Source organism: Mchenga conophoros, linkage group LG14, assembly GCF_057382185.1.
Source record: "Mchenga conophoros isolate Kocher_MC1m ecotype Shallow Benthic linkage group LG14, M_conophoros_male_GT1.1, whole genome shotgun sequence".
In the NCBI taxonomy this organism is placed as follows: Eukaryota; Metazoa; Chordata; class Actinopteri; order Cichliformes; family Cichlidae; genus Mchenga; species Mchenga conophoros.
In genome coordinates, this window is record NC_140539.1 from 29476413 (window position 1) to 29592450 (window position 116038).

The window sequence follows — 116038 nt, forward strand, 5'->3', positions numbered from 1 at the left end:
CCAACTCCTGTACAGTAAGTGGAAAGCAGGACTGTCCTCCTTAGGGACCTCTCAGTGACTTTGAGGATAAAAGCTCATTTTCCTCTTCCCTAAATCCTGCTGCACTGAACATTATCCAAACTGCAAGCTAATGCAAACTCCTGGCAGAACTTCAAAGCAGGGAGGGCTGGTGTCTGTCTCACTTCCTTTGCCCCTTTTCCTCCCCTGCCCTACCCCCTCCAACTCCAGCAGAGTAACAGCAGACTTAAAGAAAGACACAACTGAAATCAAACTGATCCCTGACCTAGAATTGAGGAAGTGACTCTGTTTGTATAGGAGGTCAGTCATGTTTGCTCTAAAAATACAACTGCACTTGAAGGACAGAAAACCTGAGGTGGATTAATCGAGTCCAACAAAAAAAAAATTGTTGTGGTTTTGAATATTAATGAGTTTAAAAAAAACAGACAGAAGGCAAGTTTGCTAAATGTGAATGTTGAGATGAACTTTATAGCTTTTTAGTATCATTAAGTTTTAATGGTGATAATATATTTCATCAATAATTCAGAGGCATTTTAAGTATGAGTGTATTTTAAATGCAAACAGTATAAATCTTCTTCAGTCCAAAATCACATTAAACTAGAAAGGCATTCAGAGGGTGCAGCACTCCACCAAGGTCAGTGCAGTTAATATTTTAAATAAAGTTTAATGGTTTAATGGTTTAGCCTAGTCTCCATCTCTCCAAGAAGCTTTACGACATCCAGCCTAGTAGTTGCTATATAGACAGAAAAACAGACAAACCAACATCGTTGAAACAGCCCAGGGCTTTATCCCAAAATTACTTTAATAACCAAGAAAATGATCTAGAGAGTTTGCCAAGATTTTCCTCCTTGGCAGTGCTCCACATCTCCACCAAGATTCATGAACTTCAGCCAGTTCATTTTTCCATAATATTGCTGACAGACTGATAAATAGTACTTAAAAATTACCCCTGTTGTGGCTACTGAACAGAAACACACAATTTCATTATCAAATCATAGATGCTTTCATTACTTGTTACAAAAAACGGTCATCTCAAGTCACTAATCACAGATATATTAAGAACTTGATTCAGATTGGTTAGATGGCTTCCTTTAATGAATTGGAATAAAAGTAGTTCAGTGGCTTCCATAATACTGGGATGTACCACATTATACTGCTATTTTTGGGCCCAGAGAGCATGCTCAGCATCATTCTTAATAGTCGAGTCCATAAAGAGCATGGACTAGTTGGCTGACTTCCTGTTGGCTCCACATAAACACAAACAGCACTTAAATAAAATAATCAGTGACTCTTTGTTTCCAGATGATTTTGAACCCCATGGATCAAATTAAAAAGGTTGCTGATCCTAGAATATTTAATATTGTTGATGATCTGGATCTGGAGCTCCAGTCACACAGGCATAGAGACTAGTTGGCAACCACTTGGCAAACACCTGTCGCTAGGGGAAAATATATAGTCCCAGACTGATTGTTGGGTGTTTCTGGTTAGCAGACAAGTTAATCTTCCATGCAAAATAGGAGACCACAGCAATCTGCTAGTGACAAAAACAATCACAAGGAGGAAGCACGTTCTATGGGACTGATTTTACCTGGTAACTACTCGCCAGCCAGTCAGGGAATACACATTTTTAACTGGATACTACCAGGTTTTTCTGACCAATTTCTAGGCCTGTGTGAGTAAGGTCTAAATATATAAAATGCGCATCACTGACTTTTGTCAGGGCACTGTCACTGACTGACAGTTTGTAAAGATGTGGGAGGGTGCTAGGTCACATTTGCAAACATACCAGTATACATGATGTCTGATGATTTAATTTAGTGGACAAATGTGATCAAAAGATAAAACAAAACAATTATAATATATGGTATTTTATTTCAGTTAAGAAATTGACAAGCACTCATCAGTCAACATATTAAAACATTTGTACCACGTGTGCAAACTCACACGACGGCTCCTTAAAATAAATACTTTTAAGAGGAAATAATACAGACAGAATATGTAAGGCTCAAACCACACGGACGAACAAATTCTCCAAATGTCCAAGAGACGAAAGGGTCTGAAAGTTCCCAAAGTCACCCCGACTCTCCAATGAAAGGTGTTTGTATAAAACAGCTAGGTACTTTTAAAAATACAGAATCTTACAAAAAGTTTTATTTTTTCACTTCTTTAAATCACTGGAAAATATCAGCTGGTATTATGACAAGAAATCAGGAAATTTTTCCATGTATAATCATAAAAAGACAGAATGTGCTTCTGCATTTTTACATTAGTATTCACATACATCGTGAGTGAACTGCATCGAGAAAGTCCTCCACACCTCGGATGGTGCTGTGATGGAGAGTGGTGTTTAGCGCAGGGCCGCTCCCCATTGTTGCATTATGCATCGATCTTGCTATCTTTTCAAAATAGCTGCAGTATACCCTCAACGCCCAGGCTACGTAAAACACACTTCACAGCCAAGTGTTCATTGTCTTTATAGGTTATATTAAAAACAGTGTTCACATTTCTGTATATAAAAACAAACCAAAAAAAGTAAAAAACAATATTCTTTTCGACAATTTGTCATCTTTCCAATGGTCCAAAAGAAAGAACAGCCATCAACAGGAGAGGATTTTACAAGTTACAGTACAAAAATGTGATCCCGGTGATAGCACATGAAGCATGCACGTGTTTATGTCGCCCTGCTCAGCCCTAAAACCCTCATGCGAAGACATACTGTATAAAAAGGCCACATGGCTTTTCCTTCTTTTTTTAAATGCACAGGTACTCCGACAGCTGACCTCTTTGCTCTACTCATCCGAAGACCAACAGAAGGTGAGTTTGTTTTTATCTTATTTGGGACTCCACTGTAGATATGAAGCCTCTAAGGGTCAGTACGAGTGTTTGTTTGGTTGAAGCTACTCACACCGGGAGAGGGGGGGGGGGGGGGGGGGGGGTCAAACTAGCTAAAAATACAAAGTCATGGAAAGGTCCTGTGATGGGAAGAAGAGACAGACCTGTAGTTTCATTGTTGACAGGTGAAAAAACGCTTTGAGAGATTTTGAAAGCAAACATCTCAACGCTGAAAAACCTTTGACACACCATCTTTTCTCAATGGAAAGAGAAAATCGTACAGTCGACATGACTTTGATGTCCTGAATGTCCTTTTTGGACTTTATAGTGATGAAAGGTTTGTGAAGAAGAACCATTTCATAATATATTTTTAACAGTTTTTAATAAAACAATCATTCTTAACCCGTTGCACTGGAGGCCGTGGTTGGCCTGATGAGCTTCGATGCTGTGTGGTTAGCTGATCATAATCATTTCATAACCAAATATGTCATCAGTCAAATGTTTGTATGAACAAAATCCAGAGATATTTGTCTGCTCTTGATAATCAGATCAATAGTTCTTGCTTTGCAAGAGACGATCTGACTGAACAACTGTTGCACTGAAACAACATGAGCAGGTCTGATTGGGAAGATAACGTTAATGTTTCAACGGCTTGCTGGATATTTATTGTTTCAGTGGTTTAAGTCTAGCAGTTGATAACACTCATATCTTTTGTTACAGCTGGTAGGTAGTTAGCTTATCAAGAGGAAACAAGAGGAAAAGCTGTTTGAAAGTGATGTATGAGTGGTTTACAGTTTCTGTGAGCATGCTAGGACTAGCTTGGTCCAACTTTACAGTACACCATACATACAAGACACCACATTGTCTGGCATTAAGGTGGACTTCAAAGAAGTATAATATGAGTGACTACTCCTCTGTGTTGTCTAAAGCCATCCACAACTGAGTAATCCCCACATGACTGTTGGCTACAGTTGCTTGAAGGCTAGCAGGAAGGCTAGCTGTTAGCCACACTAAGATTATAAGCTATAGCAGCTGTATCTTTTCCAAAGAATTCATTTTCTTATTCAAGCCTAATCAAGTTGAGTAAGCTGGATTGGTAGTTCAAAAGGCTAACCTAGAAACTGTGATCCACTCATGCTTGCATTCACAACTACGGCCAATTTAAACTCACCAATTAACCTAACATGCAAGTCTTTGGACTGTGAGAGGACACCGGAGCACCTGAAGGAAAGCCATGCAGAACAGCCAGCCAGGAAGTTCAAATCCAGAACAGTCTTGAATCATTATTCCATTAAAACATGAAAATGATCAATATTTGAGCTGGAAGTTTCTCACCCGTGAACACTGACCTGTTTGTGTGTTCACAAATCTCACAAGCAGTTCTTACTGCGTATTCAGGGTTCATATATACTGTATGAGCACATGTACAAAAGGCAGTTGGGCTTGAGCTTGAGTCCTCTGCTCCCTCTTCTTTAGATCATCCCAGATAAAAATGGGACATCTCTAAAACAGCTTGTTTTTTTCCTTTTTTCCTACTCTTAGTGTAGAGGCTAATGAAGCCCTTCAGCTTTATTTTATATCTGTTCCATAATCTTTTGTATGGTAAAAACAAAAACAACAAAAGCATAACTTAAGATAAACTCTTTAGGCACTGTTTGATTTCCAAGGCTTTCAGTTGTAGACTGTGATTAAAGGTCAACAAACGGAAATTGAAAAAAAAAAAATTAATAATAAAAGAAACAACAGAGATTGATGGCTCTGCAGACGAAACACTTTCTCCTCTCTGATATATCAAGGTCCTCCAAGTCCACTTGCACAGCCAGACAGACTCACTACAAGCTCTGTGGTGGAGAAGTTATAAGGGCAGAAAGTGTCTAAAGCAGGTGTCCCCAATCCCAGTCCACGAGGGCCGGTGTCCCTGCAGGTTTTAGATGTGTCCTTGATCCATCACAGCTGATTTAAATGGATAAACTACCTTCTCAACATGTCTTGAAATTCTCCAGAGGCCTGGTAAAGAACTAATCATGTGATTCAGGTGTGTTGACCCAGGGTGAGATCTAAAACCTGCAGGGACACCGGCCCTCGTGGATTGGGATTGGGGACCCCTGGTCTAAAGGGTAAGTCTGTATAAGTTCTCAAGGTTAAGTTTCAGTTCCAGTCTTTAACGAATCTTTCTCCTTCATAAACAGAAAACAAAGTTTGCATCTCAACCCATTATCTTCTGGGGAATCTCTATAGAAGCCTTGATGAAGATGCAGTTGTCCCGGACGTAGTTCCTCTTCTTGATCTCCTCGTGCGAGATGAACTTGGGGTAACCGAAGCCCAGCGTGCTCTCGTCCAGCGAGTTACGGCTGCTGCAGGGCTTCTGGAAGTTCTTCCAGTTAGGGTCGGGGTTGAAGGTCTCCGTGATGTGCTGGGGTTTTGAAAGCGATGGGTCGCTCTGGTCCAGAATGGAAAACGTCACCTTGTAGGAGAAGGGCCACTCCAGCAGGTTGTCATATTCTCCGGGCAGCACGCGGATATAGACAGAGAGGTGAGAGCCCTCACCACTCCCATTACCATTGAGGAAGGCTGACACCTGCAGCTTGTAGCCATAGCGGTGAGTGTAGAAGGGCGGGCTGAAGAACTCATGGTTACTTCTGAGTTTGGCCTCCTGGAGTTTCCGTGAGTAGTCACTGAGTTTCCAGATGAGTACGCCATCGTGGCTTACAGACAACTCCTCCATCTCCCTCCGCAGCTCCAGGATCTCCTGCCGCTGACGACCCACCAGGTTACACATCATGGTCAGGTGGGACTTAGTGGTGTCTTCCAGGTGACGACCAATAGCCAGTTTGGGGCACTGCAGAGAACGGGGAATCTGATTATAAAAACAAAAATTGGCTTCCCATCAGTGTAAAAGAATGCTTTTGCGCTAATCTTAGTTATTTATAGTATTTCTCCCAGGTTTTATACAGTATGGGACACTTAAAACTTCCTGTGTATCAATTAATAATAAAACAAACAGTAATATGATGAAGATGAGCATGCTCAGACTGCAAAGTGAATCTGCACTCTGCTTTTGTGTTTGTACTTTCCATCAGGCCATCTTTAAATAGAACAAGTCAAGCTCTCCAGATGCTTTTTAAGTCTTAACAGAACACCAAGCCGGAGTTTGGTGCTCATAAGTCACTCTTCCTCGAGCATATCCACATTTCTCCAGATTGATGTGGGTTTTATAAATAGACAGAAATGCACTGTCAGAGTGTAGAAGTGTTGATCTCATTAAAATAGACCCTACAGCCACAGCAGTGCATGTCTGAGAAGAAGAAAGGCAATACTTTGGACACATTTACCAAGGACCAGAAGTTTCCTTCTTGGACAACAAAGGCAAAACATTTGACAAGTCATCTCTTAAGGTCAAATGATGCAGGTCTTACCCTGTGTTTGCACCCGGCATCTTTAAAGGGGCAGAGAACGAGGGCGCTACCGCAGTTATCCTTCATATGGTTAGCCAGGTCCTCTCGGGCAATGTTGGGTGTGCCGCATTGGTTTGGGCACTGGACAGGAAAGCGAGGGCAGTGGTACTGATGGTTCTGCAGAGGACAGACAGCATGACCAGTAAGAACACAGACTGCACACCAAGGCTCAGATTAATAGCTGTACAGGGGAAAAGAAGCCCTTGAAAGTACCCCCCAAAACTTGGGTTTAAAAATGAGGCTACAGAGATAAAAAGCATAAAATTATTTTTATTTTAGCTTCAAAGAAAAGAAATGAAACTATTTGTTATAGTAAATACGTTATGGTTTTAGATCCATGGCTGAATAAACCAAGGAAAGCAGTGGATCTGGTTAATTGTGATTAACATTTTTATACATTTTCATCCATTTTATAAATGTCGGCTGATCATTTCATAAACTGATTTCATTAAAACCAGTCTATAAAATGTCTTCCATATCTTCATGTGACGTATTATATTGCATATTATTGTAAATTAGTGTATGTTGTCATGGTAAAATCAGCAGCTGTTTGAGATACCCCATTATAGACTAGATGGCGACATGAGGAAGCAAGATAACACCTATCTTTGTAAACCAATTAAATGAGCAATACTGAGAAAAGCTCTGAATATCACGTGACAACGGAAAAAGCTCTTCAACACTAGTGTGTGCTATGACCAAGATTGGATTATTACATCTTGGCCTGTCACGTGGGGGGAGGGTGACACTGACTGCTCTGCCTCTGGCCAGATGTGTGCAGCAGGAGGTGCCTTCCCCATAACAAAAACCCAGAAAGAAAAAACAGCAGCTTCACACTAAAAATCCAGCTGCCACAAGACAGAGACACCATAAATGGAAACATCCTTCAGCTACAGCAGGTTTTCTCTTTGCCATCGGGCCCCAATAGGCTGAATTACAGACAGAAGATAAAATGTGTCTCTGCACTTCATCTTGCCAAACATAATTATTTCACTAATAAAAAATAAATACATTTAAAAAAGAAATTAAGGAGCCTTTTAGGAAAAATCACAGCATCTGGTCATAAACTTAATGTGAAACAGACCTGGATTGTGTCGAAGACGAACTCCTTGCCGCAGTACTTGCAGGGCTGCGTGCGTTTGGGGCACTCGGCCATGCTGTGTTGGGACAGCAGGCGACGCATCATCCTCGCCCCGCACTTGTTCTCGCAGTAAACGCTCTCTTGAGGACATACACCCTGGTGATTCTGGAATGAGAAAAATAAAAAATTAGATCGGGGTTATGACATAAATCTATGATTCAGACATGGAGGTGTGCATATTTGATGGTGTCTTTTATTTAAACTGCATTTTAATTAACAAAATAATGCCTGTTAAAATTGGGTTATACTGAATGTTATTGCAGCAATGAACACACCTGGATCCATGAATAGTAACGAATCATGGGGATCTAACTGGATCTTAATCTAATAACAAAATGTTCACCAATTATATCTAATGGTGTCCAGCACAGAAAGCAAAACCTTTTTTTACCCATTTTATATTGCTAGATTTGTGAGGCAATTTAGTTCCATGTATTACCACTACTTTTCCAGTAGCCACGGGAACTGAACTGAATTAATTTAATAAAAATAAAAACTGTATATTTAGTTTTAAAAAAATGACCTAAATAAAACAGTCTTCCATTCAAACATTTTTTTAAAATTCAAATTAAAGTGTTTCTGCCACTGAACATTTGTTTTGGCATTTTGCCAACTTTCAAAACTTCAAATTTCACAATACACATGTCAGAATTTTGACTTTTTCCAAATTTATGCATCTTGAAATTTCAACTCATTCAGAAATAACTCCTCATTTTCAGATAATAACCTAAAATTATAAGATAGAATATAATATAATAATGAATTGCATTTATATAGCACTTTTCGGGGCCCTCAAAGTGCTGTACAATTCCACTATTCATTCACTCTCACATTCACACACTGGTGGAGGCAAGCTACAGTTGTAGCCACAGCTGCCCTGGGGCAGACTGACAGAAGCGAGGCTGCCATATCGCCCCTCTGGCCATCACCAGTAGGCGGTGGGTGAAGTGTCTTGCCCAAGGACACAACGACAGAGACTGTCCGAGCCGGGGCTCGAACCGGCAACCTTCCCGTTACAAGACAAACTGCTAACTCTTTGAGCCACGATTGCCCTAATAACGCCTTTATTGTCACTATACAGTTGTACAATGAGATACAGAGCATCTCCTACTCAGTGCAAACATGCCTGTTAGCATTGCAGCACTATATACATATGGAGAGTATTAACAGAGAAAAAATATATAAAATGTACAAATATACAAAATTATAAGATGATAACTCTTAAGTGTTATTATCAACTTTAAGTGGTAGGAACAAGCTTTCGCTTCTAATGTGGATAAACTCATTAAATTGTTAAAAATACTGTTTAAAATTAACACCACATTGTAGGGAATTGTTAGCTTAAATGCACGGCTAACAGTTGTTAGCTAAGAGAAACAAAGTAACAAACTATATTTAATTTACTGTACAAAAACCTAAAATAGCTATCTATAAATATAAACTTATTGTTTAACTTAAATATATAGATAACAGTTGCTAGCTAATAACTACACTACAGTAGAGACAAACAATTTAAGCTGTTAGCTAAACTGTAGCTGTAAAATACCTATGAAATGGAATAGCTTCAAAAAGCTAACAAATAGAATTATAGATAAATAAGTCATATTTAATAAATGACAAGTTGAATGCAGTTGCTAAGAGTAAATGGCAACCTCGAGCTAACATTAAACAATGTGAGAAACAGTGTTAATGAAGGAGTCTTGAGTCCAAGGCTGCAAGGGTAAGATATTTAGTTATTTTATAAGTATAACCAACTTTGTAGAAACTTTAACAACCTATTTTTTTTGTCTTGTGAATAAATGAATTTTCTGAGTACTGCTGTTAATCTCAGCAGCTTAAAGGCACATCCATATAAATGCTTACATTAGATATTAGGATTATTGGTAAAGGTCAAAAGTATATTAATGTTCCTGTAATATTGGGCAAAGGGGAAAGCAGAGTAAACAGAGGAGGGGCAGGCTGGCAGTAATGACAGAGGTGCTAGTGAGAAGCCTGAATTACTTCAGCTGTGGGAAACACTTTCAGCATGAAAGACACGGTTATATATTCTTTCTTTCTGCCAACACACGTGTTATTTCAAAATAGACCTAGACTCTCCGAGGGCTCTGACACGTGCATTCACTTTTCCTGCTGCTTTCAACAAAAACACCTTTCATATAACCATGGAAATCGTGTGCTGTCACATGAAGTTGTTTACAATGAGAGAGAAACCATAATAAAAATGATTTTTTTAAAAAAAAGGTGTGAAGTGCTTACCTCATAGGCTTCGCCGGTGAACTCGCTGCCACAAAACTCACACTTGACCTTGCGCTTGGGGCAGTCGTGCTGCAGGTGGTCGGGCAAGTCGCGGCGCGTCAGCTTGACTGAGCAGCGATTGGGGCAGGGTATCACATTGAAGGCGCAGGTGGAGAAGTGGCCCTGAGAGACACAAAACAGGTCATCAGAATCACCCCACATGCTGGGTGCAGCAGTGGAGGAAGGAGGCATGTATCAGAGGGCATGGCTTCTTACCTGCAGCTGCTTCATCTGGCCAGTCCAGCGACAGCCCTCCTCGCTGTGGATGCATCGGATGGGCAGAGCCAAGATCTGCTGCTCCAGCTCTGGGTCTGGGTAGATCTAAACAGAAAAGCAAGAGGAGGTTGGTGTAGCAGATCCCAGGATGTGTCCCCACTGGTTAAATGCATGTGGCTTTGACAAGTTTTTGCTACATTTGTAAGCTTTGTCATTACTTTGAGGGTAGGAAATATGGGATAAATGAGACACTGGTTAAGTGAATAATGGGAAATCATAAACCAGAATACAGACACTCAGTGGCTGCTCACAGTTACACACACTGGAGATTTATATTGCAAAAAGGGTAAATGCAGCCCTCATCAGACTGCAGCACAGTGACTCAAGCCAAGCACTGCAGTGATAATGAGTAAGTCTGTCGTTTTATGGGACCTCTGAAAGAGTCAGAGAGGGGAGAAAAGAGGAAAAGATTTATTTATTCTTGGTCACAGAGCGATAGGGATGAGTCAGTTTTCTGCCCAAACACCCCAAATCCTTCCCTACAGTACGCTGTCCAGAGGATTTACGGCTCTTTCGCTGCATCTCCATCCCTTGTGCTGTCACACGAAGCACGGGCAGAGCACTGATCAAACAAGAAAAGCCACTTCCTCAAAATGTCACAACAGCCCTCCGAACAAATAACGGCTCCCAGAAAGTGCCCGACTGCACTCACGTGTCTCTGCCATCGCCAGCAAGTTAAAAATTCATTTGGAAAACGATCTGCAAGGAAACCCTCGTCGTCTCTCTCATTGTTTGCAGCAGCTTTGTTAGGAGATAGACGCCTTTTCAAGTGTTTTAAAGTACATCTCTGAAGTGAAATGACATCCACAGAAAGCGACTCCATTTACACTGAAGGAGCGGTTGAGATTTCAGTGCCATAATCACATTCTCTGAGAAGAAACAAAGAGCAGAAAAAAAGTCCTCTAAAGCACACTGAAACACTCTCTCATTGTTACAGTCTTGGAATTTGCAGGAGGACGGCAATAATGACCTTTTAATAAGTTAGTCGCAGGCAGATCGGGGGGGGTTAATCTCTTTGGAGCTTCAAGTTGGGGGTTTATTCTGTCTGCTGCAGCAATTGTTGGCCGTGCACTGCTGCTACAGCAGAAACAGTGCAATCCTTTAATGACTCCAACACTGTTGTTCTGTGGGAGCGAGGTTGTGTTTGTGCACGTTTTCGAAGGACAGTGTTCAGCGAGCGTTACAACAACCCTGACAGGGACCACCAGGATGGGGTAATTTACAGGCGACTGGGAGCCTTGGCAAATAACAGCCTCTGACAGGTGTGCCATGAGCACATCCTTCCCGTGGGGAGTCCCTGCTATTACAGGCGCCTTCATCGCTCTGAGCACAGCATGCAGACCTGCACTGCTGCCCCGCTGAGCCTGCTGCAGCTCGAGGTTAAACCCTGATAATTTCCTTTGTTTTTTAATGAGTTTTAAGGTCACAAAAATCACCTTATTCCTCCCCGCCTGACGGTATCAGCTTTCATTAAATCTGAACGATGATGAACTTCTATTTAGTGCAGTCATCTTTTTCTTTTTCCAGTGGCTTTGAATAAATGAGCTTTGTGCACATAGAACAAGATCATAAAGAGTAAAGTTAACAAACTGCATGGGAGACTTATCAACTGAAGCCTAACGCTGCACTGAAAAGGAGATGATCCTTTCCTGCCCCTTATCCTTGTCTTCCAGTCTCTCATTTTGCAGTGGGGGTGTGGGTGTGTGAGAGCCAGCCGCCGACTCTGAATACAGTTAGTCATTATCTTTTCCCCCTGAGCACAATCTGATTAACTGCATTTATTGTTCAGCTGAAATTTCTTCTGGACATAAAGAGATGTATTAAAAGAGGCGAGGGTGGGGTGGTACTAGTTTTAATAGATTTTCCACTGACTCTGACTCTCAGTTAAAACAAGGATCTGTAAACTTACTTTCAAAAATTCAGCTTTTATCACACCATTATAAAGTCAAAGCCATCACCCTAAAGCAGTTTTTCTGATAATTTGCATTTACATCCGGATTCATGACTCCATCTTTATCTAATCTTTGTACTCGTTAGACATCTGATTTGCATTCGTTCCTAGTCAGGCCAGTGTAGCCCAGTTTATTTACATCCTGAAGCAGATGAATGCAAACAAAACAAAAATGCTACAAAGCTAGCATTTTAATTATTCTAGCATCTAGTGGCATGTTGTTACATTGATCATCTCCAGTCTTATCTGTACTCTGTGTTTAGTTTAAATGCTAGCGTGCTAAATTTCTCAACCACAGGGGTGATCACAGTTAATGTATCTGCTTAAAATCTGGATGCTAACGTGGTAGAAATTCTGTACAAATGGTCAATTCTTTGATCTGGTGCACATCAGCTTGGTCACACAAGCATTTTAGCACACTCACGTTACCTCACGGTGAGCTGTATCATGGCTATTATCACCTTTGGCCTTGCCAAATAGAACTCTTTGAAAACTTCCAGTGTACAGACATCCATAAACAAGGCGAAACTGAGTTTAAAACATGTTCTGTTAAGTGTTTTGTTTAACTTAGGTAATGTTGTTCAGTTTGCACATGACACAAAAGTCTGAGGTTTCAAGAACATCTTTTATGCTGTCCATGTCTCAAAGCAAGTCATTCCCCATCGGCTTTTGGCAGAGGGTATTTTTGGTCGCTCCCTTATTTCCCAAATGAGGTCATCGGAGTGGATGGATCCACATCTTTTATCTGACACAGATTTTATACCAGGTGCTGCTTTTTTTTGTTTTTGTTTTTTGTTACATAACCATCCCATTTATCCAGACTTGGGACCAGCACTTGGACTACCATATGCCCCCTGAGCCTGGGTTTGTGTCTGCCCCTGGGATCGGAACCATACAAACCACTACATTATGGGGTCATTTGTTCTCAATAGACTCCCATGTTAAAATACCCCACTTCACATCAATTAAAAAAGGTTTACAACCTAGAACTAAATATATTTGACCTCTATGGATATTTTCCTCCTTCAAACCAACTAAACAGGGTCTGTTTTTTCACATACTGCAGTAGGGGGTGTAGCTGGTTTGATTGACAGAAGTGTAACCACTCAGTGTTTGCTAGGCCACAGCTGCTAATTGGAGTCAGTGAAGTGAACCACTCAGCTGTGTTTGTGCTGTTATTGCCTTTTGGAGCATTTTCAATGGAAATTATCGGGACTTGCACTTTGGTATAGCCCGTCCAAGATATATCCACTAATTAGCATTAATTAGCAACTCCAACCGCTCATCTAAAATATGCTAATTTGCCCCTCAAAAACAAACAAACAAACCAAAAACCAAACAAAAAACAAACAAACAAACAAACAAAAAAACATGGCAGCGGACAAAACACATGTTGAGGCTTCCAAATGTGGTGGGTTTGGTTCATGTTGTTACCATGCTGATTTTTCAACTAAGGAGGGAAAAATGTGCTTTTAAAAATACTCCTGCATGTGTGGGTTTGGCTTTAGTTTGGGATTAGGAGTGTCAGTCGTACCTTGGCATAGTCTAAGGGCAGCTGATCCTCCGGACACTTGAAGACACCCTCACTGCAACAAAAAAAAACAAAAACAAAAAAACAGAAACAAAGAAAAGTTTAGTATTGAATGAAAAGAAGACAGAGAAAACAAGTTTAAAAGCAGACATTTTAAAACCACACTGGCCCTTGGACAGAGCTAAAAGGCTCTTCTATAATAGTCTGAAAGAGCAGCGTTGCTCTGCCCTTAGTGCTTCTCTGTCTCTTCGTATACACTTTAAAGCTGAAAAGTTCTCTGACTGATCATGCTGCGTGACGCACTCTCATGCACAGTGATGTCAGGTCTGTGAGCTGCTGACTTTAATGACATTGGCTCTTCTGTGTTTGACCCCTCAGAGGACACGTCTGCACAGATTTATATGACTGCAGAGGACAAAACTACACTGTAGAGCTTCATCTGTTTTTCTCTAAAACATAAAGAAATGATTGTGAACCCCACTGTTTAGCTTCTTTTTCTATTTCTCTTTTTGCTCTAGTACCACAGCCGACATAACAAAGTTCTTGTTTTAACAGGCTTCAGTTTTTCTCAGTATACAAACTGAGCCTCGCCTTCATGCTCGAGGCTCATCCTCGGGACGATTTGCCGATCTGCTCCCATAACAGTGAGACGACTATTTTCTGCATTTTTCCCCTGGAGTAGTAAAACCCCAAATAAGACTTTAACACCCACTTTACTACATACCCCCTGTGCAGTTTTTGTGGCGCCACAAAAGTGCATTCAGCAGCCCGTTTAAGGTCCAAATGAGTGAGTGCCATGGCTCATTAGGGCAGCCGTCTCCCAAACTCCCAGCCCTGATGTTGTCATAAAATATTCACACTTCTAAATAATAGAGGCAGCAGCCACTAGGGGTGAGCTGCTATACAGCGCCGAGGCTCACAGCTGCACAGCAGACACTTCTACACACACAAACTTAAACAGACAAAAAATAAATAAAAAAGGAGGCAATCATGGCTCATCTCCTGAGATTTTAACCATGTTATGATCATCTGGAGCCTCCCTGTTATTTTTGAGTCACACATGTTATTGTTGAAAGTCAGGCCATTTAAAAGATGTCACCTTGTGAATCTGCTCATGATAAACATGATCACACGATCATGCTCAGGCTTCACACTGCTATAACGGTTTGTTTTCACACAGTTTTTCTACTCTTTTCTCTGTGTGTTGTCAAAAAGGGGTGACCTCCGCAAGTACACACGTGTCCCCCCACCTGCTATGTAAACCTTGTATTTGTGAAGGTCAGCCAATCAGACCAAAGCTTAAAACAGCAAATTTCTTACATATGAAAAAAGTGAAGGGGTCAGGATGAAATTATTTATGCAAAGCTACTGTAGCTGAAGCTAATATTAAAAATACAGAGCTGGAAATCACTATAACTGGTCCTAATTTCAGCAGTGATTTTGCCTAAAACTACAAAGAAAACAAAACGGCAGGAGAAATGTGTTCTGCACAAAAGCCCTGAAGCTTCATCTGACCTGTGCAGAAGCCTCTCATAACCCCGACCACGGCCACATTATGCTTAAACTAATTAAGGGACAATCGTATGCAAACAGTAAGTGTATGCCTTTTGGTGCTTTAATTTGCTTGGCAGTGTCACCTGACTGCAGCTCCCAGAGGCACAGGGACATGTGACAAGGCGGGAGTGCATGTGCACCCCCTGTCTAACCAGCTGCTGTGAAACCAGAGAGTGAGCAGCAAATGGGGGGGGGGGGGGGGGGGGGGGCAGAGGTTAGGCCTGAGATGGAGGGAGGGTTGATGAAAAAAAAAAGGGGGGAGGTTAATGCATGACGAGACAGCAGTAATTCTCTTCCATTAGGGTCACTGTGTCAGCAGGGAGCTGGAGACCAATTAACAAACCCACAACGGGCTGTAAAAGGAGGTCAATCGATTAGAGGCTTCGAGAGTCCAGTCAGCATCTCGTGTGGTGTGAAATCATTTACAGTATTCGTGGCCATCGCAGATTTAGAAAGCGCTGCCTGTCCCACAACTGTAAAGCGAGAGGAGATGGGAGGCGACAGGCTCTCCGCTCTGGACAGGGGGTGATGTAGGCGCAGGCAAGGGTGGTGGGGGTTTACAGCCCGAGGCCCCATCCAACTCGGGCCATGCATCTGACACACAGAGAGGCAGACAGGCGAAAAGAGCCTAGTCACAGACTGTCAGGATAATTCCTTCCCCGGTCACAGAGAAGCTCCCACAGCTCCCACACATTCATGTGTTCGGCCCCACGAGCGATAACGCTGCCCGACTCTCTCGGGTCGCTCTCGAATCGAACTCTCTGTCGCTCCATGACAGCACATTAGCAGTGAACAGCGGGGCTGATGTGAGACACAGCTCCGGTTCAATTCATCCATCTTCTCTGCCAAACAATTTCTTTGGCTAGCGAGAGCTTTCTAGAAGAAATGAAATATAACCCACAGATTTGGGTACAGTACAGAATACTCTGCTACAGGACTGCTTCAAGCGACATGTTTACTACAGAAAATGATTATCTGGATATTGATACAAATTCGTTTTTAAGCATTTATCTAAGAGCACAAAGAAAAGACTGGAAAACTGGTAGAAAGATCAATGGAAAGTTGAACAGGTTCTTATACAGTGCATTTCTACTCACTTGGAACACTCCAACCACTCCAGGATCAAACTACCAACCTCTAAGTTAGTAGGTAGATCAGGTCAACTGCTAAGCTATAGCCACCCTATCTAAGGTGAGATTTGAACCTGGGACTCTACATTATCCTTGTGATACATCCTGCTCAATCCAGTGAGCTAAAAAAAAGCAAAAAATTGTTTTTTCTAAATGCTTGATGGTTCCAAATGTGTACAATTTTTCATTCAAACAATTTTCTCTCGTATAGTTACAAGCACTACTTTGGACAGATGTTTAATCCGACAAACAAAGCGATCTGAGGACGTCACCGTGGGCTGCGGGGAATTGTGCACTTCTACTGGACCTTGACATTTTATAGCACTTTACACAGTAAGCAATTAGCAGATCAGTAGTAAAAAACATTGCACAGGACAGCCGCAGCCTGACTAAAGCTACTATAGGGTAAACATTACTATTAAGCAAAGCCTTGAGGGTAAACTTGAACTGTGCACGTGGGAACTCGCACCCCACAAACTTCTTCTGAAACGAGTTCGTCATAAATGTGCATAACAGTCGAGATGCTGGTAAACAGCGTTTCGGGGCTGTGTCGGGGAGTCACGGGGGAGCAGCTTAAGAGCGCATAGCATGCAATTTAACACAATCACTTCATTAAAATTTGATCTCCCCCTTCTGTCCACTCAGCTGCTCTCAGGCATTCTTAATATCACCTTAAATTCACTGGTAGGCGACACCGTCACATCGTGTTAGGGGGTAGAAAACACATTCCCCCCACTGCAGGTGAAATACACCCACCCACCTACCCACCAATCAGCCCTTAAATCCCTCTTCCCTCTAATTGCCCTCTCTTTCTCTCCCCTGTCCTTAAATCTTTTCAGGCCCAGATTAAACAGTCGTTCATTCATCCAGCTGATACCACGAGGACAGCCGTCACAACATGCTTCGTCACTCTGCGCGCAACTCCTGACAGGCAGACGGTGAGGAGTACAAATCCCTCAGGTTTAATCTCACCGGTGCAGAGCGGAGTGGTGTTTTTCCAAGAGACAGCGACCGGCCTGCAGGCCACACAGAGACAACATGTTGGTGACAGTCTGCCTCAGAGTAACCTTGAAGCCTGCTCTGTATTGACTAAGAGAGAAACTCCTAAACAAACCCTTCTGTGTTTGCCATTGTGGCAGGCAAGGGCTGTCGAGACGCACAAAACAAACTAAATCAAAAGCACGAGAGCTTCGGAGAGCGCCAGTCTGTGGCACATTAACTCTCTGAGCAGACTTTTGTTATTGAGTCAGATAGCTTCGGGAGCCTTGACTGAACTGCCCACTTATCTCTAGCCAGAGCTCGCTGCCAGCTTTTATGTTCATCCTTATGCTAAAGCCTTTTGTCTTTTCAAGATATAACCAGGATTAACTTTAATATGCACAAACAAAACCTTAAATCCCACCAGTGCGCTGCATGAAGGCTTTGGGTCTCACAGCTGAAACTCTTCTCGTTTCCTCTCAGGAAGTTGAGGGAAAACAAGACCTTTGTTTTATCTCATCTAAAGTTACGATAATCCCACAAATCCATCTGGTTTTGGGTTTTTGTGTGCAAGAAGTCAGGACTTCCTTCGTCAAAGTCTCGTATTTTGAACACTAATGAGTACAGATTTCATAGAGACATCAGAGTATGAGTTTTATGGTTCAACTACATTTAAATTATCTCCTTTTTTGCAAGTTTGGGATACTTGATACAAAACAAAACATGTACCTCGAGTTTCACACTGTACTTTCTAATATTTTTTTTTTTTTTCTCATGTTTCAGTTGCAGGATTAGGGTTTAAAATCACAATCAGTCTTTCTCAGTACAGAAAAACACCTTTTCAATAACCATTAACTAATTTGAGAAGATCCGTTTCAGCTATCGTCTCCCACTCTGCTCCAATTGTTCAGCAGGCCTGGCCAAAATGTGCCAGCGGTACTCGATGAGTCATTCTGTGAGTAGAGGCGCAACCCTCTGGGAGCTGCCGGTTGCTAACAAAGCCCCAGAGTTCAACCGCACGACCAGAACTGCAAGCGAGGCAGCAGCATTCTTCGGTTCCAGGGTGTGTCAAACTATATGTGAGGCGGGCATAGCGCTTACGTGTTGAAGTAACGAGGATACGAAAGAGAAAGTAATAAGGAAAAGATTAGAGTTAAGGTAAATCATTTTAACCTGGGTTTTTTCCCGTGGGAGGGAAATAAAACAATCTAGCACGGACTTTGGACTCTGCATCCAACAAACTAAATAAAAATAAAAGTGCTAGCAGATTAAAGGAAAGGAACAACCTCCAAAAACGCAAAATACAGGCAAAGATCGGACTGTACTAGAACGTCTCAACCATTTTTACACGTGGACTCCAGTTCTGAGCCTTTTCATAGGTTAGATGTGAAAATGCAAATATCCCTGCACAAAGCCTGCGTGATATCAGAGCGTGGAGGAGGGAATAGTCTGGAGAATTCATAGCAAGCGAGTGCCTCCTCAAAGTTTTACCCGTGAACTTCCCCTCACCCAAAGCAAACAGACTATTTCCAGGAATTAGAACAGGAAGGACAACTACCTGTTGTTCGTTACATGTGGGCAAGAGCAACTTGGGACGCTGCCAGGACCCGATAGTTGTCATCACAATTTATGGAAAGCAGAAATCTACACACGCAAGACTATCAGGGAAATTATAAGTGTGACAGCTACTACCAGTTTAATGAGAACTTCACACAGAGAATTCTAACCGTTTTTCCAGAGATTTAACAGTTCGTTCTTACGTTTTTCCAGCTGTCTCTGAAGCTGTCTGACCACAAACCACAATTCGTTGTAATGTCTTGTGGAGGAGCAGCTTTGCAACAGAGTTTTTAGAACAATGGGATCAACATAAAATACAAAAACCAACGACAGTCAAAAGGTTACACTGACATCCTTCTGCACACCACAAACTCAAAGGTTACAATTAGTATTGTTAGTGCTGCAGCTCAGAGGTCTTCCTGAAAACATCCTGCCTCTAGCCGGGTGTTCTGTCCCTCCGCCTCACGATTAGCTGCGCATCCCCTGAATAAGCCGGGTGATGTTTCCACCTGTGGAACCTGATAGACTTCGCCCACAGCTCATTTGGCTTTCCGCCGAGCTCTCTGCGGCCCTCTCATTTGTCTGAAAGAGGAGAAGCAGCTCCTACTTTCACAGAGCGCGATGACACACCGGCCTACAGGTGGATTGACGGCTCCTTTGCAGACTTTCTGTGTGGCATATCCACACATGAATGACGCTGTGACAGCTGCTTGTGTAGCGCTTAATTCCTACAGGATAAGCTGTCCATACCTGTGGTTTGTTGGAGATTATATTGTGCATAAGCCCTCTGACATTTCTGGAAGGCAAAGCTATTGCCTACTAGGAAGCACGGTGACCTTTTCACATAGTATAGCAATAATTAAAAGAGGTTGGCACTGAAACGTCTTGGTGTAGAACGTTTATTTAAACTGAGGCTGTAGAACATAAGTGTGAAATGACTAGTGAAGTAGTTATTTTATATAAAGTAAAAAACCCACACATTTCTTTGTTTACAATTTGTAAATGTGAAAGTGTTTTGTTTTTTTCCTTCATTTGACATTATCAGGTTTTGGACACCTGTCTGCCTGATAAATAAAGGATTTCAAAGAAAAATAGCAGCAGATTGACTCAATTTTTGTAGAGAAAAATTAAACTAAATCTAACATTTTACACGAATAGCATATAGTTTTTCTGCATCTCTATTGTTGTCCTTCAGTCTGTTACGCACCTGACATTTTAGTGTCCAATTTATAAGGCTGCTATTATCGTCTGAGCTAAATTTGTACAGTTTTCTGTTCCGTCTTTACTCTGTAAAGTACAGATATTATTACTGAACCTCACACCGAGGCCATCTAATGGCTCATAGCTCAGTTACTATTTAGCAAAGGAGTCACAAGACAGTCAGTAAATTTTGGTCAAACACAGTTTCTTTATCATATGCCCCGAAAACTAAACTAAAGAGAAGAGAGGACGGACTATTACATTTTGCACTACTGTTTTTACCCTAAAATTATTCTTACAGTTTTTGACAGATCTCAGGAGGCTTTTTGTTGAGTTTAGCAGGATCCAGTCTGGAATATGACACCTGTAAAATCCTATCTGACTTCCTGTGTTGGTCACTAACAGCCACTGACAGCTGTTTAATATGAAGCAACAATGGCTGACAGTCTGTAGGTCATGGTCATCAGCAAGAGAGAAATAAACCACATGTGACGCTGTGTCAGATGGCGCTTCAAATAAAGGCGGAAAATGTAACTGTTTTCAAAGATTTGTTGCATAATTCCCTGTAAATTGAACTTTCACACTTTCAGTTCTCCATGTTCCTTATCCAGAAAAGGACTATTTTTGTTGCGTTACTTTGCTGAAGCAGGAATAAAATGATGCAAGTGGAAGAAAGGCACTACTACTACTACTGGAGAGAGTGTGAGTGTGTGTGGGTGGATGTCTGGCCTCGTTCCCTGGCTTCATCTCCTGCACCCCATGCAACACACTCGCTGAGAACAAATGTGTACCAAGATAGAAAAAACCATTAAAGGACGGTTTTACTACGAGCTACACAGACGCCACCTACAAAAACCTGAACAAAAGAAGAAAAGTGGATTTCGAAGCTACTGGGAATTTGTTTCGTGCCTATACGCAGGCAATTTTCTGACCACACACAAAACAGTGGAGATCAGGACACCTGAGGCCATCCCTGCTCATGCCGTCATCGCTTATGCAATGTTATTCATTTCTCTGAGCAGTTCACCTCACCGTGTTGACATTTGTGAACACGAGCCATCTGTGAGAGAGTTCGCACATGTTCTCACAGCATCCAAAGGTTGACAAAAATCTGTTTGTTTGTTTTTTTAATGTCAGCTCGGCAGTAGCACCGGAAGCAGATAAACGTGAATGTTGCCCTGCGCTCCGTGTCATCTAAGAGCTCTGACTGAGCGTACTCAAAGTGTGACCCACCAGTAAGAGAATATTTCCAGGGACTGTCCTTTAAATTTCCAAAACACAACATCAGATGTGATGTTGTGTCCTGAGAAGGCCTGCAATAAATGATCATAAATATGCACCAATAACACGTGACCTCAACGCATGCATTTGAACAGGATTACATTTTCTGTATGAATAAAGGGGATAAACTGAAGCTAACACAGGTTTGCTATTAACGGATGAACTTTTATTGAACATATTTTTCAGTTCATAACATAATTATTCTGCTAACTTCTTTAATTTTGATGTATTTCTACACACAAAGACCTGGTTGTACTTGTAGCATTACACAATAAAGCTCCATTGATGTGTTATTGGTTTCCAGAAAACACACACCTACATCTCCTGGACAGAAATAACCTTTTGTGCGATTATAAAAAGTAGAACTCAGTCGCTCGAGAGGTGAAACCTGGCGGTCGGTCTGAATTTGAGAGCAATTAGATGACGATGACTCATCTCATCGACCAGAGGCGTAGCTCAGCCACACAGCCACGAGGAAAACACAAAGAAGAAGAGAAAAAAAAAAAAAAAAAAAAAAAAAAAAACACCTTTCGGAGGGCAAGCAGGAGAGGGGAGGAAGGAAGACCATATATGGAGGGCTGAAGGGAAGAGGAGGAGTAGTTTTCTGAAAGCTGAAGGCAAGCTTGTGTGATGCATAATCCATCCTTAAGTGTGTGAGGAGGGGAGACGGCACATACAAGTAGTTATAATCCCCCCCACACTGTCTCCTTCCATCAGCGTGATCAGGCTCTGACATGAGTCTTTAACAGAAAAAGGAGGGGGGTATAACAGAAACTGAATTCCAGCTCCTCCACTGACACTAAATTTATAGCAGTCATAAACTCAAGACGCCCTCCTAGGTCGCACCTTGGATATTATGAAAGGAGCAAGGGTTTAATGATTGATAGCGCTCATTTCCAGGTTAAATATGAAGTTAGCTGAAGCAGCTTGTCAGCTTAGCTCCGGATCAAAAAAATGAAAGAGCTATCTGAAGGTTTCTGCACAGTTAAATGATAAAAGGTAAATCAGGTTCAAGAGTTTCAGGAGCCTCGCCTCGACGTCTGTTAAATACCTGCAGGCATGTGCACAACACCGATAACTTCAAAAAACACTCAATTATAAATTACTCAAGACAAGATTGATTAGGATCTAATATTCTAGAGAGCAGTATCACTCCTCTATCTTGACAAAGAAGCCAATAAGTGCATTTCCCAAATGGTCCAACTCTTCCAATAAAATGCCTCAAGTCATATGGATGTCAGTGCCAGTTATGCCAGTTTTATACCAACGCAGACTGTTTTCTAAGGAACTTGGCAGGCAATCAAAGACATAATATAACAGAATGCAGTAGGATCTTTTGTTTTCCTGGTCGATTTCATCCCCCAGATTAAACGTTGGATGCAGGAGGTACAGGAAAATCAATCCACTTTCATTAACTGCTGCTGATCTGGGAGCAGGGTGGTGGGGGAGTTGCAGAGAGAGAGAGAAAAAAAAAAAGAGAGAGGTCCCATCAATTGTATCGGGAGCTGAGCTCATGCATGCATGAGTGCAGTCACCCTCACCCACTCAGTATACAGCAAAAGTGGAAAAAAAAAAAAAAGGAAACGAGAGAGACCACCATAACGGAGGCGTACCCGCACGAACAGAGCCCGCACTGCGTACATGAAAGGAAAGCAGAGCTTGAAAGGAGATGCTTTACGTTTGATCTGAAGGGCGGTTTGTGGAGGGGCGGGGCGGGTGGAGGACTGCATCTGGAGATCAATGAAAGTCCTGAGGTTTAACATGTCACACATGTGAGAAGGACTTACTGGCCATTGAAGAAGTGCTAAAAGCTGCATTTAAGGTTGCAGCAGGTGAGAAATACCCCACTCTCTGTTTTACTATCCACTGTCACCAATTTGTGAAGATTCAAAAGCTACAAAGGAGCTGGAGAGTGATCAGCTATAATTCAGCAACAAATGGAAGCAGCTACATGCTCTACATTTCTCCAGACGCGTGCGATATTTAGCAGTTTTAATCACAGATGGCTGGTCTAATTTTAGTTCAGAAGGCAGATTTCTGCTCAAAAGAGCAATATGCAGCGATGACGGCTGGCTTTGAGGAGCCGCAGTTAATCTCGTGGAGCGCCTACACCGGACGGGGAGGCAAAGTCTGGCCTACTCAAACGAGAGCCACAAGCCAACTGTATGCATATGGCAGCGGAGACGCAGTAGCAGACAGAGTCACCTCATTTCCCCCCTCAAAACAGCATTAATGAATCAGCTATTGGAGCCACAATCACGGAGAAGCACAACATGAAATCGCAGCACTAATGCAGATTAAGTGTGGAAGCAGCAGCGCGCTTCGAGCTATTGTACAAGCTGCCTGTCAAAATATGAGCATTTTCAATCAGTTTGTGACGTCTGCAATAATAAGGCATGAGGTGTGCTGCTCAAAAAAAATAAAGAAAATGTTTTCATTCAGGTGTTTAGTTTGAGGCAGTCAGCTCAGTTTAAAGACTGGAAACAGGGAATCAGTCAGCCTGGCTCTTTAAAAGGTCTCTGTATCATTGTGGGTGGATTTTTCTTACTCTAGGACAGAGCTAGGCCAGCTCCATGGTCTCCTGGTGCAGCTTCATAGAACACATTAGTAGGCTGAAAACAGGAGGGGGGGCTCAGCTAGTCTGGCACAGTCCAAAATCTGCTTACTAACACCTCTAAAGCTCACTAACTAACCACTTTATATCTTGTTTGTTTAATCCGCACAAAACCCTTCGCACAGAGCCAGGCTGTGCCCACTTCCACTATATTGAGCTGCTAGCTGCACATTCATATTCAGCAGAAATAGCATCCACACTCTTCTTCCTTTGCAAACCATTTCACATCTTCTCATAAACGTCTCTCTGAGCTGGGACACTGCCGCAGGTCAGCGTATCTGACAGATGGTTGACAGCGAGGTGAGGAGGTTAATGCCCAGTAAATCCAGAGATAAGCATATTCTGCATCATAACGCATTTTACTTTGAACACACTTTCTCTGATTAGTTTGGACACTGGATGGGAAAAATCAGTCCTTCACACAAATACTGGATTAACTCAAGATTTAAATGCAAGGACAGTTCAGCGAGTAAGACGAGCTGCGATCGGTCACGATGGAGCATCTCTGCTTCGCACACAGGAATAAAAAAAAACATCAAAACACAAAACTACATTTCCACACAGAGGTGTAGGCTTCTATATTCTATTAGGCTAAACGCATGTGGTCAAAATGCCTTTAAAAAAAACAAACAAACAAGACCATTTTATCTTCTCTGGAAGAATGACGAGGAATATGCCAGTGATTTGTTAACTGGTCCTAGCAGAGCATTTTTCCTGCGTAATGACCTCGTTTTGCTCTCTGTGGGGTTTGTTTTATGACTTTAAGAACCGCCAAGATCTGTTTCGCCCAGACGCCAAGAGGGACATTTCAACTTTAAAGAGAATTTAGGACAGACCTGGCCACCAGAGGCACGGCATCAATCAAAAGCCACTTAGAGCTAAAATTTCACCATTTAGTACCTATAGGCGCATGAGCTCATGGCAGAAGAGTAGGAGAGGAGGAACTGCTGCTGCTGCTTTGCATGCTCTCAGCATAAATCACATTTTATAGCAATTCGTAAGGAGAGTGCTTCGGTTTGCTCGTTTATTATGGAGTCGACTTTCAATGCCAAGGCCCTCACCAGACAAAGAAGACTGTTGTTTTTACAGCAAGCAAATGAGCCGTATACCCTGAAGGAGAGAGCCTCAGAGAAACACAGAGCTCATCACTCATCAGTTAACACTATTATTTACTGCAGACTGACTGACAATCGCTTTGGAAATATGTAGAGCAAAGAAAACAAGCTCAGATTTTTTTTAAAAAGTGAACAAATTCAGACCACAGACACATCTCAATCAAGTTCAGGAGCAAATGATCGGTCTGCAGATTATGCCAAAGAACTTCTCCATCACAACTCCACTGAGAGACTGCAGCAGGTGGGCAATGCAGATAGCCCCTCCCACTTGTAATAGCTTATGGATCGTAGCAGATCTTTTCACTGATGTGCACCTGTTAACCTTGGAAAAGCAGGTGGAAAACATCCATTATACCTTATTCTTAAAAACATCAAAAATGTGAAAGTAAATGTAATGAAAAAAAATGTTAAAATGAGTCAAAACATGAAAACAATCTCCTTCCACTGTAATTCATATTTGGCAGTATGGCTCTGCTTTGAAAGAAGCAATGACAAGAGCATTGTTACAGGTGGAGGAAGCCTAGAACAGTGGGCTAAAGGATATCGGCTGATCCATCAGCTGATGTGAGTTAGTACTGAGATTGGTTAGTCTGCTGAGATAGTGGCTCGGAGGCCTGAACTATACGAGGCATCTAAATGTCACAGGTAGAGATGGCACGATACCACTTTTTTATGACCGATACCGATATCATAAATTTGGATATCTGCCGATACCGATATGAATCCGATATAGTGTTTTTTAAATCAACAAAACTTGTTTTTTTTAATATCTTGCTGCATTTTGTATAAGTTCATACTCAAGTTTAAAACAACAACTACACTAAAGCTAATCTGTTATACCTGTATGCAAAAAAAATGTTTCATAGTTCAGCAATACTGATCAATCTAATAAACTTAGACCTACACCATCCTCCCTATTCTGGTATTTTAAAGAGTACTTAGCGTAGATATTAAGCAACCTAACTAATAGGGTTCCAACTCCCAGCAACAAAAATAAATAAATAAAAAATGGGGAACCACCCCTCACGCTCCACCTCATGATGCTTAATCGACGTAATCAACCTTAATTTGATGCAGTGTGAAAAAAAATGCACAGAAATCAATTCTTTTTCAAGAAATATTAAATAGATTCAACATCTTTCTTCAACAAAATTGCAGACTGCACAGATGGTACCTTCCCAAAGGAAAAAGTACTATAGCTTACTAGGGTATATTAGACTTAATAGTTACTATATACAGTAATTGACTTCTATTCATTTTACATCAAATTAAAACTTTGGGTGTCAGATAATTATTTATTACAAGCTAGACATTTTAAATGAGAATAAGAAAGAAAAGTATGTCTTTGTGCCCCCTTTTCCCTGTTAATGCCCTATCGGCCCCCCTGGCTAAACTTTGCTAGATCCGCCCCTGCTCAGTTACCAGCGTCAGCTACGTAGAAAAAGATCCTCGAGTAGAAAGTAATAATAAATACATTCTAACAACAGCTTATCAAGCTTAAACGTGCTGCTGTTGTTCAGCCGCTGGTTTCCTCTTTCTGGTGCAAAGTGGGCCAAAAACAAACAAAAGAGACGGACTCGCAACAGAAAAGCCGATCAGCTGATCTTTAAGCAGTTTCATGATTGAAGTAGCAGCAGGAGAGGCAGTCGCTTGTTAAGCTTAACGCAGGAATGCTTTACATTCAGAGATGGACTTACACACTTGCTTTACTTCTCTCGGGGATAACTTTGTCGGAGATGAAATGCCGGATTGCTAGCAAAGCTCCAAATGCTATCCAGACCACCTACAGGTCCTACATGCCACAGCCGCTCTATCACGTGATGCATACTGCTCCGACGTGCTAACGTTCTGAGGTGAGTTACGGCGTGTTGCAAGTTTTGTGAGGTGCTTTCGTGATATTTAATGGATCGGATTACATTTTTTATTTTTCTCCGATATCCGATCCAGTAATTTAGGTCAGTATCGGACCGATACCGATACGTAATATCGGATCGGTCCATCTCTAGTCACAGGTACAAAAAATAGGTACGAATCATAAATGCCATATTTGACATATTTTCTGGTAGAAAAGCACCCCCAGCTGCTGATCCTGGATAGCATTAGTTAGCATTTTAGGAAAAAAAAAAAAAAAAAAAAAAAGAGTCTGACTTGTGCACAGAGAATAAATAAGCACTGTTGTTTCCTCTCATCGGGTCAGTATAATGAGCAGCAACTTCCATTAATCAAACTAGATACACCAGAAAAAGAAGCCCTGCCTTCAATAAACAGCTGTCTGCTCTTCCCAGGCCTTCAAAGATAAGTACTCCACACACACTCCCTCACAGCTGGTCTGCTATGTGTGAGAGAGATAGGAAGAGATAGCAGGTGTGGGTAAACCATTATCAGCTTTGCTGTGTGAAGAAGTTATTTTGGTCCGACCCCACAGGAACAACACAGAGGAAGAAATGTGAATTGGCCTGAGGTGGACGAGTCTAATCCGAGATAAAGAGGTTTTTATGTCTGGACCCAATGAATTTCCACAGAATTTAGTTTTTAGACTGCAACTTTGCCACAGTGTGTCTGAGGTCACAGTGAACTGAAGACTGGAGCGAGGATAACGACTTGGATTTCCTCTTGTCAGAGTCTGCGATCTGCGTCGTTGTGATTCACTGTTATCGCAGCAGCAGAGCGCGGGAGGCACAGCCGCGAGTCTGATGTGTCATGAGTCACTTGTGTTCCTCTCAGGCAGAAAAACTGAAAACTTTTGCCTCTCAGCGCCGTCTTAACTCTCCTCCTCAATCCTGCTCACCTTAATGCCTCGCTGTACTGTCAGATATCGAAGAAATCAGCGTTACGTAACGCGAACGTCTGCTTCCGGCTCGTTTGAATTTCCACTGAACAGCGAGCGGAAAAGCTCCTTTTTCCTGATGTGTCAGTAAGCTGATTCGGGCCTGAGAGGTGTGCACATCACCGGCAGGCAGTGACAATTTTAGGTCCTGTGCTTTTGTGTCCATGGTAACTGGAAGTAGGTGTGTGTGCGCGTGTATGGTTGACAGTGAGCGCGCACACACACACACACACACACACACACTCCCTTCTCGCTGCCCTTATTATCACCTACTGGAATCACACCTCAGACGGGCTGTGGCTCTGGCTTCTCCTTATCAGGCTCAGTCCCTACCAACCAACACAGAGAGCCCCCTCCCCACACCCCCTCCCACGTGCCTGATCTGTGAGGCACCTCAAAGCTGGGCCTCCTGCAGTTGTCCACTTCTCTGCCTGCTCTGTGGACGCGGTCTCTTTGTTCGGCGAGGCGAGGCGCTGACGTCAAATCGCCTCCTTTGTTTCAAAAACGCCTCAGTTTGAATTGTTCCTCGAGCACCGATTCTTCAACCTGCCCCTGTTGCTGGGAGCAACAATGAGATAAATGACAAGATTTTTCAATCAGCGCATAAAAGAAGAGGGGGAGGAAAAATAGAGGAATTAGCAACAAATACAGATGTCATCCATTACTCATAATAAAATCTTGTTTTTTCAGCTGGAATATAAGCTGCACTGCTTGAGCTGCAGTATTAATTGGGGCGTCTGTATGGCACTTTCTGAAGCAAGACATTAAATAAGTAGCCTTGTTACTCCAGGGCTTCTCGATTGTCAACAGTGAAATTAGTATCATTTGTTTGTCTGCTGCTTGTTGGAAACTAATAACTAATAATATTCTAAACCCACAATCAGCTGATCTGGTCTTCTTTCTATAGTCTCTGAGCTGAGGAGGTGAAGTAAACAAACGCTCTTTCATTCTGAACAGGGTGACTGACCCATCTGGAGGTGCACCTGATCGCTTCCTGCGCCACCCCATCGGGGGTTCAAAGTTGGCCCGTTCAGAAGGAGGAAGGAGGAGGCCAGGCACAATAACGCTGCGTTGACGCATCAGTAAATGAGTTGTGAGAAAGATCCTGAGGCAAAAACACAAGGGAGTCATTGAGCTGTTCGGTTAAAGGGCCACCGCAGAAAAATAGATGAGAGGAAGATGTAGAGCCTTGGCAGGAAGGAAGCCCTCATCACTGAAAAAAGAGGGCAGGCGGAAAGGCTCAGGGCCAATGGACAGTGACCTTAACATTGACGGAAGGCCCTGTGAATAAATGACTATAATTCAGAGTGTGTTCACTTCAAGCGAGGGGCTTAACTGCTCTGCAGACACCTGTTCGGCTCGACAGAGGAGCCTTTCACTGAGGACAGGTGCCTCGGCAGCGAGCCGCCAACTTCCCGATCCCAGCTGCTCCGCTTTCAGACCTCGAACAGAGATTCCTCACATGCCTTCCTGTCAGCCCCGAAAGCCTAAAGACTACTCCCTGATGCAAACAAGAGGCATTGAGTCGACAAAACAAGAGCATGTGGTTTAAGGCGCATAAGCTGCACGCAAAAAGCTGCATTAGTGCACATTTCTCACTCCGGGACAGATCAGAATCAGAAAACTTTATTAATCCCGAAGGAAATTAGGGATTAGATTACAGATGTTTTGTCTAAAAGTATGAGCAAGTTTCACTTCCTTCATGAATAACGAGACATCACCTTCAATATAAAGAAGTCTGACGAAGATTCAAGTAAAATAAACTCACAAAGCTGCTGCATCATCAAAATTACTTCTCAGAAATCTTTCCACAGTCATATCTCCTCAGTATTAGTCCAAGGTGACGTCTTCATCACTCTAACCAGTTCCAATTCTATCTGCTGGCAGATTACTTCACCGATTATTTGATGAAATTTTGGTGAGAACAGTCCAAACAGCCCACTGCTGACTGTTAAATATAAAAAACTAAATACCAGAGCCAGAAAACCTCACAGTTCAGCTGCTGAAACTAGAAAAATGTTCAGTATTTTTGCCTGAAAATGACTCGTTAATCAGCCCTAATTTGAGGTTTGATGGCGTCTGTTTGCACTCTCCAGATGCGATTTCAGCCTTACAGCTTCAAATGAGCAAGCGCCCTGCTGGAATAATCTGTGTGAGAGTCGAAACACGTGTGTCGGTGCGCTGGGTCCGTCAGCTCGGTGACCTGTGCACAAGACAAACACGCTGAATGAGCGGCGAGTCGATTAGTGCGAGAGGGGAGCAGATGGAGCCGGGCTGAACACTCAAACCTTAAAGTATCTGCCGCTGAACCCTAAAATCAGCAGCGGGAACAGGCAGAGAGCATGTATGTGGTTTCATATACACATATTATTATCTGAGCCGCTTCACATAGTATACATACTCGGGCACATGTAAGCACTAGTCACGCTTTTCAGATCTGGGCCAGTTGGCTGTGGTCCAGCATCAGGGCTGGGCTGAGCAGCTCGGTCCCAGCATGCTCGCTGTGCGAGGAGCAAGGTGCTTCAATGCATAGCAGGAATGTTTTCAGCCTTTGTTCGGGCGCAAAGGGCTGCGGGATTCATTTTAAAGGAGCTCTTATAGGCAAGGGCAAGTCGAGGCATGTCTATAACGGCCTCTTATTGGGCCTCACGAACACTCAGGAATATATTCACAGGCATATTCGCATGGTTACATGCAAACCAGGCGTCTACTGGGAAACATTACATCCCATTTACACAGGCTGCCGCCTCTGTGGGTTAAGGTAAAAGCAAGCCAGTGGTTTTTCCTGTTTGTTTGCCTTGTTTATCATGTTTTGGGTGAATAAATAAATAAATAACTCAACTCTTTACCCTTTAAAAGCCAGCTAGGACTAACCCTTGAAGCTCTCTTCTGAGCTGAACAGTTTCTGTCATATTTCAGGCCTACATATAGACCAGATGACTCTGTGTGCGTCACAAGTTAGTGAGGGTGGTCTCTGCTTGGATAACCCTGAAAAACTATTGTTAATAAATCTTTATCGACATATACCGAGGTTTCAAAACTCATCACTAAGGGTACAGGGAACGTCGTCGAATGTCGTCTTCGGAAAATCAGTCAATTATATGGGAATTGAACAAATTTCTTTGTTATCTTCCGAAACATTTCTTCAGTTCTTTGCAGTTTTGTTGAGACGGCCTCGTTTGACCTGCTGTGACCGTTAACTTACAGTTGCTAATTTTCACTAAGCTTCACACCAACCTAGTATTGTTATTAATGAGTCATTTAGTTGAATTAGTATCTCCCTAAGCCTGTTAAATTACTTTAAACTACCGCCACATAACTGTCAGTTACAGCCACAATGTAAAAAATGTTTTCTAAAGAGCAACTAATCCGTTAATTATCACCTTTAGCCCTAATTTTACCTACAAATAATCGTCCTGTTCGCCCACCTTACCCGTTTTTAACAATACTTACACAGTCAGTGATTACAGTCTCATGACAGCCGATAAAAAACAACCACAACTGCGCAACAAAACCTATATTGTAACCAACTACCTCTTCATTGTAAGTACTATGAACCAAATCTGCACTTGTAATAAGCCGCAATTTGCTTTTATCTCAACAAACCTGTATTTCATTTTTAGGCTGTTATACCAGCACTTCATCGGGTAACATGAATCCATGATTTGAAGTCATTCAAGTGGATGGAAGTTGACTTACTTTCCCTAAACCACAAATTAACCTTCATCTAAACATTCTGACACAAACCACAAACAGCAGTGGAAACACAGTGTGTGGGGTCAGGTAGTCTGGCTTTATGGAGAAGTCTGTGAAAGCCTCCGAAGTCATTCAGGATGTGTTCCTGTCTGAGCTCGCATAATCGGTTCCAGGGGCCTTTCAGAAGAGAAGAATTATTATTATTAAAAAAACAAATAAAAAACACATCCAGATGACACAACCTGAATGCGAAACAGCTCCATCAGAAAATCCACCCAAGAGCCCAAAGTGGCTCCGAGTTTCATCCGAACTCGAGCGCACGCTCTCGTTTCTTTACATCCGTCAAAATATGAATCTCATAATGACATCTTTTCTCTACTGGAGGGCCTCTGCAGCTGTGTGAACTGGCTGGGGCGCTTTCTCTCAGCAATGTCATCATCACAGCTGCATCTCTACAGCCTCTCTCCGCTTCCTCCCAGGAGACAAGCGTCTTATCCTGAAACAGCCTCGGCTCACATCTATCCGTCAGTCTCAGGAGTGAACGACTTCTATAAACGTATTTTTGTTCTCCCTGCTGCACTTTTTTTTTTTCCATTCTACTTTTCGTGGGGGGGGGGAAGAAGTGGGTTTGCATGGTATGTAAGCAAAGTCACGTGAAGCCGTTGTGGTCGCAGCCCAAAAACAACAAATTTAATCTGACTGTGTAATAATTCTGTCTGTTTGCTGTTTATAACAAGCAACATTAAAGTTGGCTGCAGATCATTTCATCCTCTCCTGTCTAAACATGGATAATTATGGGCTATTAGATGTCAACATCCATTTCCTTACACCCATGAGACATGGCAATTTGAGGTTGTTTTCTTTTATTTTTCGGGATTATATTCTCAGACTTAGATCTTCAGCTTATGTGCAGCTAAACTGAAATAACACTGGTTGCAACAGAAATGGGTGCTTGGTTCGTACAGACGCAATTATGAATCAAGAACATGCGTGAAGCCACCGGGTGGCTGCACCTGTAGTTCAAAAAGCACAAAATGAACCAAACTACACTGGTTGAGGATCTCCACTTTCATGTTGCGCTGCAGCTGAACTCGATTGCTCGGGCTGTAAACTTGGTTCACGTTAAACTTTAAACATCAGTGACTTTCCATGCAATCATTAATTTCAAAGTCCAGCCGTGTGGTGAGCTCAGGGACTTTCAGTGACTAACTTCCTTGTCAGTAATTGCTGCTAGAATTAGAAAGGTGTGGGTGTCACACCTTCACAGCAGCTGGTGACTGCTGCTCGACTCTGCAGGTACATTTAGGTGGCATTCAGAGCACCAACTGCTCTTTTCCCAGACAAAAGCTGCAGTGTCGCGCACCATGTTTTATCTCTGCACGCCTCTTTATCCTCCGACTCCTTCTATGCATTGATGTGTTAAAGTTTATGGGACCCTTTCCAGCTCCATCACCCCGAGTGCAACAGCTGACAGCGGCTTGATTGCACAGCTCTGATAGGCCTTCACAGACCCCAAAGTGTAGAGCGGAGGCCTCGCCTGAACACAGCATCTCTCTGTACGCTGCTTGCTGATCACTGTTGAGTCTCCGGATCTGGACCCAGGAAGTCTGTGCAGTGTTGGGACACCTGCGGGGGGACTGTGAATGTCTCTGTGACAGGACCGCAGGATGGAAATGGCAGCGAACACGCAGTCATTCACCAGTCATCCATGGCTCTGCTCCCATTCAGACACAGACACCCACTGAGGCACAAAGACCCAGCTGCCTCAAGTGGCAGACTTACACACAACATTGAGCACTAATACAACACAGCTCCATTAAGCCCTTTAAGAAACGTCCTGTCACTGCAGCCAGAGTGCCCCTCTATACATCCCTTTGGACAGAAGGGAATTCATCACAAAGTTAAAAGGGGGACACATTTAGATCATCGTGTGCCAAACAGGCCAAACGCTCTGAGCTCAGATCACACCTGTTTAGTGTTTTGGTTAAATCCGAACTAGTTTAAAATTGCACAATCCATCTGAATGGTGCCTCCAAGCTTAATAATGCTGGCATTGTGATTCTGACAGCTGTGCATTACAAAGACAGACGTCAAACTCAAACAAGTGGAGCTTTTACACACCTGAGTCACATGCAAACTTTGTTTTTCTGCTCTGTTCCTACAGTCTGTTCAGTCTCTGATGATAAAACCTGCGTGTGTTACACTCAGAATGTGGATGCAAAACCAACGAGGGACTCGATAAAGAATCAGACCTGTGAGGTGTATTTTAATCAATATCAATCCCTAGTCTTAGAATCCCATCCTAACAAACCAGCTTCAGTAAAAGAGCAAATACAGTCTTTATAGAAACTTTATAAACCACTGATTAAACAGCTTTGAATGAGGAAATTTCATCAGCACAGAAATTGTTTACTTTTTGGGAAATTAGCTTTCACACTGAAAACTGAATGAGAATATCCGAGACTCACATCCACACCTATGGCCCATTAAGCTAACGAGCATGTCTTTGGGCTGTGGCAGGAAACCGGAGCACCTTCAGGAAACGTATTCTGGACAAGCTCCACACAGAAAGATCCCAGGAACTCAGAACCTCTCAGCTATGAAGTGACAGTGAGGCAACCACTGTACCATAGTGCCGCCCACGACTTAAAGAATTCACCACACCCGACAAAGAAGTCATCTGGCAAATAACTCACTTCCATATAGAAGGCCTGGCCTACTTTTTTCACATAAAGACAAAGGAAAGTAATTTTATTATAGATTTATGTTTTGAAAATAAAGGGTTTGGCTTTTTAACAAAGTAATAAAAGAGTTGTTGACTGTAGTGTTAGAGCAGTTCATTAATTTATTGAAAAAGTAGCCAATCAGACAATCATTATAGCAACAATTTAGCCGTTTCATTAATAATTTAAATAGTTTATTAAGCAAAAATGCTCACGCTAAGCTTTTAATAAGTCCACTTGGCTTCTTGGAAACACTTCCAATCGGGTAACTTATCAGTTTTTTACTACCACACTGCTCACATATTAGATTAGACAGATGCTAGAGGAAGGAGAGTGAGGTACAAGGTGTTCTGTGGCTGTGCATCAGGACATACACAGTGTAAAAAACGTGGGAGAGCACAGCTGAAAAAGCGAGTATCACCTACATCAGTGAGGAGTGGGGAAAAATGCTGTGCTACACACAGAGGACATGTCAAAGTTAAAACGAATCAAGGTCTGCTGCGAAAAACACTGGCCTGGCTTTCGGACAGTGAATAATCGAGCCGTGAAAAATTCTCACATTAGCCCACTTTGGAGCCACTCGTGACTCCGGGTAAGTCAGCAGTTGTGCTGTACGAATGCGCGGAGGGCCTGTAGGAAGAGATGCTCCCGAGCTGAACAAACCAATTACACCCCTGTCAAGGCCGTGGCGCTGCACTGCATCATCCCCACAGAGGCCCCACAGTTACACTGTGAGGCTTTACTCTGGCTCAGGAGTCCCGGCACTGCCGAGCCGTGAGGCCTGGCATGTGTGGCTCGATCATAAGCCCAACTATTAAGTGTTTATTGTCCTTTATTAGAGCCTCAGTGTGGCTAAAACAAAGTCTGCCCTGGTCAGTAGACACCAAGCAACTGAGGCATGTGACTTCTATTTGATTGCAGAGTGTGTTAAAGCTGCAGGGCAGGGCTGCTTTTACCCCATGACTCTCCCTTTAGAAGAGTGTGTGTTGGGGGGGGCGAACCTCCAAGACTGCTGCTGCTGCACATTCCTCCCAAAGCGGAAACACAGGCCATTAGCATCACATGCTAACAGAGGCTGCTCAGACACAGTAGAGCCACAACGCTTCATGTGTTTCCTTGAGTGCCTCTCAGGGACGTTTCACTCCACTGTGACATTCTTTGAAGTGGAAATACAGGATTAGCCTCCTCGTGGTTCTATGAACAAAATAAATGGTTTAAAAGGTGATAGAAAACTCTATCTGAACACACATGGCTTATGTCTGCCTGGAGGTATAATACAAAATATTTATATAACATATTAGCACTGTTGCCTCATAATAAGAATGTCCTAGGTACAAATCCTGCCCCGAGTGAAGGAGTCTCCCTGTGCCTGCGTTGGCTCTCTCCAGGTATTCCGGTTTGCTCCCACACTCCAAAGACAGGCTAATTGCTGATGCTCAATTAGCTCTAGGCGTGAATGTGAGCATGAACGGACCTGCGCAGGGTGTACTCCACATCTCACCCTGTGACAGCTGGGATAGGCTCCAGCCTAGGATGTCCTCACATCGGCGCTTATTACAGCTTGCACCTGACAAGTACTGTCACATTAGGACTAAAAGTGAAACCAGAACTCGGAGGAGACATGGAGCATGACTAACAGAAGAAGGCATCGCATCGTGGTGCAGATCGGGATCAATTTCCTTAAAATTACAAAGATGGTGCACTAACCCTGGTAGTTGTTGCTCTCTGCATGTCCTCATGCCATTACTGTCATTTGTGATCATCTCCGTTCTTCTCATGAGGAATTTGGTTATTAAGCACGTATCACTCACCACATAGCGTGTTATAACCCAGTTATATTGCGCCATATAAATTTCTAAATAAATCTGAGGGATTATTTCGTGAGAAAGGATGATTAACGCTCCAGCAATGCCATGCATTTGCTTACTTGTGGCCTATTGTGACAGAGCAGTGGGTCTCCGGAGATGATGACAGAGCCGTCCATGTGAAAGCGGGCATACTGGCCAAGCAAGCCTGGACTGGATGTGACATAGCCCTCAATAACTTCAGAGACAGGATCAGCTGAGTTGCACAATGGGCAATGCATTAGCTAACTACTGACTGTCAGCCTCAATAAACTTGAACCGTGCTCACAAAAGGCGCACACGCTCGACGGCCTCGACTGGCACACTTCGTTAATTAAAGAGGTGAGAACGAAGCCTGTCGGCTGTTTCATGACGGCGGAAGAGCTGCTAAAACACTATTTGCTGTTCACGTAGATGTTTATTTACGCTTTAATCTACCTGGGAAGTGGAGCAGGAAATCTCCTTTGAAGCACGATCAGAGTTCCCACTGTGAAACAGTGACCTTGTACGTCATTGTGATTCTATTATTATAAATCTGAATGTGGAAACAGTTTATTTAGACATCTTAGTGCCACTATCACACATCTCTCTTCATGAAAAGCTCAGAAAATAGCTGTTTTAAGTGGCTCGTAACAAATTTGGAGACATCAGGAGAAGTTTATATACATTATTCTGCAGTTTTTAGGCCATTAATAAAGAGATTTAATTATCTGGTGTAAGATCATATTTGTTAATAAGTTGGAAATAGTTTTAACCTTGTATACAATGGGTGCTAAAAAAGTCTAACACCTAAGTTTACTGATCAGAGGTGTAAATACTTTTAAGTATTGAATGATAAACAGATCAATGGCCAACAGATGACCTGTGAACATTAGTAAATATTGATAAAACGACCACCCACATTTTAGCTCCTTTACTCAGGATGTGTTGTTAAAGAGGAGATGCACTTCCAGTAAGGCTCACTTGATGTAGGTCATGTAAACTGTGGCTACGTTCACACTGCAGGTCTTAATGCTCAATTCCGATTTTTTGATCAAATCCGATTTTTTTGTCTGCGTGTTCACACTACAAATAAAATGCGACAGCAAACGCTCTCTAGTGTGAACGCTCAAAGCGGCCCGCATGCGCAAAAGAAGATGTCACACACAACGCGCTCTGTTTAGACCCAGAGCAACAGTATTGTTTGACTGATGGCCCTTAATATAAAGACTTCGGTCTTCACGTTTCCCAATTTTTGCTTTAAGTTATTTTGTTATTTACATAATAATGTAAATAACCTAATAATGATCCTTATTGCTGTTTTAGAGAGGAGCGGTGCTTCAAAGGATAGCTGCAGATTTCTGTCAGAATCTGCAGATTATACAGTACAAATAAAATGTTTACGTTGTCTTCCCAACAGTTTCACTGACATCTACACTGGATGGCCAGGAAGCGTTCGCGATGTCTTCTCGGGCGCTTCTCTGGCGCTGATAATTGGCTTCAGTCTTGTGTCGGTGACGTAAAAGGCGGATTTAATGCGACTTGACCGTTCAAACAGCAGTCGCTTTCTAAAACATCGGATATGTATCGGATTCAGTACCACATACGAAAGTGACCCAGATCGGATTTGAAAATATCGGATTTGCGCCGTTCACACTGTCATAGCATGATCGGATATGGGTCGCATAGGGTCAAAAAATCGGATTTGATGCGCTTTCGCCTGCAGTGTGAACGTAGCCTGTACAGGGAGGAATCATATTATGTGACATCTCTACCACGCAGGGGCACAATGTTACTCAATTTAAAACTTTAACAAGTTGAGAAACTTTAGTTAAATTCAGTCAGTCTGTGGGAGTTAAAGAAAAAAAAAAAGAGCGTAAACTGGAGGATGAACATGGAGGCGGACGGGATGAGGCAGACAAAGCGTCGGGCCAAACTCATTGATCAGCAGCAACACTGTTCCTCCCGCGCTCCCTTTGTTCAGCACTCTTTCTGCTTTTCAACCAGATGCAATCTGCTGCTGTTTAGTAATCCAGAGGAGGCTTCCCGATGACTCAAAACACTGCAAACCAGCAGCTCACGACAAACTAGCTAATATATTCATAGCGTCAATCCACCTCTGTGCTGTCACTGTGTTCTGACACAGGAAGCCTGACTGAATGATCACCAAATAAGACATCAGTCTTTCCTGAAAGCAACTGGAACTTACAGAGAAGTTATCCCAGTTTCCCTCGGGGTGTCTTCGTGTTTCATCAAGTAAAACCGAAGACTGGTCTCAGCTAAATAGCTGATTTTATAACTGATGTTAAACTGCAGATCAGCTTGACAGGAAAAATGACAAACCAAGAAACCGCAGCATTTTTATGACTCATAAAACTACATTTGAACAATTATAATGTGACGTTTAACTATAGCAAAGCATCAGACACTGGAGACAGTCGTCTTTAGGGTCTCAAACAAAAGCAACTTTGTGTTTTGTCTTTCTCGATTTATCTTTCCATTTAATCACTGCAGCTCAGATTTGAAACATCACAGCAGCTGTCACCCATATCCCATCCAGACTCCATAACATAAAAACAATAGAATAGTCTGAACAAAGAGACCAGATCTACTTTTATTCAAATCTGATGTGTGAATTTAGTTTTCAGCCTACACATGAAACAACTAATGATCATATTTCCAATAATTCAAATATTTAGCACAAAACACTACAAATGTTCTTCAGTCCCATTTCATTCACTTGAATCTATTACGCCAGCAAATTCTCAAATTGAGGAGGAATCAAGTTCTGATGGCACTTTTGCTCAAAAAAAGAAAAGAACAATGTGGTAATCAGACAGCTTTTCCAAAACAGTGTGAGTCACATTTAGACCGCACTGTACAGATTTAAAAAAAAAAAAAAAAAAAAAGGGAAATAAAAGCCAAACTTATGAATGACAACTCCCACAATCAAGTCTTTAGACCTTCTAGTGTGGAGGGCAACGCAACTGTAATACACAGATCAGATCTTTTATTTAATCGGCTACTCTCTGTTCAAAAAAGCAAACAAACAAAAAGTTCTCAGTGTCTCATAGTCCACAACCAACAGGGAAACAACACAAATCGAGTTAAGGTAAAATGAGATAACACAAAGAAAAGCAGGAAATTTTAAACCATTTAAAAACAGATATTTTGGTCAAAAATTAGATTTTTCCCTATCATCATCATCAACTACAAATTTTACTTATCAGTGCACCAAAATATTTCAAGGTTAATTTTAACCTTTAAAATAATTTTTTCAGTTTATAAAAAAAATAATTAAGTATTAACTAAATTTGTTAACTGTTTGTTTCCTGTTTTAAATCTTTGTGATGTGGCTTTTAGGGCCAATAGTGCTTTTCTGCACACATTTTAATGCAACTAAACATCACATAAACACAAATCAGAAGTCGACAATCTGAACTCATCTACTACTTTACATGGTGACACTGCAGCCAATCAGGCTGGAGAAGAAGCTCCTGATGCAGGTGTGTGTGATCTGCAGGTAAGCTATTGGGGGATTCTGTGTATTGCTTGAGAGTCCTGTAGGTGTAGTGGGATAATTAGCAACAGGGCCATCTTTGAAAGGAACAAAACAAAGACTCTGTTTGTAGGGATCTTAACACTGAGTCCAGTGTTGAACAGATTAAAAGGTGAGGAGGTCTGCCATCCTGCTGACCTCTGAGCAAAAGGTCCCTCAGTGGCCCCCAGATGCCCCCGACCAATGAACCACTGTCTAATCCTGGACTCCAGAACATACTCAAAAAACACACATACACAACCCACGCAGACTCATCCACCCCAGCCCAGAAACACAGACAGGATGGGGAGGCAGGGGCCCTCTGCAGGCCACAATCACCACAGCATGAAAAATTAATGTAAAAAGGGGGGGAAACCCCCAAACTTTAACATAAAGATTACACTCGGAGAAAAAAAAATCTGCACATTTATGAGTCTAAGCGATAATTAACAATGATGAAATATTATTCCAGGCTAAAGCTGCACATGCAGAGAGAGAAAAAACACACCTGACATCAAGAGAAGGAGGGTTAAAGCCAGGCATTGTTTACCAGGCCTCATATTGTGTTATTGCTCTGGGCAGCAGCTACACAATAGACCAACATTAATGCAGACCCAGGCAAGACGGAAGAAAGGTGAGCAGGGCACACCTTTGCTTTTATTTACTGCTGCTCGACCGAAACTACGCCAGTAATTTCCGGTGTCGCCTGCAAAGAGGTGGATCCCTGTGCACACAAACACACAGCATACCTCAGAAATTCTTGCAGGCAGGTGTCACAGAAGCGGTGTCCACAGGTGGACACTTGGACGGGCTCCCGCATCGCTTTGCTGCAGAGCGGACACTGGAAGCGTCTCTTTGGCTTCTCCAGGAACTTGTAATCAAACCCGGGCATGGCTGCAGGTTCTGTCGCTTTTGTCGGGCCTTCGGCTGCAGGTTAAAGGTACAAATGTCCTCTCGATCCCCCCGCAAACGGGGCTGTCTAGCTGCGCTGCCGTGAAGCCGATGAGGGGTTCATATCACGTCCCTTCCGCCGCCGACGGATCGGGCTCTGCAAATTCGTCCTCCCGCAGTGCTCAGCTGTCTGACGGCAACAAAGGCTGGACGGTCCGAGACAGGCTGGAGAAACGGTTCTCCCTCCGCAGTGTTTATGTTGGCCGGCAGAGCTGCTACAGCTGTGCGGATGACTCCTCTGGTGATGCAGAATTGACACACTGAGAGCAAAGCAAGAGCCCTCCGTCTGTTTAGGTGCACCGAGTCCCGCCTCCTCCTCCTCCTCCTCCTCCAGGCAGGAGGAGTCAAGGAGCTGAAACGCTCTGTTCACACCATTTTATCTCTGTGATCCCCTCTTTATGAGGCTTTAATCGAGCCTTTGTCCGGCTACAGTGGGCTCTCATCGTTCTTTCATTTCACATTTGATAATTATCAATGTTTATTTATCAGCTTAGACGCCATCAGGGGTCCACATAAAGTGTCGGAGAGTGATAATAAATAAATAATTAAATAAAAAAAAAAAACCTAAACATACATAGTGCCAGCTGGTGAAGTCACACGTGAGAGAGGTTTCGCAGTAAAGATGTAAATTAAATAAAGAAAAACTGAATCCAACTCAGACACCTACAGCACAGTCAGAGGGGAGAGGCGCCCCCTGGCGATGGAGCAGCACACCAGTCTGGTATTATTTCGTTTCAAGCTTAAATGTTTCATATAAATGCTTCATTAAAAATAACCCCTGACGTCTGCTGTTATACTCATTAAAAAAAATAAACATCCGGATGTCATTTCGTTCACGGGGTCAATAAAGCGCACAGCTTCACATCTGGATCGGTTTTCACCTGCTGTATTGCCACTGGATTACATCACCATTACATCATCACACAGGACAACAAAGGCAGCTGAGCCATGTCCCCAGAAAAGGTGAAATAACTCGGTGTGTTTATAGTATTAAACTACATATTAATGACAGCGTAAAGAGGAGGGTAGAGGAGGTTAATGTTTCATTTTTTGAAAGTCTGTCTTTTTAAATGTTCTCTATTGGAATAAAAGCCACAATACAAGAAAATGTCACTGTGAGTCAAATTTAATGTGAATGTAAATATAAAAAATACATGCATATTTAAAAAAGCAGCAGTGGAAATGAGCATTTTGAGGTGCTTGTACTTGAAACTGTTTTCTGTGATTATTTTGGTTTGTTTATATGGATATATATATAAATATGCATTAAAATCTTTATCAGAGGTGAGTCTTGGCCCACACTTAGAAGTGACTACCTGCTTGAAGTGGAACTAACAGTTAGTCACAATAGATCAAGGAATTTTTGGAACGATATTTCAGCGCTGTGAGACATCTTGTGTCATCAGAAATACCTATCGAAGTGAAATCAGACATCACCTTGATGTTTACGAGAAAATATCACAAACTAATCCAGATGCAGATTAGTAAGTAAAATTGATTTATATAGCGCTTTCTAAGAAAAGGAGTCACAAAGTGCTTACAGAGTTAACAGGAGAAAAACAAACAAAAAGAAGAGCAAAATGCACACAACAGAAAAACAACCAAATCTCTGTCTGAGAAGTTTAAAGCTTTCTAAAGAATGCCACAGATTCAAGCGTGTGAAGAAAGAGTGGTAAGCTGTTCCACAGTTTTGGTTTTAAGAGACAGTACCCATTTAGATTTTACACGGGTACAGAGAACCACAAGAAGACCTCTATCAGCCAGCCTAAGGATTTGAGTAGACAGGCGATGTAAGTGAGGGCCTCACTTCATAAAGCCATGAAAGTAAGAACCAAGATTTCAAGATGATACCTAAACGTGACTGGATGCCAGTGCAGATGCTGTAATGATGGGGTGATATGAGAGAATTTGAGAGCGAGTTACAATCCTTGAAGCAGCATTTTGGACAGATTGGAGGCGATTAATAAACGCTTTGGCGGACAAGAAAATAGAGCAGTACAATAATCCAAGCAGGAGGTGATGAAGACCCGAACGAGCATCTCTTGTTCACTTTTTGAGCAATTTTTCTTACAGTGAACAAGCAAGAGCCTTGATGTGAATATCAGAAGTCAAACATCAAAAATGATCTCAAGATTGTGTTGTTAGCTTTTAGGGTGAATGAGAAAGAAAACGGATATAGAGGTATATGCTTTCTGGAGCGGGAAATAGAGACATTTGCTTTGTCTGAGTTAAATTCAAATATTTTTCATCCAATCATTAATTGAATTGAGACAGTCAATCTACCCCTCGTCTCTGGAGAGACAGAACTTCCAGCCTAAGCTGAGCTGTGCAGTCTCAGACTGCTCTCAGCCTAAATACAGAATATAATCATGTAACTGCAGATGATCTCTGGATTTACTATTGGAAATGAAGCCATGCAGCAGCATATAAAGTACTTCAAACTGACCCCACTTTGCATTATTAGGACTTCAGGTTCTGTGTGCAACTTTCTTCAAATCGTTCATTATTACAGGTTCAAGTTTACATTGACTGGCCCAAAAAAGGTCCTCAGCTGTGACATTTATTTTCCAATATCTCATATTGATGAGGGGAGATCCTCACCGCTGTGCAACATGTTCTTCAGCACATCCCAAAGATTCTCAGTGGGGTTAGGATCTTACTGAACCTTCAACCCAACGGAAGACCCTTATTTCTTTAGTTAAATTGAGGCGGTGTAGTTTGTCTTCATTTACTACAATGGGGGCTTTTCAACATTGTGGTATTTTCATTTGTTGTTAACCCTTTTCAGCATGGTTGTGTCTGCATCAGAGTGAGGCATTGAATGAAATAGTTACTGTACTCTGAACACTTTGGCAGGTTTTGATTTTGGTCATCACATGAACAGTTTTCACACTGTTCTGTACAGCAACATGATTTCAATGAGTTACAAGGACAATAATGATAAAACTGTGAACTTCATCTGCTGTTCAGAGTCCTACACTGGAATGAAAACAGCCCAGCATGTGCACCATTTCCTGCTGCAGTCAGTAAACAGTCTGAAATCTCCTTTCACTCCTCTCATTGAACTGCTGTTTATCTTACAAAAGTGAATGAGCGAACAAGCGAGTGGTTTCAGACACAGCTCGGTCCGTCGTTATGTGGTTCGAACACCGCTGTAATCCAATAAATCGCAAAGTGACCACTGACGTGGTGCTGACTTCATTTGTCTGATGAACGCTCAAGTGGCTTCATTCTTTTCGTTTCATTGACCGGCTGCTTGAGAGAGCTCAAACCAGTTTGACCTTTTAATGGTCTTTCTTGTGCTGACACTGCACATGAGAGCGCACAATAGCTCACTGCATGAGCCCAGCCTAATGACTTCCTGTAATCTAGCTTCAGTATCTGTGTTGCAACATTCCTTTCACCGACCTGATGTGAGATAAAACCTGCAGCAAGGCTGTGACCTTTTTTTGTGCTTTGCATCATGAAATCAAACCATTGAATGAAACACCTGAAAGAAAAATAGATAGAGAGAGAAAGGCTGAGGCTGCAGCTGGGGTTTGAAAGGAAATCTTTCTAAATTCAGCACAGATGGGTCTCTAGGAGGAAGCGGTCCTCCTCCACAGTCTGCTGTCGGGTCTAACGATGGCCGCAGAGTGGGTTATTTTTCAAGACAAGATCATCTGGAGATGGCCTCCTCGAGCAGAGCTGAAGCAGAAACAGAATGGCAATGTCAGTAGAGCTGAATCAGGTGCAAGTGTTTGACCTAATTGGGAACTGGTTCTATCTTCTCTCCTTTAAATACAACAGTAAGATAAACAGCTTTTGGTTTTTGTACTGAATTAATCTGAAGATGCCACCTTGGCTTGAAATCTTCTCTACATTTTGACATTGGTTAGACAAAATATTCATTCATCCCACAAAGAAAACAATTAGCAGGTTAATCGATGAATGAATTGAACCAGCAGCAAACAACTCGTCTGTTGTTGCACAAAAAGTATTAACCCAATAAATCAGTGGGCCAATAATGAGGCTGACAGTTAAATGAATATCAGTAAGAGCTTGTCATGTTTTACAGGAGGTCTGGTAGTCCTGACTAGTCTAATGGAAATTTTAACACTGCAACAGAGTGATTCCTGCTGTCCAGATGTTCCGCTCTCTTCTTTCTCCATCTGCTTTTTCACTCATGACTAATATAGGCAAAAATACGACATAATACAAAAGAACTTCAGGTCTTATTTGTTTTTAAATTTAGGATCAATATTACAAATTTTGGAGAAATGGTCTGCAGTGCTGCATTTTCTTTGGTATTGTTTAATCACAATTACTACTACTGGGCTACTGGACCAGAAAAACATGTTTGCTTTTCACAGTGACTCCACAGCTACATCTGCACACAATTATCTACATTTTCTCTGTTCATTGTTTAAAGTAATTAATAATTAATTAATTCTGTCTTCAAGTAATTGTTGTGAAGACTTTTGCCTTCCACTCACAATTTAAAGCTCACATTAAGAATTTAAGTTCCTTTCAGAGGTTTGTGAACTAATTTTGTGTTCAATTAAATTAATTCTTTCCTCCTTAAGGAAAACTTTAAAACCTGGTGATTTTGTACTTGTGTGTTTTAGCTTTTGACCTTCACATATGTGTTTCCTAATGTTCACCAGATCCTGATCACTGAAACATTGTTCAAGCATGTGTCATATCATCCACACACATCAGGTCACGTAGAGAAAACATTGACCTACATGACGAACCATTCTTGTTGTCCAAAAAAACTATACAAACAATTTTATCTCTCGACTCTTAGAAAAAAAAAAAAAAAGCTTTGCATGATTCAGAGCTCAAAACAATCCTTCTTTATCTTTATACTGGACCTTTAGGACCACCCTCCGTTTCTTTCCATTTCTGTTGTTTAATGTTGAAGTGTTTGAGTTAGAAGGGTGAAACTCACTCACTTGGGCACTTGTGCAATGGTCTGTACTGTAATCTAAACCTCTCACAGTGGTTGGTCTCTATATATCTGCTGCTCAGCTCAGGCCTGAGAACCATTTAAACAGCAGCCCTGCAGCCTGTTGCTGGATTACCAGCATCTCTGTCACTTATTGAATTCTGATGCAGTTTAATCTTCTCTAATTCTGCAGCTGTTTTCAAATATAAAGTGGAATCCAAGCCCTCAGTTTTGTACCATCACTGTTTATACTGCCATTTTCTGTTCCACTCCATAGACCTCTGTGACCTACAATTACTTTTAGTGTGCAGATAAAAATTATATTTGTAGCATAAAAACTAGTTTCTTGTGTAAACAAACCCCCTGGCACCCCGTCTGTAAAAGATGGAAGTACTCCACATTTTTCGCCACAGCTGAGCTTTCAAACTTACAAATGAGTCCTTTCACTAGTGATATGAGTCCTTTCACTATTGTACACAGATGAACATGCAACTCTGCTGATGTTATCGGGGGACCTTGTCTCGAGTTAAGCTTGTCTTTCATCTGGGGAGTAGTGATATTTCACCACATCCCAACATCTCACAGAGTTTGTTAACAGAGGGTAATGAGTGAAATATTACGTTTCACTGCCAGCAGGGTGTTGCCATGACAACAAGCCACCGATGTCACCGCGAACGGGTGACTTTCATCGAGCTGCACTGGCTTTGGTATCCCAGAATCCTCCTCTTTTCTTCCCAGGCGGCCACGGGCCCCCTTGCCCCACGTGTACACCTCCCCTTCTGCAGAGAACAGAAACAGAAGAAGAAGAGGATGGTCACCAAATTGAGAGTCAGAACCCCAGCATGCATTAATTCACACAGGTCTTTAACTGATGGCTCCGTGGGTTTATCTTTGGGATGGCGTGAAAATAATCCTGAACAAATGTGAAACTTGCTGAAGAATCTACCGCAATGATCATCTTTATCGGCTTTATTTTGGAGTTGACGCTATAAACCCACTTCTGACAAACTTGAGATGCTGTCCAAAGAGAATCCAATTATTTGCAAATCTCATAAAACCCATATTTTACACATAATAGAGCATGGAAAACATATCAAATGTTTAAAGTGACAAAATGACGATATTAAGAAATATATTTTGAATATTTTTAATTTAATCATAGAAATGCATTTCAAAACAGTTGGCATTGGGCAAGAAGAGGCTGGAGAAAGTAAGTGGTACTAAATAGAAACGGCTGGAGGAACAGTACGGGTAGTTGTTTGCAAATCATTAGTTTAATCGCCAACAGGTCAGCAACTAACTGGGTATAAAAAGATCATCTTAGAAAGGCAGTTTGTCACAAGTAAAGATGACCAAAGGTTCACCAATCTGCAAAAAACTGCATATACAAATTGTGAAACAATTTCTGAACAATGTTCCTCAAAATTAAATTGTGAATCTCTTGTAATCTGCAGTAAATACATAATCAAAGATTTCAGAGAATTTAGAGAAATCAATACGGAATGTTTATGACTGTCGAGCTCTCAGGCTACCAACTCCTAGGTCCCAACTTTTTCAGAATTGGTGTTGTACATTATAACTGTGGTGACACAGCCAGTCAGAGTCAAATTGAGATATAATAAAATACCCATGTAAAGCAGCTAAACAACAGCTATCAATGAAATGTGGTCTCTATCAGATTAAATCTAATGTTATCCATTTCAAAATCCTAGTTGACTTCCTTCTTAAGTTATCGATTTGAAATCACCCGTTTTTTTCGTTGTTGTTTTTTTTATAGTTATACCTATGGTATCAATTTGAAACTCCTATGTCAGTTACTGCATTCACAAACTTGGGACTCCACATCACCTACCCGGCAGGTTGATGATAATACCCCATCAGTCTTTTACAGCTGAGAGGTAAAAAGAAATGTCTAACAGTAATTTATAGTTTCATTGGGTAATATAATTAGACATGGTAGTTCTCACCGTTTATGTTTCTCTGGCATACCAAGCAAGTCTCCCTTGCCAGAAAAACAGATTTGGCCTGATTGCAGCTTAAGCTGTGTGTACACACACTTTTCTCCTTCTTATTGGTTCCAGTAATCCAGTCAACTCTCAAACTGTACTACATCCCCGGCCCATCTTCAACCTGAACGGCAGCCAGAAAAAACTGAAAGCCCCTTTGCAGGTGTGCAGGGTCTTCAAAAACTTCAAGACGTGATATTTACTCTTTTCTACTCATAAGTATATTAACCTGATATCACACTTTACTTAAAACTATATTGCAGTTTCCTCTGTCAGCCATCCAACATATTTTGAGGATTCTTGTTCACAAAACTCAAGTCTCAAAAGAAACGTGGTTCAAAAAGAAATCTGTTGCAATGTTACAAACATGACTCAATAAATGCATCTACTCACCAGATCCTATGGCTAAGGTGAAGGCGTCACCACAGGCAGCCACAGTGATGCCCTGCAGGCCAGACACTTTGCAGGGGGCACGGCTGCTACGTCGGGAGCTGGAGCCAATTTGACCGTGCTGGTTGCTGCCAAAGGTGAAACACTGACCATTTTCTGAACAACGAAAACGTGGAGACATAAACCAAGAAAAAATTTAGGAATTACACTTGTGGTGAAATTACTTTGTTAGCAGCTTTTCCCTTGTATGGATAAGAAAAATTTACGTTTTTAATGAATTGCAGTAATATTAATTTTTGTACCGCAGTTGCCTGACAAGGGTCTGCGGGAAAAAAAAGAAAGAGGTCACAGACATTATTCAGGATTCTTTGTTGCATCCCACTAAACCCAATGCTGTCAAAAGCAAGGGAACTACTGCAGTTTTGTCAGGGCTAATCTCTTCAATCTTTCTGGTTTCTGTTTTTCTAGTCAGCTTTAGTCTGGGTGCTAACCAATCACATTTGAGCAGGTTCTGGATGCAGATAAACAGACTGTATAGATGCAAAAAGAGGAAAAACATTTGCCGTTAAGCAATCTCTAACAATCAGCTATTTAAAATATCTGCTCCTCTCTCTATTTAGTCTTTCTGTGTTCCCCTCAAATTAGTTTATTTATCCTTTAGTTGTGTCCTTGATTAATTTCCTGCTTTATTCTGATACCTAGATTTCTCTTGTATCCTGCTTTGGATTTTATCCCTTGTTTGTTGATCATCTTGATAGTTTTCACCTTTGTCTGGTTTCCCTTCTGTTTCTCATTTCCAATCAGCCCTCTGTGTATAAGTAGTTCTGTCTTCCTCTTTGTCAACTCATCTGTTGTACCACCTGCTTCTCTCATAAGGTGCTGCTTCTAAGTCATGTGCTTGTTGGCAGTTTTTGTACTTTTGGATTAGTCACCCTTTTTTCCTCCCTGGAACTTATTGTCAGCATGAAAGTAAAGCTTGCTTTGTGTATTACTCTGTGTGCCAGTCTGTATTTGGGTCCACCTTTGGACTTAAACTTAACATACAAAGGCACTCGCAAAGAAATGCTATAATAGCTACAAACGAGACTCTTTCCAAAAAAGAGAATAATATTGTGAATTTCTTGAACCTGTAACAGCGACAGAATGCGCCGTTCCAATGTCAATGTAAACAATCTTCTCAGTGTTGAGTGGGGCTGATTGGACTGGAGTGTAAGAATGAACTTCTTCCACTTGATTCAAGGGATTCGGTTCCTCTCCAGCTGTGATCATATCCAGGCCAAGCTTGTTGAACCTGAGTACAATAAAACAACAAAACAAACATTTTTAACAGACACAATGCTGTAGTATTCGTCCAAATCTTAAGTGTTTGTTTAAGCATGCATACATTTGAGAATATAAGACTGTTTGTTTCCTGTAAACAAACACATTACCAGCACTCGCTCATAAGTATCGTTTCTTTTTTGCCTTTTGGCTAAAAGCTGCAATCGGTGAAATCCAGAAAACAAATCTGACATTATGTAATATAGAAAAAATCCCAAGTAGGCAGACGTTCCAGTCTAGTTTGCTATCATGTGTATCAAGTTTCCATCCCGTTGGCTATGAAGTCTGTTAAGTTTCATGGTATATAAATAGTTCCACCTGCTATTTTTGGAACACTTTGATGAATATCGTGCAATAAAGTTCTTCTTACCCATCAATGAAGAATAATTATCATTTAATGCCAGTAATCTTTTAGTTTCATATTTATCAAGTATTCAATACATGTTTAAGGTCTGGAGCTGAGTTCACTGCTACTGTGTATGTATTTCATGTCTGTAAGCCACAGAAGTGTGAACAAAGCTGTTTACTACTCTTGCCCTCTCCTATTCACACATACATCCTCTCTGAGAGAGCGGGATTAGCGCTGAGTGAATGCAAAGGCTTTGTCATTTTAAGAGAATGCTGTCTCACACGTTGTGCACTAGGAAAGTACCTCTCTGACCTTTTAACCTACCACCATCAACCCACATGATCGAGTTTATAGAGTGAAAAAATGTTAGCATTTTTTACGGAAAACATGGAGTGAAAACGTTGTCTCAGCGTTATATAACGCTGCTCATCACTTCCTCATTTTTGTCACACTTTTGAATCAAGAACCAGAATAGTCACCTGTTGCTTCCACATGCCACAATGCTGTGCTGGTTGCTAATAATCATGGAGCAGTCAACTCCACACACCACCCTCTGGGCTTCAAAGTCGCCAGGTAAACACACTTGCTGTGGAGAGTTATGGGTGTCCTGGGTGCCGAGCCCGAGGCGACCTTTCAGACAGAGACCCAACCATTAAGCTCTGTGTTGAGATGCAGCTGTCATAAACCACACAAGCAAACACCAAAAAGAAGAAAATAAAAACTGGTTTGTTTACTATACCATTGTCTCCTCTTCCCCAGGCAAAAACTTCTCTTTCATTGGTCACAGCGAGAACATGGGAAGCACCGCAGGACACCTGAATGAGCTCGTAACCAAGCAGGGCCTCCACTATCTTGGGCTGAGAACAAAAACAGTGTCATCAATGAAATGAAAGCTTTTCATCAAAAATCTGTAGGGACGTTGCGCCCTCATAGCATTCATTTAACTGTATAAAATGAAACTGCATCATTCTTGGTTGAATTCACTCCTCTCTCTCCCTTTGTTTCCTGTCTGCTTCTGTACTATCTATTGCCTAATAAATTTTAAAAATGTCTTTTTAACGACCATCTCTTTCTATAAAGTCTTTTAATTATTCATTCATCCATTATTATTTCATTGTTATCAATTCATTGTACATGTTAAGGCACGTCTGCTTTTAATGTGTGCTTTTCTGTAAAAATATGAGGGAGAGCACATCAAGCCATGAAAAAAAGACATTATTTTAACACTGTGAAATTGCAAAACACACACAAGCTTGTGTAGAAGCGTGTGGAATGAAGTCTAACCTGTCAGCTTTTTAGGACGACGTCTGTATTTTTTTGCTCCAGTGTTCCAACAACCCAGCTAATATTCCAGCACATTCACCACTAGCTAGTGGGCATCATGTGCGCTGCCTCCTGCACACTAGCTCTCTCACCTAAACCACACAGTGTTTCCAGTAGTGCACTGCTGATTAAATGGTATTATAGACTAACTTCAGGGTCACAGAATTTCTACTGATTGAGAGATTTCTTTAACATGTAATCCACCTTTATTAATCTAAACAAGTTGATTTGAGTGGAATTTACAAAGAAGCTGTTGCCTTTAACTGTATTACTTTTATTAGGGTATACCTAATTTCTTACACTGGCAGCTATCATTGCATTTACTAAGGCATTCAAATAGTGTACCTGTGTTACATCATTGAAGTTCCCGTGTCCTAGACAGCCGTTGCTTCCACTACCAAACGTCATGATAATGCCCCTGTCTGCAAATTGGAAATGAAAAGAAGGGATTAACAGGACTATTAGTTGATGAGTGTAGGTGTATTCTTACAGAGGCCAACAGAATGCTTCTAATCCCCATCTAGGAAACACTAATCTGCAACACAACAGTGAAAACTGATGAAAGAGACATGAGCTAAGAGAAAAGAGTCTTTAATCCTGTGTTATCGGCTTTGTGGTGTTGGATGGGTTGACAAAACCCTTCAAAAACACGCTGTGAGTGTACCACAGTGTGAGAATGAGAGAAACAACCATTCCTAACTGCCAGGCAAGCATGAGGGTTATGTTCAGGTAGATTCACAATATCAAGATAAAGAGATGGTTGGCTGTATCCAAAGTTTGCACTCAAACACCGGTTTAGTGTTTTAGGGGATGAGCATAAAGAGATTTTCTACAGCACAGCTCCTAACTAAACTGATTGGCACGGCTGTGATCTCTCTGATGGGTATCCAAAGACAAATGGCCCACCTACCTGTCATGCAGGTGGTAAAGAGATCACCACAGGACACAGACTTGATGGTGACTCCAGACTGACCCTCGAGGAAGCGAGAAATAAACTGAGGCTGGATCTGCTCCACCACACCAGGAAGACTGGCCTCAGAGGACCCCACTGATGGAGCCTGTGACAAAAAATGTTATTAGACTAAAGTGAGCAGAGAGTCTCTTTATGGCAGTAACAGAATAAGAGGAAATCACGAGTCTGCAATATTCAAGCCTTCCAGATGTTACTTTTAAAGTATACAAATACCCATGTAGAGAATTTATGCTTTTCCAAGAGTATCTTAAAACTCAAAATATGGATAAAAAAGTGCTAAAATCCTTCAATCTGATGTTGTCTGTTTAGTACTGTAGCTTCTCCAAGCAACCATAACAATGCTGTCCTGTAATATTGCTATTTGAGTCTTTAAAACTTTCTGGGATTTTCTTGTTTGCTACAACAAGTACTGGCTCATAATTTCTTTCAGCTATATTTGGACGTTTAACAGTGGAAACATCAGCAAGGCTGAGGAGAGCATATCAGATCAAAGCTGCTCCTTTTGCACTGTGTCAGAGTTACAGGGAACATTTGTACTTCAGGAAAAGCAGTCAAAGTAAAAAAAAAAAAGAAAAAACAAAGAACACACACACACACACACACACACACACACACACACACACACACACACACACACACACACAAACCTCCCATGTAATCAAACGGCCAGTCTTGGTCACACCCATCTTTTGAGTGCGGCCCAGAGAGACCTGAAGCACTTCCGTGTTGAGCATCGGGAGGCGGAGAGGGGTCGAGATGCCACTTCCCCACGTATACACAGAAGACAGCGGGAGGGAATGCACCTTTCCTGGTCCTAAACCAACTGATCTGTCTGTTTCAGCCCAAAAAAAGCAAACAACAATTTTTGTAACTGACGCTATCAGTCTAGATCAGCCAGTACTATGGTCAAATAACTACATGCTTCACCTCTTGACCTGTTGGCAGGAACTCTCCCTCCTGGTCTACCTTGAGGACCAGTTTGCACCGTAGACAGAGGTTTCTCAATCCTGGAAGAAAAGAAGATATTGATAAAGACAGAAGTCACTACACAAAACATAATAAATCTCAATCTGACATCAAAACTCTTGTAGTTAAAATAATCTTATTTCATTATTAATTAAGCAAAAAGACTGTACCTGCGCATTTTTACATTTCCTATATCTGTGTAGAGGTTAAGCAGGGGCCTGATGCATATGGGGAGAGCCATTATTTCATTGAGTTGAGGCCGTTTGGATGGATCCAAATTGAGCATGTTGAGAATTAGCTGTCGGAGTTCTGGGCTGTAACGGTCTGAGATCGGAGCAAAGGTGCCGCTCATGATCTTCAGAACGAGGGCGGGGAGATTCTGAGAGAAAAATGAAGGAGTGAAATCATAAGACGCATCACAGATTGATGTGAAAAGCATAATCTCTCATCTACCCTAAATCCTTGTCAAAACAAGAATCTTTCACAGCACTAAACCGCAGTGTAATCGGTAGTGAAAACAGACTTGAGCAAAAGCAAAAAAGATTTGAATGAATTATTGATCTGAGTGGATATCAGAAGCAGTAGCAATCTGTTTGTGCTTTAAAGTGGGACAACATGCGGGTGCTTTTATGAAATATTCTGAGAAATTTTAAGAATCCCCCATTGTGTAAACAGAGTAGCTCTAATGGTTTGAATGCCTTTGCACACAGCAAGAGTTTATAATTTATACATTTAAGGAGAAGAAGAGTAATGTAAAAACAATAATGCAGTATTATCATCACACCCAAAATGGGACAGTATAAAGTATATGCTCTTATTACAGCAGCCTCAAAGGCTCTCTTGAGGCTTGCTAGCTCATACAGCACACAGCCCAAAGCCCAGATATCACTCTTCTGGTTATACGGCTTTCCCTCACACAGCTCCGGGGAGATGTAGCAAGGGGTCCCGACAACCTGTAACAGGAAATAAAGGAGGTTTTAATTCCATTTCAGAATGCAATTTAGAATTCTAAAAATGAAGGGAAGAGGTAAGACGATTCACCGTGTAAGCTTTGCTTTTGCTGACGAGGATCTTGGAGATGCCAAAGTCTCCGATTTTGACAATCATCTGGTGTTTGTCAAGAAGAATATTCTGAGTCTTGAGGTCCCTGTGCAGGATGAGCTTGTTGTGAACATGGTACAGGGCGAGCAAGATCTGCACAAAGAAGTGAAGGATGGTGTCTTCGTCCAGTAGCGAGTTACAGCGCTTCTGTATGTAGTCAGCCAGCGTCCCACCTGCATGGAGAAAACATGAAGGGAAGAATAAACAACACAGATGACTTTGGTTTGTTGGAACCATAATGGAAGTTACTATGTTGGTCTGAGTAATGAAATGATATTACAGCCAATTAACATTGGATTTTAAAGGCTTTAAAGGGCTTTAAGATCACAGCAGGTGACCTTGTTGCTCAAGTGAAATGTTACTGTAAGCATTAGAAAAAATAAGTAATCCAGCCATGTAAATAAATCACATCAACACTTTTATCTGCAACAAATAGACTTTTTGGATGTTTACAGCCGCAAAATCTGAACTTTAACAAAAACTAAAGTCCATGTACTTTTTCAATAATTTTCTTTCATGTGAAAAAATATGACAATAAATCCAGGCAGGATATATTTACCAAAAAATCAAACAAACTACTGCTAGAATAGTTGGAGCAATGACAAAGAAAAGATAATGAGTGAAAAATGCTCATAAAACACCAAAATATGTAAGGTTTTATATCTGAATCAAAACAATGTACGTGCACCAATATCTGTAAGCTATGGCAGTTCCACTGGCAAAACAAGCTACTTAACCAATCACAAATTGAGAAAATGTCATTTAGAAATGCATTGCAGAACTTTAGAGGCCTTGGCAAAGTCCTCGTCTTTAGTATGAAAATATAAAGATCCAAGCCTCATGATTTTAGGTTTTTGTTTTGGTGCATTTGTGCAGAAGGCTGGCCTCACTAATGGCAATCTACATTTTTTACATTATAGATAAACAGATTTCTGAATTGTAATACTATCACACAGCCTCATGTGGTATTCCCAGGCCTAACATGATGGGAACCAGCAAAGGTATGGAGCCCTGCAGGACTATATCATGGGAAAAGTAACATGCTGTACAATTAACAAAAGGGAGATGTGTAATAAGATATTATAGCAAGGTTACCTGGAGCATATTCCATCGCTATCATTAGGGCCTTGTCTTCCAGGAAGTTCTCATAGTACTCTATAATATTTGGGTGGTTGAGCAGTTTCAACACCTGACACTCGTTTTGTGCTGCCAGACGCTCGTCTCGTGACATTTGCTCCACCGGGATCTCCTTAAGGATGACATAGGCCGCGTCGCTGCGCCTGCGGCACAGGTGAACAATCCTGACAGCAGAGCAAAGTGAAGAAGAATGAGAGATACCGTTTCCTGAATAAATATGAGCAGGGTGATTTGCTGAAGTTTAGATTTGACATTGTTAACTCATTCACTGCCATTGACGTCTATAGCCGTCAATTGCAGTGAATGAGTCAATGGGTTTAACTCATTCACTGCCAATGGCTGGCAGTGAATGAGTTAAGCTTTGGCACTGATTTATTACACGTTACTCTCTGGGGAAGCGATAATGTGAACCAAATAAACACAGTAACACAGTAAAATAACCTCAATATTTAACTTAAGATTTTTAAGCTAATGTGAGACAAAGTTGTAAAAGAATAGAGAATCTGAAAAATCTGACCCTTTCACAGCATTCTGTACTAACCTTTAAGAACTACTCCCACACATGGCTGGCACAGAATAAAAAGAGAAATAAATGGAAGGGACACAAACACAGTGCATGTCTTCTTAGCATATAACCTGACTGGATTCTTTTATGTAGAAAAATAATAACACTTTATCAGCCGATTTAACATCTGGGCTCAAAAAATAACTCTGCCATGCTGTGGGATCAACATTGTGTTCTATTCAAATAAAGTACTGACATAAAAGTACAGCTGTGCAGATCAGGACCTTGTGACTTCCCACCTCTGATGGATTATTTAAGTAGTTATAAATAAACTGCAAAATGAGCAGAGCAGCTCAGGCTCGGGATAAATCCACTTGATGTGCATTATTTATGAAATGTAAGCAGCACAATCCCATGTCTCATTGTGCAAACATCAAACAGGCCATCTTTTAATGACAGTTTTATCATTTAGATGTGAAGTATGACCAACACCAATTCAAAGTGATATGAATGTACAGGTATGGAAAACAAGATTTCTTTTTCCTGCCTCTATGGTATTTTGATCACAAGTTGGAATTCAGACAAATAGAATGAAAATAATAAATGTCAATGTTACAAATGAAATTTCTGCTATATTTGGGTTAGATTAGTTGATTTTGTTTCAGAAGACATCAGAAGCTTTCTCCATCTGTGTACCTGAAAAGTATATTTGATTTGTGTTACAGTCCTGAGGTTTCTGAGATGTTACTGAAAATTGATTTTTTGGAATTTGTTGAGTTTCGGTTCCTATTTTGATTGGATTGTTATTCTAGTCTGCCCAGTGTTTCAGTCTTTGTATCCCCCTGTCTCTATGATCATCTTTATTGTGAGTCTTTTTGTCTGGCTTTATTTATTATGTTTTGAATGTTCAATTATTTTCAGTTTTGCTTTGATAGTCAGATTACTCATCTTGATTCAGTTTTTTACCTCCTGTCTGTCTTTACTTGCGTTTGATTACCTTCAGCTACGCTTTGTTCCCACTGCCCTCTCATCTCCAATTAATATATATATGCTGTGGACAAATAGTCCAAAAAATTCTTTACCTTGACCTTAATGGTCAGGTGTAATGGACACTATAAGGAAAAGAGAAGGACGGTCCTCAAAGAATCCAACTTTACTTACACTATACACAGCTTCTTAAAAATGTGATGGCAGATGTTGTGGATTTTCAGAAGAGTGAAGACAACAACTAAATTTTAAACATGTTTGTGTCATGTTGTTTCACACAGTCACATAAAAAGAGAACCACCCCTAAGAAATACAGTAAAACTTCATTAGCAAGGCTGGACATTTAAATGAACAGGGACATGGAGCTCATAAAGTGTATACCATACCAGTCAAAATGAGATTATTTACTTCAGTCATATTTTCTGATGATCTAGTGTAACTCAATATAGCTCATAATCTTTATTTATGGAGCTTTTCCTACTTATAAAGCTCCCTTCTTCGTGTAAAGCAACAACAAGCAGATTTTATGACAGTAGCATAATATTGATCATTTAAAAATAAGCTATAAAGGTTTAGCACATAAAATTGAAAATCACACATAAATATGTGAATTGCTTTTTCTTAGTACTTAGAGAATTCAACCAGCTCCGATTATGCCTGCAATGTTTATTCTTCCAGGTCACTTCATGCAGAAACCTTCCTAAGCAAAACCGACTCTTTGACCATCTTTGACCATCAAATTAATATTTATTCATATGTGACATGGTAGTGTTTTTGTCATTGGCTATAAAGTTTGTGATTGGAAAAATAGTTGTAGTGTTTTATGACCTCTTGGGGTTTTTGTTTATCAGCTAAAATTATATATCTTCATGACACTTAAAAGATTAAAAGTTTCATTCAATTTAAGACTTCAGTGCCTCTTTCATAAAACACTAGCCAACACATATTCTTTTTCAAAACTCCAGAAAAACTCATTCAATTAGTTGAAGTTTAATAAAAAAAAAATTAGAGTTAAACTTTGAAATTCAGTTTGTAGGCTGGTTACAAACTATTTACACTCATTTGTCATCTTACCCTGTCATCTGGACCAACTAACACTATATTACCAAAAGTATTCAGTCGCCTATCCAAATCACTGAAATTTGGTGTTCCAATCACTTCCATAACCATAAGTATATAAAATCAAGCACTTTGGCATGCAGATTGCTTCTACAAACATTTGTGATAGAATGGGTCGCTCTCAGGAGCTCAGTGAATTCCAGCGTGGTAGCCTACCGTGATAGGATGTCACCTGTGCAACCAGTCCAGTTATGAATTTCCTCACTTCTAAATATTCCACAGTCAACTTTTAGTGGTATTATAATAAAGTGGAAGAGATTGGGAACAGCAGCGGCTAAGTTGCTTCCTGTTCCAACATGACTGTGCACCAGTGCACAAAGCAAGGTCCATAAAAATATGGAAGAGCAAGTTTGGTGTGGAGAAATTTCACTGGCCTTCATAGAGTCCTGACCTCTACCCGACAGAACACCTCTGGGATGAATTAGAGCGGAGACTGGGAGCCAGTCCTTCTGTTCCAGCATCAGTGTCTGACCTCACAAATCCGCCTTTAGAGGAATGGTCTAATATTCCTATAAACACACCCTTAAAGCTTGTTGAAAGCCTACCCAGAATAGTTGGAGCTGTTATAACTGCAAATGCTGGACTAGCATAAAATTAAACCCTATGAATTAAGAATGGGATGTCACTCAAGTTCATATGCGTGTGAAGGCAGATGACCAAATACTTTTGACAATATAATGTATAATATACATTATATTGGGTTTGACCGAGGGTGGTAAACATTTTTGGTGACTTTGGCAGACTTTAACACTCATCTGACCTCTACATGCCTTTCAGATAGCTGGTTTTTAAAGTAAATAAATCGCGTCCAGTGCTCTGTTACTTCTGGTAACACGTCCTTCTCCGTCGTCGTCTTCTTCGCACGTTTGACGATTTCCGTTACTTCTTTTTAAGGGGAAAAATTGTTTTCCTCTTTCGCTCCTGACAGCGCAGCGTTTACAGACAGGCTGATGTGTGTGACATAAAAGAACTTTTATAAATTACATATAAAGTGTAAGTATAGCCAGACGTTACCCGAAAGCTCCTCTTCCAACAACTTTGATTTTCTCATACTTCTCCATCGCTGCTGCGCCCAAACGTTTCCGCCGTTTCCAGGCAACCCCTCTGGCACCACGGCAGCCAGCGAGGGACAAAACAGACGGATTCCACACAGTTAGTACAGGAAGATACCAAACAGACACCCCCTTTTTTTTTAATTATTTTTTCAGTCACGGTGAACATTGTTTTAAATTATGCTTACACGTATACTTTAATACAACGAAATATGGTTATGTTTTATTTATATTTTATTGGAAGTACTTCATAATACCTACATAAATTGTAGTTTCCAAACATTTTCGATTTGCTGTATGTACTGCAAAACAAAGGAGTCACAATTTGCGGTTTAAAAGAGAAGAGGACAAAAACTACACTATATAAATATTTGGGCATTTTAAAGTAATAAGTAGCATGAAACATTTAGAAACAAAGAAATTGAAAATAATATATTATTTATATATTATTTATTTGTTTTTGTTTGGTTTTCCCATTAGAGGAAATTGTCCTTTAGAAGAAACGATAATGTTTATCCATCTTAAACGGTAATTATACAGTATTTTTAAGCACAACGGCTGTGTAGTGGTTTCCACATTTCCTTGACAAGCGAAAGGTCACTGGTTTGATTCCACTTGAAGACACAAATCACCTTTGGGGTTTTGTCAGGAAGGACATCTTGCATAAAACTGCAAAATCACGCATGTGGAGCTACCAACTGTGGTGACAACTGTTGAGTAAGGGAATGATTGGAAGTAGCTGTCAAGTGCAAGAAATGTATTACAGCTTAGATCAACCTGCTGTTATTACACTGTAACTACCTAATATTTAGGGTGAACCTGAGTTATACAGTATTGTAACCGCCCCCTGCTTACATGTTGATAAGTGGTTATTACTGATTTCCCATTTTGTTTATTTTATTCTTTAGGCTACAGGGTATGACTCCACAAAATTCCAGGTCTCAACCTTATTGTCCCTCATGTCCCTTCAGAATAAGATGGCACACTCCTACAAAGCTCCTCACTTTGGAAACTATACCTACATCTGTGGGGTTAGGGGGTTAGGGTACTTAATAATACAGACCACGTAATGATAATACGGTTAATTAAAATGTAAGAAGTCCTTTCCTCCAACGTATCTCACGGGTACTCATTACTTAAAAACACTTACAGTATAATTTGTTTCTTTTTCTTTTCTGTTGTTACTCCATTGTCTAACTACACCTACCAGTAAAAACTCACACTTAATTTAAACATTAAAAAAAACATAGTAACACTTGGGAAATTATACCATAAATCGTGGACTGTATTGTCAAAACGCAAAACGCAGAGCTTATTTTCTGTGAAATATCCGGCCATGCACTTGTGCCAGGAAACAAGTAAATTGAAATGAAAGTGAAAAGGAAATGGAAATGAGAACTAGTCTGACGGATGAGATTAGTAGAGCTTCTTGAGCTTGGACAGCTATTGCACTCTTACATCCAGACACCTGGTGATTATAAAGCGCCTTTCCCTTGCCTGAGACAAGTAGGAAGGGAGCTGTATCAGCACTGTTTCCCCTCTTTGCCTCAATAATAAATGCTTTGTGCTGTGACAAAGCTTGCTCTGTGCTAAAGTACATACCTTCACTATCATCATCAGTCTGAAATAATGGTACATTACCACAAACAGTCATCTGCATGTAACTCAACCTTACCCTGCAATTTCCCTGCAAGATTTTTAAATGACACTAAAGGTGATGTAGAGATAGGTGAGTAGAGGGTGAGTCCAAAACACAATACCTCGCTCTTTTTCAGGAACATGATATCTCAACAAAGAACACATAAAGCAGCCCTGAAGTGTATATGGCATTCCTCAGACCAGCTAAGTGACATATTTTGCCTCCTGTCAGCTGATGCTTGAGAGTCAGTGTCCAGGAATGCACGGTGCAGGACAGTGAAACTGTCGCTAAACCTCAGGTATGAAACCTCACCTGAAGAGCATTATCTGTTACTAATCTCCAAAGATCTCTCATGACACATGATGAGAAATTGTGGGGGAGTAAAGTTGTTTTTAGAGATATCTTGAACATCCAGCCCTTTTTCACACTTGGCATCATAAGCTTTGACAACAGATTAGTCAGGACTGAAATGTTGCCTATGAACGCCTGCTGTGAAGAAGGTTATGTTGACATGTTTCTTTGCGTTTGTGTAAAAACTTCCTTAAATTTCTAGGAAAGGTAATAAAGGTAAAGGTAAGGAAAGGTAATACTTATGTGATAAAAAGGAGGAACTGCTTATGAATACTCATCTTAATATCTTTCTTTATAATTTTTAATGGAACGGCAAGAGGAAGTCAGGAGTGGCAGTGAAGAATGTGAAGATTGTGCAAGACATGTGTGAGGACCGAGACAGTGGTGAGGTGTGTGGTAGGAGTGACAGATATGTTCAAGGTGGGACTAGGATTACCTCAGGTATCAGCTCTGAGCTCTTTGTTTTCAGTGGTGATTGACAGGTTGACAGATGAGGTCACGCAGGAGTCTCTGTGGTCTATAATGTTTGCAGACAGCATTGTGATCTGTGGTGAGAGTAGGGAGCAAGTGAAAGAGAGCCTGGAGAGGTGGAGGCATGCCCTGGAGAGTAGAGGAATGAAGGGCAATAGAAGCTAAATAGATTACGATTGAGTGAATGAAAGGAGGCAGGTTGAAATGTGAACATGCAAGGAGAATATGTAGAAAAGGTAGATGAGGTAAATACCTGGGGTCAACCATCCAAAGCAATGGACATTGCAGAAGAGAGGTAAAGAAGAGAGTACATGCAGGGTGGAGTGGGTGGAGGAGAGAGTTAGAGGTGATTTCAACAAAAGGATAGCAATAAAAGTGAAAGAGATGGTAGTGAGTCATGCTATGATGTCTGGTGGCAGGCTGAGCTGGAGGTGGCAAAGTTGAAGATGTGAGATTTTCATTGGATGTGACCAGAATGGACAAAATTTGAAACGACAAGACAAGTCTGGGAGAGCCAAGGAGGGATAGTGGATACACTGGACAGAGGATGTTGAATATGGAGCTCCCAGCGGAAGAGCACAGAAAAGATAAATGGATGCAGCAGGAATAAGGTGGGATGAAGGCAGATGACTCACTTTGGTGACCCCCCTAAAAATGGCAGCGAAATAAGGAAAATTATTTTTAATGAACATTGGTACACATAACATATATAATTGCAATAAAAGACACAAAAAAAGAAGCTCTCGCATAGAGTTGTGTTTGTGTTGGCACATGCTGAATGAAAATGGTTTAAAAAAACAAAAAACAAAAAACAAAAAAACCCACACAGGACATTTTCCCTATTTTGTATTGTATATATATTGTAGGCAGCTTTTAAAGTCAGAAAATAAGTCAAAGCAAGATAGTTGTATTGCCAATGTTGATTCGATCTACTCAACAGAGACTTTTATAAAGTAAATCACCTTGCAGCTGTTTATACAGTATAAATATGGCCTCAAGTTTCCAGTAGTACTCTGCTAAGTAGCGTTATGATAGTGGGGTACATGGCATCAGAACTCAGCAGAATGTTAGACTCTGAGCAAAGAGGCCCTTTCACAGTGTCTAATCTCGTGTATGGCACTCTAAAACACTTTGAAATTGCATCAGTTTTCTCACAGTCAGGCAGAAGAAAAAGTAGGCACACCACCAGAAGACAAGCTTTGCTCACTGAGAGGAAGAAAAACATTTTCCTCACACAGGCAGATTTTTCAAACACAAGAACAAAAAGACTCCAATCAGCAAAAGCACAGTCAAAAAGAAGGCTGTGTGGACTCAGAGGACAAGCAGCATTTAGAACAAAACCAAATGCTGTGGGTGATGGAAGATACTGAGTGATGATGAGATCTGTGGCAGTAACAAAAGGGTCTGCGTGAGGAAACAAATGGGAGAGAGAATGATACCACAGTGAGTTAAGCACATAGTAAAACATTGCTGCAGCTGGACACAGAATGGACTCCACCCTGAGCAAGAAGAAGCAGTACTCCATTCTTTAGAGACATGCTCCACCCTCTGGTTTGCATCTTTGTGTAGAAGAATTACTACTACAGCTGAACACTGACCCCAAACACACATCAAAACACTGAAAGAACTAACTGAAAACCAAAGAAGACCAAACACTACTGAAGCTGTGGCTTTCCCTCCACAGTCGTGTGACTTGACCCCAACTGAAAATTTACTGGGACTGAAAAAAAGCACTCCTGACATAACAAAAAGCTTTGTTGGATCATGCTAAGGTGTGGATTACCCGCTTCTGCTCAAAATTTTATAATAATAATAATAATGGATTGGATTTATATAGCGCTTTTCAAGGCACCCAAAGCGCTTTACAATGCCACTATTCATTCACTCTCACATTCACACACTGGTGGAGACAAGCTACGGTTGTAGCCACAGCTGCCCTGGGGCAGACTGACAGAGGCGAGGCTGCCATATCGCGCCATCGGCCCCTCTGGCCATCACCAGTAGGCAGTAGGGTAAAGTGTCTTAATTTTGTAATGTAACAAATGTAAACTAGTGTCTCAGATTTCCCCCAAACTACGTGAGAAAGTCAGTACAACTATTAGAAATGTAACGAAACATTAAAAACACTTACATTACCAAAAACATTCTATTTACTAGACCCTTCAGTGCCACATTCAGGCCCAACAGTGAAATTAAATCTCTTTCTGATTAAGATAGACCTGCTTTTGTTTGCTATTCACGATGCAATCGCTGAATTCAGCTGACCTCTAGATTTTCTTTCTTCTGGCTGCTCACAGTCTCCACTGTAGCTGTTTCTCAACAGCCGTCAGGAGAAAGAAAATCAAGATCAATATGGTTCACTCTGAGCCAGACAGAAAGATTCTCATCTAAAACAGATCACATGATATTGGGAGACCTTCTCAAGACCTAAATAGCAAAAGAGCAGCAGCAGCTTCTCTTGTATGAAACCAGGGGCTTCTGCATCTGCAGGCTGAAGTATTTTTTCTGGAAACCTGAAGCTGTGAGGAATTACAGGTTCCTGTGCCTAAAAAAACTATGAGAGCAAAAAGGATTCCAGCATCTCACACTGCAAAAGAACAAAAAAAAAAAAAAAAAAAGAAAACTACAGGGAGGGGACCAGGAAACACAAACAGTGGTGTTAAATTACATTTCTCTCTCTCTTTAACTCCAGGGTGTCTGGTTACAGGGAGCTTTGTCCTCTGGGTATAAGCAGATTAATTGTATTGTTCATCTTTCACATTTGAAGTTTGCTTTCAAAAGGTAAAAAAAGAATTTCGTGGATTCAGATGCATCCAGACATGGCTTTTATTTACCAGAAAGACATGTGCCGTTTTGGAATAATTTTATTAATGCAGATTATTAAAGACGAATTTTTCAGGATGTCTCAACGGCCCTTCTCCAGGGTAGAGTTTAGAGAGTAAGGTACCCCCTGGTGGTCTTATAAAAAACTGAGTGACACATAATTGTTGGTTGCGATGTGAGGTCATCGTGTAAGGTTTTGTCTCCATCTCCTGGTGTGTTTTCATGCTAGCGCCTGGCTGTATTTTTTTTTCTAAAGATGGAGCTACACACTCTGAAAACGCTAAAGCTTATTTTTAAGTCGTTGTTTGGACATATTTACGTTAATTTGACAGCTGCGGCTGAACACAGCCGGTAATAATATTACTAACAACTGTTCATGGTGTTATCAGTAAAGAGAAATGCGCACTCTTCAATGAAACCACTGTGAATATAAAAACGACAATGATGTAATAAGCTCTCATATAAGGGACTATTTTAATATTGTGCTTGGATTTTGCTAGAATTGCGATTAGATAATTATTGGTAATATTGATATGTAGCCAACAGATTGGGTTTTTCAGCTTTATTTGCAGCTTTGTACCCAACACACTCATTCACAAATTAAACGCTTTTACGCGCAGCGCGTTATTTACGCACGAAGGAGCGGCGCCTCCTGCGTGTCTATGTGCCAAACATTCCTATGCTTATTTTTGTTTTCGACAGCACGAGCACAAATCCACATTTTAGCAGGATCTGTGACCGCGGTGGATCAGTGCTACCGTTCTTCTTGTGAAATCTAATCGCAGCCTCTGGTCTTTCGTTTCTCTGGTTTTAAGGGCGCAGCAGCGACGGCACCACCCACCCCGCTCTCCCTCTCCACCACTCCCCCTTCGTGATCCACAGACAGGCGGGGTGAGAGCGGCGGGACATAACGTTACGAGGCGCAGCGTGAAGACAAACACCGTCGCATTGGAATGAGCTGTAACCGGAATCCCCTCCAAGCCCACCTCTTCAGGCTCGACACGCTGAAAACGTGAAACGAAAAAAAAAAGGCTGCAGCATCAGTTGGAAATCAGCTCTGCAGAGATTTGGGGGGAAAAAAGAAAAAGAAGCTTAGGATCATCTCCTGCAGCAGCAGCTGCGTCTCTTTTCCCTGGCCTGGACAACGCTCCCATCTCTTAACGCATATATTCGCTCATCACTGGGGCCGAGGAGACGCTGACAGGGGCGTAAAAAAACAAAACAAAAAACGTCAGGGGGACGAAGGGAGGGAGCTCATTAAGAGCAGGCGCCAAGAGACAGCGGGGTGGGAAGGAGAGTATGGAGGCCCTGCTTCCTGTGCTCAAGAGTCACCCAGGCCCGTCAGTACTGGTGTGCTCTTTGATTTTCAGGTTGGCCCACCAGCTGCTCCAAAGGCTGCCCGTGCCCAAGGTGGTAAAGCAGGATGCCTTCCGCTCCTGGAAGTGGAAGAACCTCTCCGTCTCTATGGTGCACTCAGTGCTGACTGGGATTTGGGCCCTGACCTGGTAAGTGTCCTTCCAACGCACACATCTGCCTGTCCATCCACACTGGGACACCATTGTCTATTGACAATGCACATGATGTGTCATGTGTAGGGGTGTGTGCGCAACAGTGACAGCCTGTGGCAGCCAGGATGAGAAGGGCATATTCACACAGGGTGAGGGATGGGGGAGAGAATGGCATTTTCAAGTGGGGAGGGAATTGCCACTGTACAGTATGAAACAGACACATACAGCTCTTATTGCTGTTTGTATCATTCATGCACAACTCAGAGGTTTGTAAGGAAAGGAATCGTTTCAGCCTCAACCGGCAGGCAGACCCAATGAAGCAACAGACTGCTGATATATCAACTGGAAAAACCTGCTGGCTTAACCGTTCTTGTGAAAGCATTTTGAAAAAGAGTTATGTTGGGCGGGTCTGAGCTCATGACTCATCTTTTAACATTAAGAAATGGGATCAAGGTCAAACTTTGAAGCTGTCAGCTCCATTCAGTTTGCTAAACATGTGACCATTTGAATTTGCAGTCACTTGACTGCTTAAGTGGGTGAAAAAACACATTTTCCAATTCAAAGTAAGGGGTTTAGCAAACTGCTTTACATATCAGATAAGGTCTACCAGCCATTTATTAACAGTTATTCTTTCGTGGCTTGTTTATTCAAGGAGGGGGAACAGAGGAACCTTTGCTTTTAAAGGTGTTCCCCTTATGGCAAACTTCAAAGAATGGTAAAGAATAACAGAGAGGAGCTAGAGATTAAAATGGTAGAACATGAAATAAAAAACCCTCAATAACAGCTGATGTTAATGTCTCTGCTTAGTCAGGCTTTTCTCTCCAGGAGTGAGCCCATGTATGTCTGAGTGAGGCAAATTCAGAACCATCTATCCATAACATGTATCCTTCTCCAGTGTGGTGGTTTGGCCAGAGACGCTGAGCGACATCCACTCGTACCACACCCCTCTATCCTACCTGCTTGTCTGCGTCTCCACAGGTCAGTAAACACATAATGGATTAAAAAAAAGCTAAGGGTACTGCAAAATTGACATATATTTCTTCATAGTTATGCATCCCAGTAGTTGTATACTGGGAAAGTATAGTTATATAGGGCTACTTTTGTCATGGAATCTGATGATGAATCATTTTTCCTGTTAAAAGTTATAAAAATCGTCATATTATATATGTTATTATATCTAACTGTCTAAAGGTCCAAAAGAAAAAAAACCCTCATGTCTGAGAAACTGAAACCAGTAAAATACATTTTTAGTAGTACATTAGTTTTATGTCGATTGCAGCTCCAGTTTAATGTTTGAGAGAAATGTGGGAGAGATGTTGACTGATGAAAAATTCTTCTTCCATTACTTGATCAAACTGCAATTATTTTGGGCACGTAAAATTCCGCTTTGCCTGTCATTAGAGAAGCAGCCAACAGATACTTCTCACCTTTTTCCCAGAAGGGAATCTTTCCAGTTAAATGGGCGGCTCCCCTCAATCACCATGGACACCAAAGATAGTCCCCCCAAGAACTCGTCGATCAGGTCGAGCTCTGCTGTGTGTAGTTTAAACAATGTGTCTCTGCATTACTACGAAGACACAAATCTGTAAAGATTTACCGTAACTACTGCAAACAGCTATAAGTGCCCCTGAGGCCAGTCACACCAGATACTGGAGGTCATTTTCTTTAACAGAGGGACTTGTTGTGCGTCTCCGTAGCTGCAGAGTGCCAGTCATACTATAGTACAAAGGGACCCTTAGTCACTAGAAAACCTCCAGCTGAATGAGGTCGACACAGTTTAATAACTGAACTGTTTAGCTGGCAACTTCTAAAAATGATGATGGCGAGAAACGTTTAACTCTGCTGTCAGATTAGCTCAACACTAATTCAGCACTTAGTGTTGCTGTGTCTGGATGACCGTAAATGGATGGAAGGGAAACCCGGCTTTGTGGCCTCAAATATTCTTAAAACTAGCATCTGAGAAATTTATCTTTTAGTGCATGATGTAAGAATTAAATGGGAGCTTTATCTAACAGATTAAGCGATTACTGACGTATTCTTTCAATATTTATGTGCTAAAAGAAGACTGATGCAATTGTCAAGTAACTAAAATATTAGTTTGCTAAACTGTTGTTTACTTCATGTTGTAAAAGATCTTCATAGCAGGAATAATGATTATGCTCATTCTTGTGTTATCTTTTTATGATTGGATACATGGTTTCATAATCACTTGTGTGTCAGTTATGGTTAATGGAGAACTGAGTCACTTTGTGGATTTTCAATTATTTCTCATCCAAATATGGTAGGTATCTCTATGCCTCAGAAATAAGGGGCTGGAATTATGATGATGATGATGCGGCTTTGCTTCTTGGGAAGATAGCGTGCCCTCTGCTTTACAGTCTAAATGCATTTAAAAGCTAAGACATAAAAAGGTGAAAAACCTGCACAGGACTGTGTGAGAGAGGTCACAACACACATTGATCTGCCATCTCCTGCATAGCAGGGAAAATACTTAATCAACTAGTCTGCTGTGTAGACGTGTATGCTGCTGCTCTGTAGCAGACTGCTGTGATCAGCACATAATTTAATGAAGGCAACCACAGCAGACAGTCGTGCATAATGTGTCCCGCTGCCTTCGGACGGCTGCAGAGATTTATTGAAGTGAAGGAGAATGTGACTCTCACACTTTATGCGGTTGGTCAGCGACAGTTTCACTACAGTGAGGGCTGTAACTAACTATTATTATTACTGAGTGTTCTGCGGCTTATTTTCTCGATGCAGTGAAAAGCCTGCCAGATAGAAGGGAGTGTTTTACAGGGAACAGGCTGAGGCAGATGATCCTTACTTACTTACTTATCTTTACACATGAAAGCCTGACATCTTTACTTTCTTTTTCAGTCGGCAGTTTTAACCTACTGGTTTGCATTCTTTGACATGATAGAAGTCTTTGTATATGAAACATGTTGGTGGAAACTGTATTGAATTGCAGTAAACTGATAAGCTTCGCATGTAATGACAGCTACCATTGAAAATATACTATCATATACCCAAAGGTGTCTAGTGACCATGAGATCAGTATAAGAAACAACTGCTGTGACCTCACATGTAAACACCTTTAAGTGCTCTTCTTCTAACTATGGAACTGGTACAAAATCATTTCAATACAGGGGTCAGTCATGTTTTTCTCATTTTTGGTTGGTGCTAGACTTTAACAAAATTACCCTATTGCAAATTAAACACCCCATATGCAAAATACACCAGGGAAACATTTTCAGGAAAGCTTTTGTTACAGTGAGCAGTAAAACACAGACAAAATCTTAGAATTTTTCTTTTTCCTTACAGGCTACTTTGTGCATGATGCAACTGATATCATCCTCTCGGGACATGCAAAAGGATCGTGGGAATTTTTACTCCATCATGCACTGGTAAGACAATATGCCTGTGACTGTTATGAGTTCTTAACTTGATCGAGGTTTTGTTCTCTGGTTTAGTCAAAAATTTAAGTCATAATGTTAAATCCAGCCAGCCATTAAAAAGAAGGTAGTGTCAGGGTAACCTGCATACTCTTGAACTACTGGGTTTTCCCAGATATTCTAAGGTTTTATAGAGAATGACCCAAAAAAGAGAGAATATCCAATGAGTGGCAGTTCTCTGGGAGAAAATGTCATGTTGATGTTAGAGATTAAGAGCATGGCCAGACTGCTTTGATATGATAGGAAGGCAATAGTTGCTCAAAGAAACACTTGGTACAACCAAGGTATGCAGAAGAGCATATCCGAGATCACAACACATTGAACCTTGAAGCAGATGGGCTACATCAGCAGAAGACCACACCGGATGAAGCTAAGAACAAGAAAATAAGACTATAATTTGCACAGGTTCACCGAAAGTAGACAACAGAAGATTTGAAAAATGTTGCCTGGATTTCTGCTGCAACATTTGGATGATAGGGTCAAAATGAGGTTATGAAAAAATAGCAACAGCTCAGCCAGCTGGTGGTGTAATGGCATGAGAGATAGTTTCTTGGCACAGTTTGGGCCCCTTGGTACCAGCTAAGCTTAATTTTAACACAACAGCTTAGCAGAATTTTGCTACTGACCATATCAGTCCTTTTATGACCACACTGTTCCTGTGCTCTGATGGCTGCTTCCAGTGGGATAACAAGACATATCACAAAGCTCAAATAATCTCAAATTTGTTTATTGAAGACAATAATGAGTTCACTTTACTCAAGCGACCTCCATAGTCACCAAATCTCAATCCAATTGAGCAGCTTTGGAATGTGGTGCAATGGGAGATTCTCATCATGTATATGCAGCGGACAAATCTGCAACTGTGTGACGCTGTCAGGTCAATATCAACCAAAACCTCTAAGGAATGTTTCCAGCACTTTGTTGAATCTATGCCATCAAGAATTAAGGCAGTTCTGTAGGCAAAAGTGGTCTAACTCAGTTTTACCTACCAAAGTGTAAGGTTTGTTTATAATGTACTCTGAACAAAGGATTATTATAGCTGTTAAATTATCTACTGCTTTAAATCCTTTAATATTACCCGGTGATTACTTTTAATGTTGGAAAAATCATGGTTTTCCACTGAGTATAGTACATATTCTTAGATTGAATCTGGACATGCACTGACAAAGTCCCAAAGCAAACAATAAAAGCAATTGAGCTGCAAAGAAAAGCAAACAATGAGATCACAATCCACAAGAGATTAGCTGTTAGTACAAACACCTGCACCACCCTCTATGTCTGTCTCGTCCTCAGGTGATTTGGTGTTTCCTGTATGCCCTGTACACTCAGCTCTATGTAGCCGGCGCTGTAATCGCCCTCTTTGTGGAGGTCAACAGCGTCACCCTGCATCTGAGGCTGATGCTGAAGCTGGCGAGTGCTCAGTCTTCCACCTTGTACTACGTCAACAAGCTCACCAACCTGTTCACCTACGTTATGTTTCGCCTCACCACCCAGTTCTACCTCACTTGGTTTATTATCCACAACTACTCCTGGCTGGACCACGGTGGATACTTTCTTGTTTCTATGATGGTGATGAATATTATGATCCTAATTTATTTCTACCGCTTGCTCCGTGCAGACTTCTTCCCACGGAGCTGTGCAGGACAGAATGGGATGCATAACAACAACACCAAAAAGTTTATTAGTGATTGACAGGGGAAAGGTTTACGGGTCTTTTATAGTTTTGTCATTTTGTTACTGACAGCGTTTCTCATGACGGCAGGTTTCCTTATCGTGTCTCTCTGCCAAAGAACATACTGCCACAAAAAGTCCAAACCCTAGGGATGTTACCACTATTAGCGTATTTAAAATGTCTTTTTGTATCATAACTTTTACAGAATAAATTGAGGTTTTGTAAAAGACCCTTAGTGGTTTACCTACCAAGAGTCTGGTTAGAATAAACCATAAAACCAGCGTTTTCATACCAGTACAATAAATATGAAGCTACGGCAAGCAGCTGGTTAGCTTAGCCTAGCGTGGAACCAGGAGGGAAACGGTTAGCCTGGCTCTGTCCAACAAACAAACAAAAAAGTACTCATGTAAATTAACAAATAGTTGCTTTTTTGTTCTTGTTTTTTAACAGTTGTTGAATTTGAGCAAAAATATTTAATTTGCCAGTATTTTCTCCTCTTTATGTATGCTACGTATGGTAGCCCAGATAGTTTCCAGATGTTAGTGGGGGTTAAATTAATTTTTCAAAAAGTGTTAAACCATTGCTTAAATGTTAAAGTTAAGCATCATGTCAGGTCTAAGATTTTGAGTACTATATTTTTAATCAAAAACTTTGATAAAAGCTGTCAAGCAGATATGAAACTTCATCTAACAGCAGTTAGCTTTGATTTGCATTAAGATTAGAAATAATGTTTTCACACTTGGAATTTCATACAGGTTAAACCAGGGGTCTCAAACTTAAATGAGGTGTGGGCCCCTGCTGGCACTGTCATCTCATCGGAGGGCCACTTTAGTGTTCAAGTTGTACAAAAAAAACAAACAAACCAAACTTCAAGGGCCAAGTTGCATTGTATTTCTTCATGTCAATACACGGGCCGCAAGTAGGGGTGACGTGGGCCGCAAGTGGTCCCCTGGGCCGCAAGTTTGAGACCCCTGGGTTAAACAAACAAATCTACTTGTCAGTAGGTTATAGTTAGTTTAGCCAGTCAGTATTAACTAGATTTATAATTATTAGCTTACAGATATAAGAGTAATTGCAACCTTTTCATGAAACTCAGAGCAATCACTTGCATGATGCAGATCTTTAATATTTCAAGCAAAAGTTTGACTTTTAGGTCATTACAATGTCCTTCTTGTTATCTCACAGCTTTGCAGCCTTGAAATGTTTCCAGGGACTTATTTAAGGACATATTTTTTATGCATTATTTAAATTAACTTTAATTTCAAACATTATGTATGAATTCAACAGTCAAACTGGGTAAAAATATTTAAAAGGTTTACAGACTGCTCCAAAATGAGGTTTTTAAAAATATTATTTATTCCTGTTAGATATACTTAAATCACTGTCTTTGCTGTTATAGAATTCATACATTAATTCATATTTTAACAAACATTTGCTGTCTTAGTAAGACGTGATATTACTAAGACAGTAAATGATGGTATTTGTTTTGGACATGCACAGCTGTAGGGACCATGGACGAGCAGTTTTATCACACCTGCTTGGGGGATGCATAGCAAGGAGATGCCCTTGCCTTTGCAGTGAAGTCCATGTGGTCATAGCCACTTGGAGGGCAGATGGATGTCTATGCCACATCATGTAAACCCTCTGATGACTAAATACACTAAATGTCACTAAATTAAAAACAGATTCTTGTGTGCCCACCCTTGCAGAAAGTAAAACACCAGAAGAGTGTTGTTGAGTTTTTTCATAAGAATGTCCATTGACAAATGCGTAGTTTATCAGAAAAATAAAAAAACTGGAAATTGTATTTTACAGTTGCTAACAACCTTGCTCTGTGTTGCTACATGTTTAACATTTGCATGGGTAGCAGGTTTTTTTTACGTCGGGAAAATCATGATCAGCTTTCCTCTTGCTATTAGGAAATTTCTGATCTTGGACTTTGAATTTTAGCATTCATTTTAATTATATGTGTAAATAGAGTGGACCTCTCCCTTTGTCTTTATGAAGCCATTTGTGGCTGAAGAGATGCTGGACTGTCAAAAGACGGGTGCATAATACACAGTGTTGTCAAACTGAAGTGTAATACACAATAATGTGGGATAATTTATGGTACTCTTGTGGTTGTCATATTAAATCTGTTTGTATTTGACTCAAGTGGAGCTGGATCTTCCTGCCATCTAACAGTAGCTCTTTGGAAACTGGGAAAGCCTCCATGGAGAGCAGGCAGCAGCACAATCCCAGTCAGATGTATCTTGTTGCTTGTTTTCAAAATAATACTTTTACAGAAAAGATCTTCTTTTAAAGACCTTGAAACAGAAGATGTGTTCTCTCTTCCTCTTTGTTCCTAAACTGTATATATATATGTATAGCACTTTGTACATAATGTCCTTCGGTGTGCATTCCCTTTTGATATATTATAAAAGAAGTGTCCATAGTTGTTGACCATTAGTGGACTAAAACCATGCCATGAATCATAAGTGCAGTGACATTTGAAAACCTAACAATAAGTACATTTCATTTTCTATTTCAACTGATGCCAAGAAAGTCCAAACAGACCTGGACAGAGTGTCTAAGCTGTGCTACAGTGCCTTTGCCTCCGTGCCTTTGTGAATAAGGAAGTATAGATATGCCGCAGAGTGGTGCGTAATATAGAGACAAGCATACAGAAAATCCATGCGACCCTGAACACAATAATGTAAAATATATCTTGTATTTAAGCAACAACTGTCTTTTTTTTAGGAACTGTGTATTTTGGATTGTTGAGTGATACCATGAAAATAAAGATTGTATTTAAAATCACAGAGGTGATGACGTGTCATTTTGTCTTTTATTGATGAACAGTCAGTGTGAGTTTAAAGGCTTTCTCTGATTTGTGCCTCCTCGTCTCCTCCGTCCCGGCTGTGACCTGGAAAATAATCTTTGTTGACGGATGTCTCACTTCCTAAATCATGTCTGGGTGAGACGCTTGCCAGACGACCTATAAATAACAAAGGATGCACAGGTATATTCTTTGCAGAAGTGTTTTTACCTTCATCAAAAGGGATTTTTGTGAGAAAACTAGATTCTGTTTTTATGCCCTTATTGAGGCTTTGCACACAGCTTTGATACACAAACTGCCCTTGCCCCTTTTTATTTCATGTTTTCATTTATCTTTGTGAAGCTTTCCTCCTTTCCCAATTTTTATCTGTGTGATTGTCCCACTGTGTTATGCAGTGAATTTATTTAAAAATAACACAGGTCTGAGATGATAAAACAAGCAGTAGTTGTGTCACGTGTCATATTTGATTGACATGCTTTATAAATGCCTGTTGCTTGGTCTCCTCTCCTTGACTGCGGTCAAATTCAGGGTCACGGGAACCTGGAACCTAACTCCAGCAGTCATAGGGCAAGAGGCAGGGTCCACCCAGATTGCTAGACTTTTGCAGGGCTAACACACAAAGACTGGATATATACTGACATTCACACCTAAGATCAGTTAACTCATATGTGCTCCTTCACCTGGACCTGCTATAACTCCTCTATAAATAAATGATCCTAAAGGGTGCACTGTAGCAGTGAACATAATTAACACAAACTGCATGAATTTACTTGTATCATTTTGTTATGGGTCATAATCTCCGTTCATTTATTCATTAAGATTTTTAATATATGGATTCTTCCTGCGACAACATGATGAGAAGCAAATCTCACATCTGCATTCACCTGTGGGTTTAACAAAGCTTGAAGCGATTGAAAACGCAGTGTTAATCACGCTGTCGGGTGGCATGTTGCTGTGATTATGGGACGTGATCGGGTAATCTCATTTCCTAAAACAACAACAACAACAACAAAAAACGATCGTCCAGTGCATCCGATGTCAAAGAAGATAATAAAGGAAGCATTGAAGCGCCTTTCCTTAAAATTTAGAGAATTCCACCAGCTGACACACAGATACTTCCGGTTCACGTCTCCCATTTTTAGAAAGCATCTAAAGCACATTTGACTATTGGCTGATGTGTCTCTTCCTCGGTTCCTCCGCTTGCATCTCCCGGTGGGCGGGACTAACACCGGAGGAAAGGAATCGAGGGTGCACTCTGAATGAGGAAGGGGGTGAGGCTCAAATATGATACACATTTAACAAACACATTGTTCGGTATTACAGTGCCAGTCTGGGCTTTTCCAGGTGAAGCTTACATGTTGTGGGATACTTGGTGGTTTCTAGTGTTGTAGTATGTGTGTACGTGGTTGTCTAGGTGACCTGTCAAGGGGTGTGGCCGGCAGAGTGAGGAACAGAATCACATAGAAATATGTCAAATAATTGTTTTGTGACCTCCAGAAGATTTTTCTTTGTGTAGGATGTGTTCAGCTGACCCGTGCTGTTGCTCATTATGGATGAGGGAAACGGAGTATGACAGGATGGAAGCAGATGTTACATGAGCTATAGGCTGATTTCTAACTTCCAGAAATAATAAAGCTATAAAAGGTACAATTCGGTGAATGAATCTAATCAGTGTCATCGTTTTAAAAATAAATCAATGTCTGCTTCCCTTTATGCGACCTAGCGTTGACCTAAACACCACAGCCAGTCCACAGGTTTCTCCACATCTAACCTTTAAATAACAAAAAAAAGTTTTGAATACCTTATACAAAGATATAGATATAGATAGATCAAGATATAGATCCAGTCTCTGATTTGAATGAATGAATCAAGATATTACATTCCAGTTTATCAAATTTCACTTGCTGAACAACGCTTACCTCAGAAAAATATTATCTTGTCATGTTTCTCCATTCTGAGAGGGGAACACATTAATGCTTTTAGCACACAGCACATAGTTTGTGTGCCAACCTGCACAGAATCAATTTTTGTGTTTACTGATATGTGTTGAACTGTTTGAAAACATTACATGAAACCAAAAAGTAAAACAAAATAAAAACATGTTGAGCACTGCAACCGGAGCTTTATTTACATGTGTACTATGAACATCATAGGGATGAGAAGAATAAAGGGATGTGTTGATAGTGTAAGCGAGCAATGGGATGTCTTTTTTATTATTATTACTGAGCAAACATATCATTGCTGTTGCTGGAAATAATGCATGACTCATTAAAATGAACCCATTTGACAGTAACTAACCTGCCTGTAAAAGTCATCTGTTTACTAACTGAAAGTTTGCTGACATTTTAAAAAATGATTTCTGGTATGTAAACTGTTGTAAAACGATTGTTAGCTTAGAATCTGTCAAACATAAATCTTATGAATGATATGAAACGATTTTGTGCCAGGAAGATAATTTTTTATCACAAGCTGGAATTGCAATTAATGCAATTAATTTTTGGCTAAGGGACTATTACATTATCCTTAATTTATCCAGGTAAAAATTATGATTGAGATTTTAAAAAAATTCAAGAAAGATATAACCAAGAGGAAAGTAGAAAAAAATGACATAAAAGTTATGTAAGTATATTTCTAGAGATCAAAAAAGACTGGATTGAATATAGAAAACAGTGAGTACAATGATGGAGAATCATAAGGATACTACTTATGATATTAGGCGTTTGTTTATTTTCTGTATAACCTTTCCATACAAATGCTGCCTATTTGCCAATATCAACAAGGATATTAGACACACAAAAATACATAAAAACATCAGCAATAACTTTTTCATCCCTGCCTCATATTTTAATAAGACACGTCGCTGCATCGGAAAGACAAATCTAGTATGTGCAAGTTTGTGTATGTATGTAGGCCTGCACTGCTATATGTGACATAATATAATAACGCAAGCAAGTGATTTATGTCTGTTAGAAATTTAACTACTATTTATTGCGCTTACAACTAGACAGATATTCAAAAGAGTGTTATGGCGCCCTCTGTAGCAGAAGAGTCAGTATTGAAGGACAGGAAGTTATAGTTTTTTTCCTCTGTGGGGAAAAAACGAAGACATTAAAAGTAAGCAATACTCGAGTTACGTGGAATTAGGTGAAAGTGGGTGGTATTATAAAATGGAAATAGAAGATATGTACAGTAGTTTTTGTTTTTGGGCTGTTGTTGTGCATGCAGAAGGATTTCCCGCATTGTGACCTTTAAACATGGTTTCTATTATAGTAAAAAAAAATCACATAAGTGTAACAAAGAAAAACAAACAAGCAAAGTTAACAAAGTAAGTGACAGAGCCCCTTATATCCGATCATTCCTCTTTCCTCCAGCAGGGGGGCGAGCAGGGAAAAATGTGGGAGGAAAAACTAAATCCAGGGACCTGAGTCAGCAGCTGCAGCGGTGCCAGTCTGCCGATCCCCACAACTTCCGCTCATCCGTTTCATCTTCACACACATTCATAGTTAACAATGGAGCTGAATTGATTTACAGTGAAGAGCGTCTTTGTTAGAGGACGAATACAAGCAGAACAGAGGAGGAAAGAGGACCGAGCGGACCATACGGAGACTCTGAGGTATCCCGTAACATCTCCAAACCCGCTGCTGCTTTTCAGGAGTTAACTCTGAGTAACTCCTGCGGTTTTTCTTCTTCGGGGGTAACTTCAGCGCTCCTCCTTCAACTTGATGCCCAGTCTTCAGGTTTCCGCTATATGTTAGACTATATAAAAACAGCGTTCTTCCTCTTTTCGTGAAGCTCTGATGAACAATAGGATTAAATGTGATCCACGCACTGAGGGGATCAGGGCCGATCACAGTTGTCTGGTTTTACAAACTGTTGCTGTTGTCTACATGGTCGCGTCTATTTCTAGGAAAATAACATTTTAAAGAGGCTGGCTAATTGTGGTACTGTCTATGTCCTGGTAGCCTGGGAAACGAAAACAAACAAACCTGAAAGAAGTTAGAGGAAAAACTGCGTGAGCTGATGTATCCCACATTCAGAAAGCTACGGCTAATTAAGCACTTGTTTTTATTACCTTCTTATCCGAACTTCGGTGCAGACGTGGTCAACAGACAATAAATTGGGGATTTCTAATAATAATCAGCATAATAGTTTTAGTTAACTACAGTTTGTGCTAAAGACTCGAGCCACCTTTGATTTTCTTTATATTTTTCTTCCAAGGTGACTTTTGTTCTTTTTAAGTGGTCTTTCTTAAGCTTTTTCACCCATTTTCAGTCCAGTCCTTTAATTTCACGGGAATATATTTGTGTTTAAGTCACTCTACGCTGACCTATGAATCATTCAAGCACAAAAAGGCACCTAAATCGAGGGATGAACGAGTGTACACATAACAGAAACCTTTTTAGCCCTTTGTTATTAGGATTATTTGTTGCCACTTTGTTAGCTGAATCTATGAAAGTTATCAAAAATAACACAGCTTGACAGACAAAAAATAGCAGCCTTGCACCAACCAGGTGATTCTTAAAGAACTATTAGCTGAAAAGTTGCATATCTCAGGATGGTGTGCCGTGTGTGCTTAAGAAAATCTACGTAGAGCACAACAGAAGTAGAAGTAAGATATTTACGGCAGATGAACCGAATCTGAAAGTCACCTCCTTAAAAAATAAAAATATCAATACCTGAGAGAGATCTGTGGTTCACTAAAGAAATAGTCTCAGTGGAAAGGTGGCTGTCAAAAAGAACTGAACTGAAAATCGGTGACAAGCCAGTGGTGTTGGCGATCATATTAAAGCTGATGGAAATACTAACACAGCAACAGAGATTCATCCACAATGTAGTAACATCTTGAAACGCACAATGGAACACTATAGATCATGGCTTCACCTCTCGAGAGCCTGGATCTCAACATTACTGAAGCAGTGTGGGTTCATGTTGACAAAAGAACAGAGTGAAAGGCAGCCAGCACCCAAAGAAAAGCCTTGAATGCTTCAAGAAGCCTAGAGAACTATCCCTAAAGACTACTTAAAGCATTGACAAGAAAACTTCCCTAAGAGAGTTCAGATTGTTGAAAAATAAAGGCGCTTATGCCAAATATTGACTTTAATGCTGGTTAGAATTTGCCTTGTATACTCGGTCAACTAAACCCGTTTCTGTCTCGGTAGATTTTTCGTTTAACTTGGGTGGCTTTAAAGATAAACAGCAGACTGTTTACACCGCTCCCTCTGTCTTTCTGTCCAGCTGCTGTTTTCCTTGAGGCCTCATGTCCGTCCGCATTTCAGCCATGAGCGTCCTTCCTCCTGTTCGACGGGACCGAGTCATCGCTCAGCTCCCTCAGGTAAAATCAGTGACCCCAGTTGCCTGCTTATCTTTCTAGAAAAGTTCACATCTTCACGATCCCGCCCTCCTCTCTTCAGTGTTTCCGAAAAGAGGCAGCCATCCACACTAAAAATGATTTCAACAATAAAGTAAAGACTGCGTGTCAGGAGCAGCGGACCGGCACTGTGGGGTGAGTGCCGCAGTGTGAAGCTGCTGTATGCGATCTGCTTTATGTGGCTCTTATTTACTTGCTGCTGCTTCTCTTATTCTTCTCAGCAGATTTAAAATATCCAAGGTCATCGTGGTGGGGGATCTGGCTGTGGGGAAAACCTGCCTGATTAATAGGTAAACTAAGACACACTCGCTTCATATGTGACTGCAAGGCGAGAGGGAATTTGGGGAAATGAATAACTCAGAGGGAGTTCAAGGAAGCACAATACTTAACCTGTGTTACAATTGCTTTAGGTTTCACGGTAATCAAAAAAGTATGAAGCAGTTGTTAAAAGCATGAAAAAAAGGTAGAAAACATAAAAATGGGGCATCTATTTCCAGCCCTGATATGCTTTACTGTACTTATGCTTTGTAATGGCTGTGTTTGTGACCACAACACCAAAAATAATGCTTGTTAGGAAAGATGATAATCTTTGATGGTTTGTGGTCCCGTCACTTCTGCGCATGAGGAAAACACAAGTTTTGGACCACTTAGAGAGCCTCGCTGCATGCAGTACAACATCTACCACATGTATGGAAGTACACAGTTTGAGACTGTAACGTTTTAAATTGCAGTACAACCGTGTCACGTTTTGTCACTTGTAGTTTATTTTTCTGTAATAAGTTCCTTTATGCGTCTGCCATGATCATACATTAGATACTTTGTTTTATTAACAAATGCAGGCAGTGTCGGTTTTATGATCGGGACCTGGGGATCCAGGCCCACCCAGTAAACTCAATGTGCCCCCACAACTTTGGTCAGACTTTATAAAGGACCCCTCATGTCTCTTTGAAACTAAAAACAGGCCATTTATCAGCGTGTGCAGCTAGTTTCGAAGCGTGAACCTACTGAAAATTGCTAAGCTCCTTTGCCTCTGCAATCTAACACAGATCTTTTTGCACTTTGTGCTAAATTTCTCTGTGCATGTATGGGTGTAAATAAGCATAGCAATTTTCTGTGTTTTTTCTTGAATGCCCCCCTGTCAGAGTTGGTCACCTGTCCAAATGATGTAGTCTGCTGCCGACCATAAGTGCATATATTTGCAATAGATTTTTTTTTTTATTTTTTTAAGGTTTTGCAAGGATACCTTTGACAAGAACTACAAAGCAACAATCGGTGTTGACTTTGAGATGGAGCGCTTCGAGGTGCTGGGTGTTCCTTTCAGCCTGCAGCTGTAAGTCTGATCCGGAAAATGTAATGCATTAATACAAAAAAAGTCACTCTGATTATGCTCGTCAGCCGCTCTCTGTGTGTTAAAGGTGGGACACCGCAGGCCAAGAGAGGTTCAAGTGCATTGCTTCTACATACTACAGAGGAGCCCAGGGTAAGTTTCCATCAGTCTCTCCGTTTAAAACACTGTTTCCAAGGAATAAAATATCAGTCGCTTTCCCAGCTGCTAACGCAGTAAAATGATCTCTTCTTCTCTTCCAGTTGTTATAATCGTGTTTGATGTAAATGATATTGCCTCTCTGGGCCATGTAAGGTAAATATATAATATAAGAATAACATTTGTGTGCCTTTATCTCATTGTTGTCCCAGCTGGTGGATTTAATGCAGTCTTTTTCCATCTAAAGGCAGTGGCTCGAAGACGCTTTGAAAGAGAACGACCCCACCGCTGTTCAGCTGTTCCTCGTGGGCACCAAGAAGGACCTCAGCGTACGTCTTTTACTGTTTAAAGTGGACGTGCCTGCGGACATTTCTGTTGTATATACTGGAGTCAAATGTGAATGCTTGGATAGGTGCCAGGAGCACAAAGCGTATCCAAGCTCGAACCTCAGGAATGTTTCTCCTCCTTTACTACACCCTAAAGTGGTTGTGACCGAGGTGGAAATCACACACAGGAACGTTTCTAAGACATTATGTATTTAAACAGCCGTACTTAAGCTAGCTCGGTTGCTAGGAAGACATTGTTTTTATGAGTTAGTCAGTAAACATGATACAATAAAATAAACAGTTGTGTTTGTTTTCTTATTGCTAATGTGTTGTATGCTCTGGTTTGTCTCACAGTCACCTGCTCAGTATTCCCAGATTGAACAAGATGCCCTCAAACTAGCAAACGAGATCCAAGCTGAGTATTGGGCGGTTTCATCGCTGACAGGTGAGCGTTTGGATTTTAATACAAGTAAAGCGGTTGCCTCCAAAAGGTGTTAGAGATGAAAAATATTTCTATAGCTTCAGCCAGAATAGCTTTTGGTTTTTGTTTACACTGTTCCTCAGGGAAAGACGCTGCAGTCGATTGTTTACATGAAAATATTTTGGTAGTAAATGCAAAGTGTTCAGTTCCAGAGTTACCAAATTTGCACCTAAGTCTGTATTACACTGCTTGAATAACAGCTACTGTAATCTAGAAAGATTAAAAAAATGTGTTTGTTGCTGTTTATTACCAGAAAATATTCAGAGAGAACAAAAGCTTTAGCAGTGGCCAAGTCGAATGCACTGGAAAGCTCAGCATCACTAGAAGGCCTGAAAATCCACAGAAGACAACTAAAGTAGATGCTTTCAAACTTTGTCCTTGTTTATGAAAAACAACTTGACAACATCTAACCAGGTCAAGAACACTCGAGGAGTGTGGGTTCATTTCAAGATGGAACCCACTGATTACTCTCAAGAACAAGAAGTCCAGATTAGATTTTGCCAGAAAACATCCAAAACAGCCTGCAGAGCTCTGAAAAATAATCTTCAGACAGCTGAAATCAAGATAAACTTGTACCAGAATGATGATAAGAGACAGGTATGGAGAAACAGAAACAGCTCATGATTTGAAGTGTGCCACTTCATCCATCAGATACAGAGGCAGTGTTACGGCATGTGCACGTATGATGACGTGGCTGCTGATAGAAGTTGCAGGATGAATTCTGAAGTGTACAGGGCTTTACTCTGTGCTCAGATTCACCCAAACACCTCAGTGCAATTGGATAATGAGCCAAAGCATACTGCAGAAGCAAACCATGAGTTTCTGAGTGGTATGTCCTTCAGTACCAGGAGTCCATCGCCTGATCTGAAGGCAGAGACCCTGAAACGAGCACCAACAGAGGGCGGCAGTAAAAGCCTGGAAGAATGAGATCTATGCTTTCAGTCATAGACTGCAAAGGAAAAACAATCCCTGTATTCAAAGTCATGTTGGTTTGTCAGGTAGCTTTTGATTCTCTGAAAACCAGCAGCTTTGTATAGGTTCACTGTCATTCATGGACAGTTGATGCATAGTTTTTAAAACCACCTAAATAAAAGCTAAAGCTCTGCATTTGACTGTCATTTTGATTGTTTGATTTAAATCCTACGATGCACAGAGACAAAACTACAGAAAAAAATAAAAAGATTTACTTGTCCAAAGCCTATTGAGCTAGCTTTAGTTTCTTTATAGACCTCCAGTGCTTCTCCTTAAGTCTGTTTAAATATAAAGTCCCCCAGCAGTAGTTTTCACACAGGCCCTGACAGATGCTCTCTGTATCTGCTGCAGGGGAAAACGTGAGAGAGTTTTTCTTTCGGGTTGCATCATTAGCGTTTGAGACCAACGTTCTTGCTGAGCTGGAGAAAAGCGGATCAAGGCAAATCGGAGATGTTGTCAGTGAGTATCCAGACAATCCCAAATCACAAAAGTAGTTGTCGCACGCTTTAAAACTAAGCTTTGCTTTCAGGGATTAACAGCAATTCTAACAATCTGTACGCTGCATCGAAGAAGAAACAGTCCAACTGCTGTCAGTAAGGATGGGAGCAGGAGGTTAAAATCGATGGTACGGACTGAAAGCGAGGAGTTTTCTGAGTGGAAAATGACCACGGCTGCCGTCCAGCTCAGCGGGAAGGATTTCTGTGGTCGGGGAGGGAGGAGGGATTCAGATGTTTCCCTTCCTGACATGTTTTAATTTCAGTTTTTCCTGGCCTAGAAAGCTTTTTCCTCCACGGGATGTGTGTGCAGATTCTTGTGGAGTGACACAGGAATTACACACAAAATGTTCCCGTCCTGCCAGAAAGAGTCTCGTTTCACTTAGGGCTTCAATTCAATCTTAAATCTTGTTGCTGCTGTAGTTTATTTTAACAGTCATATTCTGCTCGTGTTGAATTTGTTTTTTTGGCTCTTCTTTTTTTTTCATTGCATTAAAGTGACCAGTTATATTTGTTAGAGGCTAAAAAGAAAATTTGTTCTTGTTTTTATATCTTGTTCATCATCTTCTCCGTTTATCCATCGCACGCTGAGGTCCCAGACCAAAGACTGGGAGCCATATTTGTAATGAAGATACTTGAAAGGTATATTCTTTCTGTTTACAATCAAATTTATCACAGACTTTTATGGTCAGTATCAAAACTAATGTGGTTTTCATATTTTTCATTTTCCCATGGTGAGCTTTACATGTTGTTAGGACATTAAATAATAGAATAGAAATTGTTTCGGTTATTTAAAATAGAATAAATCAAAAAAAAAAAAGCCAGCTATTCTATGAGCTCACTGTATTTCTTAAAAAATATATCTATACATTTATTATAAAATTTCTGTGCTTTGCCTTCTTTGCTGAACCTTTAAGGAATCACGTTAACTTGTTCAGTTGTTGAAGCTTTTGAAGGAGTCGAGGTATTTTCCATCAATTTGGCTCTGCAGCTCTTCGGGTATGCAGTGAGAGAATTTGTAGTTTTCCTTAATCCACCTTCCTCCTTCGGTGTTCTCGATAGCCACAGCTGCGACGCCTGCAGAGTGAGATGTTTACAATCAAGTGTTGGGAGTCATTCGGTTATTATATAATACATTACTTTGCAAAAGTCTTGAACAACCCCTTGCTTCTTTATGTTTTGCTTCCAAGCGCACCGACCTCTGTTTTTAAACCAGTCAGTAGTTCTCCAGGCTTTTCTGGAAATCTTTCAAAGTTTTTCTTTGGCTGCTTTTCTTTTGCACCAACACGGTGATTGCCAAAGAGCTATTTGCTGAAAAGTTAGCATATCTTGGACAAGTGTGTCTTTGACCAAACTGGAAAAGTAGGGCACAAAAGAAAAAGTGGTTGATTTAAAAACATTTTAAAGTAGATAAGCAGTATCTGAAAGTGTCCTCAAGTCCTATGTCCTTAAGAAACAGACAAATCCAACAAAGATCTGATGCAGGACTTGAGATGCATCTGGCCCTTCAGATACATCTCCTGTTTACTGAAGCCTCATCAGAAATGGTCTCAGTGGAAGAAACTATTCTTGAGGATGGGAAATTGAGTGAAAAGGCTGAAGAATGCCAAATTATACAAGGATTGGACTGAATATCAGTGGCTAATGCCCTGTGGAAGACGGATCTGGCTTCATTTTTCTTCTTTTTTTTTGTTGACAAAACAGCGCAGTAAAAGCATACCTAGTTAGAAAAACACAGTTATGGTCGATTATTTCCATAATGTGGGGTCGTATTGACAGAGAACAGAGCAAAATGCAGCCAACATCCACAGAAGAACTTAAATGTTCATCAAAAACCCTAGAAAACTATTCCTGAAGACTACTTTAAGGATTTAGAAGAAACTCAGTTTTTGCCTTTTATCCTTGATTTCCACATTCCAATGAATTTTTGCATCTTTTTTTACATTTTCCTAACAAAATATAAAGAAGGGTAATTCAAGACTTTTGCACAGCACTGTAACTGTTAACTTATTGACTGACAAACCTACAACTGTGGCTCCCAGTTTCTCTACCAGCTGAATGGCAGCCTTCATTGTGCCTCCAGTCTCTATCCACTGGTCCACTAACAACACCCTCGAACCTGCGGCGGGGACACACATGTCGACTGTTAATGTCTCCTTCAGTCTTTCTTCTTTAACTCTTTTTGTTTACGAGGACAAGTATTAAAAGAAAATGGTACATCTTGTGTTTTTGAAAGAAACAAAAACAAATGCTGACAATAAACAGTTATATTTTAATGCATAAGTTTCCCATTAATGTTGTTCTAGGGGCTTCTAGTATTTTGTTTTCAAATCTCAGATTAAGAGAATACTCATTTCCCTAACGTTGTGGATCTCCATTCACCTGTTTATACACAGTCACACCAGACTGTGTTTGTGCTGGAGAGGATGTAGAAAGTAGAAATTGTAGGAATTTGTGAGACTTGATTCTTCTTTAAATGTACGTATTGCAAATTGATGTTCAAAAATGAATCCAGGCTGTCAACAGATTCTGAAGAACCAACATCTGTGGTTTCATGTCCTAAACTGGCCTACGCATGTTATGCAATACCAGATTGCACCAGGAGATGGTGCAGTGACCCAGGCAGGACCTTCAGAAGACATTCCTCTACAGGAAATAAAGCATCTTAGTCAGGTGTTGAGCTACTTGAACAGCTTCAGTGTTTCTTGGCAGTTTTAATGAAGCTTTTCCCTCATTCAGTGTTATGATGAATTCTGACACATTATCCAGAATCTTCCGTCTGTAATATGTGAAGGCCATCGCATGTGGCTCACATCGTTTTTAGCTGTTCAATGATCTGTCATTGTGTCATCCTGCCAGACATCATTCCTGTCAGGAAATGTTTAATCATGCGATGATTTAGGGTAGGGGTGGAGAACTCCAAGCCTCCTGCAGGTTTGAGATGTGTCCATGATCCAACACTGCTGATTGAAATGGCAAAATTACCTCTTCAGCATGTCTTGAAGTTCTCCAGAAGCCTGGTAATGAACTAATCATTTCATTCAGGTGTGTTGACCCAGGGTGAGGTCTAAAACCTGCAGGACACCGGCCCTTGAGGCCTGGAGTTGGACACCCCTGATTTAGGGCATATTTTCATTGATTTACAATGAAACAAACATTCAGGCCTGTGCTATTCTCTGCGTGCTCGTTACACACGTTCGCCCTGTCGTTGAGAATATTGTGAAGGATAACTCATCTGATCACTTTTTCTACGTCTCTCTGGACAAAGGCCTTTACACCAGTTTTATAGTTTTCTGCATTCATCTTTGTTATGACAGCTGGTATTTGTTCAATATCAGTTGCTTCAGCTGACAACAGATGGTGCTGTGCTAGAAGAAAGACAGGGGAGTTTGGAGAAAGAAAGACTGGGCTTTGACAAAATAAATAATTAAATGATTTTGTCATATTTTTAGAAATGTAAGAGCTGAAATCAGTCATTTATCAACCTTCTCATCCACAAACTGCCCAAACATCTTTCTCAGTAAATTATATAACAGGGTTTAAGGGTAAAAAGAAATATTAACCTGGTCTTAGCACATCCAGTCTTACTTCCATAGTCTTTTCCCTGCCTGTGTAGTCTGTGTAGCTTTGGCCTTGGGTGGGGACACATAGGTGACCTGCTTTGCGAACAGCCAGGAAACCTTTTCCAAGAGCGGTGGCAACAGAAGCCCCTGAAAAGACAACATCAGTAACATTCATTCACACCCACAGAGCGAGAAAAGAAGCTTCACGTTGCCATGCCATGTGTTAGAGGCAGAGTTTTTCTAAATTTAGTATCTTTGCCTGAAGGGTCAGGTTTCCCGACCTACGTAATGTACACACTGACAACGTCTTAAAATAAAAAATTACTCTTTAGTTTCTCTGAACTCGCCCTGTATTTTACCTCTAAACGTGAAGTTCTTTGCTTTCTTACCAAGAATGAATCCCATCGCATCCATGCCAGCAACCAAGTCAATGTTGTCACTTTGGAAAGGACTGAGAAGGTCTTTGGCACAGTCTGCAAGAGCCTGGATCGAGTGCAAAGAGGGAAAAAAAGCATAAAATGAAGAATGTGAACATGATAAGAGAGACTGCATGTGTATTTGTGCAGTTAGAGGTGAGGTTTGTCATGCTCAGCAAATAGTTTTAGCAACATTTCTTTTCTCTCGGCATACCTGGGAGTTGCAGTAAAGTCTGGATGGGTCCAGCCAGGCGAACTCTGGACCTTTTGTGTTTGGAGCCATTAAAGAAAGGTACCATCCTTTATGCCTGTCGCCTGGAACTGCAAACACATCCATTTGGAGAACAGCTCTTGACTGCACTGACAAGAGGCACAAACAGGGGTGAACGGACTGAACTGTGAATGAGAGTCTTCTGTATCAGGTTCCAGGGGGGGTGAATAATGGGTGGGAGCTGGCTGTTAATTATACTGAACTAAGTTACAGTTTCTCTCTGCAGTTTGCACCAGATTTCTTGTTCAAAGTTTACCAGTCATTCATTAAACAGTCTTAGCCTCATCAAACAAAGCCTTATATGAGGTATAAGTCACAAAATAAACACTTATTTTTCCTCTTTCTTTGTATTTTCTTTTAGTACTTTGGGACCATTAAAGACTCACACCAGTGTTTAGCCTGCTTGAGTTTACTTTTATTTGATTTTTGTACTGTGGTTAAATGAAGTCAAATCAAACCTAAAAGTAAGAACAACAAAACATTTAAGATGACGTTGTATCAGTGTCTTTGAGGATGTGAACAGAAAGGTGCAGTCCTTTAACAGATCATCTATCTGCCCTTCCAACCATAAATGCATAATTTAAAACAAACTATTTTTTAATGAGTCAGTCTGAACTTCGCATGTGACGAAACAGAGCAATTGTCACCGTTTTGTTTTTTGAATATGTTCAGTCTCTGCACTAAACACTCCAGTCACCTGACCATAACTGAATACACATCCTATAAAAATCCCTGCCTCATGAATGCCTCAGGTTGTTATTGCAAATACTGCTCAGAGCTGATGTCTTTAGAGGAATCAGTGTCTAAATAAGCTCAGGTTGAGATCACGCTCACTGCAGGAGAAACACGACCCTGGAGCTCGCTGTATTCACAGGATAGTTCCAGTTTTCAGACTGGGAAGCTTCTTACTGTTATTAAATAAACGCATATCTGAAATTTCAAGTTCAAGCTGAGCTCAAGAATGAGCGATGAACTGTCTTTCAGCAGTAACTGCACTTTCCCACAGTCTGGTTTGTGTGCATCTTGAAGCACATGGCTGTGTAGTAAATGTTGCTCTGCAATGATTACATGCTTTATTTCTGACACCATGAATATGTTCAGATATAAAGGTGTTATGAAGGAAGGAAGGCTCAGGGTTTAAGTAGTCATCATCATGGGCTCATCCGATTAGAATGAGAATAAGCAGTCATCAATCATTCACAGGGTTCTCCTTTTATTCTCAAAATCAAAACCCCAACCAGAACCTCACTTCTGCTGCCCCCCGTGTGGGAGTGAAGAAAGAGTGAGCTGAAAGTGAATGCAGTCCTTATATAACGTGTGACAGGTGAGTGCAATTAAGGACAAGCACCACACCCAATCAAAGGTGAGAGAACTAAACAAGGTGCATCTGGTGAAGTGAGTGGGTGTGCTGGGATGTGCTAAAAGGTGGGTCTTTACAACAGCCGCCCCCATATTTCTAGTGAGAAATATGTTGATATGATCAGAACCAGATCTCACACTGAACTCTGTCGTAATGATCATGGATTTATTCATTTAGCTCCATGTTAGTGCTAAATGCTCTGCTTACTGTATTTTCACCAGCTACTATGACTTTCTGTCTGTCTGCCATTTGGTGCTGGACAGGTAGAATACATTGATTTTAGCATCTGAAGGCTGTCTGCTAATGCACCTGAATAAATTTCATTTGCTTTCAAGGTCAATGGTAATTTAATGATGCAATTCAGCCATCTAGTACTTGCTGGCTGTCTTGCCAAGATTTACTGTTAGGCTCCCAAATCCAATCCTGGGCTGTGTAAGGAAAAAACGTTTAAGGGGTAAAAGTTTTAAGTCATGAAATTTTTCTATAATCAGTTCTGTCTGTGTCATAGTTATGACATAAGTGTCACTGTGACTTCTGCATATTTTACAGTTTGAATTCTATTTCCAACCAGAAAAAAGATCTGAATCTCTTTCACAGCTCTTGTTTCTTACTCACAGAGTTCTTTTATTACTGTAGAACAAAACATCCATCAGGACGTTCCTTCAACCCTTGTTTACACTCATGGGCAGAAAACCCAGATTAGACTTTGCTAGAAAACACTTAAAAAGGAGCTGCTGCTTTGAGAAGATAACAGAAAGATTCCCACTGGCTTGGAAAAACATGCAGAAGATGTGAAGTTTCCACAAATATGCCAAGAAAGGTAGAGATAGTGCGGCAGCATGACTCAAATAATAGTACCCAGCAGCTGTTGGTGACATGAGGCCCAACCATAGATATGAAGTGTAGAGATATTAGATATCAGAATGACCAATTTACATGATTCATGTTTAGTTTATAGATTCCAATCTGTAGGGTTTCCTTTTGCACTACTGTTAATTTTAATAATCATTTCACTTTATTTCTACTTGTTTTATTGTTTTGTTTTTTTAATAATTTTTACTAGTCCACTGTCAAATGCAATATCTATTAATATGCTGTCTAAATAAAGTTTTACTTGTGTGACAACCCACTGCACCCTGCCTTCCTTTTGGCCTACTTGTGTCTTGTTTGCAGGCGCTGGAGAGGCTGAGTTCCTGTTCACAATTAGTGACACTGGCAACATGGGCTCAGTGTGCCAGGACTGCACAAAAAGCCATTAGAACCCAGATATGCATCAGCTCATTTCCCTGAGACACCCTGTTGGACTGTGGTTGCTTTTAGTTGGGTTCTTGCATTTAACAACATTACATACACCATTTTTCCACCTATGGACTCCACACCACTCTACACCACTGATGGTACTGACTACACACACACCCATTTGTGCAAAGTTTCTTTTTTCTGTTTTATTTACTTAAAATAAAATAGTTTGGATGGCATCCCTATGCATCTCTGTTTTTTTTTGTCGTGCGTGCAGCCTGGTTTGTGACACTTGCTAACTTAAATGTTCCATGCTGCCCTTTTTCATTTTTTTATAATTTAATATTTGTTCAATATCAGTACTGCTAATTATGTTATAGAATTTTATTATGATGACAATATTAATCTTTGCTTTATATTTTATCATCCTCTTCATGAATATTGCATATTTCATTTGTTTATTTTTTTTCCATTTTGTTTTTATACATGCCATGGTTTTTAGCTTTTATTTTTCTGTTTTCTCCTTTAAAAAAAAGAAAAAAAAATCTGCACTTTATTCCCACTTTTTAAAAACAGTCCCTACTGTTTTTTTTTTTCTTTTGGGGGGGGGGGGGTATTGGTTAATTTAAGTTAATGCAAAATTTTTGTCAAAACCTGTAATTTAACAGTAATGGTCTGCATTTTACTCACATCTGCATTGCTTCATTTCAAATCCATATTGGTATTGAGAGTTATGAAAACGAACAAATACCTGTGGGCATGACTGTAGTTATATGTCGCCACCAGTCTATCGGGAAACCTAAAAAATATGAGAAAACACCTACACTTTGTTTATTTATTTATTTTCCCAGCTCTGCAACACACAGAGAGTCTGAATGAGCTGTTCTGGTTTGCAGCCTGCTGCAGCAGCAAAAGCAGAGAAATACCAGCCTCAGCTTGCATCGTCATTGCTGTCCACAGCTACCTTTCATTTTATTATTATTATTAACCTTTATTTAACCAGGAAGATCCCATTGAGATTAAAAACCTATTTTTCAAGGGAGACCTGGCCAAGATAGGCAGCAGCAGATGTCTCACAGTTACAGAAATTACTCAAACACAGGCAGCAACAACACACATGCAACAATAAGTGAAAGAATACAAATAAAATAAAATTAAATTAAAAAAAAAAAAGTCAGTTAAAATGACAATCAATCCAATTGAAACAGTTGCATGTTATGGACTTGGCCTCAAGGATTCGTAGTTTAGATTTAAAAGCACTTAATGAAATTAATTCAGTCATTTTCCATTCCTTCTGCAGTTTGTTCCAAGCCGAGGGTGCTAAATGGACAAAAGCTCTTTTACCAAGTTCAGTTCGGGCAAATGGAACAGAAAGCAACAAGTAGCCATGCGGACGAAGAGAATACCGACCAGCATGTTTCATTACAAGCAGGGAACATATATAAAAAGGCAGCAACCCAAGTATTGCCTTATATATAAAACTGTATAAATGAGAGTTCCTCTGACTTACCAAAGCAGGCCATCCTACCTGAGAGTATAACTCACAGTGGTGAGTCTGAAATTTACGGTTAGTGATGAACCTCAGAGAAGCATGAAACACAGAATCAACCATTCGAAGACATTGAGCAGAAGCATTCATATATAGAATATCACCATAATCCAGCACAGGCAAGAATGTTGCAGCAACAAGCCGCTTCTTTGAATTAAAAGAGAAACACAACTTATTTTGAAAATAAAATCTCAGTTTTAACTTCAGGTTTTTCACAAGATTCTCTACATGTGGTTTGAAGGTAAGCGAGTCATCAATTAAGATTCCCAGATATTTATAGGTGTGAACCAACTCTATTTTATTACCTTCAAGAGTGGTTACTGATGGGATTGTTTGGGCTCGTCTCCTTGATTTAGAAAACAACATGAGCTTTGTTTTGTCATTTCTATTTCCTGTTTATCACTACTATATATAAATATATATTCTAACATTGGTGTAACTGCACTTATTCTTATCTTCGGGAGACACTGCTGGTCTGCAGATGATCTGTCTGTGGCTGTCAGTAAGTGGAGTGTAACTTATCAATATGTTTCATCCAGACTCACCTTGTTACTTGACTCTACATGAACGCACAGTGAACAGCGGGACTATTAGGCTCTTTATTTTTCCCAAACCCCTCCTGCAGCGACAACATTAATTCATGAGAACACCCCCGCCCCACTCAACACTTGGTCGAATGTTGCCTCTGGTGATTTTACATCACTTCTCTCCACCTTCCAGAAATCCGATTTCAGTGCCTTGAGTGGGCTGGATCTCCGCCTCTAGAGCTCAGAGTAAGACCAGCCATGTGATATAACACTGGGCTGATTAGAAACTTGCCCTGCCAAACATTTTTCCCTCCCCGTGAGGAAAACTCAGTTGTAGAAATATGCTGTGCATCATTCTCTTAGTTTGGGAAAATATTAGGAGGGTTTTTGTTGATATCAGACATGAATAAACAATAATTTCACATATGAAATTTGTTCCCATATTGAGGTGATCACATAATGTGAATAAGCAGTGCAACTACTGATATATTATTAGTCAAATGAAAGTTTTTACTCACCTGTCAAATATACTATATCATATTGTGTGAAGGATTATAAGATATATGACTAAATTCTTGAACCACAAAAAATTGAATACTGTATTAAAGTGGAAATATCAGGGAAAAATACCCATTTCCTCTTTTGTCCCAAATTTAAAAGTAACTCTAATTATGTTATTCATTGCTTTCCTGTCACACATACTTTATCCTGTTATAATGACTGAGGCTCACATTAAATATGGCTAAAGCTTCACGTAATGAGTTAGAACAATCTGGTAGGTGCTGGTAGGAATACAAGGCTGTAAAAGTTCAGTTAAGTCATATGATGTCAGAACACTGAAACTCTTAAAAATAAGTAATACAATTGGACAGAAATGGACTGGAAGCCAGGAGCTGCACAGGTGTGATTTGATCATGATGTATCTTTCCTGCAGCTTCAGCATTTTGCACAGCCTGCAGGGGAAAAAATAACAGCTGATCAGAGTCAACAAAGTGACAGCAGTCTAATTGAGGGGTAATAGAGGCATGAATTACTCTACTAGTCATGTGAAGGGGCTTGTGTTTATCACTTAGAGGACAGCATATGCACAGGTAACCCCAATCAGCCAAAGGCTCAGCTTTCAGACTGCTCTAAACACAGTTTCAAACTATTTGTTTCAGATCTTGGCTCTGTATGATGGAGAAGGAGAAGAGATACCCTTAATGTCAGTAATGGTTTGATATAAGCTAAGATTGTTCTTCTAAGATGGTGTTTGGCTTGAGGGGCAACTCCTTGGATTAAGATAATAAGGATTATTTTGGATGTTCAATCATGCAAAGCTATAGTAAGATCAAGGAACAGAAACATGGAGCTGGGATGGAAAATAGTGGGTTTATTTTTTAAGGAAAACTGGCATCTTACATTATTATAGTGAATCCAGACTGTGCTACAGTACACACGTACTTCTTTGATAATCTGCTCTTGTGGGAATGTAATTTTTAATTTTTGTTTTGTTTTTGTAGTTCTTCATTACTGGAGAAAAAAATACAAAAGCTTCTTGAAGTTCTACATTTGGGTTCATTTGAATGATTGGCAACTCGTGTCAGCTTCTTGGGATAACTGGAAGCCAAGCAGTCATCTGATACCTCCATTATTTCAATGAGTTTTTTTTCTTTTCTGTGTCGGCCGTCAGACTCTGGGGCCCTTCAGTCACCCGGTGCAGAATGCGTGCGACAGAGGCAACCTTTTTCCACATTCCTGCGTAAATGAGTTTTGTCCCTACACTGTAATTTAGGTCATCACCAAATCAGCGCTTGTTTTGTGGTATTTGAATAATGTCCAGTGTGCTTGGTCGGCACAGTCACCCCATGCCTGTTACCATGGGAAGCGGGCGTGAGCTAGAACCGCCTCCATGCATTTTCCCAAAGTCCTATATCTCAGCCTTCTAGGGTGGTGCTGAGCGGGGAGGGGTGGGAGGTTACTTGCAGTCATCTCTTTCTCTGCAGCTAGAGGTACAGGTTTACGCGCCGCACACCCACTAATTAACCCTCCGTGGGTTAAGTGAGATGATTAAGGTGGTGAGGGGCGCAGGGTGGGGTGATACCTGTTCACTGTGTCTAACAGATAGAGCTACTCTGCCAGGGCTACAGAGGTTAATCCTGCTGACTCCTCCCAGTCATTCATCGTAGCAATAATCGTACCACTTTAGGTTCGCCTTAAAACTGGGTGGGCTGCTCGAGAGCGCCGGGAAATCGCGAGGAGCTGTCTCCGTTACGCGTGGTGCTGAAAGTGCCACTCGCCGCATCATGTGGTCGGTCTTCTTCGTATTTTTGTCTTATCTGGACACAAACGTCGTCAATGGCGACCTCCTGAGTGGCGCTTTGGATGCAGAAAAGGAGGGCAAAGAAATGTTCTCCACGCTCAACGGCACCGTGTGCGCAAAAATGTCCACGGTGGGGGAGAATTTCCTCTACCAGGTGTCAGACGGAGCCGAGGTGGTGGGCTCAGTAGTCAGTCCAGCCGGGAAACTATTGAACTGCTCCGTGATAGTGGAACAGATGCAGGTGAAATCTTTCATGCACGAGTGCAGGTTGGTGCTGAAGAGACGGAGTGGCGGGCGGCAGGTGGAGGCGAGTTTTGCGCGCATGGATGAAGCCAAGCTGATGTGCAGGAAGTTTAAGAAGAGGGTGGAAGAGGAGGATTCGACTGTGCAGGTGCAGGTTCTGAAGAGATCCAAGAGAGGCTTTACTTATCCGGGGACCCTGTGGTGCGGAGCCGGGAACATGGCTGATAGCTATGACCAGCTGGGTAGGTTGAAAAGTTTTTATTCAAGGTGTCTGACTCCCGAGTGCAATACCTGAAATATATAATGACGCTGACCTCTCTTTTACAGGAGAGTTTGCAGGCACTGACAACTGCTGTCGTATTCACGACCACTGCCCTCATGTCATCCACACCTTCTCCTCAAACTACGGTTACACCAATTTCAAGTGGCACTCCATCTGTCACTGTGACTGCGATAATGCGTGAGTAAAAGCTTTATTTCAGTGATGCTCTTCTTCATTTCAGCAATAAAGAAGAAAAACTGGAGAGTGCAACTTAATAAGGAGCAGTTAACACATTAAATGTTTGGCAGGTCTGTATGTAGAATAGCTGATAAATTATGTTGCCAGATGTTAATATTACTCTATTGACTGTTAGTTTAAGGCATTATGGTCTCTTAAACTAAAACCTTCCTGGCTAATTTTAGATAGTAATGCCAGCCCAGTAGATACATTGCTGTATTAACAATATATAGTACTGGCTGGTCATTTAGTCAGTTGTAGTTCTCTTATAGAGAACTCAAATCATCCCTTTACTCTCTCTGCAGGTTGAAAGACTGTTTGAGGAAAGTCAACGATACATCTTCCCGAGTTGTTGGTCAGGCATTTTTTAATGTCATCGGTGTCCCTTGCTTTGAGTTTGCTTATGAAGAGCAGTGTGTAGAGCGGCACTGGTATGGTCTGTAAGTATTCGTGTAAACCTTTAAGTAGATTTTAAACATACTGAGCCATTTTACTTTCGTAATACGTGACACATTGCCTCCCCTCTCTGTTTTCTCTCTCATAGGTGCAAACAATACAAGAAGCTCCCCATTGCTGTGATGAGAGAGGCGGTGCCGTATGACTTTGGAGGCATTGACATCATTGATGAGCTGACAGTAGCTCCTCCCAAGTCAAAAGGTTCTAAGAAAAGCAATGAAGAAGAGAAACTGGAGAGTGCAACTCAGTCTACGATGTTGGGTCCCGAGGAGCCGTCGCTCAGAAACGTTGTCACCGCCGCCGAGGATTTCCTCAAGGTTCTCGCTACTGTCTCCACATCGCAAAGCTCCAGTACCAACTCTGATAAGGTAGAGGAGCAAAGTTCAGAGAAGAAGAAGAGGAAGAACACAGGGAAGAAAAAGAAAACCAACAAAAAGAAAAAAGGAAAAGGAAATGGGAGGAAGAGAAAAGTGAAAACAGAGGCAGGTGTGAAAGCAGAGGAAGGGGCTGCTGTTTCACCCTCTGGCAGCAAAGCAGAAGTCAAGCCTATGAGTAACTTCATCAATGAGTCACAAAGATATGATCAGTCGAGCAGGAGCACAAAAAGAGTTGATGAGAGCGAATTTGAGCTCAGAGGAAAAGACGAACCCCCTAATGAAGTCATGAAAGATGAACCAGCCTTGGATAAGGAGACGGTTTCCATTACATCACCTGCAACAGTCCAGAAAAGGCCGGCAGGGTCGATCACTGCTGTGCTGACAGAAGAAGTCACTCCCTCAATAAGCACTACTGTTCCACATAAAGCTAAAACAAGAAGGCAAAGAAAGGAGAAGAGAAAGAAGAGCAAAGAAACAACTCTTCTTTCTTCTCCCAAAGATCTTGTAGCAAACAAAACAGAAAACTTAAGCCTTGTCCCCACCATCATTACCATAACCCCACCAGCACAGCCTGAGCAACAAAACTTTGGGAGCGACACTGAAAAGCGACCTGTTGTCCGCATTGCCAAAGCCCCCATTGTTATCTCCAAAGTCAAAAGGAACAGGTCAAAGGACAAAACAGACACAGAGGGGAGAAAGAAAAGGAGGAAAGGCAGCTCTGCTTCCCCCATTGTTGCTGTTGCCCTGCAAAATTCCTCTCTGGACAATCTGAAAGTGATCCCTCTCACTGGGGTTCACACCACACCGTCGATCCCCACCGCAGACTACCAGCTTTCCCACAGGCTGGATGTTTACACAGGAAGGGTCAAAGTTACAGCTTTGAACACTTCCTTTAGTATTTTGAAAAGGCAACGGTCGAAAGAAAGAGGGCTGAGAAACAACAAGAGGAAAGCCAGTGTGCCTTCTTCATTGGAAATCCCACGTTCTCACAAGTTTGAAAATGTGCTCCCTATTCTCACTCGTGTTCCTCTCAACAGCCATGAAACCACTGCTGCAGAAGAAGAAACACAAACTCAGAGTGAATGGAGGCTTTTTGCCACAGCTGCGCCCACTGTCGACACAAAACAGCAGCGGCAAGCTGCCAGACAGCAGAGAAAACCAAGAAAGAAAGCTGCAGCTCTCAGTGATGCATTTTCTGATGCTAAACAAACTGAACCAGTCACATTTTTAAGCATGCCATTCAAAGCTGCCACTACAGCAGAGCTTAGATCTAAAAACCCCTTTGCTACCACCTTAGCACCACCTGACATGAGTCCACTTCAGTTATCTATTGAGAGAGCTAAAGCACAATTCACCAGGAAGAAGAAAAGGAAAATGAGACTGTCTAACCAACAACAATGAGCTGTGTTTTTCAGGCACAGCAGGATAGATGGAGAAACACACAAACACAGCTTTAATTACTTAGATTAGCTCCTGATGACCAGACATGCTTTACAGTTAGAATATTTACATATCACAGTAAACTGTTTTCTGGCTTTAATTGCTGGAATCGACATAATCATATTTAATTGTAATATGAGAATCAAGTTTTGCAATAATTTACCCTGCATGTCAATAATAAAATTATTGGTTGATTATGAATGTGTGGCAGTGTTTCGCTTTATTTATTCAATAAATAAAATATTAAATAACAGTATTCTATTTTAACATAAAATAATAATTCAAGATGTTTTCTAGCAAAAGCATCTTCCAGCAGCCACTTTCCATCCTGTCAGGGAATACAACAGTACATCTCCCTAGCAATTAGTGGTTGCCAAGCAGTTGCCAACTGGTCTTCAGGACAGTATGAAAAGGCTCTAAAGCAACTTTGTTCTGTCTGGCATCCCCCTGTCCTTTGTGCTTACAGTTAACGCTTTGCCCCTAAAATGAGTATATTTGGGATATACACTCTACACTGTGATATCAAAAAGGGATAAAAGTAGTGTTTAATACAAGCATCTACCAGTGTAAACGTATGTATGTCTGACAGCAAAATTAGTAAAGATGTAACAGAAGCTACCAACTTCAATGAGAAGCTAGCACCAGTGAATGTTAGCTTAAAACCACAACTTAGAATATAATACGCACGGATTAAATTTATTCAAATCTGATGTGCTATTTGGTGAGATTTAGTTTAGCTGCTCAGAGGATATGATTACCACTGACTGTACAAAACTAATGGACCTCCGATATTTGTGGGGGTTAGGGACCACAACCGCCTGCAAATAGCTGAGATCTGCAAATACTTGAAATCCCATCTAAAACGTTTATAACTGGTTATTTTAATAGCTCAAACACCAAATATACTATCACCCTAATGAAAATAATTACTTTAGATATGCTTTCTATGCTTTCCAAAAAATCAGTGAATAGGCAAATTTTCCACAAATAATTTTATTCGTTCCACAGAAAAATCTGGGAGTAGGTGATTCTGCAGATACCGAACCACGAAGAGGTGGAGGTCGACCGTACTGCCCTTGGACAACACCAGGCGATACTAAGCTAACAAGCTAACAGGCTGCTAGCCATACCATCTCATTTAACCTTAGGAGAATGGTAGAAAACTGCAGCTCTAACTCCCAAAGAAACAAAGCAATGTGAATGCTCCACATGGCAAAAAAACAATTTTTCAAACTTTGTAAAAATGATATAAATTTGAATAACATACCAAGAGCTATTCTTATCTAGCTAATAAAATAATATAATCTTCATTTTGTAATTTTGCATGCACATCTTATCTCAGCTGGAGACATTTAATCAGAAGGAGAAAGCTGAAAGGCTTAAGGTTGACCTTCTTAACCTGACTCTCCTGAGTTTCTTCTGGGTCAGAAATAGCCTTTAAGGCAGTGGTCCCCAACCGTTTTTGCACCATGGATCGGTTTATGTCGGACAATATTTTCACGGCCTTTAAGGTGTCACGGATAAATACAACAAAATAAAACCAGTATGGGTACAAAAAAAAAGAAGATTTATTCATAACACATGGGAAAAGACCCAGGGAAACCGAGTTAACGATAACTATTTTAAAAAGTAACGCTAAAAACCCGATAAAAACCCTGAAAACCATGAATTTCACACCCGAGCTTGAACTCTCGCGGCCCGGTACCAAACAACTCAAGTATTATACTATCGCCCATCCTGTTCATGGCCCTGGGGTCCTGGACCGCTTCTTTAAGGGGTGGCTGAACCATGTATGGTTAGCATACTGAACTGGGAGTAGGTTTCGACAGAAACGTGCATTTTCCTGTTAGCTGAACATTTGATAGTTGTATGTTGTCAGGGGGATGGGGTGAAAAATTCCTCAGTGCAGAAAAATCCCTGCTTTTCTTTCCATACTGCAAAAAAATCTGTCAAGAAGAAGCTTAATATATACATGCATGCTCTTTTCTCCAAGGTGACTGAGGACTTTGGTCAAGCTGCCTCCCCATGTGTGGTTGAAGGCAGGGTCACATTCTCAACACTGATTAGAACCTCATTATTTTCACCTCTTACCATTGAGGGTTGTAGAGGCAAATCCTACAGATCAGCTGACCGTCACATGCTTGCATAAGAGGACTTTATCTGGATGGTTCTGGACATGCAACATATTTCCAAATTAGCCCTCAATCACTCAATCATTTAAAATGAGCTCTTAGAAGAAGAATATTCACAAACAATATGGACATCTACATATCTTGCAAACAGTGGGAGTGATGTAAAAGTGCAGATTTTTATGCTACAGCTCAAGTTCCCAGGACTTTTTGGAAGCCATCCAAATATTCAAAGGAGCTTTCAGATGCAGTCCACAGTTGAAATGGGCAGAGCGACTAACACAGTTGGATGTGTGATAAAGCCATTTCTCACAGCGGGGGAAGAAAAAGTAGCAGGAATTTTCCAGTTCATCAAGTTTATGAGTTTTTTGGGTTTATGTTCGTATTTCAAAATGCATTACAGGTTGTTACTTGCACGTACAGATTAAAAAAATACCACTGAAGGCTAATTTTTTTTGTATAGTAAAATTTTCGCATCATTAAAAAAAAATATTTTAAATATTGGCATTATACATAAAAATGTACCCTCACGAATATTTCTGATTAGTAAATGCAACCGACTCCATGAGCTCTTCTTGATACTAGACACTTTGCAGTTCTTTCAGACTTTCCCAAGGGGTCAAATATATATTTCAAGGGTTGTGGGTAACATGTGCAGCAGGGTCTCACAGAAGAAAGCTCACATTTTGTGACAGAAAAGATCTTTGTTTTGTTTTTTTGTAGTCTTGCGAATTCTTGGATAATTTCCTCCATGTAGGCCTCCAAAATTATAAAAAATTTCGAGCATAAACATTGTGTAGAAATAAAGATATTCATGAAAACTTGATGTTTTTTATGATTTTTTCTTTCTTTCATATTTTAGTTATATTTACATGTTTGAAAAAAATATATAACGAATAAAACAGTCACACATTAAATACACAAACTGAGAGATAACCTTGTCTTCACTGTTAGTACATCCATCACATCTCCTTTTTCAGTATTTGCTGTTTTTCATATTTTGTCTTTTAACTTTTAACACTACAATCCCATTTAAAATAAACTCACCGATTAAATCTTCTTGCTGTTTGATATCATGCAGCTAGTGCAGCGGTCCCCAACCCCCGGGCCTCGGACCGGTACCGGTCCGTGAGTCGTTTGGTACCGGGCCGCGAGAGTTGAGGCTCAGGTGTGAAATGTATAGTTTTCAGGGTTTTTATCGGTTTTCAGCATTATTTTGTTATCGTTTTTATTGTTTACTCGGTTTTCCTTGGTCTTTTCAAGTGTGTTATGAATAAATGTTCTTTTTTTCGGTACTGGTACTAGTTTTATTTTGTTGTATTTATCCGCAACACCTTAAAGGGTAGTCCATGAAAATATTGTCGGGCATAAACCGGTCCGTGGCGCAAAAAAGGTTGGGGACCACTGAGCTAGTGTACAGTCACAGAGCAGTGAAAGTGAACCAGAACAATACATGCACTGTCCTTGCATGCAAACAAAGAACTGAACCTCACCGTAAATCTGTAATTGTACAATGAAAAGACCGAAAAAAGAAAGATTTGCTGCCCACAGCGCGGGTCATGTGTTGACCTCTGGTTACTATTGTGGCGATGGCTTTGAATAGCCAGGGAGGCGGTCAAGCAGAAAATCAAACGAACAATGTATGGTTTGGGGGAAGACATGATAATGAAAGAACATCGTGTTCTGTGGATTTGTTTGGCTGAAGAAGCCAATAATCCACTGTGTTCACACATGTGGAGGATTGACAGAAAATGACCTGGCTCACATTGCTGATGGAAGAAGAACTCCGGCCTATTTCTCAAAGAAGCTGGCACTCTGATACAGACATTGTATTCATTTGTGGTTACTCTGCATTGTTCTGTGTATCTTTTTGGTAATACGCCTCTATAGTTGCTTTGTGTCTGCTTATTGTGTTAAGTCTCCATGTGGTTATTTTGGGTCTCTTTGTTTTGTGTTTCTCTGTATTGACTTGCTGACAGTCCGTTCATGCACAGCAGAGTGAAGTGCCAAACAGTGGGACAATTTCCTGACTTACACTTTGTGTTTAGGTGCAAGGACCTGCAGCTGCATTTGTGCATACATACAAATGTATGTCCAGTGTAACTGAATATATATACACTGACATGAGAAAGGTGGTGGACTGAGGCGGGAGTCCTTAGCTAACCTTTGCTTTCCTCTGGACTGAGAGTCCTTCTGGCAGCTCTCCATGGACTGAAGTACAGATTTAGATTAAAGCAGGCTTGCCTTTCATCAGAAAATCTTCCACGCTGTGTTATTCAGTAAAGCTTAATCCTACATCCATGTTGACATTTTAACACACAGGTCAAAAATCTTTTGTCTGGTAGTTTGTCCTTTATTTTTTTATAAACTTACATACTCAGAGACCAAGAGAGCATTCTCAGCATTAATTTAATCTAGTTTATTTTAATCTGACAGATTCTCTGAGCGAATCTTCTAGCAATAAATATTAACCTGCACCTTTTATGACCCCTAGTGGTCAAAACACAAAGGGGTGGAATCAAGTGTTTCTGAATTCGAGTGTCCCATTACCATCGCTATCCACAGCCTGATACTGTCGCACTGTGAGTTTCTATTTTTATACTTTGTATAAAATTGTATGTTTTCCACCATGCACTGCTCTTTAAATGAGATTTCCTTCAGGAAAATAAGCCAGCCAGTTTTCTCTCATTTTATTTTATATATTAGTAGAAAATTTCAGTACAAACATCAACAACAAAACTGTTTTGTGAACAGATCATAAATCATCATTCCCATAAATGTAGTGAAGAAGTGCATAATTTCAGGGAGGTCATGTGGTTCAACTCTAAACCTGCTCCGTACCTTGCATCCGAACATCTCCGATCTGAAGGGAGAACAGTGTTTTAATATAAAATGATATTTATACAGAAAAAGAGTAAGGCATAAAAATAAGAGAAAAATCACCTGAACATGAGGAGGGGCACTGAGCACGTACGTAACAGCATTGGCAACATCTGTTACTTCCAGAGACTGTCAGAGAAGTGAAACGTGATTAATGACTTATTATTTGAGTTACCACATCAACAGTACATCAGGTGTAGGAATAATTATTTTACCTTGTATGCAGAGTATGCACCAGCTGCTTTATTAGGATTGTTTTTGTAGAACCGTGACAAAAATTCTGTCTCCACCAAACCAGGAGAAATACACTGCAAAAAAGAGTGGATACTGTGTGTGAGGGTCTCATCACAGTAATGTTGGTTTTAAAGTGACTTTTGGAGCTGCCTACAGTGTTTTTAAAGCCTTACTGTGGCTCAGATATGGCTGTTTTCTGCACGCAGCGCCTGCCGCAGGCCCTCTGTCAGGGCGGTTACAGCATACTTTGTGGCGGTGTAGAAATGTAGATCAGGATTGGTAATTACACGATGTCCGCACATGCTGCAACAGATTTATAAACCGTTAACCAGGTGAGCATTAAACAGCAAGCATTAAACAGCATGCATTAATGTGCAAGTAAAGTAACTCTTTTAAACTCATGTCTCAATGATGTAAGAAACACGAGGCCTACAAAGCCGTTTTGTTGATAGTTAACTGGAAATATTCAGGTTCTGGATTGCTGATTGGCCACCATAAAAGATGATGCAGATGTCACTTTGGGTTTTAAGAGATTCTCAAGGACATTTTGAAATACTGCATGGGATTTTTGCTTATTAATTATGAAGACTAATAAACCTTTTCCCCAACGAGATCTTTAAATCAGGTGTCAGTTATTTTGCTTCCTAAATGTAGTAATAATAATATGCTGATAAAATCCTGAGCCGCAGACCTTTATTACTGCATGAGTGACACTAGTCATTAGACTAAAGAGTCTATAATAAGTGGAATTAGATATCTGCATTGATTCTGTTCCTGGCTCTGCTTTTAAAATCAAGGCTGCACTGGGAGATTCTGGGACAGTTAAGAAGTAAATCCATTCCTTCATCTATTTCCTACTGCTTATCCAGGGCCAGGTTGCAAAGCAGCAATCTGAGCAGAGATGCCCAGACCCCACTCTCCTTCCACTGTCTGGCTCTTTCCTCAGTTGGAGTCAGCAGCACTGCTGCAGAACCTGAGCTGTAGGTTGTGGTGAGCCCGACTAGACTGAGTCAGTATGTTTTAATCTTGTTCACTAGCCCCATCTGAGAATTTTGGCAAAAAATTCTCAGTTTTGGCAAACGAGGATCAGACCGCCAGGGTCTCTGCCCCTGACCAGAATTGACTAACTATGGCCTCTGCTGTTGATGTAGCTCTTTTGGGCCCCCATAAGCTAAGGCCCAGCCACCTGGTAGTTTCCCTCTTGTAAAATGTGACTTTGTTGTAAGTGAAAACATAATAATTTTAATAATAATAATGATACAGGTTGATATCACCAATAAAAATATCGAACCCGTTTATGTTTACGATGTGTCCATCATCCACATTTCTCTCTTTCATCGACTGATACGCTTCGCGTGTGCAGATACTGAGAGCAAGAACATTTACCTGCAAGAAAAAAAAACAGAAAACAAAATATCAGGAATCAGCACATTCTGGTTGATGCACTTGCTTGTTGCTTCTTGCACACAGTGGGTGAAAAACGGTTATAAGCAGCTTCAAAAACTATTAATGAGTCAGTTTAAGAGCTGTAGTCACTGAGAGGTTAATGCACACTGATCAGCTACAATATTAAAACCAGTGACAGATGATGACATGTTTCACTTTTTTACAGTTCAAAGTTCTGCTGGGACATTATTCCTGTGAATGTTACTTTTGATAAAACGCTACAACAAATATTATATTTCTACAATAACTCTGAGCTCTTACATCCATCATGTTCTTCCAGCCACTGGTTTTGCCGTTTAGCAACAATTCTGGATGAGCCAAGCCAGCATTGTTGATGCAGACGTCCACGCCTTTGTGCTGCTCTTTGATTGCTGCAAACATGGCCAGAATCTCCTCTTCTTTGGTCAAGTCACACTTGAAAGGCACCAAAACACCAGGGTAGCCGGCACTCTGACAGTCTGCTGCCAGTTTCTGAAACCAAAAAGAAAAATTGACACACTTCAGAATCCACTTTGTGTTTTTAAGGTTTATGAATCTACTATTCAAATATACTAAGTTACTGTAAATTCACTGATTTGACTTTCCAGTTTGCATATCATCCACAAACAGTTGCCTGTGTTTGGATGTTCTGCCCATTTTTGAGTTTTGCTTCTTTCATGGATCTACTAATGATTTTGTAACAGCAGGCACATGATGATGCCTGCAAAAGCATTTTGTCTGGTTTTGTCTTGAGGTGTGTTTCAAACAGTTCATGCATTTTATCAAGGAAATTAAAAAAACCCCCACTTTACTAATTCAAGCTCTTAATTTATTCTTGGGAGATGTCACTGTAGCTCAGGGCTGGACTGGGACAAAAAAAGATGGTCCTGGCATTTTTGGTCCAGGCAGCCCGCCATGATCCACTCAGAAAATAAATAAATAAATGAATAAATAAATGTATATATCCTGCCTACACATATTATATATATATTCCCTTTTGTTTGATTGTTGATATTGAAACAATAGAACAGAATAGATTTGTAGATGTCACATCAATGTAGTGGCGGCCAGCCACCCTGTTTAGCCATGTTTAAAGTGGTATGAATCCTGTAAAATGCTACCATTCATATCATTATGCTCTGTTTAGAATGTCCACTGACATTTTCAGTACCTTACTAGAAAGCATCCATCAAATACATGAAAAACTACTTTGTGTGAAAAATAACTTTTGTTTTCCCACTAACTTCACTTTCTGCCCCCTCATTCTTCCTCTTCTTCTGCAACCTCCTTGTTCTCTCTCTCCATCCTCCTCACTCATCTAGAAATTAGAAAATGACAAAAATCTAATCTTTAAATAATTATTATAAGAGCAACAGGGGGATCCACGATAACAGGACAACACACTGAGTAGACGTGTGGGTAAAACAGAAGCTACAGCTTTATAATTTTTGATGAATTTAATCGCTACAGCCATTAAAAGACTGATCCATAAGAATTTATAGCAATATTTAAACTGAATGCAGGCTGTTGCTAGATGCTGACAGGTTACATCATTTTGACCTGCTGTCACCTGGAGCTGGAGCTGTACTGTACACAAACACTGAAGCCCAATTTGACCAGAATAGGAACAGAAATATTTAACAAACAAAAATAATAATAAGTACACCAGCTTCTTAACTTGTGATATCCCAGCAGACTAGTGGATCGGAAGGGTAAAATTAGCTAATAATCTCTAGTGATTTATATACAGTCTGAACTTTTACTCTATTTCAGTTGAAGTGTGTTTTAAATCTGCATCACTGATTTGTGCCATGAAACTATTTCTTTATCGTCTTTCTGGCAGCAACTAAAGTCTGTAACAGAGAGACTGTAACATCATGAGAGAACAACACTGGACATAAAATTTGTTTCCATTTTATCCTGTTCTGTCCTCAATAGAAAAGTTATGATAATATAACATTTGAAGATAATACTACTATTATTATAGTTATTTTTAGGGGTAATCTGATAAAACTTCACACCCCAAAAAGGGTCTTATCTCGCCCCTGTTGTTTTCTCTCAGCTTTTCAGCTCCAACTTTTCGACACTTATTTCACCCTTACCTTTTTCTACAAGCGAGCAAGGAAATTTTATTGGGCAATCCAGTGTCAGTAATTAAAATGAGCCAATGGGTTGCTGTCAGTGCTTGTACGCCGGTGCGCAGCGGCCCTTCTGGCTGGTCCATCTCTCCAAAAGTGTGTCGGCCAACCGGGAAAATGCCAGGTGTGTCAGATTACAAGTCCAGCCCTGCTATAGAATCAGAATCAGAATCAGAATACTTTATTGATCCCTGGGGGAAATTATTTTTTGTTACAGTGCTCCATTTTAAACCAACATTAAGACAAGACAGACAATACACTAACTAAGAATAGTACAATATATACATATATATACATACATACATACATAAGTCACTCATAAATAAATAGTTGGAAAAGAAACATGTGTAGTTGTAGCAGCAAACAGTGTGTTAAGTGGATGCGTTGTACAGGGAGATGGCCACAGGCAGGAATGATTTCCTGTGTCGTTCAGTGGTGCTTTTCGGTAATCTCAGTCTCTCACTGAACGTGCTCCTGTGACTGACCAGCATGTCATGGAGTGGGTGGGATAGCTGCACTTTGTTAAGATTGTTGATTGTGGCTAATCTTTGACAACAGCATTATGTTTCAAAGTTCAACAACCAACAGTGCATATCATCTACATACAGTATGCTGACGGATTGTGTGCCAACTTAAAGAATCATTAACCACAGAGTTGTAAATTTCAAGAAAACAAAGGGCACAAAAGAGGATTTTCACCGTTATGTTTTAAATTTTAATATTCTGGCTTTTGCTAGCTTCTTATAAAAACTCTGTAGATGTGAATCAAAAGTAGTTTAACTACAAACAAAAAACAACAACGAAGAATAGCGTTTTCCCCTGCATAATAGTAACTTTAACAACCAAAATGTATTTATCTTTACATTAAATGCAGAAATTAAGTTTTCCCTTTATAGCATACCAGAATCTTTTCGACGTCCCTGGCGCAGCCCATCACTTTCATACCGAGTCGGACCAGCTCTACCGCTACAGCCGCCCCAATCCCGACCGAGGCTCCGGTCACCAGAGCCACTCTGCCCCGCCAGCGCTCCATCACAGTCCAGACAACGATAACCTGCTACACCCACGAAAGCCCCACAATTATAAAGATAGGGATGCTGAGTCTACAGCAGAGAGACCCCAGAGCTCTCATGGACCTGTCACAAAAGCGTGAGCTGTGAACCCTGTGAACATGACTATGAACGCCCAGAGCGCTTAAAAACAGTCGTCTCTGTGCTGCGTTCATGACATCAGCAAACTGTAGGAAAACATTTAAATCGGTTTTTTTGTTGCTTCTCTTGAAAATTATACTACAATCTATTTACTCATATCCATCAAATGAAAACTAATTTAATCTCAATTGACCTATCTAGAACTGTAAAAGACCAACAAGACCATAAGAGCCTTCATCAAGAATTTAATGGGGAAGTGGCGAACAATGCTACAGGCCAACCTCAAGCCAAATACACAAATCTCCATCAAGTGCTGCTCGGCATAGGCCTGAACCCCCTTCAGCAAAATCATTAACAAGACTCGCTACAGATAACGTCTGAAGCAAAGGAGCAAATGTCAGCAACTTCCTCTACATGGATGACATCAAGCTTTATGTCAGGAGTGAATGAGACACCGATTCACTGATCCACACTACTAGGATCTACAGCTATGACAACATAGCCGAGATCGAAATACACTAAGTGATAGATGCAGGCCTGGTCTATCAAAATGTTCTTTTCTTTTTTAATCAGGTTCGTACAGCTGTTGTTGGGCTAGAACATCTTAGTTGCAATGTAGAAATGAAGTTACCTTTTAGCTATTAGCTTGTTATTATCAAATTGCTTTAACCATGAGCCATTTATTTTTCCCTGAGTCTCTTCCTCTCTCTACCTTTTTCGTTAACTACAACTTCCTCTGTTTCTTCCTCACTCTCTTGTTGGGACTGCTGGTCCTCTCTCCATGGCTAAGGCTGTGCCTCTATTCTGAGCGCACATAAATAATTTTTGCAAATGTTGCATTTTAAGGAGACAATTATTTTGAGCAAACAAAATTCATTTCAGTGTTTGCTATTATACATATACACACACAATAACTGCCATTCTCGCTCAGTTGTTGGCATTTGCTCTTGCTCAGATCTCTGCTCTGTGTGCTCTCAGTATGTCGCTTCTGCTGTCAACATCTCTGCTCCCTGCACACTCAACTTCTGCTCTTCTTCTGTGGTGGTCCATCAGTGTCTAATTGCCAAATAGATTAATTGAATTATGTAAAGCAATAAATCATATTAAATTCCTTTTAACGATCACTCCTTATTTAACTGTTTTTATACATCTTAGAGCACAAATAGGAAACTCAGAATGAGGCCAGTCATTTCATGGACAATTTTTATTTGAAAATCACTCCCATTCACTTTTTAGACTCTTTAACTCTTTACACATGTCACATCAGAATTTTGAAAACAGACCTGATTTGTTTGACACAGTAATATATAAAGACAGCTATATTTTTGTTCAGTCAGCACAAACTTCTACAGGCCATAGTCATAGTCTGGTTTTCCATCAACGAAGGACTTGAAGAAGGCCTTGTGGGCATCTACGCTGTGTATTGTGGCTTTGACAGCTGGATCTTCCAGCATGCGCTCTGTCCACATCTTCATCTCAGGTGTGCCATCCAGACAGCTAGGAGACAAAAGTAAATTACAGCATGTGAACCCACATTTGTTTGCAAAACATCCAGCACACAGGAAATAAATATAAGATATTCAGTAGATGCTACAAAGGAAGAAAAGCTCAAATTAGATATTAAACTGTTACTTTAGTTGTGTTACAGTTTTGCAGATTGGGCACTGTAATTTCTTCATTTGAAAGGAAGAAAAATAAGTCCACATGGAAGAGGTAAACCTTTATGGAACAACAAGATCTGGAAAACCTACTGTTGCAGCTCAAAGACCTCCAGTCTCTCAAACCACGGCCACATCATGTAGTCAAACATTGTTATGGAATCACCACCAAAAAACTTGATCTTCTTGTTAACGAGGTCCTAGAAATTGAATATTACTTTCATTAGAGTTGCATTTAATACTCTAAAATAACCAAGTATAGATAATCTTAATAATCCTTTGATTAGTGATTATGATTGGCAAACAAAGTTGCAAGCACACTCATTCACACACAGTCTTTCAAATTATATGTTTATGTGTAAAGAAACTAGAAGCATCAATTGTGTCACCTACCTCGTTCAATTTGGAAAGCTTTTCTTTCAGTTCAGCTTCCAGTCCTGAGACATCCTGACCATTCTTTCTCCCTGATGAGATCCTGTAAAAATATCCTATCCTCTAAAACACTGACATTAAACTGATTATTTGGTGATTAAAAAACAAAATAAAAAGATTTATGTGCAAGTTTCCATGTGACCTACTTTGGAAAAATACTCCAGCATCATTCTTTGCTTTAGCAAAAGGAGAAGAAGGAAGCAGCTGCTTTTCAGGGTAACCTTCATCCAACTATTCACAGGTGATCGGTGACTCATATATCAACTCACCAGCAGGTGTCTCTAGTGTCAGGACAATCCCAAATGGATTCTTTATAAGGTACCACTCAGGCTTGTCTGCCAGATGGACATTTATGATTTCATGCCTGAAACACAAAAACAGGTTGCACATACGTGTTTAAGTAAAGGTTAGGATTGTCATGACTTTCCATTCGTAAAGTAAAGCAGAATAAAAAGTAGCCTTACTTGATTCCTTTGGCTTTCAGCACTAATCTGGCCCTCTGGGCAAAAAGGCAGAACCTCATGCTGTAAACTTTGATGTACCCTTTAGGGACTGGGCCAGGTGCAGCACTACCTGAGGGAAACAAAAAACCTTCATCCATAAGAAAAAACAGCTTGGAGAAGAAGTTAACTTGTGTTTTCAGGCCAGTAATGCAACATTTTAAAATGCTGAATTGTTTTAATGTATCCATTGTGCTTTCCCATTAGGAAAGCACAAAATTCACACAATGTACAATAAATTAAAGGAATTTTATAGTTGTCAGTTTGGAACATGTTGTGCTTCCACAAGGGCAAAGTGAATTTTATATTTGTTATTAGCAGGTGGGCCCCATGTTTATAGTTAAATGTAAGGATTTTAAATCATTACAATACATTCCTATTTTAATTTTACACAACATCCCAAGATTTTTGGAAACGAACTGTGTATAAAAATGTGAAAAGAGCACCTTCATTAACATTACAAATACCTCCATGGTAATATTTATATACTGTATATATAATGTAGACTTTAAATGGATGTTGTATATTTACATATTTGTACCCTTTCTTTAGCAGGAAGAAGTAATTTTCTGACATCTGTGTGTTTTTAGAGAAGCCACAGTGTGTCACTATTTGTTCTGACTTTTTTTTTAAAGTCGTTTTCAGTCGCATGCTTTTAATCGTCACGAATAATATCAATATTGACCTAATTAAAATGCATGGCTTTGTAAAACTGCAACTACACCCTCACCACAAGCTAGGTAAGGGAACACGACAGAACTCAGGGAGCAGAACGGTTCAGGGAACGGAACAGCGCTTACTGCATTTCAGAGGCTTCACTTAACGCAGTAATATCTTAAAGTCTTACCTTTAGCGAGATGCTTTTCAGCAGACGCGTTGGCACCTGAAGTAATGAATGAGACAAAAAGAAGACGGGCTGTGAAGACTGAGCTCAGATTTTCACGAGTGAATAGTGCGGCTGAAGTTCTGAATTTATACACTGCGATGTGCGTGTATGAGAAGTCTGTGTTGTTCTTAGAAAGAGGACTCTTTTTCCCAGAAAGCTAAACAAGCCACACGTATTTTCTCTTTTTCTGATTGTGTAGGTTATTATCATGAACTTTAACATTTGAAATCCTACATTAGACCTGTAGAGAAATGAGGTGTGTCAGTCTGAAAATTGACCTTGATGTGTATTTTCTGGAACATTAATGAAAGATTTTGAGTTCGTGCACATTGTGGCTTCACAATGTGCACGAACTCAAAATCGTGCTTAAAATAGCACTTTAAACTTAAAATAACCACAGAAATTAGAGTTTAGTGTTTTAAAGTCATTATTAAAAACATGAGTCAACATTACTGAAGTGACACTTTAACGATGCTTCATATCACCGTGTTTATGATGATAAAACATGTTCTCTCATTAGTAGTTGTCTGCGCTGTCACTTGTCATGAAAATGTCCTGAGCCAGGGTTCCTCTTCAATTACCATTGATCATTAATAGGACGCACAAAAGATTTGTTGCATTATCCCCATAAACAACACGCTTTTATAGAAATTATTGTGACACAAATATTTAGATTCTTGCTTCACAATGTGCACGAACTCAAAATCTTTAGTTTCATATTCATAAAGTATCGCAAAGAATACATTTATACCATTGTATGAGCTACACTTCTTGTAAAAAAAAAACCAAACTGATTGGTAATGCGTTTGAGAAAAAGCTCCTGCTGTGACATTCCTTCTGTGAGGACACACACACACACACACACACACACACACACACACACACACACACACACACACACACAGAGAGAGAGAGAGAGAGAGAGAGAGGGGGGGGGGGGGGGGAGATCATTAATACCAAGGATTGGAGCCGTTTTTGGATTTTCACTTGTTGTTGGCTTTAATATAAACAGTCACATAAAATTCATTCCAGTTTTTTTTGCCTTTGCTTCAATTAAGATGTTTCTTTAAATCTACAACAGCTTCCTTTTCAAAGAAGTTTACTGACATAGTAAGGAAGTAGCTAGGGACCTCAGTAAGTATGAGCAACAATAGCTTAGGGACAGTTTCTACAATAAAGAGGATTTCATCATCTGCTGTTCGTCAAAAGGTGCCGTATTAAAAACAATTCAGCAGACCCTCAGAGTGCGGATACAAACTGTTTTCAGCTGTAGAGGTACGCTTCATGTACTTATCAACATACAGTTTAGCGGAGTGGATTAGAGTGCATTGGTGCTTGGGCCTCTTTTATTTAGCACGGTTATACCATTGTGAATTTAGCTATATGAATATGCTCAAGAGTCTATCATATGTTTGACATGCAACTAAAAATTCGAAAATATATATTTTTTAAATCAGTAACTTTGCAAATTTAGAGGAATTGTTTTCGGACAACATATGTATCACATTTTAAACAGGGTTTGAATAATCAGCACCGACATACAGACATTTATGCCCTGGGTATAACAGACATGCTTACCTTGTGAAAGGCCCTCGGATTTCTTGGAGCAGAGAAACACTCTGTATTGTTGCTTTTCTCTATTGTATAAGCAGCGCCCGACTGTCAGAAACGCTCTGTGCGGGTAGCAAAGTCGGCTCCAACGCACATTCAGGTGAAAAAATAAAAAGTTAAAACGATATACCTTGCGGCAGTTGTGAAGTGCTGAGGAAAATACTGTGTGTCTGATGGGGTGTTTTTATATAGGTGGGGCTACTTTCAGTTGACCTCTGAGATGTAGAGATAAACGAGCACGATGTAAGGAAGAAAGGTGGAAAGCCTTTGGAGACTCTGTTGGACAAGGTTTCTGTTGGCCTCTGACATGATAAGATAAGATAATGGAAGTAACTGTTTGTTTGTAATTAAAAAATGTGGAATGTATGGAACTACAGTTGAGATGGGTGCTGGGATGCTCTTGATAAGGGAGCCTCTTTTGTTGCTTCATACCTTTTTACAGACTGTTGGGAGCCTAACTGCACCCCCTCTGTCTAACTGTTACAGAGTGTGACTAGGTGTGAATATGTGTTTTTTAGAAGTATCACAGTTTATTTCTAAAAGAATACATGTTGTTTGTGGTGCTCTATTTAAAACTATTGGCCTGTGAAACTTTTAGAAAAGTGAAATGCCCCTAAAATAGTTAAATCATCTATGTGTAATCATCGAGTCTAACTGTTGCAGACTAGTAGATAATTATAAGACTAGTTGCATTAAAGCCACATTGGGGTTGATACAGCGCTAGTGTGAATATGTACGTTTAGAAGTATCACAGTTTATTTCTAAAGGGATACATGTTGTTTGTGGTGGTCTATTTAAAAACTATTAGCCTGTGAAACTATTAGAAAAGTGAAATCTTCCTAAACTAGCTAAATTAAATGCTGTGTGGGAATACACGGTTTTTAGAAGTATCACTGTTATTTGCGGCCCTCTGTTTGAAAACTATTTGCTCCTAAATAGCACTGAAGAAAATGCAAAAGTCTCCTAACTAGTTAAAATACCCCTAAAGTAGTTAAATTAAATCATCTATGTCTAAATAACAGAACTCTGAGACCTATACAATCCTTTAAAAAGAGTTTAATTAAAACACATAATGGTTTCATTAAATATTCTATTAAACACATGTAAACTCATATGACCCCAGGACCCACATGCACGTGCAAAAAGTCCGTTCTCGCGCACGTGCACACGCACATGGACGCGGAGGGGGATAGGGGAGGGGGGAAATGCCCGCGGGGGTGGGGGGAGAGGGGGGTGTGTGGGGGGTGTGGGGGGCAAAAAAAGTATAGGTATATTACTACTAGTGTACATTCTTTTTTGTGATGCATGTGTGGGAATCACCTGCTGGATGAATTCTCTGAACTTCGGGCTGAAGTGTGTTTGTGTAGGCTAAAATAACAATCTTAGAAATAATTCCTTGACTAATCTATTACAAAACACATATTGCATACATGACCCTGCTTTCTACAAAGTATTTATTACCTTATTTCTTATGAATTTGCAGTAAAGAGAAACCACATTGTCCACTGTGACAGGCTGTGCTCTTCTGATTCAGTCATATAAAGATCATTATTGTAATAGACAATACTCATGTCAACAGTGACTCAGCTGGTCTACATTTACATTTAAACCATCAGGACAGATTATGTAATGCTCATAATGACTTTGCAAATACATCACTCCCTTACTTGACATGCAGACGGGAGGAGCCAGGGATCCGATCAGCAGGTGACCTGCTCCGATCCCTGGCTCCTCCAGTCATCCAAGTATCCTTGGGCAAGATACTAAGTCCCCAAATTGCTCTCCGATGCTTCCATCAGAGTATGAATGTGTCTGAATGTATTTAGGAAGCACTAAGAGTAGAAGAAAGTGCTTGGTTGAATGGGTGTGATTGGGTGAATGTGGCATGTTGTATAGAGCGCTTTGAGTACTCTGGGAGAGTAGAAAAGCACTATATAAGAATCAGTCCACTTACCATTTAACAAAGATGACTGGTGGCGCGGGACACAGCGGCCACTCTGGACCAAATAGTGCTGTCTTGGTGGTTCATTTCCATTGCACCGTCTTGTGTCTCTATCGTCTTGTTCTGTATAGTCATGCACTGTCTTGCCTTTTCTATTTTTCAATTTTGCACATTCCACTTTACGCAGTTCTGTGTTTGTCTGTTATGTTTCATCTGTAGCACCGGGGTCTTGGAGGAATGCTGTCTCATTCCACTCTGTACTGTACCACTGTACATGATTCAAATGACAATGAAAGCCACCTGAACTTGAACATCAACATGACTAACCATGACATTGCAACAATGCTGCCCCTTTTGTTTCCTTCTGACATTCCTCCCTTTATTTGCTTGAGTCAACACACCTTAATTGGATTCAGGTGTGTTGACCCTGGGTATTATCTAAAACCTGCAGGCCACCGGCCCTCGAGGCCTGGACTTCGACACCACTGAACTAAAAGTGGGATATTACTGCCTGCATCTGCTGTATGACCGAGGCAGCAAACAGTCTTCCTTTGTTTTAGCTTTCACACATGGATCAAAAATGTTAGTGAAAAAGTACACGACACACAATGATTGTGCTTACTATTATTGCATTTTATTGACAGTGTTGAACTCAAGGAACAAGGTCTGTTCCAGTCCAGCTCTCTTCGTCTCCACTCGACTGCTTTCACTATATAGAGAAACGGAAAGAGACACCGTGATCAGTCAATCGCCACCACCTGTAGCTCACCTGCTTCCTGGTACCGCCCCCTTGAGCTCACTGCACCACTCCTCCCCTGCAGCTGAGCTAGGGACCACACCTCCACCACAGCTAGCAAAAGAGATGTGCATAAAGCGCATTCAAATTCCTCCCTGAGTGGTTCATAACCCCACAAACAGCTCTCCACACAACACGTTCTCACTCCCAAAGCGTAACATTTTACGCTAGGTGACAAATCGTCACCATATTACGTTTTCGGCTACCCACCGTTCCTAAATGACGACCTCTGAAAAAAGAGGAAATATGAGAACCGTCAGGACTGAATCTACACATGTTTGCTCTTTTTCTTCAAATCGCTTAGAAACACGCTATTAACAGGCTATCATTAAAGTCCTGGTTAAGGTCAGGAATAAGGTTATGGTCAGGGCTAGGGATAAGGTTAGGTTTAGGGCTGGAATACAGGGCTGGAACGTCTATTACCGCGGGAGCGTCATTGCACTGGATTCCAGCCATAACCCGCCACGTACCATAAGAACGCCGAAGGTCTCCTTTCGCGTTCCTCAGGAACGCCGCAGGACGTGACAAAACGTCGACATGTTACGCAACACCATTGCTTGGTTTGCCAGCATAGATGCCCCCTGATTAGGTTTACTGGCTAATGCACAACAGGTGTGCCAGTCACCTCACCTGACACTGCTGCAGCTGAACCCAAAACCACACCCCACTATGACAAGGAGAAAAGTACTGACACGTATACAAGACTGAAGGAGGAAAAATGGAAGCAAGGAAACAGAGACATGGAATCAGTGGGGAATACTGGAGTAACAATACGAATAGGAGCCAGTCTTCTAAGAAATAACAAATCAAAACGAAAAAAAAACCCATCACAACGACCCTGGACCATGACATTTTTTTCAGCATGGTTGGGTTTGTGTTGACGTTATAGAGGCAGCTCTCCCCCTGCATGGACACATGCAATTAATCTTGTTTTTGTGTTTATGGAAACAGTTTAAGGCAATTTTTAATTTAAGATATGGAACACTGCCATTAGATGGTAAATGTGTATTTATTACATTTTAATAAACATAGTACATGTGTAATATTGATTTAACATAGATAGTATTGATGCTAACAATGAATGAACTGGTCTAAACATCAGGAGAGATTATGTAACACATATTCATAATGAATTGGCAAATATGTCGCGCCCTTTCCTTACATTGCCTAATACACAAACATGACTTATCGTCGCAGCAAGCTGACATAGTTCAGATGGATATATAAATGCTTCCCGGCACAGGACAGTTAATTGGTAGAACCTGGGACCATTTCGTGGCCTTTCCGTTTTTTAATTCCACGCCATTTCCACTGTGTTTAATGGAGTATAGCCAAATTTTCAAACATGTATTTTTTTCCCATTTTATTTTAAAATTTCAGTCTGAGTTTTTTAAATGAGCTTAAATGGCTGAATAAAAGGCATACATCCACTATCGAACCTCGTGGCCGATTTCTGCCCCTTGAAACCCATTATAAACGCTATTTTTCACTGTACAATTATTACCATTAACG

General features: G+C 40.7%; 6 protein-coding genes and 2 pseudogenes across 14 annotated transcripts; 3 read left to right on the top strand and 5 right to left on the bottom strand.

Moving 5' to 3' along the window:
• Positions 1-1870: 1870 nt before the first annotated feature.
• traf4a (tnf receptor-associated factor 4a) lies at positions 1871-41160 on the bottom strand. 3 transcript variants are annotated; one of them, XM_085243827.1, is made up of 7 exons: positions 40285-41160; positions 13503-13554; positions 9958-10062; positions 9703-9864; positions 7390-7551; positions 6267-6422; positions 1871-5707 (listed from the first exon to the last, which is right to left on the bottom strand). In XM_085243827.1, the coding sequence occupies exons 1-7, from the start codon at positions 40425-40427 to the stop codon at positions 5057-5059; spliced, it is 1431 nt and encodes a 476-aa protein (XP_085099953.1). In that variant the 5' UTR covers positions 40428-41160; the 3' UTR covers positions 1871-5056. The 3 variants fall into 3 exon arrangements, with proteins under 3 accessions (XP_085099953.1, XP_085099954.1, XP_085099955.1); XM_085243828.1 differs by having other exon boundaries at positions 1871-5689; positions 40285-41148; XM_085243829.1 differs by lacking the exon at positions 40285-41160 and adding an exon at positions 18922-19174.
• Positions 41161-41596: 436 nt separating this feature from the next.
• Positions 41597-58703, bottom strand: nek8 (NIMA-related kinase 8). The gene is made up of 15 exons (XM_085243830.1): positions 58607-58703; positions 54940-55145; positions 53785-54017; positions 53565-53696; positions 52914-53122; positions 52705-52784; positions 52425-52609; positions 51715-51862; positions 51150-51226; positions 50221-50338; positions 49961-50111; positions 48940-49103; positions 47816-47968; positions 46037-46195; positions 41597-44173 (listed from the first exon to the last, which is right to left on the bottom strand). Exons 1-15 carry the CDS (start codon positions 58651-58653, stop codon positions 44145-44147), a joined length of 2091 nt encoding a protein of 696 aa, XP_085099956.1. The 5' UTR covers positions 58654-58703; the 3' UTR covers positions 41597-44144.
• A 5861-nt stretch (positions 58704-64564) lies between these two features.
• Positions 64565-73359, top strand: tlcd1 (TLC domain containing 1). The gene is made up of 4 exons (XM_085243831.1): positions 64565-65433; positions 66332-66414; positions 68758-68840; positions 70182-73359. The coding sequence occupies exons 1-4, from the start codon at positions 65228-65230 to the stop codon at positions 70578-70580; spliced, it is 771 nt and encodes a 256-aa protein (XP_085099957.1). The 5' UTR covers positions 64565-65227; the 3' UTR covers positions 70581-73359.
• A 1165-nt stretch (positions 73360-74524) lies between these two features.
• Positions 74525-84778, top strand: LOC146560017 (ras-related protein Rab-34-like). Of its 5 annotated transcripts, none has more exons than XM_085243834.1 (11): positions 74525-74649; positions 78614-78710; positions 78790-78881; positions 78968-79036; positions 79975-80076; positions 80162-80226; positions 80334-80385; positions 80477-80558; positions 80910-81000; positions 82360-82467; positions 82538-84778. In XM_085243834.1, exons 2-11 carry the CDS (start codon positions 78636-78638, stop codon positions 82603-82605), a joined length of 804 nt encoding a protein of 267 aa, XP_085099960.1. In that variant the 5' UTR covers positions 74525-74649; positions 78614-78635; the 3' UTR covers positions 82606-84778. The 5 variants fall into 5 exon arrangements, with proteins under 5 accessions (XP_085099960.1, XP_085099964.1, XP_085099959.1 ...); XM_085243833.1 differs by lacking the exon at positions 74525-74649 and adding an exon at positions 76763-76991; XM_085243836.1 differs by lacking the exon at positions 74525-74649 and adding an exon at positions 76763-76991 and having other exon boundaries at positions 78971-79036.
• LOC146560018 (uncharacterized) lies at positions 83150-86858 on the bottom strand. The gene is made up of 5 exons (XM_085243839.1): positions 86696-86858; positions 86455-86548; positions 86066-86212; positions 84526-84621; positions 83150-83579 (listed from the first exon to the last, which is right to left on the bottom strand). Exons 1-5 carry the CDS (start codon positions 86816-86818, stop codon positions 83437-83439), a joined length of 603 nt encoding a protein of 200 aa, XP_085099965.1. The 5' UTR covers positions 86819-86858; the 3' UTR covers positions 83150-83436.
• Positions 86859-93457: 6599 nt separating this feature from the next.
• On the top strand, positions 93458-96945 carry proca1 (protein interacting with cyclin A1). Its single transcript, XM_085243840.1, has 4 exons — positions 93458-94214; positions 94300-94432; positions 94777-94911; positions 95016-96945. The coding sequence occupies exons 1-4, from the start codon at positions 93713-93715 to the stop codon at positions 96703-96705; spliced, it is 2460 nt and encodes an 819-aa protein (XP_085099966.1). The 5' UTR covers positions 93458-93712; the 3' UTR covers positions 96706-96945.
• Positions 96946-101561: 4616 nt separating this feature from the next.
• On the bottom strand, positions 101562-106721 carry LOC146560020 (dehydrogenase/reductase SDR family member 11-like; annotated as a pseudogene). Its single transcript, XR_014888197.1, has 7 exons — positions 106452-106721; positions 103695-103904; positions 103279-103373; positions 102161-102290; positions 101969-102061; positions 101817-101882; positions 101562-101736 (listed from the first exon to the last, which is right to left on the bottom strand). The product of XR_014888197.1 is annotated as a dehydrogenase/reductase SDR family member 11-like (transcript).
• Positions 106722-107887: 1166 nt separating this feature from the next.
• LOC146560021 (glutathione S-transferase omega-1-like) lies at positions 107888-113529 on the bottom strand (annotated as a pseudogene). The gene is made up of 8 exons (XR_014888233.1): positions 113456-113529; positions 111756-111958; positions 110139-110174; positions 109256-109364; positions 108938-109155; positions 108753-108854; positions 108453-108559; positions 107888-108198 (listed from the first exon to the last, which is right to left on the bottom strand). The product of XR_014888233.1 is annotated as a glutathione S-transferase omega-1-like (transcript).
• Between the last annotated feature and the right edge of the window lie 2509 nt (positions 113530-116038).

Bases quoted from the DNA above. Each gene is read 5' to 3' on its own strand.
- LOC146560017 (XM_085243834.1), top strand. From the start codon at position 78,636: ATGTCCGTCCGCATTTCAGCCATGAGCGTCCTTCCTCCTGTTCGACGG. The intron at 80,077-80,161 runs GTAAGTCTGATC...TGTGTGTTAAAG, and splicing joins GTTCCTTTCAGCCTGCAGCT to GTGGGACACCGCAGGCCAAG. The intron at 80,559-80,909 runs GTACGTCTTTTA...TTTGTCTCACAG, and splicing joins GCACCAAGAAGGACCTCAGC to TCACCTGCTCAGTATTCCCA.
- nek8 (XM_085243830.1), bottom strand. From the start codon at position 58,653: ATGGAGAAGTATGAGAAAATCAAAGTTGTTGGAAGAGGAGCTTTCGG. The intron at 49,104-49,960 runs GTGACTATTCTG...TATTGTACTCAG, and splicing joins GTGGCATGTGGAAGCAACAG to GTTCAACAAGCTTGGCCTGG. The intron at 44,174-46,036 runs GTAATATTTCAC...TTTCTGCTTCAG, and splicing joins CACCCTGCTGGCAGTGAAAC to CTCTGCTCGAGGAGGCCATC.
- LOC146560018 (XM_085243839.1), bottom strand. From the start codon at position 86,818: ATGGATGTGTTTGCAGTTCCAGGCGACAGGCATAAAGGATGGTACCTT. The intron at 84,622-86,065 runs GTTAATATTTCT...TCCCCGCCGCAG, and splicing joins ACTGGATGTGCTAAGACCAG to GTTCGAGGGTGTTGTTAGTG. The intron at 83,580-84,525 runs GTTTGTCAGTCA...CTCACTCTGCAG, and splicing joins ACTGGGAGCCACAGTTGTAG to GCGTCGCAGCTGTGGCTATC.
- traf4a (XM_085243827.1), bottom strand. From the start codon at position 40,427: ATGCCCGGGTTTGATTACAAGTTCCTGGAGAAGCCAAAGAGACGCTTC. The intron at 10,063-13,502 runs GTACGACTGACA...TTTTCTGTTTAG, and splicing joins TGCCCTTAGACTATGCCAAG to ATCTACCCAGACCCAGAGCT. The intron at 7,552-9,702 runs GTAAGCACTTCA...TTCTCATTCCAG, and splicing joins TCACCGGCGAAGCCTATGAG to AATCACCAGGGTGTATGTCC.
- tlcd1 (XM_085243831.1), top strand. From the start codon at position 65,228: ATGGAGGCCCTGCTTCCTGTGCTCAAGAGTCACCCAGGCCCGTCAGTA. The intron at 65,434-66,331 runs GTAAGTGTCCTT...ATCCTTCTCCAG, and splicing joins GGGATTTGGGCCCTGACCTG to TGTGGTGGTTTGGCCAGAGA. The intron at 68,841-70,181 runs GTAAGACAATAT...TCTCGTCCTCAG, and splicing joins TTTTACTCCATCATGCACTG to GTGATTTGGTGTTTCCTGTA.
- proca1 (XM_085243840.1), top strand. From the start codon at position 93,713: ATGTGGTCGGTCTTCTTCGTATTTTTGTCTTATCTGGACACAAACGTC. The intron at 94,215-94,299 runs GTAGGTTGAAAA...TCTCTTTTACAG, and splicing joins TGATAGCTATGACCAGCTGG to GAGAGTTTGCAGGCACTGAC. The intron at 94,912-95,015 runs GTAAGTATTCGT...TCTCTCTCATAG, and splicing joins GAGCGGCACTGGTATGGTCT to GTGCAAACAATACAAGAAGC.